We start from the raw sequence: 144179 nt of genomic DNA, 5'->3' as shown, positions 1-144179 counted from the left end.
GTATCACCGCTGGTTATAGTACCTAAGAAAGGAGGAAAATGGAGAATTTGTGTAGATTATAGGGAGTTGAATAAGGCTACTAAAAAGGATCATTTTCCTTTACCCTTCATAGATCAAGTTTTGGATACACTAGCTGGAAAAAAGTACTTCTCCTTTTTAGATGGATACAGTGGCTATAATCAAATCAGTATTGCTCCTGAAGACCAAGACAAAACTACATTTACATGTCCATGGGGTACTTTTGCATACTTTGTTTTACTATTTGGTCTTTGTAACGCTTCTGCAACGTTTCAACGGGCTGTAATTAGTATTTTTGCTGATATATCACATGATTGTATGGAAATCTATATGGATGACTTTACAACATTTGGAGTTACTTTTGAAGAAACAATGATAAATCTTGAAAAAAATTTGGTAAGATGTCAAGAACATAATTTGGCACTAAATAGTGAAAAGTGTTTCATGCTCATGCAAGAGGGTGTGGTACTCGGTCATTTCATATCTACTGCATGTATACAAGTAGACCCAACTAAAATTGAGGTAATTCAAACATTACCCATACCCACTAAATTAAAAGATATCAGATCTTTTTCGGGACATGCTGGATATTACAGGCATTTTATAAAAGACTTCAGTAAAATAGCCAGTCCCTTGTATAAGTTGCTTACAAAAGAAGCTGAATTCAAATGGACACCTGAGTGTGATAAAGCTTTCCTGCAGCTTAAGCAACTTTTGACCACAGCCCCAATTTTACAAGGCCCTAATTGGAACCTACCTTTTCACATATATACAGATGCTTCTAATTATGCCATAGGAGCAGTTTTAGCACAAAAACAATCAAATCTTGAGAATGCCATTTATTATATTAGTAAGAGTCTTCATGGTCCATAACTGAATTACACAGTGACTGAAAAAGAATTGTTAGCAGTAGTCTATGCTCTAAATAAATTTTGGCATTACGTCACAGGTTATCCTATCTATGTTCATACTGATCATGCAGCAATCAAGTATCTCATGAACAAACCTACTATAACTGGTAGGTTAGCAAGATGGTTACTATTGTTACAAGAATTTGACATAACCATAGTAGATAAGCCTAGAAAAATAAATGTCGTAGCTGATTATTTGTCAAGAATCAATCATCATGATACTGACACTACTCTGGTAGATGATGAATTTCCAGATGAACATTTGTTTCATATTGTTGTTAAAGTTCCATGGTATGCAGATATTGCTAACTACATTGCAACTAATAGGACACCAACGCATTTTTCTTGTAAGGAGAGAAAGTTGCTCATACAGAAAAGCTTCCATTTCTCATGGATAGACAATTTTCTGTTCTATGCTGGACCTGATCAAGTTATGCGTAGATGTGTAAGAGAAGATGAGACATATGATATTTTGCATGCATGTCATAATGAGCCCTGCAGAGGACATTTTGCAGCCAAAAGAACAGCTTTCAAAATCTTAGCCACTGGTTACTACTGGCCTACCCTTCATAAAGATGCAATCAATTATACAAGGAAGTGTGACCAATGCCAAAGAATGGGTCGCCCAACCAAAACAGATGAAATGCCTCTGAACCCTCAAATGGTGTTAACACCATTTGACAAATGGGGAATGGACTTCATCGGTCCTATTGATCCTCCATCCAATGGAAAGTCTTATATTCTAGTTTGTACTGACTACCTAACCAAATGGGTTGAGGTTAAGGCTATGAAACATGCCCGTGATGAAAAAGTTGTTGAATTCCTGTATGAAGAAATTTGATTATAAGATTTGAACACCACCTTAAGTGTGGTATATGATAGATTTAAGTTATGGTGTTCGGCAAGATTTGGCCTAAAGAACCATAACAACTTTCATGGTGTCTGGCAAAATCTAGCTTAAAGAACCATGATAAGTTGGTTATCAAGGTGTCCGACAAAATCTAGCCTAAAGAACCATGATAACACTTACTCCAACACATTTTGGTGTTAGTACATAGATCTACTATTGATAAGATTTTCAACTTTCAATATTTACCTTATGTTCGTTATCGTAACTTCTAACACTCTAGGACAACAACTTAATGTAGTTTGTTATGATAACAGATCCAATTATTGATAAGATCATCACCTTTAAATAACTCCCCTCTAAATATATACATGAATGAAAAATTGTTACCTTTTATGACATAATTACAACACCATCACTGTAGTAACTCACATGATATCCACCATGAACCAAGTCAGAGGATGGACCCACCATAGCTGCTACTAGAGGGTGGAGCAAGGGTTTTCACCTCAAACTTCTCTCTCATAGAGGAGAGTGCATTACAAATAATTTCTCTTATAACTTCTCCTCATAGAGAAGATAACATCCATAAAGGATTGCATCTCAAAATTTCTCCCTCTAAACATCGATCCTGGAAAGGCATGTCCTGTAGTTACTTCCTCGAAAACTCCCTTCCCCAAGGATTCTTGTCTCCTAAATTTCCTTAGAAGAAGTGTCATACCCCTCTTAATGTAGAAGGATATCATAATCATCAAGGATATTTGCTTCAAGAGCCTCACTTCATCCATCTTGATCATCAAGGTCTTTGGAGCTACTATCATTAGATTGAATCTGCACAATATTTGGTAGCATGTGTAAAGTACCAACCTTCTTTTTTGTTAAGAACATCCTCAAACATAAAGGAAAATAACATCCTTCTATAAACACTCCCCTCATGAATTCCTTTGAGGAATAGAAGCTTCTTAGATTCCTCATTCAATTAATGTTAAATGTTCTTAGATATAGACTGAAAATAATCTTGATACATAATCTTCTAAGCTCTAGTCCTCCTTCTATGCCATCTTGAAAATATCAACCCCTCTAAAATCATTGCCCTAATAATACTCATGACATTTTCCTAAAAAGGAAGTTTTCATTTCATCACAATTGTGAACAACATCACCCCTTAATCCTATGAACCATCTAAGAGCTTAGTCCTTAAGGGTTGCAAGAAATAACTTAAGCTTATGGGTGTTAGTGGTATAATCATAACTTATGCAGAAGATGCCAAATTCAAGGAGAAAGGTGTTAGGATCCTCTGTGACTAGATTGTATATTTTTGGAAGGGTTGAGACTAATATGTTTTTGAAATTATTATTATCATGTTTGTTAGTGATTGGGAAAGGGGAAGTAGGCGATGGATCTTGTTAAATTCTTGAATGTCGACAAATATAATAATATTGTCATTATAATTGATATGTTTCAAATACAGATCCCAAACTCTTACGAATATAAGAGTAGGGGACATTTCTCATGAAGAGACATGTCTTTATGATTAATCATTATTAGTTAATATATATTATAATATAACATATGATATGTGTGTGTGTATGCATGTATGTATGTATCAACATTGCCTCTTATGATTAAATCAATCCAACTGTAGCTATAATCTTAACAGTCCCTCTTAGCTAGGAAGGATTTTTTATGGAACACAATATGCACTCAAGTACCTAGAGATATATCATCTCAATGTGATATTTATGCATATTAACAAAAATCCATCAACTCACACATATATTACATGCGGAATTTGCTTCAATTTGCTATGAGGTTAAATTTCTCAACACTCCCTCTTTAACAAAGAGATATTTAAAGCAATTTGATTATAAGATTTGAACACCACCTTAAGTGTGGTATATGATAGATTTAAGTTATGGTGTCTGACAAGATTTGGCCTAAAGAACCATAACAACTTTCATGGTGTCTGGCAAAATCTAGCCTAAAGAACCATGATAAGTTGGTTATCAAGTTGTTCGACAAAATCTAGCCTAAAGAACCATGATAGCACTTACTCCAACACATTTTTGTGTTAGTACATAGATGTACTATTGATAAAATTTTCACCTTTCAATATTTACCTTATGTTCGTTATCGTAACTTCCAACACTTTGGGACAACAACTTAATGTAATTTGTTATGATTACAGGTCCAGTTATTGATAAGATTGTCACCTTTCAATAGCTTCCCTCTAAATATATACATCAATAAAAAAATGTTACCTTTTATGACATAATTACAACACCATCATGTAGTAACTCACATGATATCCACCATGAACCAAGTCAGGGGGGTGGACCCACCATAGCTGCTACTAGAGGATGGAACAAGGGTTTTCACCTAAGTCTTCTCTCTCATAGAGGAGAGTACATTACAAATAATTTCTCTTATAACTTCTCCTCATAGAGAAGATAACATCCATAAAGGATTGCATCTCAAAATTTCTCCCTCTGAACATCGATCCTAGAAAGTCATGTCCTGTAGTTACTTCCTCGAAAACTCCCTTCCCCAAGGATTCTTGTCTCCTACATTACCTTAGAAGAAGTGTCATACTCCCTCTTAATGTAGAAGGATATCATAATCATCAAGGATATTTGCTTCAAGAGCCTCACTTCATCCATCTTGATCATCAAGGTCTTTGGAGCTACTATCATTAGATTGAGTCTGCACAATATTTGGTAGCATGTGTAAAGTACCAACCTTCTTTTTTGTTAAGAACATCCTCAAACATAAAGGAAAAGAACATCTTTCTATAAACACTCAATTCCTTTGAGGAATAGAAGCTTCTAAGATTCCTCATTCAATTAATGTTAAATGCTCTGATATAGACTAAAAAATAATCTTGATACATAATCTTCTAAGCTCTAGTCCTCCTTCTATGCCATCTTGAAAATATCAACCCTTCTAAAATCATTGCCCTAATAATACTCATTACATTTTCCTAAAAGGGAAGTTTTCATTTCATCACAATTGTGAACAACATCACCCCTTAACCCTATGAACCATCTAAGAGTTGAATCCTTAAGGGTTGCAAGAAATAACTTAAGCTTATGGGTGTCAGTGGTATAATCATAACTTATGCAGAAGATGTCAAATTCAAGGAGAAAGGTGTTAGGATCCTCTGTGACTAGATTGTATATTTTTGGAAGGGCTGAGATTAATATGTTTTTAAAATTGTCATTATCATGTTGGTCAGTGATTGGGAAAAGGGAAGTAGGCAATGGATCTTGTTAAATTCTTGAATGTCTACAAATGTAATAATATTGTTGTTATAATTGATATGTTTCAAATGCAGATCCCAAACTCTTATAAATATAAGAGTAGGAGACATGCCTCATGAAGAGACATGTCTTTATGATTAATCATTATTAGTTGATATATATTACAATATAACATATGATATGTGTGTGTGTATGCATGTATTTATGTATCAACATTGCCGCTTATGATTAAATCAATCTGACTGTAGCTATAATCTTAACACTCCCTCCTAGCTAGGGAAGATTTTCTATGGAACACAATATGCTCTAAAGTATCTGGAGATATATCGTCTCAATGTGATATTTATGCATATTAACAAAAATACATCAACTCACACATATATTACATATGGAATTTGCTTCAATTTACTATGAGGTTAAATTTCTGAACACTCCCTCTTTAACAAAGAGATATTTAAAGCAATTTGATTATAAGATTTTAACACCACCTTAAGTGTGATATATGATAGATTTAAGTTATGGTGTCTGGCAAGATTTGACCTGAAGAACCATAACAACTTTCATGGTGTCCAGCAAAATCTGGCCTGAAGAACCATGATAAGTTGGTTATCAAGGTGTCTGACAAAATCCAGCCTAAAGAACCATCATAAAACTCACTCCAACACGTTTTGGTGTTAGTATATAGATCTACTATTGATAATATTTTCACCTTTCAATATTTACCTTATGTTCATTATCTTAACTTCTGACACTTTAGGACAACTTAATGTAGTTTGTTATGATAACAAGTCTAGTTATTGATAATATCGTCACCTTTCAATAGCTCCCCTCTAAATATATACATCAATGAAAAATTGTTACCTTTTATGACATAATCCCAACACCGTCATGTAGTAACTCACATGATATCCACCATGAACCAAGTCAAAGGGTGGACCCACCATAGCTGCTACTAGAGGGTGGAACAAGGGTTTTCACCTCAGACTTATCTCTCATAGAGGAGAGTGCATTACAAATAATTTCTCTTATAACTTATCCTCATAGAGAAGATAGCATCCATAAAGGATTGCATCTCAAAATTTCTCCCTCTGAACATCGATCCCGAAAATTCATGTCCTGTAGTTACTTCCTCAAAAACTCCCTTCCCCAAGGATTCTTGTCTTCTACATTGCCTTAGAAGAAGTGTCATACTCCCTCTTAATGCATAAGTATATCATAATCATCAAGGATATTTGCTTCAAGAGCCTCACTTCATCCATCTTGATCATCAAGGACTTTGGAGCTACTATCATTGGATTGAGACTGCACAATATTTGGTAGCATGTGTAAAGTACCGACCTTCTTTTCTATTAAGAACATCCTCAAAAATAAAGGAAAAGATCAAGGAAAATAACCATTAGAGTATGTATAGAATTACAAATAAGAGAGAGACTACAAAGATTATATAAATGTAAAAGATAAAAATTATTATCTGCACAAGAAGATTCAAAAATTGGTTGTTTAGATTATTTGAGAATGGAACAAGTGGGAATGGAACATCGACTATTATTACACCCACAATCTAAAATTTCCACTCATTTTAATAGTTTTAAACAATTTTGTATCAAATATGACAATTCTGTTTTAAGTTCCAACTTGCTATTTTCATCCATAGAAGGTCCAAACATTCATTTAGTTTAATAGTAGAAGCAAACATGTCCTTCCATTTTATCAAAATCATCCATAATACACCAATATATCAATTATGATTATGCCATATGAATGACTATACAACTCATACATTAGGTTTCATTCATCAAGGAGAGACTCGTAGATGGTTCAAATGATTCTTAAAAACTTCATTAACGTCTCACAACAACTCAAACTTCCTTATAGTAACTTCTACAAATAAAAGTGACATTATTTTGAGATTATCACTTCCTCATGATGTACATAGGAGGTGTGCCCATCAAAATCATATAGTCACAAGTTATATTCATGAATCAAAGTCCTCTTGACTATTTCAATTTGTGTATAACTAGAGAATCCATCTTGACATGGTTCACTCCCTCTGAATCAATATGACTGAGATCACTAAAGATTGATTGAATCACATCTCTCTCTCTCTCTCTCTCTCTCTCTCTCTCTCTCTCTCTCTCTCTCTCTCTCTCTCTCTCTCAAGGTTGCCTCTACTAAAATGTTAGTTTCCCTTTGTATCTCAATCATTTGAGTGCCTCATCCAATGATGCTTATGATGGAGCATCAAATTCCCTCTGAATCTAATATCAATCCTCCTTTACCTGTAGGAACATTCTCAGAGGAAAAGATCAAGGAAAATAACTCATATAGAAATATAAATAAGAGAGAGACAATTAGATAATACCAAAGGATAGTAATAATATTAAGAATAATCAATTATTCATAATAATCACAACAATGTAATATTGTCTCTTCCCTGGGCTGAACATTATACAAATTATAAGTGACTAAACAAATGTTCAAATAAATGACTAAATAATTGGTCATTAATAATTATTCTCCCCACAAAATAAGCTCTTACAAAGAGAAATGGGTGCTCTCTCAGTTTTTGAATTAGTTGGTTCGTAGGAAAGCGGGAAACTGGTTGGGGAGAATCTGGCAGGAGGTACAGACCTTGGAGGAATTGTAGGGGGATCTAGGAAGAATGATGGGACAAAATCTTTGGCCGATATGGACAATGGAAAGTCTTCATGTGTATCAGACACAAGTTGTGGGGTCCGTGACCCTCCCTTGGATTCCCCTTCTGCTTTTCACGCGTTGGGGCAGGATCTCGAGAAGGAGAAAGATAATGTTGAATCTAATAAGATAAAGTCCTCATAAGGGCTGAAGGTAGGGTTCTCAAAACAAAGGACTTGGTCTTCCCTGTTTGGCAAGAAACCTACTGGTAAATCATTTTTCCTGTCGGTGACTGCTAAGTCTTGCTGGGAGAAAGTTGAGTTTCAAGTTTTTATCCCAAACCCTTTAGTTGATCTTTCTGTTTCTTCCATGGATTTTGCCCTAGTGGGTAAATTTTTAGGGGCAAGACCGGATTTAGATTCTCCAAGAAAAATGGTTAAATGGAAATATTCGAGGAGAGGTTGATATTGCACCCATGTCAAATGGTTTCTTCCCGTTTATTTTCAACTGTAAGGAAGACATGAATTTGGTTCTTTGTGGAGGACCGTGGTCTTTTGGAAAATGTTCTCTCACTATTAAAAAATGAGAGCCTAACATGGATTTATCAGATTATTTTTTCTTAACTACCCTGATTTGGGCTAGACTCCCTGGACTCCCTTTAGAATTTTGGCATGAGGACATTTTTAAAGGTATTGCCAGTTCTTTTGTTGAACTAGTGACACTAGATAATGCTACGGCTACTAGAACTAAACTCCAAAGTGCTAGACTTTATGTTAAAGTGGTGGATCTGAACAATCTTCTAGAAAAGGTGGAATTAATTTCTAAGCTTGGTAAAAAAAACTCAAGAAATTATTTTTGAAGATCTTTCAAACTCTTGCTATGCATGTAAGAAACAAGGTCATCTAGTTAAAAATTGTCCCTCCAAAAGTAAAAATCACCCTAGTAGTGAAAAGGAAGTGAAAAAGGCTAAGGTTTAGCAAAAGAAAGTGTGGAAACCCAAAGAATCTCATCTCAAAGAGCAGAAGAAGAATGTAGATTCAAAAGCTCCACATGCAGAGGCGGATAAAGTTATTGAGAATCTTCATGAGGAAGGGATTATTTTTGTGCCTAATACTGTGAAAGTAAACTCTGAAAAAGAAGGGAATAGTTTGCAATTAGAAACCATAATGCCTGAACAAAGAATAGATGATCTGGCAAATTTGTCAAAACAAATTGTTATTTATCAAAGGATGGAAGATTGTTGGAGAGATTTAGATGATAAGATCACGCTCAAGGAAGGAGAAATCTTGGTTGAATCTGTGAATTAATTAGAGGGAGATTTTCATAATATTCAGTCAAGGGAGATTTAGGTGTTTAACCCTTTAAATTCTTAGGATGATAATGATTCTCCTATGAATGAGCCTCCTCTCCTAGAAGTTGTGAAAGAAAATGGAGAAAACTTAAAGCATAAACCAAATCAAAGAAAAAGGGCTGAAAAAAAGAGCAACACTAAGGGGGTAGAGACTAGAACTAGTAAAATAGAACAACAAACCAAAGTGAAACCTCTTTCTTCTAACTAGAAAAAATATGGAAAAAGAGCAGATCAGCATTCCAAGGTGAAACCAGATGTTAGTTCCCCGGACAAACCTGAAGGAAGAACTTCTAAGAAAACCAGAGAGTTAGAAAGTATGCAGAATATTGCTGATGTAGGCAAGCAACTATTTTGGATTTTACCCCTAAAATATAGAAATGAAAATCATTACTTGGAATATTAGGGGGCTGAATAGCTTTCATAAACTTGACGTTGTTAGGAATTTTGTTAGAGAACAGAAGCCTAATTTTCTCCTACTACAAGAAACTAAGATGAATAAAGAGAAAGTAGAACAGATAAAAGCTTTTAAAAATTATTCTATAAATGCCAGTAGTTCAAAAGGTGCATCAGGGGGAACTCTGATGTTATGGAAGAAGAATTGTTATTCTGGAACAATTCTGATTGCTAGTAAATATCTTATGATAGCCAAAATTACTAGTGTTGACCAAAAGGAGGGTTGGTATATTGTGAATATATATGCTCCCAAAATTAAGTACCTAATGAAAAAGGTCTGGGATTCTATTTCCAATTTTAAAAGTAAGGATTATTCTGGACCATGGATTATAATGGGAAACTTCAATGTTCCTCTCTATGATCATGAGAAAATGGGAGATAATGCTACATAGCTGGAAGGGAGACTGGACTTAATGGAGTTTATAAACAAAAAGGATTTAATGGATATGGATCTCCATGGAATTCAGTTTACTTGGAGTAACAAGAGAGTTGGCAATGAGTGTATTTAGGCAAGGCTAGACCGTGCTCTTATATCTCTTGATTGGACAAAAGATTTTATCTGTAAGTTAGAAGCCTGCCAGAAAATTGGCTCGGATCATTTTCCTCTCATTTTCACTGCTGCAAAGATTATTTTTAAGAAGAATTTTCCTTTTATATTTGAGAAGATGTGGATGCAGCACCCACAATTTGAAAGTAAAATGGAAGAATGGTGGAGTATTGATATTGAAGGTACAACTCTCTTTAGAGTTTCTTCTAAGCTTTAAAATGTCAAAAGGGAAGTCAAAATTTGGAATAAAAACTGTGTTGGGAATATTTTTTAGAAAAAAATTGGCTATGAAGGAGGATATTCAAAAAACCCAAGATAAAATTTAGAAGGATGGATATACTCCTGACCTTGTTATAGAAGAAAATGAAAAGTTGGCCGAATATCATGACATCATTACTAAAGAAGAAATCTACTGGAGACAAAGATCAAGATTGTTATGGTTGAGTGAAGGAGATAAAAATACCAAATTTTTCCATCTTTCCACTCTGAAGCATAGAGCCAAAACTCACATTTCACATCTAAAAAAGGAAGACTTGAAGATTGCTAAGGATAAGGACATCATGGAAGAAATGGTAACTTTTTTCTCTAATCTAATGACTGTTGATCCCAACATTAATTTGGATTATCAGGTTGATTTCCTTAGAGTGATTCCTCCACTAGTTTTGAAGGAACGGAATAAAGTGTTAAGCTCAATTCCTAAGGATGATGAAATTTTCAAAGTTGTTTATTCTCTGGGAGGAGATAAAGCACCTGGTCCTTATGGCTTTCCCATGTTTTTCTTCCAGAAACTTTGGAAACTAGTTCGAAAAGATGTTTGTGATGTTGTGAAGGAATTCTATGGAGCTAAACATATGCTTAAGGAACTCAATTCCACCTTTTTGTGCCTGATTCCTAAGAAAATTGGAGCTGACTCTCCTAATCAGTTTAGACCGATCAGCCTTTGTAATTCTTTCTATAAAATTATATCCAAAGTTCTCACTTCCAAATTACTCCTTGTTATTCCTTTGATCATTGTTGATCAACAAAATGGCTTCGTCCCAGGTAGACAAATCCTTAACTCTGTCATCTCTGCTCATGAGAATATTCTTTCCTTGTCGTGTTCTAACAATCAGGGATTCATTATGAAAGTAGACATTGCTAAGGCCTATGATAGAGTTGATTGGACTTTCCTCTCAAACATTTTACATGCTTTTGGCTTTGACCGTAAGGTTGTTGGTCTTATTCATCAGTTGATTTCAACCTCTTCTATTGTTGTTCTAGTTAATGGAAGCTCTTCTCATTTTTTTAATCCTTCTCGAGGATTGAGACAAGGTGATCCTTTATCCCCCATCCTTTTTGTTATTATGGCTGATTTTTTGGGGAGATACATTGGGGACTTGGTCCAAAGAGGAGTTATTAAGGGCTTGCAACCTTCTTCCCATCCTCTCATTTGTTCTCATGGTCAATTTGTTGATGATACAATCTTCATGGGAGAGTCTGAAGTTAAGGAAGCCAGAAGTTTGAAGCAAGCTATTAATTTATATTCTTCTTCCTCAGGCCAATTGGTTAACTGGAATAAAAGTGTTGTGTTCTTTATCAACACCCCTATCCCTAGACAAAATAAAACTGCTAATATCCTTGGATGTTCTATATGATCTTTCCCTTCAACTTATTTGGGTCTTCCTCTAGGCTTGAAGGTCCCTGATTCCTTTTGGGAAGATCTTATAAATAAATTCAGCAAGAAGCTGGCGGGATGGAAAGGGAATCTATTAAGTCAGGCAGGTAAATTAATTCTCCTCAAAGCTTTTCTTCAAAGCATACCAACTTATGCTTTAATTCTTTTTAGAATTCCAATAAAATTTGCTAAGTCTATTGATAAAATTCAAAGGAATTTTTTATGGACTGGCACTGAGGAAAAAAAGAGAATGCCTTTAATTGCTTGGGATCAAGTTTGCAAACCTATCAATGAAGGGGGATTGGGAATCAAGAAAATTAGAAGTATGAATAAATCTCTCTTAGCCAAACAAGGATGGAGAGTTTACCATGATAACAAAGAGTGGATCACCATATGGAAACATAAATACCTCTTCAATGCTAAATCTCTTCCTGATTTCCTCTCGTCTCTTGATGTTATTCATCCTTCTTCCATATGGGGAGTTTTTCAGGGGACTAAGAAAACTCGTGGAAAATGGTGTTCCTGGAAAATTGGAAATGGGATTAAGGTGAGATTTTGAGAAGATGTCTAGTTAAAGGATCATCCCTTGATTGAAGATTTTCAAGACAAGGCTCAAGTTGACTTGTGCAAGTAGAGATATGGCATATTAGTTAGTCATTATTGGCAGAATGATTCCTGGGTGAATTTGACTGACATTGATCAAGGTTTCAATAACATCCAATTATCTCTCAATATTGTCTCTCTTTATCCTTCTCTTGAGGATGAGACTATTTGGCATGTCGATCCTAGTGGCCAATTTAAAGTCTCCCCTATCTTTGTCTCTAAGGAAAAGGGTAACCAACCTTTTTGGTCTTATGCTTGGATTAAGGGTCTCATTCCCAAAATTAATATCTTTTATTGGATTTTGCTTCAAAATAAAATTTTGACCCTGGACAATTTGCAAAAAAGAGGTATTAATGTGGTTAATAGGTGTACTTTATGCAAAAATGGATTTGAAGATAGAGATCATTTGTTTTTGAATTGCTCTTATACCCAGCAAGTTTGGACTAAGATTCTTAATTTTTGGGGTATCACCTGGGTGCATCAAAACAATGTTGAATTCTCTTTTAAAAGTTGGAAATGCCCTTCTAAGGATCCTGATGTTCAATTTCTTTGGAAATTAACTCTTCCTCATCTCTGGTGGGGCATCTGGAAAGAAAGAAATAATAGAATATTTAGAAATAAAGAATTACCAGGATGGGTGCTTGGTCAGAATATTATTAGGGCCATTAAGGAGAATTTTAAAACTCAGAGGAAAACTAATCAAACATTTCAAATTGATAATCCATTGCAATCTGAAGGTTCTAACTTGAAAACTAGCAATCCAAGATCGATCATAAAATGGAACGTTCCTCCTAATGGATGGATTAAAGGGAACTTTGATGGAGTTGCTAAGGGCAATCCAGGAAGAGCAGGATGTGGAGGTGTCTTGAGAGATCATGTGAGAAATGTTATAGATGCCATCGCAGTTCCTATAGGTCATTCTAATAGCCATATTGCTGAAGCTACAACTACCCTCTATACTATGAAGTTAGTTATTGATTTGGGGTATCCTAAATTATGGTTGGAAGGTGACTCATTGAATATTATTAACACTCTAGATAATAAAAATTCAATTTCATGGTCGATAGAGGCTACGGTTAAGGAGATCAAATCCCTAATTCATAAATTTGAAAAAGTGGTCATATCCATACATATCAAGAGGCCAATGGGGTTATTGACTGGATAGCCAACCATGCTATTTAGATGGGGTATAAGGTGAGGTGGCTTGATGAATTAAATAAACACATTGATCTAAAAGCTATTATTAATTATGATGCCATTCATTAGAAAGTGGGAAAGATTTTCCAAGATTAGAAATTTAATGATTTTATGGAGTGGCCTTATGGCTGTAAGATTACCTTCCCCGAGGAAGTACATTCATGTGGATGTAATGTGGCTTTTGCACGTATCATTAAAAAAAACAAGCTCCATTTGAAGTGACAAAAACCTGATTTCATTTTAACCTATTTGCTCTCTACGTTTGGTTGTTTTTGGTTTTAGGCTCTTTCTATTCTCAGCAATTGGGGGGTGAACTGCGGAAGCAAGAACCTAAAAAGTGTGATGATTGGAAGGCTCAGAAGGATGTTTGGAAGATTTTACAAAAAGGGAAGGTGATCAGTTACTTGGAGTGACTGCATGGTTTTAAACCTCATGTCACGACTGCCTTTTTTAAAAGTTGGTCTAATGATAGGGTCACTCTTCATGGAGTCACTGCGAAATTAATGAAGGACTTCATAGCTGAGATCACGGGGCTCCCCACGGTTGGTAAGTTCACCAAACAAACCAGTATATCTAGTGTTGCCTACAAATTTTTTTTGAAGATGGATGCTGAGGAGAAACAACTGGAAAAGAATGGAGATTTCTTTGATGTGGAATAGATAAAAGAAATTTGGCGAGATGTGCTATGTTGTATCTGTGAGTATTTCATCCTCGATTATAGAAATAAAAGAGTCCATAAATTTCATTTTGTTTTTCTCAACCATTTTAGGCATAAGGATAGACTTTCTTTCCCTTTCTATCTGTGGTTTTCTTTGCTTCAAAGTTTGCATGCTCATAGGAAGAAGGAGTCTCACCCTATTTTGCATGAAGGTCTGATACTTCTCATAAAGGGTTACTGTAAAAATAAATCCGTAGCCTCCACTCCTTTTATTGACAAACATAAGGGTTCTCACTCTAAAAAGAGTAAGAAGGAGGACAATATAAAAGGTAAAGAGAAGGTTCTTAAACTTAAACCCTCTAATTCTCAAAAACAAATTGTGGAAGAGGATTCTGAGTCTGAAAATACTAAAAGCTCTAAGAATGATATCTCTGAACAAGAGGAAGGTACGAATGTTGGGGATTTAAGTTCCAATTTGGAAGGGTATCCAAAGACCAAAGGAAAAAATGAGAAAGGGAATGAGGAAGACATAAGTGAAGGAAACTTAGAACAGAGTAACTCTGATAATGAGGGCAATTAGACTATTTCTGGTGGAGGTGATAAAGACAAAGGAAAATTAGTTTAGAATCCTGTTGATATGAGAGAGGAGGATCATATGGTTAAGCCTACTTCACCTGCTATAGAGATAGGGGGACAAGATAAGGAGGACCTTGTTTAGAATGAGGACCCTATTGAGATTAGGGAGGAGGAATAGATGGAAATGAAGGAACATATCGACAAGGTTGGTTCCCCTCCTCATGAGATTGTAGAAGACACCAATGACTCTCTGTAGAGGGAAACCAAGCTTTCCTTCCTGCATTCTACCAAGCTCAAATCTGACTCCATTCTACAAGTTGATTCATGGATTTATAATGAATTGATGGGGTTGAAGAAGAAGTGGAAACTCTACAACACAACCAAGATACTGACCGTGCCAAAATCAACCAATTGGAGGTGCAAATGGGAGATATCCCAAATAAACTTAAAGACTATGAGCAAAATCTAAGAATGCTTATCAAGGAAAGTGGAACAAAGATGGAATAGGTTACATCTAGTATCTATGTTGTCGCTGCAAGCCTTGGCAAAAGAGCTAATGAAGAAATTATATCTTCCAAGGGTCCAAGCAAGAGAACAAGGCAGAGCTTGAGGAAGATAGCCCTGAAAGTTGTTGCTACTTCGGTTGTTGACTCCATCCAGTATACTATTGCAATTGGTAATGAGGCTGTCAAGATGATTATGGAGCTGCAATAGCAACATTGTGTCTTGTTCTTTGGTTTTGTTCATGTTCTAGTCCTATTTGTTGGTTGTAGTAAATGGTTCTTATTTTTGGTCCAGTTTACTGGTTTTCGGTCTAAACTATATTTGAGGTTCTAGGTCCTTGTAAAACCCAGGTACTTTTATTGGACTATGTTTGTGGTTTTAGGTCCCTGTAAAACCTAATTTTGATGTTGTTTTTCAGTAGGTTTCAGGACTGCTTTTTCTAGTGGTTATTATTGCTTTATCTTTTCTCTTGTTGTTAAAGGGTTTCGGGGCCCCTTCAAAACATACTTTTACCGTAATCTAAAAAATATTGTCTCTTCCCTCTAAACAATTTTAATGTTCAAGTGATGTTCTTATTTATAACTAATCATATTCAATATTTATAATTTTACTTGAATTGTATTCTATTTTATATTCTTGTTACTAATGTTAGAAAAGTCCCAATATTACTAATAACTCAAAATATTAAATAATTATTAACATAGTTCAAATTACCTTGTTCGAATTGCCATGATGACGGGTCCATTTTTATGTGTCATGTAATCTCTTACATAATTAGTGATTGACATGGACAACACTTAATTAGTGGTGAAGTCAACAAAAGTACAATATGCTCTTACTCATCTCGGTAACTTCATCTCGATAACTTTATGTAGGATATAGTATATTTTCCTCCTTGTAAATCCTTAAATTACTCAGTAAAACTTATAACTCTTGGTGGCTCCACCATCAACATGGTTGCCTTGTTTCAAGCATTCATAATATATTCCCCATCATAAATAATACTTAGCACCCTAAATCACAAATTTGGTGGTGCCCACGTGAAGTGTCAATCATTTAATCTTATAACATATCATATGTATCCTTCATTCCTTTCATAGTTTATGCACTTGCAGATCATATTATAATTAATATATGTTGTTTACAATATAAGTTTATCTGTATGATCGCTTCTTTGATAGCCTTGGAATCACCATCACATTTTTTTCCATCGCTGCTCTTACATCCTACCAAAGTATATTTTTCTTCTCATAATTATATTTGCATTGAACTGTATAACTGTAGATTGATGTATATGTCTTCCAACATCATCGGGTGCTCTTAAATAATATTATTCCCTAACTTGTGCATTCCATATCTGAAGAGGAATTGTTCATTGTTGTGGATATAAAATCCATTGGAATTCTTTTATTTATCGACGACATCTAGCACCATCAATCTCTAAATTGAATATGCTCTTAATACGAGCCCTTGTTGCATTTCTAGAAAATGATATCTATTATAAGTCTTGATACTTTAGTCTTGCAATTATTTAGTAATGTCTTCAGAATCACTATGGATTCGTTCAATGGTATAAAGATCTACACGACGTTGCTCCTTGCCATTCTAATATTCATTCAATGCTTTTTCACAATAACATTATTGATGTTGATTAATTCACTAACTTCTATTCATGAGTGTTGCTATGTGGATATTTATTCAAATCAAATCACTGCATCTTTATAATGATCTTTCCAATAGTATGGAAAACTTTGTTCTTCAATTTGTTCATAACGTGTCTCAATCACCAATATATTTCTTTTAATATATATGCTATTATGTATGCAGTTTTAGAACTTATTTATTGCATATTATTTGGCCTTTGTTTAAGGTCATAATAAGCATTTAAGAATGTGTTGCCTTTATCTGATTGATTGATTGTTGTATTGTTTCAACGATGTCTTTGTTTAGGATAACCTATCCTTCAATCTTTGTTATAAGATCCTCATACACATCCTTTGTAGTGTTTATAATACCAATTTTTTTTGAATCTTTATTGATGTCTTTATTTCATTTATGTTGATTAAATTGTTTGTATTTGTAATCTCAAAGTGTCTAATGCATTTACTAGTCCTCAAACTAACTAAAGTTTCTAGATTATAATAGAGATGATTAGAATAATTTTGATAAATCTATTTCTTCATTGCCTCTGGTCAACTATGTATTTTCTCTAAGACTTATGTTAAAGACATATCATCAATTTATTCAAGACTTTTGATTCTACCTACTGCATACTGACTTTTCATGTTTTGTCATCATGATCCTATCTTTTATTTGTCGTATCCACGTTGTTGTTTTCCTTTGGTACATTTGCAATTGGCTTCGATACCATGTTAAATTCTAGGATATCTACAAATGTAATAATATTATTGTTATAATTGATATGTTTCAAATTTAGATCCCGAACTCTTATAAATATAAGAGTAGGAGACATGTCTTTATGATTAATCATTATTAGTTAATATATATCACAATATAACATATGGTTTATATATATATATATATATATATATATATATATATATATATATATATATATATATATATATATATATATATATATATATATATATATATATACATATGTGTATACACACATGTATATACACATATGTATATACATATGTATATATACATATACATATGTGTATATACATATGTGTATATACATGTGTGTATACACATATGTATATATATATATACATATATGTATACACATATGTATATATATATATATATATATATATATATATATATATATTGTAAGAATTTTCCTTAGGGAAAAATTCACCCAAGAACTAAGAACTCAAACACAAGCACAATTGTAGACCATAAAGGAGTATAATCAAAATAATAATGTATTCAATTCAATATGTACATGAAGAGTACACTAGGAGTGCCTGTATATAAAGGCCTTTGAGATGCATCTAGAATGCCTAAGAATCAGTGACATGATAAGTCATACAACTAGGCACATGTCCACCAAATATGGGCTATCCTCCATTAAGCATAGAAGTAAGTGCAATGATGAGAGGATAAGCCTACAAGGGTGTAACATGCAAATCAATTTTGTAGACAACATGTGCTAAAATAGAGTTGCGTACTTCTATGTTGTCAACATGACAACTCAAAAAGGTGCGCAAACTCCTAAGTGTCTCACAAAATAAAATAATGCAAAATAGTAAAATAATGCATTAGCCTAAGTAAACTTAAGTAAGTGTAAATAGTAAATACGTATTTACACCAACACCCCCCCTTAAGTGCAACTTAGGGGAATGCCCTTAACCTTACAAAAACTAGGATGAAATGCAAGATGGATCCTAGCTACTAGGCCATGTTAGCTACCCATGTACATAATGAAATGCAGTCTCTCATGAAGTGAAGAAAGAGGGAAGACCTCATGGGAAAAACCCTCCCCCAAAAAGAGAGGTGAAAAGCAAGATGCATGGATGGATGAAGTAATCAAGACCCCCCCATTACAACATACATCTAGTATATACAATAGTGAAGAATGAGAAGAACAAGACCTCATAAGAGGAAAAAGTCTCCCCCATAAGAAAGAAGAGGAAGAGAGACAAGGTAGTCCCCCCCCCCCCCCCTCGCCCCAATGAAGAATGTCGACCAGTGATTGCTGCTCCAAGGAAGAAGCTGGTCCAAGAGTGCAGAATGATGTTCCTTCCCTTTGGAAGAAACAAAGGCAAAGTTACAATCCTGAAGATGTATGATGGCCTTGAAACCTGCTCAAGTATCCTTGTGTTGATGCTAATGTTTGCCCCTTCCAACTATGCTGAAAAGAATGAATGCAGATCTGGCAAGGATGTTTGTTGAACCTGTTCCAATGAACCATTTGTCTCCTCAACTGATAAAGAGACCTCTAACAACTGTTGTTCATAAGGATCCACAATCACACCAACTTGTAAAGATTGATCATGTAAATAATGGACATGAGGATTAGAGTGAACCCTCGCAACAACTATAGAAGGATCATCTTCATCAAAGAGAAGATGTAAATCATCAAGGTTGTCTCCCAAATCTGCGATGTGTGACTCCACAAACAAACTTGCAATGTCTGCCAAGAAGTCATCAACTAAAGTTAGAATTGGAAGACAACATGTACCTTGTTGTGTTGGACCATTCACTATGGCAATATAAGCATGTGGGATATACTGATGACGTGACCTCTAACTACAACTGCCCACATGTTTGAATCTATTGAAGCACTATCGCTAGTGTCACTATCAGTTTCCATTGTGTATGAAGTGCAGAAAGGATTAAAGGACAAGCTGGGTGAACTTTCCTCAAAGTATACATCCTTCTCCACAAAAATCTCATGAGTCTTAGGATCCATAAGTGTGTAAGCTCTAACATTGTCTTCATAACCGATGAAAGTACAAGGCCTAAGTGTTGGTGCCTTGCATCCCCTGGAAGATAAGTTTGCCCATGCTGGACAACCAAAGATTCTAAGGTGACTCACAACTTATTTTCTTCCACACGATGCCTCAAAAGGAGTCTTGCCATCTAAGGCATTATGAGGAAACCTGCTAAGTATGTGAGTAACATTACTAATGGCTTCAATTTCAAGTGTAGGATCAAGAGACTTGGCTTTTATCATGCAACTTGCTATGGATTTAAGAGTCTTAATCCTCAGTGCTGCAACATTTTTCTTATGCGGACTGAATGCTAGTGGATTTTGAAGATCAATCCCCTCATATTTGCAAAAGTCTCTAAGACTTCTGTTCAAATATCTATTCTCATTGTCCATCCGTACTACTTTGATGACTTTCCTTGATTTATGTTCAACGTGACTCTTGAAGGCTTGAAGCTTATCAACCACTTCATCCTTATGATGAAGGAAGTAGACCCATGTGAATCATGAAAAGTCATCAACAAAGGTAAGGATGTAGCAGCCTTGGCAAACTGATGTCACTGCAAAAGGACCTACTAAAACCATGTGAACCAACTAGAGAACAACTGATGCTCTAGAAGACTTTCCTTTATCATATTTCTCCTTGAGATGCATATCCACTAAACATGATGAACACTCACCCTTAAAAAAGTTGATGTTAGGTAGACCTTTGACCATATATTTTGAGCAAAGTTGCTAAAGGTGGCGAAAGTCAAGATGACCAAACTGCTCATGCCATAGGTAGATGTGTGAATTAGAGTGAGTCAACAAGGCTTGAGAAGGAGACTTAGGCACAAAGTGGGAGAAGGAATACATTCTCTTGTCATGATTGACTTTCCCCACTTCAACCAATGAATCATCTCTAAGATTGCACACCATCACTGAATCTGGAAGGAACTCAACTTTGTGTCCATCTCCAAGGTGAGTGATTTGGTAAACTGAGAGGAGATTGGAGCTAAGGTTTGGAACATAGAGAACATCTTTAAATTCCCCATTTTCTATTTTCACATGTCCTTTTCCTTCAACTTCCATTTTGGTATCATCTCCCATGAAGATGTGTGGTACTTCAATGAAGAAAAGTCTCCCTTTGAAGAACCCATATGATAGGAGGCACCTAAGTCAAGTATCCATTTCATAGAAGAACTTGAGTTTTCCATAAGTCCTTGCCCTTTTCCCTTTGAAGGGATTGGAGTTGAATCCTTGAAAGTACCTGGCACTTGAATTTTGTTCTTCTTGAGTAGGTTTTCCAACTCATCGATTCTTTTAGTCTTGCAATGATGCTCATCATGATTTGGCTTTTTGCAATATGCACAAAAAAGTTTGTCCTTCTTTTCATTACTTCCCTTCTTGTTGGAAGAAGAATTGTCTTTCTGTGAGGAGAATTGTTGTGTCTCAGACTATGATTTCTGCTTCCACTACTTCTTCTTCTTGTTGCTAGAACTTTTCCCTTCTTGACTTGATTGGTGCTCATCACTAGCCACCAAGGCTTTGGTCTTTGATGTCGTGAGAAGTCCTAAATCCATCAAGTGAGATTGTTCAATAATCAACATCTCTACAAATGCATCAAATGTAGGCTTTTAGTAAGCAATTCCCATGGTTAACCTATGAGTATTAAAACTCGAAACAAAGGAAGCATACTATAAAGGTAGCCTTTCCAGGATGTTATGAATCAACTTGTCATCCTTCATGGGATTTCCACAATCTTTAAGTAGTGCTCTATACTCATTGGCTTTGTTAATGTAATCTTGAATTGTGTCAAAGTTCTTTGGATCCAAGAGAAGTAGGTCGTCCTCAATCTAAAATCCCTTTTCCTCATCCATCTTACCATACAATGTTGCAAGTTTATCCCAAGCTGGTTTGGATTATGTACAACTGGCAATATGAAAGAAGAGATCTCTATGTACACAATTCCAGATAGCTCCTAAATCCTGTTGGTCTTGTTGTTTCCAATTAATGAGTTCTTTAGCATCAGTGGGTTTGGGTATTGTACCATCAATATAAAGACTGTAACCATTTTCCATTAATCTACTCCATGCAATATCTTTCCAAGTAGAATAATTATGTGAAGTTAGAAGTGGACATTTAGTTGAACCCATGATGCAAAAATGAAAAGAGCACACAAGAGAGACACAAAAAATACAGTACACCCCCCCCTTTTCACTAAATCAAAAGACCCCCCCCCCCCCCCCCCCCAAAAAAAAAAAGATGCTTTTGGCACTTTATAAGTAGTGTATGTACAATGGGCTACTTTTCAAATTGAACAAAGTGGACTTTCTGATTTTTCTTTTACAACTGCCTTTTGAGGCCCAAATCTATCACTAAGCACTGTAGCTTAGATGTACAACAATTCTGGAGAGTAATCAAAACATTACAATGCAAAAAAAACCCTAATTTTGAAAGTGAAATTTTTGTCCACACAACCCTAGAATCTAACTGTAGATCTCAAAAGTAGACAAAAAATAATGCACTTTCAAAAAAATGAAACCTATTTTCATGTCCAGATGAGCTCGTACAGAGTGTTTGAAGTTACAAAATGCAGGATTACGAAGGTACATTCACCAAAAAACACAATTTCTAAAAAATCCTTGCACCAAAACCAAAAAAAACCACCACTGAAAAGTTTTAAAAATTCTACCCAATTTCAAAAAAATAGCACCTGAATTAGAGTCTGGATGACCAAGTTATGGCCTCACAAAGTCAGGCTACCAATTCAAAAAGCAATCTAGAGAGGGATCTGGTAGGAAAACTGCTAGCTTGAATTTGATAGTCAAACGGCTGTCGCAACAGTTATAAAATCCCTGGTTTTGACGATCAAATGGCCATCAAATTTAACCTCATGAAATGATGATGTCAGCAAAAAAAAGTATGCTTGGGTGACATGGCACGCTGACTAGACTGTACAATCAATGATGTGGCAAAAAAGTATGAATGCACGTGTCAAGGTGACATGGCAGTCATTCATCGATTGGGCTGATGACGAGTTGTCAATCCACATGGCAGATAGAGATCACTCCACGTAGCAATAGTGTGTCTTCAAATAGGCAAATGTGTGGTGACTCCTTAGTAGTCCATGTGGTAGAGGTTACAAAGCCGCATTTATAGGCAAACCAAATGTGGTAGACAAGTAGATGAGATGGTCAATGCCAAGTGGTGTCTGGATCGAGCTCCACATGTACAGGCTTTTATCATGCCAGAATAAAGATGTAGCTGTCGGATAAGGAAACGCGGCACCAGAAATGGGGGCTCACCGTTGGTATTGGAAAAGTGGTGTCGGAGGAGGCAGATGCGACGCTAGAACGTGGGGGTTTAGTCCCACATTGGATGTGGGGCTGAACCTCACACAATTTATAACCAAATGCCATGAATGTAAAACAAAGAGAAGCCCGCAGATGGTGGTGCTCTCTACTAGTTTTCTAGGTGCAACTAGAAATTTGTGCAGACTTGCTCAGAAACTTTTGTGATGCTCGTTAATGTGTCAAAAAAAAAATTCGTTGTAATGATGGTATAAAAGACTTGGTCACCGGTATGCTATGTCCGCCAAATGAGAATATTTTGATGGAATATTCTCTACAGGGCCAGGGTGTGATTGCCCGGTTTTGCAAAAAAAAAAATCTCTGCTAGCTTGACTGGGCAAATTTTTTTTTTGAAAAGTACCGATTCGAAAAAAAAAGCAGAGAAAGAATTAAATATAGATCTGAAAAATAATTAATGAGATCTCTAAATGACCATACCCGAGTTGCAAATCGAGGCCTCCTAGTGCCGATTTGCAAAAAAAATTGCCTCACAGTCAACTTTGGGCTAAGGTAGCCAAATTTATAATTAATTTGCACTGAATCAGCATTCTGGACGCAATGGTGAGGTCTGTTTAGGCTCTAAACGCTCCTAATTTTTGCGGTACTCCAGATTCGGGTTGAGGTGCTAAAGCAACAATGGTCTCCAATGGCTGTGTGAAGAGAAAATCTCCTGACTCTGATACCATGTAAGAATTTTCCTTAGGGTAACATTCACCCAAGAACTAAGAACTCAAACACAAGCACAACTATAGACCAAAAAGGAGTATGATCATAATAACAATGTATTCAATTCAATATGCACATGAAGAGTACACTAGGAGTGCCTATATATAAAGGCCTTTGAGATGCATCTAGAATGCCTAAGAATCAACGACATGATAAGTCATACAACCAGGAACATGTCCACCAGATATGGGTTATCCTCGATTAAGCACGGAAGTAAGTGTGATAATGAGAGGATAAGCCTACAAGGGTGTAACATGCAAATTAGTGTTGTAGACAACATGTGCTAAAATAGAGTTGCATACTCCTGTGTTGTCAACATGAAAACTCAAAAAGCTATGCAAAATCAAAAGTGTCTCACAAAATAAAATAATAAAATAATGCATTAACCTAAGTAAACTTAACTATAAATAGTAAATACGTATTTACACCAACATATATAATATTATATATGTATATGTATATATATATATACATATATATATATATATATATATATATATATATATATATATATATATATATATATATATATATATATATATATATATATATATATATATATATATATATATATATATATATAATATTATATATGTATATATATATGTACATATAGATGTATATATATATATATACATGTACATATATATACATATATACATGTATATATACATATATATATATATATATACATACATATATATGTATGTATATATACAGATACATATATATATGTATTTATATATATATGTATATATACATATATATGTATATGTATGTATATATGTATATATAGATACATAAATAGATACATATATACATACATATACACATATACATACATATATACATATATATACGTATATATACATATATATGTATGTATATATGTATATGTGCATATATATACGTATATATATATGTATATATGTATATGTACATATATATATATACGTATATATGTACATATATATATATATACATATATATATACGTATATATATGCACATATACATATATACATACATATATATGTATATATATGTATATATATATATATGTACATGTATATATATATATATATATATGTACATATATATATATATATATATATATATATATATATATATGTACATATATATGTATATATATGTACATATATATATACATACACACGCACACATATACATACATACATACATACATACATATGTATGTATGTATGTATGTATATGTATATATTTCAACATTGCATCTTAAGATTAAATCAACCCGACTGTAGCTATAATCTTGATAGATCTGCTATACCTGGAACCCTTGGAAGACCTCTTAGGTGACCCCTATAGATCACTAAATCCCTATTTTTGTTAGTCTTCCCCTGGTTAGGAGGTGGTTGAGATTGACCTAGATGTAGATTGGTTGGCATGTGTGCAAAAGGTTTGATATCCTCTTGTTCTTTGAAGCCAAATGGGTCTTCTTTAGAGGAATAAGATGAGCTTGTAGGTAGTTATTGGGTATTGTCATCAAAAGGATTTTCTTCTTCTTTTGGTTGGGGAGTGTTGATAGGCCCTAAATTTTCATAGGAATCATTAGAGAAGACCTCCAAAAAGATTTATTACTCTTCTTGTTCTACTCATACATGTTTTACCCAATCCTTAAATAGAGTAAGAACATACTAGAAAGAAATTCTAAAGGAAAGTACATTGAAAACTTTCTAAAGGCTCCAAAGGGCTCTTAGTTTGACACCATACCCAACAATGGTGCAAAAAATTTTGGCCCACTTAATTAGACTAATAACTAGGATAATTCTCCCATACTTTTGTACTGGACATCCTATAAAGCAACTATCAGACTGATAGGAGGTTTATTTGTCTATCAAACCCAAGGAGATAGTTTTAAAAAGGTGTAACAAAGCATATACACTAAGAGATCATTAATGTCACAGCTAACCTATTTGAAAATAAACTTACAAGAAGGAAAATACTGGAAATAAGATATATCCTAGCTAAAACATGAAGATTAACTAATAAGATAAACTTAAACAAACCTAGTTTTCAAGTAGGAATATAATCTGCTTGCCTCGGCTACAAGAACAAAAAACATAGGTTTTGGTTCCTATTGGTTGTAGGAACAATAAAGGGGTTAGACAACTTCTACAAAAAATAGTGAATAGAAATATTCTCTCACCAAGTGGGCCTCCTTGGATGAGTGAATAAGAAATAGTTACTCAAGCTATTGAAACTAAAACATGACTATTTTTGTTCATACTTGAAAATACAATCACACATGCTAAACTTAATAATTACAATCTTGTTGTTGAAAAGTACTCACTACAAACTCTATCTTATCTTTGTTATATTCTAACCTCTTCGAAAGAGGTCTCAACAACTTATTCATTATTGGAAACTAAAATTGGAATAATTGTTATGTTGTCATTGATGTCAAACCTTGCTCATAAGATATTTTCTAATAGTGTAGAGTGTCATATCAATTGATTTATGAAGAGGACTTGAAAATAGAGATATTAAGGTGAATTAGTAAAGTTGTTGAGTAAAGAGGAGTAAGTATGATGAAATTAAAATGGGAACTTGATCAGTTAGTATTTGACAAGATAATGTGTTGTTTGATCATTGTATATGGTGAAGAAGAGAGATGAGTTGAAGTATAGAAGAGAAGTTGAGTAAAACACTAAGCTTGATCAAATAAAAATTTACAAGGTCAATGAAGAAGTTGAAGCAAAAGGTTAAGGAATTTAAGAGATAGATGAGAAAATAGTATTAGTCAGGTGTTAGTTATGGCTGAGCAAGATGAAGAAGAAAACATAAGAAGTGACCAAGTCTAATGAAGACCAAGCAAGCAAGTGTAAGTTGAGTGAAGAAAAAATCAATAGAGACCAATCTACCCAATGATGACTGAGTTGAAGAACGTAGTGATGACCAAGTGTAAAAAAAAATAGTTTTGAAAGAATTAAGATTTGAGGTTGATACAATCAAATTTATGAATTGGCTAAAATGCATAACTAATAAGAATTAATGAGCTGGTGTATTTAATGCACAAATTGAGTCTGTTGTTTCCATAAGTTTCGAGAAAGAAGTATAAGGACTAAATGATGGACAATTTCAATGAATTTGATCAAACCCAAAGATCTACGATTATGTTTAAGTGGCAAAAGATCAAACTTCCTATTTAAGGAGATACGAGAGATGTTTTATAGTTGTTGATTAGCAAATTTGTGAATGACCAGTGAAGAATAGAGCAATAGAGGAAAAGTAAGAAGTTGGTGAAGAGTGATTGCTTGAAGATTTACCAAGTGTATGTGTGAAAACCTAACCTATCAGGAGCATGCATAAACAAGAAAACATTAGTATCATGTGCATATCAAAGATTAAAACAAATCAAAAACAACTAATGTTAGACTTGAGTTTTATAACTTAAACAACCGAAAAGCAAGAGTTCCCACACAACCTCAAAGTAGCTCAACAAGGGCATCCATAAGAGGCCTTATTGGTGAGCTTAAGTTTGGGGAATGTGGATATGCTCTCCCAAACACAACTATGAATCCCAATGTTTGATAAATGATATACAATGATAATGAGACTATACTAAGATGAATGGAGAATACTTCAAGCAATGGCTATGGAAGCAACCATGCTTGAAAGCACTCAAAGGATATGAATGTGGATGCAAGAAATCAAACTAGATTAACAATGCAAATGAAATGAAATCGAGCAACTACCAAGGGGTTAGTAACAATGCATAAAATCACCGAGATCACTACAAAGCTCTAATTCTAAACTAGTATGATAACAATGCAAATGAGGGAAATGAAAAATGCTTGAGACAAGGGCTCTATTTATAGGCTTGATGGGGGCTTTGAGGAGGTGGCATTTATGTGTCATCCATGTAGGTGCCACAAGGGAGACACATGGGCTAAAGGACAAGCCATGAAAAAGTCAAAAAGAGTTTTTATGGTTGAGAGGCTAAAGGTGTGCTCACACATGTGTGAGCAACCTTGGGGAAGGGAGTGGGGGACAAAGGTGTAAGAGGTGTAAATGAAGTGGAAGTTTTATTGGATCACGAGCTTCTCACACATGTGTGAGCAAACACTTAGGATCTAAAAGGTGTTTAAGATAAATAAGTGGGATTAAGTAGTGGGTAGGCTTAGAAGGATGAGAGTGATGGGTGTAGACTAGATTTTAGGATGGGATTAGGATTAGATTAAATAAGATTTAACATAATCATAGGATTAAAAAATTTAATAAAGTAGAGGGAATTAAATAAATTAGTATTTATTTTAAAGGGGATTTATGAAGCACTATGCATTAAATGAATTTAATACATTAGACGGTAAGTATTCAAATCAAATTTAAATACATTAGGGAAATGAACCTATTTAATTAAATAAATTTAATTAAAAAAGTAGAAGAATATGACAATATAATTAATTAATAATTATTTCATTATAATGTCAAAAGAAATATTAAATGAATTAGTATAGCGCTTGGGACGATTTTAAGTGTCTACACCAAGTAGATCAGAGATGGGAAATATGATAAAGTCTAGTGAATGAGCTAGGAATGCGTCCAATGGAGATATGAATTTGCAAAGTGTTGGTTTAGGATTTTTTAGAGTCACCATTTTTATTTTTTTAGTTTACTCCCGCTTTCAATTGTTTATTTTGAACTATTGATTATGCCTATTATCAGTTGCAATTTGAGATTCAATAAACCCTTTTCAGTAATCCATTCATGAACCTCCTCTTCCAATCCTTCCGTTCTTTATGCCTACAGTTGACCAAGTCTGACCCTCGGGTTCCCTTTGTAAATGTGTCAATTGAGGTCGTGTCCAAAGATTAAGAATTTCCTTAAGTAATTTTTAAACCTTTTGTATAGCTTGCAATTGAAACAAAGTTTCCTTGAATCTCTTGTACCATTTGTACCATTTAAGCCAAGTTCAAAAGTTCAAAGACTTCATTGTTTTGACTCATTTTTGGTTCTCATGCACTATCTTTGGTGGGCCTTAGTCTAACATGTCATGGATCCCAAAGAAGAAATGCACTACAACTGGATGCCTTTTCGAGTCTAACACACTCGTGTATGACTTCATCATTTATGGAGAGCTAATATATAATTGATGGTTGAAATAAGGTAATCATTAATTATCACGGTGAGATTTAAAATTAAGGGACAAAATTGAAAATTTGGCACATGCGATTGCTTTTTATTTAATGATAGACGCCAAATTTGTCCCATCACCTTTTCTCATGGCATGTGTAATTCAATGTGTCCTCATAATTAATGCCCTACTTCTTGTTGCAAAGTGTATATGATGAAAATATCTTTTTTTTGAAAAGAATGAGTTTCTTCAATTGGTTTAAGTGTTAGCAGCGAAGGTTTCAAGAAGGAGAATCAACTTTCATAGTTGTCATAGTCGCTGCTCTTTAGGTAACTCTTGTGTTCCCTAATTCTTTTTCTTTCACCTGTTAGCAGAAAATATTGTGACTACTTATTTATTTTTCAAGTGACATGAGGTATTTTAAATCATGAGATCCACATTGCATGCATTTGGGAATACCCGCAGTCTGCATAGTAAGTCACCCATTAGATTAGATACAAACCTTTTAAGAGTTGATCTAGGGGGAATCATAGAAAGACTATGTGAGAAACTTTCAGAACCCTTTTCTCCTAAAGTATTGGATACCAATTTCCTTATGGCCTCCACCTTCCCACTAGCGTATTTGTGTCTAGAATTCATTCAGGAATGTATCCAAATGTATGTTGCACCTAGTGAAAATATTTTGAAAAGGGGTAGAAGTGTATTGTTGAGCATTAGTAGGAAAACCATGTTTAAGTTGTTCTACCTTGAAGAATAAGAGCTCACTGATTTGACTCCTGCATTATCATTGGCCAGATTTTTAAAGAAGTCTAATGTCTATAGAAATATCATTGCAAGGAGTTGAACTGAAGCCTCTTACAAAGGCGGCTCTAGGTCACCCAAAACCCTTAAGAAAGGTCAAATGACCTCAGAAGTTCATGATGTAATGGTCTTGTTGCACCAGATTTGTGGCTCTTTAGATGTGTTTGGTTTTGAAGAATGGATTTCCTTTTACATTCAAATTGTGCTAAAAGGGTCACAATTCTTGGACTAGGCTGAGTTGGTTGCTAGTTCTCTGAGAAATCAATTTAGGGGAGCTTTAAACCTGAAGAAAGATTTCTATATGTCCTCGTACTTAACACATATGTTGGCCAATACTCATAACTTGTAGCATCTGCCCCATGAACCCTGGACAAAGGATATTACCATATATAATTACTATCTTGTGTTGCATAAGGACAAGGCTTTGAGAAAATTTAGGAAAGTTCATGATTTTTTTTTAGTGAAAATGTGTTTTGAAATGAAAGGTTCCCCCATTGTAGATTTTCTCATGAATCTTAGAAGTTTGTTCAGTCTTTCAGTAGCATATACATTCAATTCCCCAAATTGACTTATGTGAGGATATGTGATTTTGATGAGGAACCCTTATGACTTCCCAAATTTTCTTTGAATTATTTTGTCTTGGGGGAGGTGTCTTGGAAATTGATTTCAGTCATGAATAAGTTTTCTACTGATGAAGTTTTTGATATCATATTCCCGCTCAACTTGGGAAAATTAACTTGCAAAAGTATGGAAGATGCTACCTGTATAAGCTCATACTTGATCAACTTTCATCTTGGTTCTTGCCATGCTAGGAAAGATTTTGATAGCAAAGGGATAGCCCATAGCTTGTTTGAATCTTGTGTAAAGTGTTTACATGTTCCTAATAGTGAAGACTTTTGGGAAGATTGTGCAGATGAATAGGAAGTTTGGAAGAGGGAGTCTACCAGACTCACTATTTCCTAGATTAAGCTTTTTCAACTGAATTTGGATATAGATGTTGTGGATATTGAATAATATACAATAGACCTAACATACATTCAAATAACCGAGTCTTTGATTTCTAACAAAACCACTTTAAATTGGGATTCTAAAGAAGAAGATGATATCCTTGAAAGAACAAAGGCAATGCTTGAAAGAACAAATTATTGGATAGAAATAAAAAAGACCAAACATGTTAAAAAATTAACTATTTTCAATTCTAATGTTGATCTCAAATCTGTAGCTAGTAGGAGATTCACAAGGATTAGCAAGGCGAAGGCAATAATCCTCCCTTGCTATGAAAAGGTCATTCCAAGAACAAAACTAAGATGTTGACACCTATTAGACATAATAAGCTATTTAGGTTGATAGTGAACCTGACAAAGATATGGGTGGTGTGCTCATAGAAAATCTTCAGCGAGTTCAAATGACAATGGGAACTTCTCCTCACATGATAGACAATGTGAGTACTCCAGTCAAAGGCAACAAACCTCATAAGATTCTTGAGTCCACACCAAATTGGTTGGTCACCTCAACTAACAAGAAGAGAAGCCTAGTTCCTATTTGTTTTCCTATGGATGACATTGTGAGTAAGTATATCACCAAAGTCTAAAAGAACTAAGGGTTCGACTAGAATAGTATTCGACCTGGAAATTGGTAACAACATTGCAGAAGTAGCCACTTACAATCACAAATGAGACACAAGTGCATTGGATCTAAGTAATTTTGAGATTACTCGCACGAATTCGAGGGTGATCAACTGGGAGACGAAAGAACATTGGGTGGAATCATCCACTAAATAGATTATTCTGCAATTGCAAAAAGATGGCATTGAAGAAAATAAATTAAAGGTAGAGGTGTATACAATGTCAGAATACATAAGATCTTTGATAGGATTAAGTTCAGTGACCAATGGATCATCTCAACCCACGTTTGATATGAATGCACTTGAGAACCAACAATTGATGAATGATCTTGAGAGGGGAAAGGCTATAATTTCTATCATCCATAGCTGTATAGACTGTGTGACAAGTCTGGTCACTAAATTTATACAAGATTTGCATAAGATATTCACTATTATTGAAGTGGTGACGAGTGAATCTCGTATACAAGTAATGGTGTTGAAAGAAGAATCTAAAAGACTATCATCCATGATTACTCAATTAATGGATGTGGAATAATAAAATTCGGATAAGTTCTTGGAGGAGAATCTTTTGTAACTAGTGGATGCAGGGCTTATTCATGTCCTATAGAAAAACATTGCCTAGCAGGTTTCTAACTACAGTTCAACCATTTCTCACATGCATTCAATTGAAAAAGAGTTCAAGATAGTTTAGGATGGTGTGAACAAAGATTTGCAAGTTATCAGTTCAACTTCTTTCGCACCTTTCAAAGAAGGGGGTTTAGATGTGGAAGTGTTGGTTAAACAATATGAAGAGCCCCTAAACACAATTAAAGATAGAGCTAAACTGACCATAACAAAACTTACCAAATTCGCTAAGGTGGAAACAATGATAGACATGTGCAATTAGCAACTCCCAGAGTATCTAGATAGTGCCACTATAATGAAACAGGAAAAAAACACATGGAAAAACCATCTGTAGAGCATAAAGAGTCCGAACAAGAATGTCGTGTCTGAGTTCATAGGTGTATAGAGTGTTTGGAAGCTTGCAGAAGGACCTTTTAACCTAGACGAGGACGAAGAAGAAGAAGAGCTGACGAAGAAGCAGGATAATGTTACTCTTTGAAAAAGTCTTTTTCTTTTTGTTTCTTTTTCATGTTCAAATTGTTAATCAATTGTTTCCTAGGTCTACGTATCTATTAAAACTTGGCTTTTTAAACTATTTTAAAAACCATTTGAGAATTGGGTTTTGATGGAGATTCTTGAATGTTACTCTTTTTAAGCTAGAAGCTCAGTAGTGTAGAGGGTTGGCAATTTTTGATGGATATCATACTGTGAACTTTAATTTAGTTTTTAGTTGTTATACAAATATTTTGGACTTCCAATATCATATAGGAACAAGATTATTTTTGGATGATAAAAGATTCTATAAATATATTCAAAGGTTGTATGCTTTGAATTGTTCTCTATTGGTTTAAGATTGAATCGACATTGAATTGTGGGATTTCTTTTAATGTTGGGTGTTTATATTGTGCATATTTTAGATAATCTATCTATTTCATATTTCTTTTGAGTAGTGATTGATGGGGAAACTGTGAGTTATCTTCGTTCTACGTATTATTTATTTTATTTAGCTGTTATTTATTTGATTGTCCCCCTATCCAAGAATAGATGGTATGTCTTATTACTTTTTGGTTAAAAGTAATTCTTCTTTAAGAGAGTGTTTTCATTGAATATCTGATAAGGAAGCTGAACCTTATTAAAATTCAAAGAGGAATTAAAGAAGCAAAGATTCCTCAACTGTTGGAAAAATGTATTTGTCTTATGAGTTTGGGCATAAAGGGTTTTAATTGTTTGTTTTATTAAAAGACAAATATATTTACCAACACAAAGCAAGTTGTATTTTATCAAATCAAACCTATTTTGTTACTTTCTAATCATTGTAGGAGTAAAATCCTTTAATCAAGGTTGACCTAACCATCATATCATGAATCATTTAATCAAGGTGGCATTTTAATGGAATGATCTAAAGACCTCTAACAAAGTCACTCCTAATAGGGTGATAAAATCCTTTAACAAGGTCACACCTAATAGTGTGTTTTGTAAGCTTTAACAGGGTTGGCTGTTAACTGAGCTCACTTTAGAAGAGTGAAAAGTGACAACATCTTACTTGGTGATTTTTCTCAAATTCGATTTCCACATTAAATCTTGATGTTATACTTTTGTGAACGTTATTTTCATGATGCATGTTATTTACTGTTATTTAATTATGTTAGTTGGCATATACTAAACATGGATTTAAGTGATGTGATGAATAAGTTAAATTGGTGATGAATTACTATATCGATCAAGTGAATTTAAGAAATTGATTAAGTTGTTAAAAGTTGAATTGGTACATATAGACCTGAGGATAATTGATTCACCCCCCTCTTAGTTATTTGATCATTTTAATAATTTCTAAGATACTAATGACTTAACTAACTCCTAAATAACTAGATGTTCCCAATTGGATAAGTTACAACACTTGGTTCAATCTTAAAACTACGTTCAAAGAAATTCCAAATAAAAAGATCAAGTCTTTGTATTGAGTATAGGAGAGAAAATAAAGGTTGACCATCAACTAGATTTGCACAAATTGGAAAATCTCTTCGTTGACTCGTTCACAAGCTAGTGAGCAAGGTGGTACTTCACGAGCATCATTAATCCTCTAGTCTCTTAGTGATACTAAATAGGTTCATGGATGTTGAAGTGTTGGTTGATCACGAGCTAAACTATTGTATACTTCCTTGTTTTGTCCTTGCATAATTGACCCAGTTTTGCAATGTAGATTAGTTGTACAAACATTCACACTATCCATTACACATGGAATTCATTTGTTTCATCTTAATAAAAAGAACTATGCAATCAACCCATAGTTGTAGAAAAATAGCCCATTTAGCTCCAAGAAATTAATCACACTTCAACTGTTCACATAGATATGAATAATATAAAGGTAAATAGTTGCATTATAAGTCTATCTATATCATGCCGAGTTCTTCCCATCAAGCATACATAACAAAAACATATCTATACTTGAGTATTTTTGACCTATAATGTCTTGGAAGTGTCTTCATGAAACTATGGTAACAATCATGCCCTAGGCTAATAATAAAAATAGACATTAGGCCATAAAATTGCCTCATCACTAGGTTTTCTTGGCTTTCTTTCATTAAGGGTTCCTTGGAGGGGTATTACATTTTACATGCATGTCTGTGAGATCCTATTTAGTTTGAAATGCATATTAAGTTATGAGATGCAAAAAAAATTGAGTATAGAAGAATACATTAAAATAACATTAACCCATTCCACCCAAAATACATGCAATGATCAAGATAAAATATAGAACTATCAAATATTGATGAAAAAAAAAAGAACCATATTGACTGTGTCACATTAAGTTTATGGTACTCGTGCTCAATCACAATGGATTAGATCATGTGTGTGATCTTACTAACAAAGTAAAGTTGGATCCTAGTGTGAGATACATATAGCCTGCGATGGCATTTTATTTATAATTTTTTGTTAGAAAATTGAATCGTTAGGACTAAAGTAGTGTTAAAAGCCTCAAACTGGTTGATATTCTTGGAGAGAGAAGAGGAGAGAAAGTTCCCTCACATGGTTGTTGGATGAGGAAGTGCATGGTTGAAGGGAAATATATGGTGGAGAGTCTCATTGGAGAAAGTGGGGGGACACAAAAAATGGTACAGAATAGTACGGTGAAGGATGGATAAATCTTTTGACCCACGTAACATATTACAAAGGTCATGCAATATATTCAAAAAATATATAATTACACATTATTTAAGGGTTTCACAAGGATTGATGTTTGCAAAGGATAGATTAGTGAATCAATTAATGCTAACTCACTAGTGAAAAGTGGATAGAATAATTATTTATTATATATTTAGATTTATACACCTATGGTGGATGTTAGGAGAGACATGAAAAGTGACTTGAAATGATAAATAGAATTGGGTGAATGGTAATGAATATAGATTTTACAAATTAAATAATAAAGCATTATTAATTAATAGGTAGATGTAAATTTGTTGGAAATATAGATGTGTAACTGAGAGGGGAGGTGAATCAGTTACTGAATGAGATGCAACTAAATTGCTAATACAAATCTCTGTTCTACTCCACTAGATCCTTCCTGATTGAATACAACTTTGCTGCTCCTCAAGGATATTTGGCCATCCTTTAAAGTTTGTTCACACTTTCTTCTTCAATCAATACACTTGCATGCTCACTCATTTCACTTCAGAATTCTCAACTTGACCTTTTATTTATACCTTACAAATTGTCAAGTCAACCCAATTACAACTTACAATTACCAATAATTACTACATTAGTCGGCTACAATCATTACATGAAACATTTAAACTTAATTTCCCAAAACAACAAAATCCTTCATTGGCCAACCTTGTTTGGCAAACACAGTTCCTAAATTGATTTCCTGTGTTAACCAATAGAGGCTCGGTTAACACTGCGAACTCTACAAAATCCTTTGGAGACCAAGTGAACTCGGTAAACATTGACTTTCCTTCGTTAACCATGCAAACTCGGTTAACACTGACTTTTGCCACAAAATCCTTTGATGCCTGAGTGAGCTCCGTAGAAACTGTTTCCACAGAGTAATTTCTAGGAATGCTCGACAGCTTTGAAATTTACTTTGCTGACCAACTGAGCTCGGTAGATATTGTCTGCCAACTGATATGACATTTGTGTAACATCAAAGACAACACACAATTGAACAATTGTATCCAACAAAATTGGAAAATTAGCTAGATGAAAATGTATTTATTCAATCATTTACATAAAAAATGGTTGATATTAGATTAATTGTCATTATATTTATCATAAGTTTCTACACCGTTCAAATGCATCTGAAAGAGGAGACAAAATGCAAAGGTGAAATGTACACGTCCATGAAATTTCATTTAGTTTTAGGTCCACATGTGAAATTCCTTAATATAATTCCTATTGACAAATAGTGCACTCCTTTGTAAATTTGCAATAAATTTTATGCACTATTAAAGTGTTTTTTTTTTTTTGATTGGTAAGAGACCGAAGCCAAGATTCATTATTATTATTATTTGATTGGTAAGAGGCTAAAGCCAAGATTAATTATTATGTGCTGTGATTAATTATTACTATTTATGAAGCGTGAATAGATTTGAACCCAAGACCTCTTTGATAAGAGGCTCACAATTTACCATTGTGTTGTAGGCTTCTTGCCTTAGATTCATTATTATTATTATATGTTGTGATTATCTATTATTATTAAGTATTAATCTTGAGTAGATTCGAACCCAAGACCTCCCACATAGGAGGCTCACAATTTACCATTGTGTTGTAGGCTCTTGCTTTATGCACTGTTAAAGTGTTGTTAATGATTTGTTAATATGCTTTCAATGACCCTAGGCTGTTTTGTAAGAGTGAGCACCTTGGTTTTGCCACTTTTAATATAAGAAATACACTCTAGTGCACAACTGAGTTCATTCCTTGTTCCTTTATCCCTCTCTAATTACACACACTTCCACATTTTGACCTTGTTGAATCTATGCTAATACTTATACCCGTGCATCCATTGGTTATTACTCTTATCCTTGTACTAACACATATATTTCCCACATCATTCTAAACCCTAAATATTTTTTACAATATGAAAATCAAACCCACACAACCCAAAAATTCAAGATTTCAATTATATATTTATTAATAACATTCATTTATTAACTAGTTAGATTTTCTTTACACTTCTTTGTAACATTTTGTGAACCATTACAACTCTCACCAATTTAGTATCTCTTTTAAATGTGCAAAGTTTGCATCTACACCATCCAATTTAACCCTTCACTAACTCATACCAATTTAATATTGCTATTTTTGTATAATTAACATCTATACCTTCCTACCAAACTTTTTGTTAACACTTACCCTATTACTGTCTTTTTTTTATGGAGTTTGCATCTAGACCATCCAATTCAACTGTTTGTTCACTCTTACCAATTTAGCATCTTTTTGTAGAGTTTTTGTCTACACCATCGAATCTAAACATTTAATCATCATGTTGTCTATGTATAATTAGCATCTATACCATCTGATCGAACTCTTTGTTAACTCTTATTCTATTTCTATTGCATCTACACCATCTAATCCAACACTTCGTTATGACTAATTCCAATCAATTTAACATCTTTTAAAAATAATTTACATCTACACTATCCAATCTAAACCTTCATTGTAACATTTCATGAACGATTACACCAATTTAATTTCTTTTAAAAAAAGTGTGAAGTTTGCATCTACAATTTAATCCTTCGTTTAATATAGCCATTTTTGTACAATTAGCATTTATATCATATGATCTAACCTATTGTCAACACTTACCCTATTACTATCTTTTCTATGGAGTTCACATCTATACCATCCAATCAAACTCCTTAACTCTTACCAATTTAAAACCTTTTGTCAACACTTACCCTATTACTATCTTTTCTATAGAGTTCACATCTATACCATCCAATCAACCTCCTTCTTAACTCTTACCAATTTGAAACCTTTTGTCAGCACTTACCCTATTTCTATCTTTTTTATAGAGTTCACATATATACCATCCAATCAAACTCCTTCTCAAATCTTACCAATTTAACATCTACACCATCCAATCTAAAGCTTTTGCCCATTATGGATATTACTTGCTAAATACAAGACTATGATGCTTGCAAGCTCACCTTTGCCAACAGGATGAAAGTTCCCACGCACTGCTCATGGAGAGGGACGTTTAATATAATGTTTTGGGTTGCTTGTAATAAGATGAAGCCATAGCCGGCCAACCACTAGTTTACCGTTAGAGGTGAAGATGACATGGGCACTAACTCATGATTTAGTGGCCCATCTAAGCTAATTTTTTGGAGTTTTTTGGCCTTAGCGTTTAATTTACGAACAAAATACTATCCCTCAACGGACAAACTATCGATCGGGCCCCCTCCTCGCATTTCAAATCAAGTTTTTTAATAAATAAAATTATATTTGCTCCTTCTCGTCCCTCTGAATTGCACGGGATTTAACGAGACATTCCGATAACGGGAGGGAGGGTTTGGAATATGGTGGACACATTTTTTGTATGGGCGATGGAATAATCATGTCAATGGGACGCCCAATTCGATTCCTTGATCGCAGCCGCAGCAGAATCATCGGCTGCCATCGCTCACAAATTCGCTGGATAAGTTTGTTAGGGTTTCAAAACGCCCCGCAATTCGGTTCCAAAGCGGCTTTTTCGTCTCTCGGATCGATCTTCAGCTGTCTGGGATCTGTTGCGTTAGTTTGAGGTGAATTTGTTAGCTTTTTATAGATACAAAGCTATGCAGAATCCAAGCGGCGGTGTTCCTCAGCCGGAAGCAATTTTGGAATGGCTACAGCAGGAAATGGGGTACCGGCCCCAGGGGCAATATTTACCTTCTAACAAACCTCTTCCTTCTCCTGAAGATCTCAAAAAAATCTGCAGGGGAAATATGCTGCCCGTTTGGAATTTCCTTTTGCAAAGAGTAAAATCGGAGAAAACTGTGGAGAAAATTAAGAGAAATGTTCTCGTCCACGGAAGGCCCAGCGTCGGTGCCGGCCTGCAGGAGACGTCGAGGAATAATGTACGTGTTAAGGAAGAGGAGGTTAAAAGCAAAGGCAGGAGGAGATTTGATGGAAAAAATAAAGGTAAAGCCGCGGAAATTCCGAAGAGTAAGGAGGTTTCAGAACGTGGGCAGGCTTCCGAAGCATACGAAGTCCGAGAGAGGGCTTTGAGAGAACGTGAAGCGGCTGAAAAAGAGGTGGAGAGACTGAGGCAAATCCTTCACAGACAACGGAAGGAATTGAAGGGACGGATGTTAGAAACTTCTAGGGAGGAATCCCAGCGGAAGAGAATGCTTGACGACAAGTCAAATTACAGGTTTTGATTTTATATCATTTGTTCAGATTCCTGACCATGCATCTGCCTTTGATAGGTTAAATATATGCGGTGAATTTCTGTTGGGATACATGACGTCTCATGGAGCATAATTGCCTTGTGCTGCAATTCAAAGCTTTATTTGTCTGAGTTATATCAAGTAAGAATCCCGTAGGTTGTTTGCTTCAAACTGATCCTTGGCAATCAAATTAAATCGACATACAACTCGCTACTGCACACAGATTTTTTGTTCAATTTCTTGGAGAATCCTCTCATTTCCATCTCTTAAGTGCCTAACATATTAAAATATGCTCGAGTCTAGAATACTAAGCTTTCACTTAATCAGGAATAGTCTACTTCCGGCGACAGTCAATCCCCCAGAGCTGTGTGAAATTTGGTGTAACACTGTCGTTTTGAGAAGGTTCCTTTCGACTGATTTCTTACCTCAGTCGTTATTTAAATCTGACTGTCATATTTCTATTTTATTTGAATTTCCTGTTCCAGTTTTGTAATAACAAAGCTGCTGTGTAAAAAATATACAACCAAAAACAACTAGAATTGTTGAATTGCTCATTGCTCCAGTTATGTATCATATCAAAGCTAAGTTGTTATGATAGAGTTACAGACAATGCCGATTTTCTAGAAGCCTTGGATAGTATGATGTGGAAATGTTGGCATGATGTAAAGTAAAATGTTACTCACCTTTGAGTTTGCCAGTTAAAATGAGTGTGTTTATCCTTCTCGACCAGCAAAGGAGGACTTGATTGCTTTAGGTTTGAGATCAAGGGGAGCAAGGGGCATAAGTTCCCAAGAGGTCCTCCTCTTCTTGACCTAAAGTTTGAACAATTAACGGGCCATTCTGTGGAGAAAGATAGTAGCCTCCTCCTTTATCGAGGGATTTTCTCTGCCTATCAGTAGAGCACTAAATTTTGCAATCAAAATATACATAATATCTATGCTTTGTGCATAGAATTTTCCCAGAGGACACAATCAAAAACAAATATAGTTTGTATTTTAAGATAGATCGTTCTGAGATAGTCAAGAACTAGTCAAACTTATTGCCATATTACAGTAGTATAGAGATTGCTAAAGAAATAACTTGAAATATTGATTAAGAATTTCTAAACAGAATTCCATGTTTTTCTGAAGAGAAGCTTACTTCTTGTTATTGTGTATCAGGCATAAGCAGGTGATGCTTGAAGCCTACGATCAACGATGCGAAGACGCAACCAAAATTTTTGCAGAATACCAGCGGCGTCTTCATCGATATGTTGATCAGGCAAGGGATGCACAAAAGATGAGAGTTGGAGGTGCACAAGATGCGAGTCCTGACATTTTGCGTGCCCGTAATGAGCAGGATACAGTTTATGCTACAGTCAAGGGCAATAAACCCACAGATGGTCTCATTCTTATTGAAACAGCACAGGAAAGGAGCATTAGAAAAGCATGCGAGTCTCTTGCAGCTCATCTTATTGAACAAATACGGAACACATTTCCAGCTTATGATGGGTTTGGTGTTCAAGGACATTCATATTTGGAAACTTCAAAGTTGGGTATCGACATTGATGGAGAAATACCTGATGATGTAAAGGACATTGCTCTGAATTCCCTGAGGAGTCCTCCACAATTGCTTCGTGCAATTACATCATACACAGCTCGAATTGTCAATCTGATAAACCGAGAGACTGAGAAAATTGATGTTAGAGCAGATGCCGAACGTCTAAGGTTTTCCTTACTACTTTATCATCATATTAGCTATAGTACCTTGTTTTCGTCATTGCGTTATCCTTGCATTAGCTTTAGTAACTGTGTTTCTGGTTTTCACAATGGGCTGGCGTGTATTGCCATGAGAAATTTCTTTATTAATCTAAATATGACAATATGCTATTCTGATGTTTAATGATGGTAATATCAAATGTTACATTAACAATCACTTTGGTATAATCCTCTGAGCTTTTGTGGTGCTGAATCTGCTTATAATTGCTGTTTGGACCATCTGAAGTTTCCAGAACTTTGTGCTATTATTGAGAAAGTCTTATTATGACATGATTTTCAATTATTTATGATCAACAAGATTACCTGATTATTTTCATCACAAACTTAAGCATCTTGATTCAAACACAATAAGGTAGGAGTAAGGCTTTTTTTTTTAATAGGTTTCACATTTTTTCCCTTCTGGCAGAGCAGTTGTCTGCTTTATGTTATGTGTAATAAAATGAAAAGATTTCTATAGGCCTAAAAATGCTGGTTACAAGGCTTGAACATCATATGTTTCTAATCAATATGCTATTGTTGCGTTATGTTTCAGTTCTTTGATTGTTAATTCAACTCAAATCTTCTGGTGAAAGTAAACAACACTTTGTTTATTATCCTCTCAAGATGAATATGAGCCTTTAAATTATATAGTGATAGTTTATCTTGATCTTAATAAACAGATGAGGATTTTAAGTTTATCTTGATCTTAATAAACAGATGAGGATTTTAAGTGTTCTGAAAGTGCTTTTTCTTTATGTGGCAGGGATTCGCCCCCCCTAAATTTATGAGTTAACAAGCCATGTAATTATATACAGCCCCGAAAATTTATACCAATATGACCGCTTGCCAATGTTCACTTCTATTAGGTTCTCCTCAACACTCAGAAACTCAGAGTTATTACTCGATCAAAGATGTATGCCATCTGAAATGAATTGTCGAGAACATCTTAGACCTTTGTGCTAGGAATATGTATTGTATTCAGAGTTTCTGAATACTTTCTCTATGCTTTACAGATATGCATATCCACATATTGGATAACAGGGAATTATATGGCATACCTTTAATGCTTGGATATGGTATCAGATATATCGATATATTTGAGCTGCAATATCTGGATGAGTGTGAGACCGCCTGGTGTGGTTTCTGGTTTAGGATTGTGAAAGAAAACCCTGGAGATAGAGTACAGGGATAGCAAATTTGGTTTATGTTTATGAATGGTTAGAAATGGGAAGCTTTCTTTAAAAGAGAAAACTGTTATGAAGGAGTGAGCAGGGAAAGTCATATTTGTCATATCCGGATGAGTGTCTCACTGCCTGGTGTGGATTCTGGTTTAGGGCTGTGAAAGAAAACCTTGGAGATAGAGTGTGGGGATAGCAAATTTGGTTTATGTTTATAAATGGTTAGAAATGGGAAGCTTTCTTTAAAAGAGAAAACTGTTATGATGGAGTGAGCAGTGAAAGTCATATTTGTAATATCTGGATGAGTGTCACACTGCCTGGTGTGGATTCTGGTTAAGAGCTGTGAAAGGAAACCTTGGAGATGGATGGGGATAGCAAGTTTGATTTATGTTTATGAATGGTTAAAACTGGGAAGCTTTCTTTAAAAGAGAAAACTGTTATGATGGAGTGAGGAATGAAAATCTTATTTGCATGAATGGTTAGAAATGGTAAGCTTTCAATATATGGGAATTTTATAGCACATCTCTCAGAATAAAAATGAATGGGAACCCCACAAACTATTTACATTTTTATGGAGATAGAATTTGAGGTTTTAGACCTAGAGAGTGATATATGCAGGGAACCATTATGAATACAACATGCAGAATAAAACTTACAAAGACTGAAAATGACAGAAAGGACAAGAATTAGAGTCTGGCATTTAGATTAGTATCTTTGCCAACTGCTTTTTGAAGCAAACGTGTTGCTTTTTCAGTATTTTTTCAGCAGAGAAATGTTTGTTTTACCATAGCTTGAATATAGAATCCAGAATACATTGACACTTTTCCGATCCATAGTTTAGAGTTTGATTGGAGTGCATTGTATGTACTATGTAGTGGCAACTGTCGGCCATCTTTTGGGACTAAAGATTGCATTCCTTCATAGAGTTCCTAATAGCACTAGAATACATGTTTAGTTTAATATTTTGACTTCATCAAGATAGCATGCTTACAAGATGCCATTACTGTGCAATCAATTTAAATGGTTGGATTACTTAATCATTTCACTTTTCTTACTTGTAAATAACCAGAAAATAGTTATCATTTTCCTCTGCTGCCCACCATAACTAATTAACATCTGTAAAATATCTAGAAATATATTTTTATTGCCACATACTTTAGCATACACATTTAGGCTTTGTTAATGGATCACACTATTTGATATTTTAGATCAACCAGCAGCATACCTAATAAAAAAGCATTTCCTATACTTTTACAAAGGGTGTGCAATAAAATCTAACAGCTTGATTATATAATTATTTCAATGTGTTTATCCTCATAATACCAATCATGAAATAATTATCGTGTTGCAGCATGTCACACTTTTTTTGGCTAGGTAATTTAATGTATACATTTTAGACTTTGTCTGTGGATCATACTATTAAAAACCAACCATTAGCATGCCCAATAAAAATACATTCCATATAATTTTTACAATGGGTGTGTTATCAATCCTAGCAGGTGGATCACGTAATAATTTCATTGTGCTTAGTCCTCATAAAAACATTTAATCAGAAAATAAATTACTATGGCTCATCAAGACTGGTTAATGTGTGCATAACATGTCAGGTGAATTTTGTTTGGCTACTTATTAAGTTATTTAACATACACATTTTAGGCTTTGTTAACAGTTCATGCTATTAAAGTCCAACTATAAGCATATCCAATAAAAGTAATTTCATTTACTTTTTAAAGCGGATGTGGGATCAGTTCTAACAGCTGGATTGCTTAATTATTTCATTGTGCTTCCTCATAAATTTTGATCAGAAAATAAATTACTATTTTGCTATATGAACCACTATGATTACTTAACATCTGAGTAACATGCCTAGGCCTTGGGGAATTCTATTTTCTAGAACTTACTTAAATTGACATTTTAGGCTTTGTTAATGGATGCTATCAAAGATGAATATCAATAAACTGCTAGCAAATTGGTTTTGACTGCAGTTTTCTTTTTATTGACTATGCAATGCCATGTCAATAATGTTCAATTTATTTTCCTTCAACAGGTACAAATATGAGAATAATAGAGTAATGGATGCTACATCTCCTGATGGGAGTTCATACAGTCAAAGTAGAAGCAATGGGACATATAATCAACTTCGTGAGAGACAGGTATTTCTGTGAAAATTCTCCATTTTAAGATGTTCACTGTTTCTGTTTTAGCAATTACTCATCTCTATTTTATAAAAGCTTTCAGCTCTGGTATTTATGTTGGTTTTAACTCTGTTGGCACTCTTTAGTTTTCCATGTCACTTCAAAGTTCAAAGTATTTTTTTGGGAGATTCATAGAGTTTCATTTTCTCCTTCGCATGGATGCTACTATATTAACTTATGTCTACCTTGATCTCTTGTTATTAGTCTCATTACTTGAAAATTTCCAGTGTTGACATTGAATTATCTGCTATGGATTCCAGAATGATTAATTTGGAAAAATATAAAAAGCTGTGGCAAAGCTGGCAAATGATAAAACATTTAAGTTCCTAAAATGCAAGAAGAAAAAGTTGGCATGACATTGAAGGCTTAGAGACAAATCAATCAGTATCTAATCACCTGAAGATGGTGATCATTAGCACATCACAAGAACAGCAGTCTTCTAGAGTCAATCTCCAACATTCCATGAATAGAACATAAACATTAAAATGAAGTAGTCAGCAAATGTCAACTACAACCACCTTGCGAAGACTTGACAATCACCTTGGACCACAAGAACTACAAAGGAGCTGTGAAGAATCTGCCTGAACTATAGGGGTCTCATGGAAGAAGCAAGAGATCAATCCCAAAGATAGTCTCAACAATGCGAAATCAAATTCAACCATAAAGTACAAACAAGCTTCATACCTTTAAAAAGCAAGAATGAGGTTGTAAGAAGGAATTTCATACACATAAAAAATATACATCCTTCGAGAAGTAAAATGGAAATGCATTGATGTCTAAGTACAAATCATGTAGAAGAATAAACAAGAACCCATTATCAATATTGTCATGGAAATGCTTCATCATAGCCATCTCATGAAGAATTGTACAAGTCTTAACAACGTGCTCAAAGCACTAGACTTGTGAATCATCATGTAATGTCCCCTTTTTGGGATTGCCCTAAGTCTTGCCCTAAAATCACAAATTCAATTAAAATAAGAAACACAAGATATTTTAAGATGTAAATTTACTAATAAAGATGCCTTCAACAAGATAAATCCTGATCTAGGTCTTGCAATCAGATTAAACAATATTGCATTTATATCCCTCAAATTTCTATTAGATTTATTAATCACACATGATTACAAATATATAGAATCATCATAAATTCCTTAGATAGGTCATGCCACATCTATATTCATTTTTAGTATTTAATCACAATAGGGTTTGAACGAGGGGAGATGATAGGTTGGCCCAAAGCATTCCTCACACTAAGCCCAAGACTGAACACTTACCATCTTGGCCCCAAGTGTTAGGCACAATAGACCATCTTGGCCCCAAGTGGTAGGCTCAATAGACATTTAGTTTGGGGTGGTCTACCTAGTGGGTTGCTTGCATCTGCCCTCCTTATTCATCTGCTTGCAATAGGGCGCACATATACACTCCTATCTAAGTCCAGGAGCATCAAATTACTCTATTGGCCCCAAGTGGCAGACACTTTGAACATCCATCACGAGGTGATCTAGTTAGATGATCATCTCATATCTGCTCCCCTTTCTTGCATTTCCTTTTCTTCTCCACATGGTTGCTTGCTGGTTATAGATAGCTTAATGATATAGAATATGCATTTCACATTATCACACAAAAATTATGGATTCTACTATTTCATTCCACTATACTTGCACAATATACTCTTATTGCAGGTTATGTATTTGTAGTCTGCCATGGTATCTTGGACAGATTTGATTTGACGCTGTTTCCCTCTTTCAATGTGAACACTACTTTCTTGGATGAGTGCTATTGTTGAATGTTTCGATCTGTATTTGATTGCTGAAGATTTGTTGCTTATGAGAATCGGTGTTAATAATAGATTGTCTCAACTGTTGAAAACGACTTATAAAGCTCTCTGCTAAGTTCCACAACCCTTGGTTGGGTCCCCTAATCACTCTGCCTCCCTACAGGAATCCCTGATTATAGGCCAACCTCACTGTAGGTTGAACTGCCCAAGGAAGGGACATTACAGCCTGCTCAAAAACACAGATGACACGAGAAGTTAAATGCACAGGGAAGGAAGGGAGGCAGCAGCAGCCCTTAATAATATTTAGTTATATAACGGATATTTTCCTAACTGATTGTAGTCATGGAGTGAGAAGATGTGAATATATCAGCTCCTGGGACTTCAACCATAAAGCCTATATTAGATTGATAATATTTAAGTGGGGTGATTTACATCTCAATATTTTGAAGAACAGATTCTCACATTGCATCAATCTGCAAGCAAGTGCTACGTGTGAGGGAAGAGTCATTGGAATACTTATTATTTTTCAGGATTTTAACTTAATTTTGACATCTTTTGGGGAAAAGTGACAGCATTTAATAGGAAAATAGAAATTTCTTCCCCAAAACTTTTTAAAACAAAATTATAGTGTGAATATTTTGGGATTAGTCAACAGAAGTGTGATCATTTGGAAATAATTCAACAGAATCTAGTGGATGTGATTATATATCTAAATTATTATATTTTGCACATTTGTCTTCAAATGTTTTGAGGGAATCTGTTGCATCTTGGATCTTGAAATTTTGGAAAGGGACTAGAGCTGAGTGAATTGTTAGTCGTGGTTTCCTGGCTGTTGCAATGATGACTTTTCTCTTCTTTTAACTGGTGTATTCTGTTGAATATTCTATCTGATGTAAGAATTCCAGGACGTGATCTTTGCAGGGTTACCAGATAAGGCACCCTCTTTTTGCTGGTACATGTACCCCTGTACCATAAACAGGTATATATATGGTACATCTGAAGTATGGTACAGATATGTAGGATTTTGCGTTTGATAATTTTATTTAGCCATGCCAGTTTAATTCGGATTTGGCTATTGAAAAACCTGAGTCGTATGTGAAGATAATTGTAAAAACTCTAAAATATCAGATAGAAATTGATTTTTCTCTAAGTTACCGGTACGGGTACAGGCACGGATACGGATACATGGGTATGGCAACTTTTTGGGAAGGGGGTTTGGGTACGTTTGGATACGTCTGTACAAATAATATATAAAAATCATAAATATATATATACATATGCATTTGTACAACTTGAAATGTAGAAACAAAAGTTACAAAACTAAAAACATATAAAAATCATAAATATATATTATATATCTGTGCATGTATACAGGGTTACAGCTTGAAAAGTAGAAACAAAACTGCCATAAATATTGCAGTAGCACATTTATAATGATTTACTTGAAGTCTAGTTTCATATCAATTTGCCAAAAATTGAATGTTATGATAGATATATCATATATCTGTATCAAATTCATTGTGCATTGGTTAAAGTTTAAACTGTCAAAATATTACAATTAGACTGATTAGCAATCAGCATCATATGGGTCATCAAGAAAATCAAGATCAGTGGAACCACATGCAGCCCCAGTTTCACTTCCACAGCTAGAAGCACGTTGGCTATTTGCCTCCACAGAGGGTAAAGATGGTGCGTTCACTGAAAAGTCCAGATCTGTTCTCTCAGGATCTACATCCCACAACATTGTGCGCCCTTCCTTGTACAGACTTTGTTTATAAGTAAGAAAGCGCAAGTTGGAATGCACTTAAACCAATTCTTCTGCCTTACTTGCTGCCAATCGATTGCGTTTCACTGAGTGAATAAAGGAGTATGTACTCCAATTTCTCTCAGCTGAAGAAGAACTAGCAACCTATTGAACATTTGTCACAATGTTAGAGAGTTGCAACTATAAAAATAACTTTACTTCTGACATTAACAGACTAACAATGTTAGAGAAGTGGAACAAAAATTAAGAAACATACCTGTGATAGAAGTTTGATTGCAAGAGTTTGAAGGTGTGGTGCTGTATGGCCATTAAGGTACCACCAAGCATGAGCTTCCTTTCTGTACTTGTCACGGATAGCAGCAACACTTCGACAGTTAGAGGATACAAAATCAACAAACTCAGTTGTAACTAAATCCTCCATTGCATGATCACGAAAGAGTCTACTAAGTGCTGTCCTACATCCATCACTTACTTCTCCATCTGTGTATGGTGGTACCCTTATTGGCTGAGAAAGAATTTCATCACTATAAAATTTTGGAGTCAATGCAAATGCAAGAAGATGTAATGGGGTGGTCATTTTGTTCCACCGTTCAACACAAATTGATTTAACTTCTTTGAAGAAAGTTTCTTCAGGATCCTTCTCTTTTTTATTGATGACGTCTCTCATTAACTCAATCATTGAGTCAATGCCATCGTATACCATTCCCAAACCTGGGTGATCCATGTCAGCAAAACGGATCATGCTCATGATGGGCTCGGTGAAACTAAGAAGATATTCCACTCTTTCCCACCACGTGTCTTCTAGGATCATTTTCTTTACATTTGTTGCCCTTTCCGTATTGGATTGCCTCCATTGAGTCCAACTTTGACCAATAACCATGCCAGCAAGTGCCTCTCGCACCAACACAAGTCGCCTCAAGACAATTGTGTTGGATGCAAATCGAGTCTCAGCAACCTATTCAAGAATTAAAAATCAAAATTAAAATATGAAGAAATCATTATCACATTTAAAAAGTAAATTCATATTAGTAGTGAAATGTAGAATTGAAAATTTGAAGTGTTTCGATTACCTTCAGCAATTCCAACTCTGAAAATGATCTAAAAAAGGCTTGTGACATGTTATGGTTTGTGATGAACATCTGAATCTCTTCAGCCTCAGCATAGACTTGTTTGATCCAATCTATTTTCCTACCCAACTTTTGTAGCATTAGGTTGAGAGAGTGGACAGCACAAGGTGTCCAATAGATGTGTTCAAAATGTCTCTCAATCAACAAGCCTGCAGCTCGACAGTTCTTTGCATTGTCCGTAACAACTTGGACAACATTTTCAGGACCCACATCTTCAATGCATTGTATAAGGATATCAGCAATAAATTGTGCATCCTTCACCTGTCCCTCACAATCCACAGCCTTTAGAAACATTGCCCCTTTGGGGCACACTGCAATCACATTTATCAATGGTCGATTTTTGGTATCCTTCCACCCATCAGGAATAATTGACACCCCTGTTTGTTTCCATGAATTTCTAATGGGAGCCAATGCATTGTTTATATTTTTGACCTCACTTGCTAGTAAGGTGGTGCGTACCTTCTCATAACTTGGCCCTATCCACCCTTGCGGAGCCTCATTTGCTTTTCTCAACATATCCTGCCAATATCGTGAGCGTACAACATTAAATGCCAAACCGTTTGCATAGATACATCTTCCAACAGCTTCATCTGCAATCTCCCTAGCATCATTGTTGAATGCTCTCTCCAATTGTCCCTTACTTCTCTTCTCAGCAACAGGTTCTTCTTCAATTCTGTCCAAGAACGGGTGGTTCTCTACTATGATATCAGGAAAGTCACTATGGGATGGAGAAGGTGGGGGCCTTGAACTACTTCCTTTTTGTTTCAACAATGGATGGTTTGTGGCACGTCCCACTCTTGCATTTGCTTCCTCTTGCTCTCGAATGTATCCTGCTATTTGTTGAGGTGGCAATCCTTTTGCATCTGGTCCTTCACATGCTTTGATACCCATTTGAGGAATGGCACATAAATGGGCTTTCACACGGCTATAGGAGCTAGTTTTCTCCACATGGCATAAATTGCATTCCCAAACAAATGTTCCACCTCCTTTTACTTGGCTTTTTATCGTGACATATTTCCATAATGGTGAATTGGGATTGGTCTTGAATTTGGGTCGAGCAGTAGAAGAAGCTGACATTCTCCTGTCTACAAGAACCAACAAGTTAAAAATAAAAAATGTTATTAAATAATTAAATAATAGTAAATACAATATTAAATATAAAAATAAACAAATTCAATTTCTATTTGAACATTAAAAAACAAAATAAAAATATATATTAACAATTTAACATTATAACAAATATTTATAATCACAATTTATAACAAATATTATAATTTATTATATAAATATTAAATTAATAAACATTAAATAATAAAATAAAAAATACATTATTAACATTTATAATTTAATACTCTAGACATTATATAATATAATATTTATTCAATATTTAAATATTGACTATCATTTAAAAAATTACAATTTAAAATATAAATATTATATATAATATAATATATACAATTTTAAAAAAACTTGGAAAATCTTTTATATCAATAATATATTAAAGTTATAAACTATATATAGTATTTAAAACTTTAAAAGTTTATAACTTCAAATAAATTTAAAAAAAATTAAAAAAAACCTAAACATAGGAAACAATAATATATTAATATATTAATAGTTTATAATATTAATATATTATTGATTTGTATGTTTATGTTTATTTTAATTTTGTTTAGAAGTTTAAGCTTTATAACATAAAACTATAAAAGTTTAAAACATACATATGTTAATATAAAATAAACTATACGTAAAACTTTGTATAAAAATTTATAACTTTAAATAAATTGAAAAAAAATTAAAATAAACATACCTTCAGCCTGAACGCAGAGCTTTGGCGCCAGTCGACTCCCCCTGCTCACGAGCTTCCGTCGTCCCAGTTGCTGCTGCTGCCGGTCGTCTCCCGTCGTCGTCCCAGTTGCTGCTGCCGGTCATCTCCTGTCGTCTGTTGCGGTTTCTTTTCGACGTTTTCGTTCTGTGCCGCGGTTATCAATTCACGTTAGGGTTTTTACTACGGTAAAAACGAGTTAAAAACAAAGGAAAACCAAACGTTGACCTGAAATATCGTGGTCAAACTGCCACGTAACCTTTCAAATCGAGTTAAAAACAAAGAAAAATCAGACGCCGACCCTAAATATCTTAGTCAAACTGCCACGTTAACATTCAAATCGCCACGTCATCCAAAAACATTCGGATTCATTGCAAAAAAGGTAGAAATCGAACCCTGTTCGATTCCACAGGGTATTTCAGATATATCTGATTCCGATACGTACCGTACCCGTATGTGAAGGCAAAAGGGGAAGTACCGGTAACGTAGGTTTTTCTTTGTTAAATACTTATTAAGTTTTCTTTGATCAGTAAAAGGCCGAAGCCAAATTATTTTACTATAATTAAGATAAATTACAATCAAGTATAGTCTCCGTTTTGTGCGGGCATCGGTAGGAAAGAACGGAATAAATAAAACTTCAGTTTTCGCCCAGGACTTGTGCAGTCTGGAATACAAATAGAAGTTACAGATTCAATTAATCTGCCCTGGACTAGTGGGAATAATACGAGGATCACTAATCCTCATTCACATGTCAAGCATTAGAGATAACATCTATTAAACCGAACTTGTTACTAAAAATAACCCTAACTAGGCTAACTGAGGCACTATCTGCTTTTCACCATGCCTATAGACTTAGGCTAGGTGTTAAATTAGAAATATTTGACAATATGAACAATATGAAGTTGTCTTAGGCCAAGCGTCTATGCTTGATGCTACCTCCAGACAACAACCTGTCAATGAAAGCTATGGATTTATTGGCACCTGTGAGTAGATTAAGGAGTCCTGCATCACTGAATGTTAGTGTTGCTCACATAATTGCTATTCTAGAATAAACTTTTAAAGATCCCTGTTTAAATGATGAACTAAAAAGACCATAAAATTTCTATCCTATTGTGGCCACAGGACCCAGGTCCGCCTATTACCCCATTACCAAATTTGTTTCTTATTGATGTCAAATGTTGTCTCAGCTAATGCAATGACCCAAAGCGCTACGAACATCCTGTCTCTGTAGGAACTGAAAATATATTTACCTCCAAGGTTTAAACAAAGGAATTTTATACATCATTGTGGAAGAAAGATAATGCAGAAGAAAACCTGCTACAAGCTTTTTACTGACAACAACCTTCATACATGTAATAAGCAAGTTAGGAAAAACTGTAAAGCTAACAAAGGTATGAAGAGTTTTAGCTAAGAAATGGAAACAAGCATGATTCTACAGTGCCTATAGTAGATATATTCACCATTCTGGCAACGAGAAATACATATAAATATAGGGACTTGTTGTATTAGCCTGTATTTCAGAGAAAATCCCCAATTTAAACGAGCCAATACTCAGCCACTTCTGAATGATACAATTTCTTAAATGAGATTCTATAACATATCCATTTAATATATATGTCAGACTCTAAGATTCCATTATATAAATACACAACTTCTGTCACCAAGATGAGCATGAATAGACAAAAGGAAAGAATGTGAGCATAAATCCATATGTATCAGCCTGTGAATATGATATATAAATATAAAAATACAGATAAAGATATAAATATTTTGGAAAATATCTAAGAGAGAAAATTTTGTATATATAAAAAGACAGATAAAGATATAAGTATATAAGAGTACATTTATTGCTAATAATGCCTCAATTACCGGAGAAATAATGAGAGTTACATCTCCTAGGCAGTCCTCCGTATGTACAGGCTAGTCTATTACCCTTATCTCCTTCCATGTAAACTTCCCATCTAAAATTTTGAATGGTAATCCAGAAATGACTAAAATGGAGGACGTAATGAAGGTATCAAGGGCTCAGCAAGACTGAAAAGACATGAAGTAAGAGCTTTCTAGTATCTACGGATGCTGAGATCTAAAGAAGGAAAATAAGGATCAGCCATTATATCAATATATCCTACCAAATTCAAAACATACTTTTAGAAAGTATCCTACTTTCATACAATGAAAAGGGAATGCTAGAAAAGAAGTAATATATCAACCGTAGTGATGGATAATTATATATATAGAGTTAGACCACTACATTTGCCCCCTATACTAAAGGAAATAACGACCTCTGACTTTGTTTCTATTAGACTTAATCCACTAGAGATAGTGGATTAATCCTTTATCATAAAGCCCTGGCTTCTATTACTAAAATCTAACCTTGTTCCTAGCTTTTAAGACCTCTGACTTCGTTTCTATTAGACTTAATCCACTAGAGATAGTGGCTAGTGGATTAATCCGTTATCAATTATCATAAAACCCTGGCTTCTATTACTAAAATCTAACTTGTTCCTAGCTTTTAAACTTTAATAAAGCCTTATGTATTTAAGGTAACCCAATCCCCCTCCTTTACCCCCATTTGCTCCTAAATTGGCCAGGCTATCAGCTACTCCATTTCATTCCCTACATATTAAGTTAAAGATCTGACAGAATGCACCATTATGGTATTCAATTCTTCAAATTTTTCTCTGAAATTTTATTCCTTAGAGAGCAATATACAAAATTTTTCACATGGCATTAGATTTGTTTTTTCCTGTGTTTTAATCCACGGAGAAGAAAGGAGCAATTTCCTTCCTCCATGTTGGAAATGATTTCATTTTATAGCAATATGATTTGATCAGCTGCTCTAGAAAATTAGATAATGAATTCTGTATTGTTTGTCACATTTTTTAAATGTTAAACAGATTTGTTTGTAATGTTTTTTAAATATTATAGTTATGCCGTTGAGTTTTAGATATGATTTATACTTGGTAAAGTTAACATTATGTAAATATATAGTATATAGTAATTTTTTTACAAATAATATGAATTTATTTAAACAAAAATAAATAAATAAAAATTTACACTCTTAAGAGGTTTTAATTTTTAAATAAATATATTGGAATAATTAATTTTCAATTTTCAATTGTGAATTGAAGTTAGATCAATATTATGATTATCAATTAAACATTTTTTTATTAATTCTAATTCTTAAATTTATAAATTTTAATTTTAAATTATAATTATTTAAAATAATATGACTTTTATTTTAATGAGGGTGTTATGTTTAAACTTTAGATATAAGATTTGTGGTATATGCAGTAATTATGTGTCCATATTTTTTCCAAAGCAATGAAAATCTCTTTGATAAATCCATGCCAGGGGTCTTCGGAAAAATGGCTGTATTCGTATCCAATACCATATCCGTAGCTGTATCTGTATCCATGCAACTTTGGTTCTTTGCTATTGTGGACATTCATCTCTAAAATATTGACAGAAGATTCCTACTTATGTTAGATATTTTGGAAACCATTTTAAAGTATCTTTTATTTTGCAGTTTTTGAAACCTTCTTTTATAAAGGATGGGGAAATCTTTTAATTGCATTGTATTACAAGTTCCATATCACAGGACTATTTCTTAAGTGATTTTTCTTTTGATCTTATTAGCAGAGACATATCCTCTATAATATTAAGTAGCATTGACAATAATTTGGTGTTTGCCTGCATCAAAATTGCATATTTGGAGAAGAGAATTACGCTAATGTGAAGCTTAGGTTTTCTGTGTACTTAATGCTGTAAAATTGTATTAAAAATTAAAAAGATTCAGTGGTTGTTTTTGATGGAAGTAAATTGCCATTTTTATTGAATTGAATTTGAAACATCTATCTGTTTGTATGCAGAAAGCCCATGTGCAGCAGTTCATGGAAACTGAAGATGCATTGAATAAATCTGCAGAGGCAAGGAAGGCCAGTGAGAAGCTGATAAGGCGAATGCATGGCAGTGATAATGGAGATGCAGGCTATTCATATGTTGTTGGAGAAAACATTCAAAGCTCGGGAGGCCTGAGACAATTTGAGGTGCACTGAATTATCTTTAGGTGTCTATTAATTATTGTCTGTTTGTTTCTCTCTTGTTCTTAACAGGATATTTTATTTTGGTGTGTATGGGCAAGATTGTGGTTGGAGTGGAGTGCAACGTAAAAAACCAAAAAATAGCTGTTGTTGAAGATGGGATTTTTAGTTACTTCCAACATGGGGGATTGCTTTTGAAATCCGTGCAATATTTAATCATATGAAAAGACCTAAAATAAGCTGTGTAGTCTTTTTATGAAATGGATCTTCATTAAACAAGGAATTTTTTGGGGATAACATAATGCTAAAATTGTGTGTTTTAATGGAAGTGAATGGAAAATTAAATAGAATAAACATTTTGAAGTTTTAGGGTAAGGCGATGTAGGGATGGCATAATGTGTTTCAATCACGGCAAATGTTTTCTGGACTCAGGGAAAGGCAGTTTTATTTTTGGATTTTGGAAATGTCAAACTCTTTCGAATTTTGGCAGTATAATTTTTTTCCAGAGTTTGTGTATGACAGTTTTTATCAGATTTTTGGTATGGCTGGGGAACAGCAATTAAAACTAATTCAAATGCAATAAGATAATTAAATGTCTAGATGTAAAATTCATGTTTCAATCCAGCAAAGATAAATATTGTCATAAACAATTGCAATCAGACTAGCATTAACTACTAATCTAAAAATATTATGTTGTACATCTTAAATCCGTAGAATACAAATATCTTTCCTTTCTTATGTATGTACTGGGAAGAGGATGCCCTTGGGGAACCATCTTCTACGGCAGTTCAACTTCTATAATCCCCTGGATATCTGGAGGATCATTCAGATCCAGGGGTGTGGCCTCTTGCAACACTGCATATGGCAGATAAATCATATGGTCAACCCAAGATAGATAAATATTACCATAAATAACTGCAATGATAGTAGCATTAACTACTATCTAAAACTATGTAGTTGTACATTTCAATTCTGTACAATGCAAATATCTGTCCTTTCCCATGTGTGCATTGGGAAAAGGGTGCCCTTGGGGAACCATCTTGCATGGTGGTTATGCAGAAATCTCCGTCTTTATGAGGAATTGAAGGAAATGATGGATAGGATTTTTCTTTTTTGGGAGCTGGTGCCCCAGATGAGAGTATTTTGTGCGACTTTCTGATTAGGTTTCCATACAGTGCTTGGATCAGCTGTGCTGTGGCAACAACTAATGGTGAATAATTTCTTATTTATTTTTCTTAAATCAGTATTGGGAGGGACTTTTGATGGCTAAGGGATAGCTCCATATATATATAGGGAGATAGATGATTAATTTTCCTAGGATTTAACAAAACTCAAGAGATACATATGTTGGATTCAAGGGAAATAAGGGATGTTTTACTTAGAACTGGTGTGCAGTAGGTGATAGTGCTTTGTGGAGTCATCCAAGTAGGTCCGGCACACATAATAATTGATTGGACAGTAGTATTGGAAAGAGTTTTATTGCTGATATAAGGTGTAGATATGTTTGAGGGATAATCAATCAGACATTTTTTTGAAATCTCAATAGTGACATGTGTATTGTCAAGCTATGTTGCTGGTTTGGGTTATGCAGTTTGCTATTTTTTTTCACTTAGTTTTGTATGGCTTGATTTAGCTGATATATAATGAATATGGTATATATTAAAAAAAGTATAATAATTTAATACTTTATCTAAATATAAATGTATCATATATTATGAAGTAGCTAATAAATAAATTAATGGGCATGCACACGCGCATATTAATATATTGCAACACAACAAAACAAAATTTAAGTTAAAAAAAATCATGTGTAAATTTAAAAATGGGGGCTGGTGGACCTCCAAGGACTTCCCCATCCCATTAAACAACAAAAAAAGAAAAAAAAAATCATTTTAACATTTGCAAACTTCTGTTGAAGAATAGCAGTTGAAAAGAGAGAGCACATCACAGTTGAAATAGGAGGCTAGGGCTTTAAATCTACCTACATTAGAGGCTAGTTTTTCATTTGATATTGGTTTTTTCAATTTGTTTTGCATCTTAATTTTAATTTCCCAATTTTTTAAAACAATGAGGGCACTTCTATTTTTTATTTTTTTCTTTTATTTGAGCTTCCAGCTCGCTTTTAAATTGTTAACCAAAAAAATCATGAGCAACAATGAGAGTAGTGGTTGTGAGGAGGTTGAGGTTCAAATCTAAGAAAAAAAATGGAGCTAGAGAGTATGGCAGTTATCAAGGGTTTTTCAGGAAGTGGTAGTGTAGTAGGGCCAGCAAGAACAAACCCATTTGAATCTCCTTTTAAACACCTCAAAACTTGTGGAAAAGGCCCATTTGATGCCAAGAAACCTCTTGTACAATTTGCACCATAAAGCGATAAGGATTAGTTTTTAATTGTTTATGGGGTACTAAAGTGTCTATGGCATTTGTGTAAAATGAATTTAGGGGCAACAATATGAGAGTTTATTATCATATTTTGCTGATAGGTTGTCAAAGGGTGAAAAGGTTGTGGAAAAATTTTGTTAGTGGAGGAGATTGAGACAACTAGATTGCATAGGAAGGGTGGGAAAATAAAGCAATTCATGTGTGTGCGCATGCGCGAGCGTGGGTGCATCTCTGTCTCTGTCTCTGCGTGTCTATGTTGTATGCGTGCATGTGTGTGTGTATGTGCGTGCACGTCTCTGTTGTGCATGCATGTCTTTGTTGTGCATGCGTGGTGTGTGTGCATGTATGCGTGTCTCTGTTTGTCTCTATTGTGCATGTGCGGGCAAGGGTGCGTAAGGGGGGGTCTGTGCATGCATGTATGTCAGCATATGCATTTGCGCATGCGCGTGTGTTTGTGGGCTTTTGTATTCACATAGTGACTGCAAGGTTCACATTACACATCACTCAAATTTGGTAAACCCTAGTCCTATTTTTTCTAAATTGTGATTTTAGGGAAGATTCCAGGGCAAATTTGGGAGGGGGCATTACAATGCCTAGTCTGGTATAGCAATTGGTAGTATTGAACTGAAAAAAACTTGAGTAATTTACTAAATTGTCAAGTCACAATGGACAAGTTCTAGTATCTCAATTCCCTTGATTGGATGAGCTTTATCACCATGGAAATGATTGAAGACGATACTCTTCAATAATGCCAATATCGTACAATGATGTAATGCAGAGGAATGTTCCTTTTCGTTGTTCAAGCATAGTTGAAATGCTTAGACACAACAGCTTCTCACTAAGGCCTGAAACAGAAAACCTCTATGAAACTTGATGAAAACCTCAACAACATGAAAATTGCTGAAATTTAATTTGAAATACCTATTTTTCCACAAATTTCAGTGAGGAGATGCATTTAACAAGTCAGATATATTTACATGCAAATTGGGTACAAAATGCCATCCTCATGTGGCTAAAGGCTGATAGCCTGATAGTTTGAAGCAAAATGAAAATAGAAAATTGTCTTTGTAAAACTTTAAGTAAAAACTGTAGGAGGGGTAGGTGGTGTGGATCTGGTCATAGGAGTCTGCTGTGGCAGCGCCTCCTTGCTCAACATGATTGACTGTGACTCGACCTCCATCGTGGATGTAGATGGTGTTGGCACTGACAAAGACTCATCATTCTCAACCTCTTCATCCTTATCCTTGTCATTCAATCCTAATCCACCCCCTCCTCCATAGCCTGCCCTTCCAAATCATAGATCTCATCCTCTGTAAATAATGGAAGTTGCTGTTGTGACGTCCAATCACTATAAGGATCTATGCCATCCAAATCAACGTGGACCAATTAGTGTTTCCTCTACCTTGTGTACAACTGAAGGTTATTATGTACAAAGACAAGGTCATTGAGGCACTTTTGTGCTAAATTGTTCCTCTTTTTCATGTGAATGTCCTTAAACAAGCTCTGATTGCACTTACAATTGGATGATTTATAAAGTTGACATAAAGGGATTTTTTTGCAGATTTGTGACATTTCTACCCCAATTTTGTAGAAGCATATACAAAATAAAATATTGAAGAGCTGGAAATCAAGTTGAAAACATAGTTTAATTTTTATCTATTTATCTTGCATTAGAAATACTCCAAAATTCCAAATATTATACTTGGGGTTTGAGTGGTTCTTCCACTTTTAGCCAAGTATGAAGAGAATAGCTTGTGTGTTGCTCTCTGGTTAGTGTCCGATTCAGACACAATGAGGTTTCTCACCTCAACCTCGAATATAATCCTCTGAATGTATGCAGGGAGGCCCTCCATGACCTCTCCACTGAGATTCGATAAGGATGACGAGAAGTAAAAAAGGAGGGTTGAGGAAGTACCCTGCTGCATGAAATCAAGATCGAGTATCATCCTTTGAATGTATGTAGTGAGGCCCTCCATGACCTCTTCATGGGATCCTATAAGGATGGTGAGAAGCAAAAATGAGGGTTGAGGAAGTACCCTATTGTATGAATGTGTTGGTGGAGCTGAATTTTCTTTTCATTTGACGTTTTACCTCTCAACACAGGCAATGTCTATGTGTTGATGCCCCTTCTTATTCAACCCACTTCCCTCTAATGATAGCTGTGCTTCAGATGTGTTTTTGTGCACAAAATATCTATCTAGAGACTGCACCTGTGACATCAATAGTGGTGCTCTACTAGAAGTATCAGAAGTGGTGGCCGAGAGGGTGGTGAATTTGCAGATACGTGAGCCAAGAAGAGTGTCCACTATGCCTGCAATTGCTACTTTTTCAAGGTTGATTGTTACACCTTGAGATTTAGCTTATGCATGCTCTCATGGCCAGTTTTTCCTTTTCCTTTGCAATTTTTTCTCTTCTCGAGCAGCAAGATATTAATTTCTTTTGTGGTTCCCACATAAACTCTCGCATCATGTTTTGTGATGTATGCAAGGTGGTATTTCAAGCGGCACATGCCTCCATAAATAATGTTTTCACACTTGATTCAAATTCCGGTATCATGTTTTGATCCTTCAAAATCATACTTTCAGGCCTTTTCTCTAGACCCCTTAGAATGCGTCTATTGAGGTCTAGGTGGACCTTGAAGCTGACCCCATTGTAAAATAACCTCTGTTTTCCATTATCAATCAAATCATTAACCTACTCATACAAATTGAAACCACAACATCACAAATGAATTTATTAATAAAAAATCTAGAAAATACTAAATTAGTTTAAATGATTTTTGAGATATTTGAAATATGAAAAATTCAAGAAAAAAGTGTTCGGAATTGAGTTTTTTAGGAAAAGTTGAGATTCTTGAGCAAAAGTGAAAAAATGTTAAAAATGGTGTTAAATCTTCTTCATTACACTTAAAAACAATAGAGTACTTAGGAAATGCCATTATTGCGTTTCTATAAGTGTAGATGCAACAAAAAGGAGTTGAAATGATTTAATAAAAGAAAGAAAATAAACTTGAAAACCTACTTGAGAATTAGATGTTGCTTCAAAATCCTCTTTAAACAGTTTTGAATTGGCCCTAAATCGACTTAAATCCTTGCAAATGATCTTGTTTAATACCTTTTTGTGTCACATCAAAACTTTTTAATACAGTTGCAGCCGAGAGAATAGCGTGGACTTACCTAGTTAAAGTCTGAAAACCTTATGAGCAAAAACTTCTTGCGAGAAAACAACTTCTTGTTGATTTCTTCGTAATTCTTTTATCTATGGCTTCAATAATCAAAACAAATTGTTCCTAGAACAATTTATATTTGCTTTTGAATTAATGCATGTTGAAAACTTGAATACTTTTATCTATGGCTTCAATAATCAAAACAAATTGTCCCTAGAACAATTATAATTGGCTCTTGAATTAATGCATGTTGAAAACTTGAATCCTTTTCAATACCAAGTTACACCAATTAGATTTGCAAATGATTACCAAGAATTAGAGCATGGATATTGTTGCAATAGGCATATTTGTATATGTTTCATAAATTAGTTGTGTACATGCTCAAGAATATTCTCCTGCATAATTTGAGCACATGCTGCACATGCATGCCAGCCTTAAATTTACTTAGTTCAACTTGATTTAGTTTAGTATAATTGAGCTCCAGTTTTGACACTCTGCATATCATGCACTTCTAGTTTGCTATTCTTAGTTTGAGTTAACTTTTGTATATTTTTAGTACTATTGCTTTCTATAAAAGCAATTTATCTCTTCACTGTAAGTCATCTTGCAATCATTAGTCTTTCATATTGTTTTTTTCTTGTGGAATATAACAATCCTTTCTTGCTATTGTTGCTTTTGGATGGCGTGTTTGTTTGTTTTTTGATCTCTTGGTGCTTGAGTTGCAAACTTCAACATCAACAAGGCTTATAATAGCTAGTGGAATAGGACGATGTTCCCTTCCTAATTTGTCCTAGAGTTTGCCTTAAAATCACAATTGCAACCAATTAGGGTGAGGGTTACATCTAATCGAATAAATCTTTCCTCACTAATATGATCTTGGATTTGGATCTTGCAATCACAAAAACAATTTGGGGGAAGAGATATGATGGGTTCGCTTGAAGCCATTTCTACACCAAGCCTAAGAGTGGATGTCTACCACAATTCTTTTGCTTGGTGACTTGTATTGCTTTCCCCGATCGATATTCTCCTAATAGATAGTTGCCATCTTGTGGAGTTGGGTGGAGGTTGTAAGGGCCTACTTGACTTTGTAAGTGCCCTCTTTGTGCTAGGTTGCATTGGTCCTACTAGGACGACCTTCTTACAAACCCTTTGGCATCCTCCTCTTACTGGGAAGGTCTTTTCTCTTGCAAAGTGGGTTTTAGACAGCACGCATAACTATTTTCCAACCTAGAGGCATTTATTCAAGCATTGTCTTACACCAAGATATGTATGTATGTGTGTGTGTCTACGTACATACATACGTACATGCAAATATAAAAACAAAATTTGACAAATAAGATATAGCATTTATTATATAAATATGTGGAATGCATAGTTGGATACAATTCCCTCAACTGCTCTCTATTGAGGGTATGTAGGTTGTGTTCTGATATGGTACTTGATGCTATGTCAGTGGGTGGGTTGTTTTGCGTACAGATTCCACACTGATATTTCTGCAGAGGGAGAGGTTAATTGATGGTTGATGCTGTCCAAGCTTATACATCTGAAAGGAAGTGCAATAGTACAATCTCGAGATATATTCAATGGTGTTCTGATAAAAGAAGCTGATTTCTGAAGGTTCGTATTTTTATTGAGTGATGCCGATTTGATGCCTAAGTCAGATATGTGGACCGATTAATTATTATTTCAGCCCATTCACGATGTTGACAGTATACAGGATATCCGTATTCTTTATTAGTATAGAAATTGATGTATTAATTTAATTACTGGAGTCTGCTGATGTTTTCTGAGCTGTATCTCCCTTTCTTATTTTTAAGTCTTGACGCACCTTTGATGGAAGCTTGCATTGGATACTTGTATTTTCTTCTGATGATGAGCAATCATGTTTCCTTATGCAGTTGCAACTTCTTGGTAGAGGAGCGACTTTTCCATGTGTGATCTGTCCCTTTCATAATTGAACATTGTCTTATCAATGACAGATCTAACTTATAGAACTGCCTTTTATCATTAATCAATCACATCTTACTGTTCTTAATACTCTATCATGTGTATTGCTGTTTGAGGGAGTTGCTGCCATTAGAAGGCACAGTCAGATATTATTCATGTTGTAACAATTCTTAAGGCCTGAATGATGTGTTGTTTGATATTTGATCTCTTGATGCTTGAGTTGCAAACTTCAACACCAACTAGGCTCATAATAGTTAGTGGAATAGGACGATGTTCCCTTCCTAATTTGCTCCAGAATTTGCCTTAAAATCACAATTGCAACAAATTAGGGTGAGGGTTATATCTAATTGAATAAATCTTTCCTCACTAATATGATCTTGGACTTGGATCTTTCAATCACAAAAAACATATTGGGGGAAGAGACATGATGGGTCCGCTTGAAGCCATTTCTACACCAAACCTAAGAGTGGATGTCTACCATAATCCTTTTGCTTGGTGGCTTGTATTGATTTCCCCGATCATGTACACTCTCCTAATATATAGTTGCCATTTTGTGGAGTTTGGTGGAGGTTATAAGGGGTTACCTGACTCTGTAAGTGCCCTCTTTGTGCTAGGCTGCAATGGTCCTACTAGGACGACCTTCTTATGAGCCCTTTGGCATCCTTCTCTTAATGGAAGGTCTTTTCTCTTGCAAAGTGGGGTTTTAGACAACATGCTTAACTATTCTTAAACCTAGCTTTGCTCAATCATTTTCTTACACCAAGATATGTATGTATGTACATGTGTGTCTATATCCATATTACAATAATAGATAATCGTCTATTATTAGTTAATGGTAATCTATTGTAAATATCTAGTTAGCTTTAGTTGGCTTTCGCTTTTTTAGCTTTCTCTATTAGAATAGAATGTTTCTATTCTTTATGATCATTTCCTAAGGAAACATCATTTTATTCTTTTGTAATATAACAAGTATTACAAGCAAGTATTACCTTTTGGTCTCTGTTAATAACAAGCAAGTATTTTACTAGTTACTTCGTAATATATGGTATTAGAGCCATTACTTAATTTTTTTTTCAAAAAAAAATTGTAATTTCTTTTTGAAATTATTTGTTAATTTTTTTTTTGGAATAATTTCAGAGTTTTCTTGTTTCAAAAAAAAAAAAAAAAGCCGGCTATGGTTTTGTTGGAATTTTGGAGAATCATCAATAACAAATCATCAAATTTGTTTGAAGATTGCATTATCTCTAGTTTGTGAATGAAAACAAGCTTGCATTGTGTGTGATTTTTCATTTTTTTCAGAGCAGTCGGCACTCCAAAAATCGTGCTTTTAAAAAACTCATTTTTTTATTGCTCCCGTTTTCGCTGGCTGAGGAACATGGTGCTGCTACAAACCATGATTTTCTGTGCTATCTCGCTTTTGTGTTGCAGACGTCTTTGCTGTGCATCACGTTTTTGCAAAAAACGTGCCGTTTTTTGCAGACGGGTTTCTGCTTTCGATTCTTCAAAGTTCCAATTGCTACACCATTTCTTTGGTGTTCGTTTAACACTCTCCAGTCATGTTCGTCCATCCTTGAAGAAACCTCAGCGTTTTTATCAGCAAACCTCATTATTTTTGCAATTTTTGACCATTCATGGCCATCGTCTAGGGTTTTGCTCGAAACCTAAATTTTGAGCTTGGATTTTTTTTTTTGATTTCAATTTCATGGTGGGTTTTTTGAGAGCTCAACTTGGTCATTGTCAAATTTTTCTGGGTGCCTTGATTTTCATGCCTCAACTTTCGAGCCAGCGGATCTTGAAAACAACACCATATTTCTTCTGGGTTTTTCGAGCTCTCTTTTAGGTCACTTCGATTTTTCTGGGTCTTTTGTTCTTTTACCTCAAAGGACATGTCTTCACCAATTTTCACAGATTTTCATTGAAAAATGTGCCATGGCATCTCTGACAAACATTCTGCTCGAGCACAACTCCAAATTCAATGGTCGAAATTATGGCACTTGGAAGCAACAGATCATCACAATTTTTGAATATTGTAACATTGATCAACTTGTACTGGGTGTTATGAAGTGTTCGATTGCTCCTGGTTTTGATCAGGATACATGGGATTTGAATAATCGAGAGGCAGTGATGCTTCTCAAATTATCCGTAGCTGATGATCAGCTTTCTCAAATTCTATTTGGTAAGAGAGCTGCCAAGATCTGGACCCATCTCAAAGGTCTCCATGAGACTTTTGACAAAAGCAAAGCTTTCTTTCTGAAAAACACTTTGTTTTCTATTATCATGGATGAGCGCACCTCGATCTAGGCACACTTGAATTGGATTCAGGAAATCCGTGATCGGTTACTTACCATCAGTCGCAAGATGGAGGAAGAGGATATTGTGGTTATCACTCTTCGGAGTTTACCAAAGTCCTATGAGCGTCTTATCGAGACCCTCAACATCACATCTTCTAGTGTTGATTTGAAGTTCACTGATCTCTGCACACTGTTGCTTCAGCAAGATCAGTGGAAACAATAGTTCGGTAGCAGCTCCAATTCCACCTCTATAGGTGAAATCCTTTCAGAAGGATAAAGGCAGGTCTTAGCAACCATCTTAGCAGAAGTCTTCTGCTCTAGCATTAGATGGTTTCCGAAAGAAGAACATTCAATGCAAGTATTGCCACAAGTTTGGACACATGAAGGTTGAATGTTAGAAATGCTTAGTTGCACAATCTAAGCAATCAAGTTCGCAGCCCAAAGTGAACAGTGCTAAGCACACTAAGTAGACAGAGTCGGCCTTTTACGCCTTCATGGCTAAAAGACCTGCAAATCATGTGAAGTCATCTGCTTGGTACATTGATTTAGGTGCCTCATCATTTCACTCATCGCTTAGACTGGTTTACTGACTACTAACCTTGTTCGGACTTGGTTATTTTGGGTGGTGGAGAAGAGTACACGGTTGTCGGCAAAGGCAACATTCAGATTCAGTTTGCTGGGAGGAACCTCATATTCCTCGTTGTGTACTACGTTCCAGGGATGGAACTAAATCTACTCTCAGTCAGTCAATTGCTGTGACATTCTCTAAACTTGGATGTCACCTCCAACTCACATCAGTGCACCATCATTGATCGGGCGACTTAGTTTATTGTTGTAGTGGGTCTTGAGGATCATGGTCGTTTCAAACTTCCTGATTTTGGTGATTCTTGAGACTTAGCTATGGCTGCTATGTGGTCTTCTGTGAGCACACTTTAGCATTAGCAATATGGGCACTTAAATGTGCATTATCTCTCACAGCTTGCTTGGGATGAGCTTGTTCTTGGATTGCCAGAGATTTAGATTCAATAGCTTGGAGTTTGTGATGCATGCTAGGCTGGGAAGCAACATCGCACACCTTTCACTAGTGGCGATTCATGGCGAGCTTCTCAGGTACTTCAACTTGTTCATGTAGATATCTGTGGTCCTATGGTCACTCCTTCTGCTCCTGGGTCCAAGTATTTTTTGTTGTTTGTTGATGATATTAGTAGAAAAATGTGGGTGTATTTCCTTAAAAAGAAATCAGATGCATTTCTTGTATTTCAGAAGTTTAAACCTTTAGTTGAAAAAGAGTCTGGGAAATCTATTATTACTCTTAGATCAGATAATGGGGGGGAATTTTGTTCTAATGTTTTCTCTAGCTTCTTGGATACACATGGCATCAAATGCTAGTTTACCATCCCACACGTGCCACAACAGAACAATGTAGTTGAATGTCGGAACATGACAATCACCGAGATGGCTTGATCCATGCTCGAACATGGACACGTTTCGAGAAAGTTTTGGGCAGAAGCAGTTAACACTGTAGTTTATCTGTTGAACCAGTCGCCCATAGTAGTGGTCAAAGGTAAAACTCTGGAAGAGGCCTCGTCAGATCGCAAGCTTAGAATCAGTCACCTGAAGGTTTTTGACTCCCTTGCTTTTGTTTGGATATCTGATGTGCCACGCACCAAGTTAGTTGTCGAGAGTCAAAAACTCATGCTTGCTGGATACAGTAGTCTTCACAAAGCCTACCACTTGGTCGATGTTGAGACATCTCATCTCATCTTCAGTTGTGATGTAGTCTTTGATGAGTAGCGATGACCATTCATGCCTGTTTCTCCTATTCTTGATCCAAAAAACCAGCCTATGAAGGCTCATGATTTGGGAGTTCGGCTTCCATTAGGGCTCCAGTGGCTCTTGCAGCTCTAGTTATACCAGTGATCCCTGTACAAACACCTTTGGCTTCTCCTCCAGGATCACCTCGCTTTGAAGATGCTTCACCTGAGTTTGATCTAGATTCCTTTTGATGAGGAACCTGGTCATCACGCATCTCTTGATACTAATGTTGGTCATTCTCCTATCCGGTCTAAGTGGTGGGCTAAGACACTTGTTGATCTTCGTGATGATGAGCTCATAGATTGGAGAACTGCTCGAAAAAAAAACAAAACTATAGAGTCTGTTAACTTTGCTCTCATGGCCAACATTCACAGTGTGTTTGAACCTCAAACATATTCCGAGGCTAAAGGAATTCCAGAATGGGAACATGCCATGACATTTGAACACTAGAGCCTGTTGAAGAACAACACTTGGGTTCTTTTTGGTCTTCCACCAGGGAAGGAATACATTGGCTACAAATGGGTCTACAAAATCAAGTACAAATCGGATGGAACTTTGGATAAGTACAAAGCTTGTTTAGTGGTGAAGGGCTTTTCTCAGCATTAGGGCATTGATTATGAGGAGACTTTTGCTCCTACTGCAAAGCTGAGTAGCATCAGATTAGTCCTGGCCATGGCAGCACAGTTTGGCTGGAAGGTTCATTAGATGGACGTCAAGAGTGCTTTCTTGAATGGTGATCTCCATGAAGAGGTCTACATGACTCAACCACCTGGTTTCAAGGTTGCTAGTAAAGACCATTAGGTTCTGAGATTGGTAAAAGCTCTCTATGGCTTGAAGTAGGCCCCTCGGGCATGGTACATAAAAATTAATAAGTACCTTAGTGATCAAGGCTTCAAGAGGAGTTCTTCAGACTCAAATCTGCACATCAAGACTACTGATAGTAACATCATCCTTCTGGTTATTTATGTGGATGATCTGATCAACACTGGCAGTTTGGCATCTTTGATTCAAGGAATCAAATAGAATTTATGCCAGTCTTTAGATGTGATTGACCTTGGGCTCATGCATTATTGCCTAGGTGTTGAAGTTTGGCAACAATCTTCTGGTATATTCATCTCTCAGTCCAAATATGCCAGGGCCCTGGTAGATAAATTCCGTATGTAGGATCGCAAGCCTGCATTTACACCTATGGAGAAAGGTCTCAAGTTATCCTCAAATTTTTGATTCTCCTTCCGTTGATGATACTACATACAAGCAATTGGTAGGCAGCCTCATCTACCTCTCTGCTACTAGGCTTGATATCAGCTTCGCAATAGGTTATATCTCACGCTTTATGACAACTCCTAAGGCTGATCATTGGATGGCAGCAAAGCGCGTGCTTCGTTATGTGAAGGGCACTTCAATTTATGGACTTCTCTACTCTCTAAGTTCTAATCCTGAACTTAGTGGGTTCAAAGATTCAGATTGGGCAGGCTCTGTTGATGATAAAAGGTCAACTTCTAGATATGTGTTCAGTTTGGGATCCGGTGTAGTCACATGGACTAATAAGAAGCAACAGACAGTTTCTCTCTCTTCTACAGAGGCCGAATATAGAGGGATTGTTAAGGTAGGATGTGAAGCTGTTTGGCTTCGTCGGATGCTTGGGGATATGCAGATGTCACCAGCAGGACCGACTACTTTGTTTGTTGATAACGAAGGCGTTATCAAGTTAGCACGAAATCTAGTGTTCTATGAACGAACCAAGCATGTGGATGTTCACTGTCATTACATACGACAACCGGTTGAAGATGAGGCTATAGATTTGCAGTTTGTTCCTACCACAAATTAGACTATAGACATTCTCACCAAGCCTCTTGGTCTTGATAAGCTTGTCAAATTCAGAGGACAGCTTGTTGTTCAGGATAGATTAACCATTAAGGGAGGGTATTACGATAATAGATAATTGTCTATTATTAGTTAATGGTAATCTATTTTAAATATCTAGTTAGCTTTCACTTTTCTAGCCTTCTCTGTTAGAATAGAATGTTTCTATTCTTTACGGTTGTTTCCCAAGGAAACATTGTTTTATTCTTTTGTATATATTGACCTTTCGGTCTTTGTTAATAACAAGGAAGTATTTTACCAATTACTTTGTAATAATACATATATACATACATGCATACATACATACATACATAAACAAAAAAATTTGACAAATAACATATAGCATTAATTATATAAATATGTTGAATGTATAGTTGAATACAATTCCTGCAACTGCTCTCGATTGAGGGTATGTAGGTTCTGTTCTGATCTGGTACTTGATGCTATGTCAGTGGGCTGTTTTGCATACAGATTCCCCACTGATATTTCTGCAGAGGGAGAGGCTAATTGATGGTTGATGCTGTCCAAGGTTATACGTCTGAAAGGAAGTGCAATAGTACAATCTCGATATATATTTGATGGAGTTCTCATAAAAGAGGCTGATTTCTGAAGGTTCACATTTTTATTGAGTGATGCCGATTTGATGCCTAAGTCAGATATGTGGACCGATTAATTATTACTTCAGCCCATTCACAATGTTGACAGTATACAGGATATCGGTATTCTTTATTAGTATAGAAATTGCTGTATTATTTTAATTATGGGAGTCTGCTGATCTTTACTGATCTGTATCCTAAGTTACAAGATACGTCGAATTTCATCCTTGAGATTCGATTTCAGCGAATTTTTACCCTTTCCAAACTTCATCTGAATTCTATAATATTTAATAGACAATAATTTTATTTTGAAGTGGTATTGAGATATTTAGTTAAATTATTTAGCACTGTTAAACTATTTTGACAATCTTGTGGATATATTACTAATATTTAAAAATACATAAATATATATAGCTTAAATTTAATGTCGATTTTTTTCCCAAATTTTTACCCTTGCCGAGTGTCATTTGAATTTTATGATTGATGAACTTGAATTTGAATTTGAACCTTGTGACTTAGTCTGTATCTCTCTTTCTTATCTTTGACGCACCTTTGATGGGAGGTTGCATTGGATACTTGTAATTTCCTCTAGTGGTGAGCAATCATGTTTCCTTATGCAGTTGCAACTTCTTGGAGGAAAAGTGACTCTTCCATGTGTGACCTGTCCCTTTCGTAACTGAACATTGTCTTATCAATGTCAGATTTAACTTGTAGAACCACCTTTTATCATTAATCAATTGCATCTCACTGTTCTAATACTGTATCATGTGTATTGCTGTTTGAGGGAGTTGCTGTCATTAGGACGGATGGTCAGATATTATTCACGTTGTAAAAATTCTTAATGCATGAATGGTTATTATCATTATCATCATTTGATTATTATTGCCTTCATTCATACTATGATTTTTTGTCTTCATCAACGCTTGGATTGCTAATGAGATGTATGCACTAGTATGATTGTTTCTCTTAGCTTGACTGGGTTTGATTTAGATTACCAGAATTTGTGAAGTCTTATAGAATAAGACAAATCTTTTATGTGAAGGTTTAATGCACCTAGAGGTGTGAATATTATTGTCATGGAGGGGCATACCAATAGGTGGGAGTTGATAGAGATTTGAAATTTAAATTTTGGGTCAGTTCCACATGGCGTGTGTCTGACCTCAACAATTGTAGGATTGACTTGAGATAAGGTCATGCAAATATCAAAGTGAGAAATGACTCTTCCACGTGGGGGAAATGATATGCATGATATACGGAAAATGTATATGGATGTAGACAAGATATAATTGTGAGATAAAATGCATGATAATGGCATAATATGTGCAGATGTGGATAAGGTATAGTTGACTGTTGGGTGAAGGATATTGCTAAGTGTGCACCATTTTTCAATATGTAATTGTATTAAGCCATTCTGTGCAATTCTGACCATCACAATATTATCGAAATATTAATTAAAATAAATATAAATACTGTATTAAAATGTAGATAAATTATAAACATTACAATATTTTATATATACTACCATTTCTTCTTTTCCCACTTTGTGAGTGATGTAGGGATTGGCCAATTCTATCGTATTTGTAAAGATTGTCTGAGAGTGCAGTTTCCCTTGCATCTTTATGGGGGAGTGTAAATAGATTGGCTGACATGATGGGGCCAGATGAAGGCTGCATAGTTGAGGAAGTTAAATCATTACCGGTCTCATTTATTGTCTTCTTTGATTCCACTACTTGGAGGAGTTAACGAGGGTTTGAAACTTGCAAGCATTTCTAGAATGAAATTTGAAAAAAGCTTAACTGAAGGAGGTTTTTTTTCCCCTCGATCCTAAAAATCTATTTTTTTAACACATTTTTAAATTATTTTGCAGTCAATTCAGTCCTGGGTATGCTCCCGGGAGTGGGGACTATGTCTTTGTTCTATGTACATTTAAGATGTACATGGGATGATCAAATGTCTCCTGAATACCCTGACGTAGGATTTCACCCACACTCATTCTGTATTCTGTGGGAGTGGGCAATTGTGGCAATGTAATTGTAAAGGTCTTAAGTACTTAGTGACTAGTTGTGAACTTAATGCTAAAAGAAAGATCCAGTCTAACACAACTGCCATTTATATATGTATTCATATCACCTAATGTGCATCTAAATGCTTAATCAATCAGGGTGCCTTCATAAGACCTAATAATAAGCAAGAAGCTCAAACATAAAAAGGTAAAAACCCAACGAGTAGAATACTATATTTGCATTATAATTCACTAACTGTATAGCAAAATGGTCTGTGATTTTTTGGTTAAAAATGTAAAGTTTTAAGTGATTGTTTTACACCAGCCATTGTTTTTTTTTTTTTTAAATTTTATTTTATTAAAGAGGGGTAAATGCTTTGACCTAGAGCTATGAACTGGTGAGGCCACAAATGGGGGACCTCATCCCCAATGAGATTTGAACCTTGATGGCAAGAACAACAACATGACAACTAAACTATCACACCATGCCACTATTGGCACTAGCCATGTTAAAGTTGTAAATGTTGAAAGACATTTATTTGATGCTTCACTTTGCAAAGCTACATAGAGTTTCTTTATAGTGTGCTATTTCATGTTAAACTTCAATCCTTGCTTGGAAAGGTTTCAGAAACAAGAACTTTTTTGAGGAAATTAACAGACTGTAATTTTCTGCAGTCTATGACTGTTAATGAAATGGATTCTGTGGAAAATTATTTTTAAAAGATTTGATTCTTCAGGTGCAATTTGTGATGCATGAGGATGAAGAGCCGATTTGGATTGTAGTTCAGAGCTCCTTTATACAATTCTTGAAAGAGTAGATGAAGTCTGGTTGACCCTAAGGCCTAATCCCAAAAAAAAAGGTTTATTGAATATTTATTTACATCTTAACAGAAAATTTGGAAAAAGTTTCATGTATGATGTTTTGTACCCAAGCAAAACTTTTCCTACCATGGTCAACTTCTGATTAAATTCATGCCTTTTAATATCAAAACCTAGAAAACAAGGTATTTTTAAAAATTTTATTTGTGGGTTTTGTGCCTAGCCTTCTTTTTTGTTCTTTAAGGACTACTCTAGTAATTTCTGTTTAAATGTTGCCAAGCGTGGAAAATATGCGTTGCTAGTTTTATCAAAAGTTGACAGGAGATTCAAATAACAAGGTTTTAATCTAGTCAGACTGCATATATACATAAAAGAAAATATGCATTCTTAGTATTATTAGAAGTTGACAAGAGGTTCAAACATATCTGGTTTTAATTTAGTCAAAGACTGTGTACACATAACATGATTGATCTATAGTATGTTTGCTCATATTCTATACAAAAAGTGCTGCAATAGCATACAATTTCAAGTGCTTAGATCTAAATCACATTTGGTTTGTATGTAAAGTAATAAACGAAAACAATCTCACAGAAATAATAATAACCAGGTGCTATTTTTCTTGCTTCCAGCTGGACGTTTTATCAAAGGAAAGAGAACTAGTAGGGTTACGAGCGAGTGTAAATACATTGACATCAGAAGTTCTACGGCTGAAGAAAATGTGTGCAGAGTGGAGAGAAGCGGAAGAAGCATTGCGACAGAAATGGAAAAAGATTGAACAATTTGATGGGCGCAGGACAGAATTGGAATCAATATATACAGCTCTTGTCCGATCGAATCTGGTATGTTTTTGTAAGATTATGCACGTTTACATTGTTGTGTCATTAAAAATGTTGACTGTGTCTGTTTTTTAATATATGCCCACATAAATAATTATAGCAAGTGTAGTTCAGTTACTACAAGTTGAATGGGCTGTTTTTCAGAAATAGTTTTACACTTTTAACTAATTGTTATTGATTTTATGATTTTATCTAAATGTAGTACCCTCAGTTGGAAGATAGGTTGGTACTTTATTTTGTAAATGCTGTTTTCAACAATGTATATGTGACATGTGATTGCTTTTTCTCACCATGTGAGAAAAATGGTTGTAGAATAGCTGTATGTATTTGCAAGGTGGATTGTCGAATTAATTGCCTGTATATTATTGGTAGCCACAGCTTACTTGGATAGGCTGTTTGAACTTTTGTGAACAATTAGATGACAAGGAGAGCATGGTGTAGGATCAATTTTAACCTATACCTTCGGCTTTTAGAAGGATTGACAAGGTTCAATTGATTTATTACAATTCAAATTAAAATTTGGACGAGATCTAAGATAAATGAAAAAAAATGTGGGTTTCTACAAGAGAGGTCTCATATACCAAATTGGTAATTCAGTTGATGGTGATCTAAAATTCACCATTTATTATTGTATTTGGGGATAATGTTCTCAAGTTGCTTGCTTGATATTTTCAATATTCTAATCAGCTTACTTTCAGCTGGTCAACCCAGCTATTTATTGCCTTATGATGTTGGCAGTGAGTGTGCTTGCATGCAATTGTTAAGCTCAATTTTTTGTATTTTTCTAGTTTGCGTCCCAAATTAGACTTTTTATGCCCTTGAATAGGACCTGTAATTTGGTCTAAGAAAATACTTACATAGAGAAATATGGGCTTGTGTTGTTTATGTATTATAGACTTGTTTTAGCTGGGGTTTTGATTTCACTGCAATTGAATTCTTTCTAATTGGTACTACATCCTGTCAGAATGTGTTTTAAGTCCTCCATATGCATCCCTCGCCTCATCCTTATCCTTATATCTTTACTATATTTGAAATTTTCAGTTAAAATATTATTCCTGCTCAGTGGAACGTATATCAGATTTGCCTTTTGGGAGACTTATCTACATTATTTGTAGAAGTTTTGTTGCTATACCAAAGGGTCAGATTGTCTCTATCCAATTTATGTTCCGCATTATGCCAATTTTTGTTTCAGAGGTTATGACTAGTAGTTTCAACACGACTTATTTTTTGTCTGGCTACCTTGGATGCTTTTTAAGTTAGTAAAAAGAATGCTTGGATATGCAGGCTGCTGCGGCATCTTGGGAGCAGCATCCTCTGGCTGCTCGTGAATATTCAGCAAACACAATTATCCCTGCCTGTACAACAGTTCAAAACAAGACAACAGAGGCACATGATCTCATAGAAAAAGAAGTAGTTGCTTTTCACAGAAGCCCAGATAACCGTCTTTATATGTTACCAGCCACTCCACAGGTTGGTTCATTGCTACATTACATTATTCATTTCTAATTACCTTATAGAAGCAAAGCATATAAAGGCAATCACTAAATTCTGAGTCAATACTTCTTTCCTTTCAAAATAGGCTCTTCTGGATTCCATGGGTGTAAGTGGGTCGACAGGACCTGAAGCAGTTGCTGCTGCAGAGAAGAATGCAGAACTGCTAACAGCAAGGGCTGGTGCAAGGGATCCTTCAGCAATTCCATCAATTTGCCGCATATCTGCAGCACTACAGTATCATGCAGGTATTAGGTTATGCAGTCTACAGTTCAATTTGAATTTGTTTGTAGATAATTTATACTCTAACAAAATAAAATTGAGGGAAATACCATATTTCAAGGAATAAGTCTAGTATGTTCTCTTTAAACTTGGTATTATTTATTATTTATTTTTTCTCAATCCGTTTCCTTGGATTGATGCGAGTTACCTGAAAAATTTATATTATTTTTTTTCAAAACATTATTAGGAAAGATTTTATCACTCTCTAATTGCATATTGTTTAGCTGTAGTTAAATATTGAACTTCATACTTGTGAAATAATATATCATGTTCTTGTTCAAAGATTGGGGTAAGCACTTTTGACCTGGAGCTATGAATTGGTGAGACACAAAAAGGGGGCCTCGTCCCTGAGATAAACTCTCAGTGATAACACCTCAGTGGGGTTTGAACTTTGATGGCAAACACAACAACATAAATTAACTATCATACTGCCAATACTGGCTCATATAATGTTTGCTATAGTTAAAAAATTTCAGTTAGTTGGAATCTTGGGCTTGTTTATGGTAAGCTTGAAGGGCCATGCAGAAGCATCAATCTTAAAGGCCCTGCAATTGAGGAAAAATAAGATAAAGAAGAAGAAGAAAATTTTCAACATCCATGAGGCTAAAATTAGCCTATGGGACAGTCCACTTGGTCAAGCTGACTTTTGCATTTCAATCCTTTTTCTTATACAAGGTGATGATGAGTGTTTCCAAGTTCTTGACAATCCCCTCATTGAATAAATTATAGAGATACTGAAAGCTAACTGTCAAGATATATGTCTAGATACATGTCCTTTCTGTCCCTCAAGGCATCACACTCTAAAATGAAATGTTTTTTTTGGTTTCTGCTTTCTCATAAGTGCAAAAAATACACTCTTTTTGTACCATGCTTCTTTTTGCTTTTTCCAACTTCCAGTTTCACAATGGAGTTGATTATAGCTAGTTCTTAATTGAGAAATAAGAAATTGGTCTCTCTGAAGTCTTAGCACCTATGTTTGCTTTTTGTTTATGATCATAAGGGGGTTTGAACTCTTTGGTATAATAATTTTTCTTTCTTCCCAGCCCTTCATCACAAGTGCTCTTGTGGTACTTATCTATAACAAAAGCCTTGCTTCCTACAATAGGAATCATTAAAGCTCCCAAAAAGAGTTTGGACAGTTTTCCAATCCAATAACTCTGCTTCTTTGCATCAATTTGAAGAGCATAAAACGTTTTAGAACCTCCTACAGTTTTCGTATTTCTGCAACCTTCGTAACTTAGTTTTTTGTTGAAGCCAATGCCAAGATATTTGTTATTTGTTATTTGTAACTAGTTTAAGAACTTAGTTTTTTGTTGAAGCCAATGCCAAGATATTTGTTATTTGTTATTTGTAACTAGTTTAAGAACTTAGTTTTTTGTTGAAGCCAATGCCAAGATATTTGTTATTTGTAACTAGTTTAAGAATACTAGCTTCAAAGTAGACCAAACCATGACTATCATTTTGTTGATATTGACTTGCATCCCCACCATTTTGCAAAAATGTAAGTGCTCTTGCAAACCAAGGGTCGATTTAGCAATCAGACTGAGGTCATCCGATATAGAAGTCTTGTTACAAATTTGCTCATGTGGTCATCATTGCCACCTTGCAAATTTAACCAATCTTCAAATTGTTAATATATAAGCCAAAATGGGTAGGGGATAGAAGGGTGCTCTTGTTTGAGCCTAAAATCACTCTGGAAATTTTCCAAAGTGCCAGTTGAAGTTCTGATTTTGACTTTCACGTCCTCTCAAAGTGTCCACCCTAAGATGCATAGGAATTCCAAATTCTTCCATTTGGTGCCAAAGTTTTTCCCTAGGGACTGTATCTAAAGCCTTTTCAAAATCAACAAAGCAAGAAAAGCCTGTTGAGAGGGCTTCTTTTTTCTCCCAAACTTTTTCAGTGATATGTTTCAAAATAATACCACGATCAACTGTAGAATGCTTGGGCCTGAATCTAGTTTGCCCATTTGCAAATTTATCTGTTTCTTCCACCCAATTGTTAACTTCATTTTCTATCATATTGCCAAATATTTTCGCAAACACAAGATTTATCTTTATGGTCATGCGATTGGAGCATTGTTGACATCACTGCTCTTGAAAAGAGGTAATGCTAGGCTAGTTGACCAATCTTTAGGGAACCTATTTGTGATAACCCCTAAACAAACAAGTCAAGGATGATAAATAGAATTTTGTATTTAGAAACTATATTTTATCGTGAATATCTTGAATCAATTTTTAGGATAATTAATTAATTATTCCATTTGTTTTAACATTAAAAACAATAAAGTAATCATGATTAATTTTAATTAATATTTCTCAAGGTAATCATAGTTATTATTAATCAATAATTTTAAGACAAATAAGGTTATTATTGATTAATGTTTTAAGGCAAACATGATTATTGATTAATATTTTTAGATAAGCAAACATTATTATTATTTAAGGGCTAAATGTAATAATCATTTAATAAGGCAAAGTCCGATTATTTTAAGGCCAAACATAAATGGTTAAATGCGGATCTAAGCTTTAATAAAGGGAAGGAGGTTGACCATCAATTGTCGCGGCTTTTAGATACATCTCAGGCAGCGTACAAATAGCCATCGCGAGAGAGAAGAAAAAGGCATCAAATGGGAGAAAGGACATCCGGAGCAGACATCACAGTCGCCAAGAGAAGAGGAATATCCTATGTTATCAACCAAGGCCAGAGACGGAGGTCAGTATAAAACGTAGATAATAACAAAGCTTCTGTAGATACATTTGAGCCAAAATGAAAAATTAGAAAAATCCAATCAAGCCCTTCTAAACGCCTTGCAAAATATGGGAAATTCCATCAATAACCTCAAGAATAATCCATCCTATGGGAGAGATATAAATTCAAATGAACTAGACTGCAACGAATCTTCATCTTCGCAAATTCCAAGACCCCCCTTCCTACCAAGGGAAGAAACACCTATAGAAGAAGAAAGAACAGACCAACCCAATAACAGTACCTTAGATAATGCAAGAGCCTATGCGAGCCTTGAACCTGAAATCAGAGAACTTATAACTTTTGCAGAATTTTGTGAGGGTCAAAAACATGAAATCCCTAAAAGAACAAGGAGATATATTAATAAAGATTTGAATCACAAAGTGAACAAAGTAATATTACCCAACTTTGATGGATCAAGAAAGATGACAGCCCATGCTTGGCTCCAAAAACTAAGCTTCTACTTTACACTTAGCCCAATGACTGAAGAAGATGCCCTTTAGTTTTCCATTCTTCACTTAGAAGGGATAGCTCATGAATGGTGGCACAATGGACTTCTTTCCCTAGGTCATCAACATGTAACCTCATACCAAGAATTTTCTCAAAAACTTATAAACGATTTGATCAAATCGAACTTAAATGGTATTTTAAGGAACTGGCCCATTTAAGACAGCATGGAACAATCGAAGAATTTGCAAATGAGTTTCAAAAACTTTCAGTCATGGTTCCTGACTTATCCCAATGGAGACTTACTTACCTTTTCATCAAAGGTCTAAAAGATTCCATTGAAAACATAGTGAACCCTTTAGAACCTCAAACAGTAGAAGAAGCCATTCAAAAGGCTCAAAAAGTAGAGTCAAACATATCGAAAGAAAGATCCAAGTTTTACACTTCACAAAATTAAAACAAGTAGGAGGGACAAAAGAAAGAAAATAAGGAAAAGACATGTTACTTTGTAAAGAACCATGGAACCCAGGGCATCGATGTCAAGGAAAAGAAGCAATTGGGAAGAGAGAGGAATTATTTAAAAAGGGTTGTGTTTCAAATGTAAAGAACCTTGGGCACGGGACCACCAATGTAAGAGAGGACAACTACATAGGATAGAAGAAGCAGGTACAAATGAAAAGCCAAATAAAAGAATAAAGACGGATGAGACGGAGTTTGGAACACTAGCAGTGGTTACCCAAGAAAGTGGAAAGAGACCTTTTCACGTCAAAGGAACATTAAAAGGGCAAAGGATGATTGCCCTAATAGATTCTGGGGCATCCCACAATTTCATTAGCAAAGACCTTGTAACAAAAAGAAGACAATTTCAAGAATTCAAAGGCTTTAAGGTGATAATGGGCAACGGTGCCCTTGATCAATGCACAAAGATCATTCCATTGTTACAAATTACTCTAAATAACCACACTATAAAAGCAGATTTCTTTGTTGTGAAATTACAAAATGATATTCTTGGAATGCCTTGGATTGACTCCTTAGGCCGCTTTACTATCGATAACCCCAATTTGGAAATATGCTTTAAACATGAAGGGAAAGATATAATATTAAAAGGATTACCTAATGGGTCTCCCAGAATAGTATATTGCAATAGGATTGAACGTATCCTCAGACATAATCAAGGAGAATGGATAGCCGAATGTTTGGTTTTTGATAAATCACCTAATAATAAACATAAAATACATGCTGATATACGTCCCATCCTAAAGAGACACCAAAGAATCTTTGAAGAGATCCTTCCAGGGTTACCACCAAAAAGGGGGTTTGAGCATTCCTTTGAATTAGAAGGAGCTAAACCTGTTATAACCACCCCTTATAGGCATCCCCATTAATACAAAGAAGAAAAGACTATCAAAGAATTATTGTAAATGGGACACATCCAACCAAGCTGCAGCCCATTTGCTTCTTCAGTAGTGCTCGTCAAGAAGAAAGATGGAACGACGAGGATGTGCATCGATTACAGAGCTTTAACTAAGAAAACAATCAAAAATAGGTATCCAATTCCAAGGATAGATGAGTTAATGGATGAATTACATGGTGCACGATACTTTTCGAAAATTGATTTAAGATCAGGGTATAATCAGATCAAGATGAGAAAGGAAGATGTTCCCAAAACAACATTTAGATGCCACCATGGACATTTTGAATTCTTATTACTTCCCTTTGGTCTTACAAATGCCCCAACTACATTTCAATCGTGCATGAATCACATTTTCAGACAGCAATCAAGGAAATTTCTCCTTATATTTTTTGATGATACACTCATTTACAGAAAAACATGGGAAGAACATTTGCAGCACATCAAAGAAGTTCTAAATATTTGAGAAATAGAGTCACTTTATGCCAAATTCTCCAAATGTGAGTTTGGATTAGGAGAGATACTTTACATAGGGCATAAGATAATGTGGAGGGAGTGAGTGTTGATGAAGAGAAAACTAAAGCTATAAAAGAATGGCCAAGACCCAAAACCCTTACCCAACTTAGGGGATTTATTGGGCTATGTAGTTATTATAGACAGTTTGTGAAATGTTTTTCTAAAATTACTACCCCCCTTACAGATTATACCAGAAAGGATGCTTTTGCATGGAATGAAAAAGCACAACAAGCATTTGATGAACTAAAAGTAATTATGAGTTCTTGCCTAGCTTTAGCCATACTAGACTTTACCATACCTTTTGAGCTACAATGTGATGCGTCAGGAGATGGGATTGGAGCAGTCCTCATGCAAAAGAAACATCCCATAGCATTTGAGAGTCGTAAACTCTCGAAATTAGAAAAACACTACTCTATATATGATAAAGAAATGTTGGCTATCATGCATGCCTTGGCCAAGTTTTAGCAATACCTAGTTTGTGGTAAGTTCATTGTGAAGACAAATCATAATAGCTTGTGTTTCTTCCTAAGTCAGAAAGATCTTAATGATCGATAACAAAAATGGGTAAGCCGGATGTAAGCATATGAGTTTGACATAGAGTATGTTAAGGGGGTGAATGATGGAGTTGCTGTTGCTTTATCTAGACGCGTTCACCTCAATATGGTCGCTTGTATTTTAGAAAATTGGAAAGAGGACATTATTGCCGAATATGCAAAAGACCCTGAAGCCAGTAAAATATTAGAAGCGAAAGCTCCAAATGAAGATTTCAAAATACATAATGATATTATACTTTACAAGGGAATGGTGTTTCTGACCCCTAGATTGAGGATGAAGGAAACCATCTTAAAGGAATACCATAATAACCCAATGTCTGGCCACTCAGGTTATTTCAAAACATATAAACAAATAAAAGAAAAAATTTCATGGGAAGGTTTGAAGAAAGATGTCTAGAGGCATGTACAAGAATGTATTACATGTCAGCAGAATAAGGCTGAACAAACACCTTTTGCGGGGCTCCTACAACCCTTACCTATTCCCAAACAAAAATGGGAAAGCATTTCTATGGATTTCATAACAGGTTTACCCAAAGTACAAGGGAAGAATAGTATTTCATAAAAGATTTTGTATAACCACGCCTTTTGCCTGCATCTCATGTTGCTCTAATATTTGGCACTTCCTTCTCTCTTGTTGCCAAACTGTGAAATACTCATTTAGGTAGAAGTGAGAACCCCTAAAGAGCTCCTTCTTGCTTAAAAGATTTTGCTTGCCACATATACTTGACATTACGATTTTAGGGGATAGCTGTTTCATCATGTAGCTTACTCATCCAACATGATTGGCAGATCTGTCCTTGCCAAGCATACTTGTCTTTAAGAAGTCACTTGCATTTAAGAAATCACTTGCAGGATCAAGAGTACATTCATTTTTCTTATGATCTTTCACACTGTTAATAATTATGTTTGCTGCTCTAACTGACCTTCTTTGAGTTCTTGACCTTGCATTCTATCAACTCAAGCATTTGCTTCTTCCTTCAAATCAGAAGAGTTGCTATTGACATGGGCAAGTTTTGTAAACTACATGAAATTTCACTTGATGAGATGCTGTTCTCTCGAACTGAGATGCTTCAGAATTTATCATATCTTTATTTGCCGCTACTTATTTTTTCATGGGTTGCCAGGCAGCATTCATGCCTTGCCACTCAAGCTTCCCTACCAAAAGAGCTTCTTGCAATAAGCCACTTGTTCCTTCACTGATTTGCTACTATTATTATATGGATTTATGCTCTCTTCCTGCTCTTTGACTTCCAAGATCTCTAACCTGCTCTTGGCATTTATCAACTCTTGTACATGGACCAGGTGAGGTGCATGGAAGTGGGGCTGCAGAATCTTCAAGTTCTATTTTGCCTTTAGACTCACTGTATCCATACACCTGCAAAGCGAACACGTTTGAGATTGCTTTCTTATCTTTTGTTCCCATTTTAGATGAGCAAGCCTACGGTTTTTAACATACCAAAACTGCTTGGCACTAACCCAGATCCAGTTCCTTGATTTGACTGATGAGGCAATCTTTATTTGACCAAGACGGTTTGTTTCAACAGAACATCTTGCCCTTTTGTGACTTCCATCGGCAGAAGGGAGTGAGTAACAACTAGCATTATAGAAGCATTGTTATTCACCTGTCTGGCTATTAGAGGCAGCCACAGCCAAATGCCGAAAACTTTCTGAAAAGGAGAGAGACTAGAACCCGTTAAAGAAGAATGTTCCACAGCAAAATCAATTTCAACCCACAACAGCAACTGTGAACCCCACTAGCAGACATACATTTAGCTTTCTCTAGCTGTAGATCCCACTTGTGACCCACCGCAAACTTTGGAGAGGTATGATCTGGCAAAATTCTGGGGAGCTTGCGAGAAAGAATCCGGATCCGGCATAGTCTATTATTCTGGGGTTGAAACCCTGTTGTCTTTTCAATGGATAATGTAATGCTCGTTCTTAGTAGTCTTCACAAAAAGTTTGATATATTTCCTTCTTTCATAAGCTTAATTGAAACTCAAACATATTTTTACAAGCTTCAGCATGGTGCTATCCATGATTTATAAAGGAAATTTTGTAATCTGAATTTGTGTTGTGCATTGTAAACAAAAATTTAATTTGAACAAAGAGGTATCCTACCATCCATAATGGAACATTTAAAAGAGACATGGAGTCATGGGCATATGTCATGATTAGTTATCCTTTTTGTACACTTTGCACTCTGCACATCTCTACTATGACAATTTTGTTGTGTTGTAATGGCTATAGGTAACTTTTTTTTTTAATGATTTGCCCTATTTAAGTAAGTTGTTTTTAAATTACTCGGAACAAATAAATATTAAATGTAAACTTGCAAAGAATATTCTGATATGAACCCGTTGACAGCAGGTGTTGAGGGTTCAGATGCTGGCTTGGGATCAGTGTTGGAATCATTGGAGTTTTGCTTGAAGCTCCGTGGGTCAGAGGCAAGTATTTTGGAGGACCTTTCAAAGGCAATCAATCAAGTACATATGCTTAAGGACTTAGTTGGGAGTGGCCGTGCATTATTGAGCAATGCTTACAGTTCAAGACCAGAATATGAAAGGTGAGCAATCAATATACAGTCAACGTTGCGTCAAAAATAATTTGTGGATTTTTGCAGCATATTTGCTGTATGCCATCAACATTGTTGTGTGATAGAAGTTGCTAGCCAATTGTAGGGAAATAATGAGAATGGCTTTGATTTTAAGTGTATATGTTTTTACAGGACTACATCATATTGTCTTTCTGTGGCTGCGGAGCATGAAAAAATAGCCATGGAAAAATGGTTGCCAGAGCTCAAGGCGGCAGTTCATGAAGCTCAAAAGTGCCTACAAGAATGCAAGAGGGTGAGAGGTTTGGTAAGTATCAATTAAAGAATCTGAGATTTTCATTGTTTATCTTGTAATAAAGAAAGACATGCATGCTTGTGTCGGGTTTTGTGCTTCAGAAAAGGGAACTATACTTTCTTCCCTTGCTGCTTCCTTATATTAGAGTTGTCTCAAAGCTCCCTTCCAAAAGGGTACTGTGGTATGCGATTTTGAGTAAAGTTTTTGTGTCTCCTCACATAGGTTAAAATCTCCTATATATGGCTCATTCACACTGCAGATCAACTGAGACCATCCCTTACTTTGAAATTACCTAGCTTGATATGGCTTGTTTTCTGAAAGGCTTTGGTTTGCAAGTAATGACTGCATTGCTCCGATGTAGTTACAATGGTAACATAGATTTCGTATTGTTTTACAGGTGCTGATTACTCAATTACCGTGTCTCATACCTAAAGTTATGACTACATAATGCTAGATTGATCTTTAAGGGCCCTTAGGACCTTTATTGGCAAATTATTTAGTTTATGAATATTTAAGGGCTCATTTTATCTTCTGATACCAATTCTGTTTACTACTAAAGTTATGACTATTGAATGCTAAATTGATAATTATGGGCCCTTGGATCTAGTTTTGTCAGGCCTTGATTTTGGCTAATGAAATTCACTTCCTCGCTTCTTTGTCTAAATATTTTACTTAATATTTTTAGATTCATTTTCGTAATTTGAACCAAAGCTCCCAATGAATAGTTTGTAGCAACTTTCCTCCGCAGTTCTTGAGTCTCTGGGTGAAACTCAGATAAATTGTGCCCCAATATTGAATAATCTAAACTTAAAGTCACACATGAGAAGTTCTTCATTTAAGGACTGCCATGCAAGTTTGTTTGATATTTTTTAATGTTTCTCAATTATGATTTTTGTGGTTTTGGTTAGATTTAATGGTGACTTTAAAATGTCTTGCTTCTGAAAAGGAAGCAACTGACAGTTACTAGTCCTGGAAGATGAATTGCAGTATTAATAAATCGGTAAACATATCTTTGTTGCAGACCGTTTATGAGAGATGTGGGTATTTGGTAATATGTGCGTAGCAGCACCCTTACATAATCATGATGCCAGGATTAAACTATGTTTTTTTGATGTGGAGGCAGAGACACATATTGTTAAATCCGTAACTCTGATCACCATACTGATCTGACTGTGCAGATCGCACAGAGCTTATCATTCATGAAATGCCTTATGAAGGCGTATTGCTCCTTGTCTAGACATGATTGGCGGGTTATTAAGATAACTATGTTTAAGCATTATCTTAACTCTTAGTTAAGTTTGTCTCAAACTATTACCTTCTTAGATCGCCGATTATGAGACTGCAAAGTGGGCCAACCTAGGAAGGGTCATGTCCCTTAAAGGGACTTGCCCTTTGGTTGATGTATTTATATAGGGTGTGGTTGAAGTTTAAGGACACAAAAATAATAAGTCTGCTCCTTGATCAATACTGCCCTAAGACAACTTGCAGAAAATAAAACACTTCCAGAATTAAATTTATTAATTCACTCAAGTCTGTATATTGAAGATCACCTGCAGCAAGCAGAAAACTAGAAGGTATAATCTAAGTCTGATTTATAACAGAATTTGTAGAAAGTATACATGGTATCAGAGCTGTGGTAGTCGAACCTAGGCTCTGCAAATTAAACAATCAGACTTAATATATATAACATCGTTCTTCTATCTTCAATAGCATACACAATCAGACCCGAGGACAGGTTTGATGGAAAAGAACATTTCGATGCTTGGAAATTCAGAATCATGATGATTCTTGAAGAAAATGATGTGAAATAGTTTGTTGATGCAACATCCAAACAACCTGCTGTTGAACCTAATAAAACTATCTGGAGTAAAGGAAATAGGAAAGCCATATAGATCATATTAGATGTAGTAAAAATGAAATAGTACCCATGTTAATAAAACATCAAACAACATTTAATATGATGAATGCATTATTGAATGCATATGAAGTTAACAATGCAACTAGAGTCCTTGCACTAAAATGACAACTAAATCATATACAGAAAAAAAAGGGAGAATCAATGAATTCTTACTTCCTAAGGGTTGCCATTCTAAGAGATGAACTTGCAAGTATAGGAACCATAATTGATGACAAAGAACTAACACTAATGGCTATAGATGGATTACCAGATTCATTAGAAACTTTCGCACAAGGAGTAAGTGCTAGAGACAATCTTCCCGACTTCAATAGACTTAAGGGGGATTGTCTTCAAGAAGAATCCAAAAAACTTAAGAAAGGGGGACAGTTGAAAACTGAAGATGAAGAACTTCATGTTCTCAACGCAAATTCCTATAAAGGTAACAAGAAGCATTTCAAGAAGAAGGGTAATCAAAAGAATGACAAACCTAAGAAAGATGTATCCAAAATAAAATGCTTCAAATGCTAAAAGTTTGGACACTATAGATCTAATTGCCTTGAGAATTCTAAACAACAAGTCAACTGTAGAAACATTACTAGGAAAGAAAATAACTATGATCCTGAGAATCGTGTCTTGTATTTGGCACTATCAAATGAAGTATCAAGCAAGGCATGGGTGATTGATAGTGGATCATCCCGACATATTACAGGATACAAAGAAGCACTAGACTCTATATCAGAAGAAGTTAATGGTGAAGTTACCATCGGTGATAATTCAACTCTTTCCGTCAAAGGAATAGGAGATTGCATCCTGAAACTAAAGTTACCATCGGTGATAATTCAACTCTTTCCGTCAAAGGAATAGGAGATTGCATCCTGAAACTAAAGTTGGGTAGTGTTCTACATCTCAAAAGAGTACTCTATGTACCAGGAATAAAAAAGAACATAATCTCTTTTACAACACTTGAAGATGATGGACATAATGTTGCTTTCATGGACGGTAAAGTATTGACTTCTTCTAAGAACTCTTCATTTTTAGAAATTAAAGTTGATTGGTCACAGAAAGGGGTACTTGTATGAATTAAATACAGAACCCAGTTGACCTGTTCAAGCATTAATTCATGAAGCTGCTGATATAAATGAAATTTGGCATAGAAGGTTAGGACATCTAAATTTCAAAATCTTATCAACTATGGAGGAGATGGTTACTGGTTTACCTAAATTAAATAAAGATCATTCAAGCATATGCAGAGGATGCGCTTTGGGTAAGAATACCAAAAGTCCATTTCATGATAGTACTAGGAATACTAACAATGTTTTGGAATTAATCCACTCATATTTGTGCGGACCCATGTTTGTTCCTTCTCTTGGAGGATTCTGCTACTATATACTCTTTATAGATGACTTCTTTAGGAAAACTTGGATTTACCTCTTAAAGTGTAAAGAATCAGAAGAAATCCTTAAGAGATTTAAAGAGTTCAAAACCTTAACTGAAAACTTATTAGAACATAAAATTAAAATTCTTAGGACTGATAATGGAGGGGAATACACTTTAGACTTGTTTAAAGAGTTTTGTAAAGAAACGAGAATTAAGAGGGAGTATACTATTCCTCATAACCCTCAACAAAATGGGGTAGCAAAAAGAAAAAATTGAACAATTATAGAAGCAACAAGAGCTATGATATTTGATCAAAATTTATAATATTATCTTTGGGTGGAAGCCTTTTGTACTACTATCTATATTCAAATTAGGAGTTCTCACTCCTACCTTAAAGATAAAACCCCTGAAGAAGTTTTTACTAAGGTTAAACCTAATATAAGTCATCTTAGGATTTTTGGGTGCCTTGTATATATACATGTTCCTAAAGAAAAAATAACCAAGTTAGAACCCTCCGGGAGGAAAGGTATTTTTGTTGGGTATAGTGAAACATCTAAAGCATATAGGATTTTCATACCTAGTCAGAAAAATATTGAACTTAGTAGGGATGTAATATTTGAAGAAGATTTAACATTCAAAAGAGCTCTAAGTTTTGAAGATGAGAAAATACTGAATCTAAGTTTCAGAGGGAGAACATTGAAGAAATTGAAAATGAAATTCAAGATATAAATCTTGAGGAAACTCAAAATCCAAAGAAAAGACCACTTTGGGCCATTAAGACGGTAGAGGAAGCACAAGACTTTGTTGCACCATCTGGAACCTTCAAAGAAAGCAAAAGACTCAAAAGATCTTCTAGTTATGCAACAAACATGAGTGATCTATCTAAATCAAAACTAACCAATGTTTCCGATGCTATTAAACATACATCTTAGAAGGATGCTATGATGGAAGAATACCAATCCATTATTAAGAATGATGTTTGCGAAATTGTTTCTAGACCTGAAGGAAAATCCGTTGTTTCTTCTAAGTAGATATTTAAAATTAAGCATGCTGCTGACGGTAGCATTGAAAAATATAAAGCCAGATTTGTAGTCAGGGGATTCTCTCAGAAAGAGGGAATTGATTATGTTGAAACATTTTCTCCTATTGCTAGATACATCTTTGTAAGAGCAGTCTTGGCTATTGCAGCATCGAAGAGATGGAAAGTACATTAGATGGATGTAAAAACAACATTTATGAATGGAAAGATTATAGGATAGGTATATTTGGAGCAACCTGAAGGATTTAAAACTCATAATCCTAAAGTTTTTATTTGTAGGCTTAAGAAAGCTCCTTACGGGCGTAAACAAGCTCCAAGGGCTTGGTACGAAAGAATTGATAAGTATCTCTCCAATATGAAGCCGATCCAAATCTATATTATAAATGGGATAAAGATGATATGGTAATTTTGGTATTGTATGTTGATGAGTTACTAATAACAGGTGATGATCATCTTATAGATCAATGCAAGAAAGATCTAATAAGAGAATTCGAAATGAAAGATTTAGGACTCCTTCATTACTTCCTAGGATTGGAAGTATGGCAGAATTTTGATAGCATCATGCTTAATCAATTTTAGATATCTTGAACAGATTTGGAATGTGGAACTACAAGTCTATGTCTTCTCCATTGGAGATTAATCTACATAAACTTAAGGAAGCAGTAGCAAAATCACCTTCCATAGATTCTACTCTCTACCGACAGATGATTGAGTCCCTTATGTACTTGGTAAATACTACACTTGATATTTGCTATGCCGTTAACTCCTTAAGGAGATTCATCTAGTTGCAGTCAAATACAAAAAAAGTACTTTAGGATGGTGTTTTAGTTTAGGATCAACGATGATATCATGGATATACCGAAAGCAGTCGTCAGTAGCACAAAGTTCTACAAAAGCTGAATACATTGCAACAACAATGGCCTCTCGGGAAGTAGTTTGGCTTAGAAAGTTACTTGTGGGATTATTTGGTCAAGCCATGAGTCCTATGATTATTCATTGTGATAATCAGTTCTATCAAGTTTTCTGTGAATCCAATTTTCCATGACAGGTCCAAGCGTATTGAAATTACTTAAAAGAGATATGGTAGATAGGAATACTGTAAAATTAGAATACATTTGCACTGCAGATCAGACAACAAATATTCTTACCAAACCTCTCTCTCTCTCAGGAAGATAGGTCACTTTAGGAAAAGACTTGGTATGGTTGACTTGTAATACATTTGTATTCTTTAAACTATTATTAAAATAATTTTTATTGTTCGGCTATTGATTGTTATGGGCTCTACCATTTGTATTCATTATCCAAGAGTTGACGATCTGTGAGATAATGAACACTTGTATAAAAGACATTATGAGAGATGACAATCTTTTAGATAATGTGCTGAACAATAGATTAATATTGTCAGATCTAGATGAGTTTAAGATCATTTGTGACATAGACATTTCTATGCCTATGAGTCACAACTTGGATAAAGGAATAAGTCATTCTTCTGACTTTATCCTGTGTTTCTGGTAGATCTTAACTCAGTATCATGTTGTGATATAGGATTGCCAATACCTATGAGTCACAACTTGGATAAATGAAGAATTTAATCTTTCTTTGGATTTTATTCTATGTGTTGTATTCCATGCAATACTGTTATCACTAGTATAAGTGATAAGTCATATCACAAGTTGGTAATATGACTTAGTATCATGTGTTCAATGATACCACATGCTTAGAAGATTCAGATAAATCTGTAACTCTGATCACCATACTGATTTGACTGTGCAGATCACACAAAGCTTATCATTCATGAAATGCCTTATGAAGGCCTGTTGCTCCTTGTCTAGACATGATTGGCGGGTTCTTATGATAACAATGTTTAAGTATTATCTTATCTAAAATCTTAGTTAAGTTTGTCTCAAACCATTACCTTCTTAGATCGTCGATTATGAGACTGCAAAGTGGGCCGACTTAGGAAGGGTCATGTCCCTTAGAGGGACTTGCCCTTTGGTTGATGTATTTATATAGGGTGTGGTTGAAGTTTAAGGACACACAAAAATAATAAGTCTGCTCCTTGATCAATACTGCCCTAAGACAACTTGCAGAAACTAAAACATTTCTAGAATTATATTTATTAATTCACTCAAGTCTGTATATTGAAGATCATCTGCAGCAAGCATAAAACTAGAAGGTATAATCTAAGTCTGATTTATAACAGAATTTGTAGAAAGTTTACGCATATATGGAAAAAGAGAGTCTTTCCAGAAGCTCAAAATTAGAAATATAACATTTATAAATGGAAAATATGGGTGCAGCAGAAAATGAAACTTACAAATTCTAAAATTTGGAGAAAAGTAATAGTATTGAGGCACTCATTTACGAAATTCAAAATCTCAAATTTTGAGGGCATTTTTAAAATTTATGTTGTTTCATAATCATTGAATTACTAGAAACAGGAAAGTGAATGTATAGAATAATTAGTCTCCAAGTGTGTTGGAGCTCCAAAGGGGCATCAAGTAAGGTATAAATCAACAGCATTATTGATCTTCTTTATGGTAAAGAATACACATTCCAAATAAAAATAATGGAACTAAATAGTTGTAGTAAAGCTATGTAAATTAGCTAGGCATTAAAGATGACATGAGATTATTTGGTAGGGTATAGGTTCTCCACACATGATAGCTGGTAAACTGTGGACGATCAACTCTGTTTGTTCGAGCTTGTTTTTGCTCCCAGTTACCATATTAACTGACCATGTTCAGCCCTATTCACCTATTTTGGTTTATCTACTCTAATTTCTTTTTAAAGTAAAATTTTAAAATTCAGTTGAGGAATTCTTATGTTTGCCCAAGATCTGGTTAAAATCTTGAACAAGAGGATTCTTACAAACCACACAAAACAAGAAACAGAGACTAGAAAACTAATATACTAATGCTAAATACAAGAAGTCAATACATACTGAGAGAGATTTTTTAGACTTGTGGATGTAGAATCTTATACTGGCTACAAAATCAGAGCTCCAAGACACTTGACAAATAGATACAAAGTTTCACTCTAATAGAAGATTTTCTCTTATTGTCAGTCTCTTTAGAGTGTGACTATGGATGCAATGGATGCGCAGATGGCAATGCAAAGAACTCTTGAGGAGGCCAGTACTTCTGTTTAGATTAGGACTATGTCCTCATATTTTGGTAGGAATGGATGGGCACGAACAATGCAATTGCAATTTTGACTATAGAGCTTTTAAGGAGGACAATTCTTAGTAGCTTCAGTAAAATTGCCGTTGGGCATTGTTAATCGCTTTGTAGCGGGCAGTCTTACAACTGTTGGTGCAGATGCTTAGCAAGAACCTAGTTCTCCTTGTCAATAGATATGAGGTGCTTGATAGCCTCCTCTTTCAGTGCTGGTTCGGTAACAAGTTTGGGGCTTGAATGAGATGGTTTGTTGTTATTTTTACCCTGTTTTGGTATGGCTTGGGTACATCCATACAAAATATATATTAATACAATTCTATGAAAGTAGCTATAATTTGCATGAAAATTTTAAAATTAAATATTGAACACAGCTGATAACCTCCTCTTATTGTTGCTGGTTCGGTTATAAGTAAGGGGCTTGAATGAGATGGTTTATTGTTGTTTTGCCCTGTTTTGGTATGACTTGAGCACATCCATAAAAAACATATATATTAATTACAATTCTACGGAAGTAGCCATAATTTACATGAAAGTTTTTAAAAATTAAATATGCAATACAGTTGATAATTGATGATTCAATGCTGAATGCCAAAGGTGAATCATAATGGTTAATGTTTGTTCACAACAATTTTTGGTAGTCAAATGTGTAATTGCACATGGCAACTCAATAAAAAGGGTCTTATTGCTCTTAATTGATAGCAATCAACATTATCAATTGGCTCATTAGAAGAACCACTAGGAGGACATTGTCACTCATCTTAGTGCATTATATTTGCCCTTCATAGAACTAAGAAGAGTCACATCTTCCTTTGTTAATCAAGACAAACGAAAGCTGTGCAGTAGAAGCATCCAAGTTGGGATGCTTTGGTACCAGATTTCAGTGCTTCATTATCCCCGTTTACATGATTTACTTGTTGGAGATGATGCACATGTTGGAATGCACATACACCAACTCCTTTTCCGTTTTGTCCAATAAGTAGTTAAGATGATTGAATGGATAAAGGATTCCCACAATTTAGTGTTGGCTTAGATAAGGACTCATTGCCTATTGAGTTTTGAGGCAACTTCACTAAGTTACCCGATTCCTCTAAATGGGCCGAAAATCTGAGTTGGGTGCTGCTCCGGTTTTGATTCTTCACGAATTTAGCCTAGATTTCTGACAGGGTCCCCCATGGCAGATGGATTCCTTGTGGAACCCTAGCAGAATCCAAGTGGAATGTGATGGAATCCACGGGCACCTAAGGCTATGGGCACTCAAAACAGACCCTGCATGCCATGTTGATTTATTCTTTTTAAATCTAAAAACCAGATCAAACCCAAATTTCAATTGTAAAAAACTCGTAATTTAAAAATTTCAATGTGTGATGACCTTTGAGACTTTTGCAAAGTATGAATATGATATATTTTGTATTTTATTTATAATTTTATTGGCAATTATGGTTTCTAACTTAATATTATAATATGTTTGAAGTTGTGAACCAGTGATGAATTAACATTGAGCACGTTACATGCATGAATCTATGATATATATATATATATATATATATGTAGAGTTTAAACTGACACAAAATAGTTCTTTTGAACTAAGAATACATTTTAAAACACTAGATTAATGGACACTCTGTAACAAAATTTTAAATGAAGTGCTTGGATTCAATTGCATAGGAATTGGGCCTCTAGATGGCCTTTGTGAGCCAATGCAAACAATTAAATGATATATGGCTGCCATCTGACTATCGTTTGCACTTGTGTCATTAAAAAAATAACACACATTGGCTCTGATATTTTGATACAACTGCTTAAACAAGGTTGAGAAAAGGTTGAATCTTAGACTTGAGTGTGGGTTTCTAGTGCAAAAGATTGAAAATGTTGTACATGCAAATAATACCATTTTCTTCATACAATCAATATCTTAGGATAGTTGGCCTATTAACATTATGTGCCTTCCCCAGGCATTATTCCTCTCCATGTTTTCTCAGGAGGAACAACACCACCTACCCAAAAGAGTTCGCCTCTCTCTTCGCTCTACATTTTCTTCATTGCTTCAAAGACCTATCTATATCTTATATTTAACCTGGAGGGTCTATTTTTTTCATTTGCTTGTTATAGAAACTCTGTACTTGCTTTAGAAGGATTGTTGCTAGAAGATGGATGATACTTTTTAAGGTAGTGGTCAAATCCTTTTAATCATAAAATTATTGGTAGCTAGATAGTTTGGCCATAAACTAGAGTTCCCTGACTTAGACTTAGCTCAGACTCGCTCAGACTCGGCAAATTGGACTTGACTTGTGATTCGGCTACAAGTCGATAGTGACGTTGTAATGAGTTGGCAAAATGAAAAAAAAAAAAAGGCTCAAAATCTCACACACGCACGCATGCGCGCACACACACACGGATGACCAATAGTTCTAGCAATGACAAGTTTTCCATAGTGTGAACAATAAAGCAAGGTTGTCTTAATAAAGACGTCTATAGATAGAACTGAAAGAACAAACTAAAGAGAAGGCCTAAATTACCATTAACTAGAACTGGCTAAAGGTAGTGAGATAATAAAAATATTAAAAATATTCCAATACCTTCTCTTAATGGTCATTCTATCAACTACCATGCAGAAGACAGTACATGCCTTGTAGTCACAAATACTTACGAACAATTTGCTGTCGCTGAGTCCCCTCCCTAGTTCCGCAGAATGTTTATGACTAAGTGCAGCCATAAAAAATGGAGAAGGTGGTCTCTTTCATCAGAATGATTTGCTGGTGAGAGAGTAGAGCTTGCCACATAGTCTTCCACCGACCCTCCCAGAATCAGCAAAACCACTGAGCAAAATCATCACAAAAACAACCAACCTGATGTTGCACCAAACCAACTAGAAGTGTCCTTAGAATAGTAGGGCTTGCAGGTGTCATTAATAAGTGGGGGTAGATAGCATGGTTCCACATCTGACAAAAAGAATAATGGGTAGGCAGGCAGCGCCTCCTTTTCACCCCTTACCCTGACCCCCCACCCTGCCAACTCAATAAGTTGTTGTTGGTCAGTTCGGTTGTAAAGGATAGACAGCCAACTAGAGACACTAATAGATGGATAAAACATCAAGAGCAGACGGGAAGTGTCAACTTAGCTGTCCTTTCCTGGGAACAAAGATACACATTGACAACAACTGTGGAACCTTCCAAACTTTTGCAGGTGAGCAGAATGCTCCAATATTGACTGCAAAGTACCATGATTTGAAGAGTACATAGCATCATTTTTTTGGAGAAAAACAGTAAAAGCCCTGAAATAGGATCCCATGCAAACTTCACAAATTATAGAAATCAGAATCAATTTTGAGGCGAAAAATCGATGATAATGCAACAAAAACACAGATACAAATTGAAGAAAATGGATCAGAGATTACAGAACTTGGCCAAACTCAACTGATTTGTTTTAAGGGAAAAATTAATAAACCCATCAGCTGTTTGTTTAAGGAATAAAAAATAACTTAAAAACCATTATCCAAAAAAAATAAAATAAAAATAAAAACCATAGTTAAAGTGGAAAACTCGGATTAGGGTTTCGTGCCTGACAGAACACAATCTGGAGGAAAAAATGTTTAATAAAAAAACTACTGGCTTGTCCACGATTACTTCAGCAGAAAGACTTACTTCGAATTTTGGAGAAAATAGAACTGCTATCACAAACTTCAAATTGTGGCTTCTGATAGCCCATGAAACCCTCAAATAACCTCCAAATATGATGCCCAGAACCAAAACAGCTGTTTAAAAAATACTTGAATTTTTTACTAACTATTTGAACAAAAAAAAAATCTTCAATGGTTTTTGACATTTTGTTCATAATCTTGGGTACTTCTGTCCGTGAGGGTATGATACCTAAACCAACACCCGCTCTGATACCTTGGACCTGGTGCTTAAAACAGAAGACTGTGCTCAGAAAATATAGGGCGTACTTAGAAAACGCTGCTGACTGCCAAAAAGAAAGTGCAGCTGGAGATGTGACTGCCAAAATTTTGTAATGGTGATGTGGTGGGCCCTAAAAGAAATAACTTTGCACTGTGCGCAACAAGCACACAGTTTCTAACCCACGATTTCTTTGAAAGATAGGACCTATGATTTTGACCCAAGTTTGTTCTGTGATTCAGACCCTTAGATTTGCAGAAAACCCTAGTGAGTGTCAGATAGACTACAAATTTTTGAAATATTATAAATTTCTCCAAAAAAAATAAAAAAATTGCCCCCAAAAATACCCTCAATGATTTTTTAATTTTCATAAAGAACTTGAGAAACTAATTTCTGGATAAAATTCGACATCAAAGAGTCTACAGTTTTTTGATAAAAAAATTTGCCTAATTTTTTGAAACCCCATTGACCATCTCTGATACTATGAAATTTCTGAAGACCAAATGAACAAAGAAAACAAAATGATTATTGCATTAACAATGAACTCTTAAATAGAGTTTACAGACGCTAATTATAGCATGAACAAAAAAGCAAAGTTGTCTTGATAAAGACAATGCTTATAAATAGAAAGAGCAAACTAAAAATAAACCCTAAATGACCATTAACTAGATCTGGCTAAATATAGCAAGATGCTAAAAATATTCTAAATGAAGGCCACTTGAAATTGTGTTGAATTGAGGAATAAACTTTACTCAGCATGTAATGCTTTGTCTTTGATAAGCTTTAGCACCAACGCTTAATAAACAAGAGCTACATTAGCTCAAACTAACCCTATTATACTGTTGACATGGCATATCAAGGATACACTAGAGCTGAGAATGCTCACCATTTCCCTGCTTTCACAAAATGCTAGTTTTTGTGCTCTTGATAAGAGTTGGTCCATAGTCAACATCATCCATTGTAACAACTGTATGATGGGATATTGGTCTCAAAGACATCACATAGATTAACAAGTTGGCATAGAAAGAATTGGTTTTGGTCCTACAAATTGAGGCAACTCCTTACGGTGGCAATGTCTCTTTTAATTTTTTCAGGGTATTAGCAGATGCTAAACAGGGGCAACAAATAGCCTCCCATAAAGTTTGTCCTATAAATTCATTCCCGTGTTACTTGCCATCCTTGTCCCAAACCTGAAAACTTGGTGTAACATAGGTAATGTTCCAAGTACTCTACCATATCTATGCTGCTAGTCTGTGTAATCAGGGGTATATTTTGGACCTGGACCTGCAATTGAACACAAATCTAACCACAAGAAGATCTATCAATGGCAGTTTGTAAAACCCTTAATATCAAAAGAGGAAGCAAAGATGAAATAGTGCATAAACAATGCTATATGAAATCAAATAATACAATGAATATGCAAACCAGTAAGAGTCTCCTTTGATTAGTCAAAAAAATTGATCAATCAGATGATTGATTAGATTCTCAGATACCAATTCTGTCCTAAAACATCTGGATGCTGATTTGAATGTGTTTCGATGTTCTGATGCATCTGGATGCTGCTCGGGTGCACCCAGTAAGTGCTGTCTGGGCCTGTGGATGCTTGTGGACGTGCTCACAGTGCCTCAACAAGCATACACAGACCAGGCGATGCTGATTGGGTGCATCCAGAAGCATCAGAGGGCATCCGCAGGCCCAGATTCCTTTCCAATGCCCAAAATGACTTAAAATCTGTTTTTTGGCTTGTGCTAAATTGCTTTATTTTATTCTTTTTTAGCCCCCCCTTTTTAAGCTGATCTGCTTGCTTGAAGTTTGAAGTTGAACTATCAATGCCAATGGTGAAGTATCATACTACGGAATGATTTATTTTTGTGTTTTTATTGCATTTCTATATATATATATATATATATATATGGATGAATCCAGACGCATCCAAAACCCAAAAAATAATATTTTGCACATCCGATTCTGGCATCCACATCAGTGTCAGGATGGGCATCAGCCACTTAGATTAGATGGACTAGAAGGCTGAATAGATTGAATTGATAAGTGAATAGATCAGTTAGTTAGAAAAAGGAGGTGATTGTGGATGTGGAAAATGTGATTGATTAGTACAGTAAAACTTAGAATTAGTCAGAAGCGGAAGAATTAATACAATTAAATAAATCAGGGAATTAATTTTATTGCACATGTGGATTATAGATAAACAAATAATATTTATTTATTTATGGAAGGTATAATCAGTAAATTAAATAAATGAACATTTATTATATCTGAGTGGGAAATTGATTAATTCATTGTAATTTAATTACATAAATGTAGTAAGTACTAAGAACAAAGTAGGAATATTAATACTGATTGGGAAAAAGTAGGAATATTAATTAAATAATACAACTATTTACTTAATTGTAAAGACAGAATAATTAAATAATAATACTTATTTAATTATTTTATAGAAGAATTAGCAATGAGATTAATTTAATTGATTGTAATTTCATTACATAAATGTAGTAAGAACAAAGTAGGAATATTAAAACCGATAAAAAAAGAAGGAATATTAATTTTATAACATAACTATTTAATTAATTGTAAAGATAGAATAATTAAATAATAATAATTAGTTAATTATTTTATAGAAGAATTACCAATGGAAATTGATTAGACACTTCATAGTTAAATAAATGATTAAAATTTCTTAATTATGGAATTAGAGAAAATATGAATTCAAATTTAGAATTAGTAATGAAAATTAATTAATTAATTGATTGTAATTTAATTACATAAATGTATTAAGAACAAATTAGGAATATTAAAACCGATTAAAAGAAAAGTAGGAAGATTAATTTTATAACGTAACTATTTAATTAATTGTAAAGACGGAATAATTAATAATAATTAATTAATTATTTTATAGAAGAAATAGCAATGAAAATTGATTAGACACTTCATAGTTATCAATATTCGAGATCAGATTGTATGTGTTAGAAAACAAGAGGCTATATCAATAATCCTATGATATAATACTTTGCAGAATACTTTGTATAACATTTGCATGTTTCTTGGAACTCGTAGGTTTTTGATTTTTGAGGTTGGCAGATTAAAGCAAATAAATCATGTTTTGTTGGTAAATAGATTTGTCACTGTGATAGTTACTTTTGAAACTAACTTTGTTTGCCTTGTGAATAGTGACAACTGTGCCAACAGTTGGAGAGATTGAAACTGATCATTAGTAGATTACAATCTTCCTTTGCGTTTGAGAGGGGCAGCTCTCTTGTAAGATAAATTTTTGATTTTTCAAATAAAGACAATTACAACTTAGAATATAGAAAGGAGACTATTGATGACGAATGCACCACATGACTTCGATGTTTCCATAAAATTGATGTAGGCTGCTAATGAAAACCAACAAGAACTACGCTTGAGAGCTATCATCAACACAATGTTGATTCAATGATTTATGAATATTTACACCATACCATGAAAATACTCATACTGATGAATCAATAGTTCAACAATTCAAATTCAGTAGAAAAGAGAACGCGAAATGTACTTTCTTTTATTTTTTTGCACCAAGAACATAAGAAATGATTGATTACAAGAACAACAATTGTACACACTTTTCAAAAATTGCCTTTTTATCAAAACATAAGTGTTCCCTGTCTCCAAGTTCAAAAAGTCCCTTATTACATTGAGGTTCATAAATTTATAGCTATTCTAGAATAACTAACCTTTCAGGTTTGTAACTACTCAAAAAGTTAGAGTTTGGACTACTCCGAAGACAATTCATAACCAACTCTAACTTTCAATGCTTAATTACAGTTAGAAAAAGTTAGGACATTGACCAAAACCAAAATTGATTCTAAAGTTGACCTCTTTACAGAATATATAAACAAAAACCTGAGACAACTTTAGACAGCCATTTCTAACTTTTAACTATGATCACTAATATTTCCTGAGTTTGCTCTTTGATTTGTAGGTGCTGTGAGTCGCTGAGTCAAGTTTGCTTTGTATGCTCTAAATGATTTGATGACCTGTGCCAAAGCCTTGCTTTTAATGATGATTAAATTCTGCATTTTCAGCTTGCATAGATCATGTTTCTTTCTAACTTTATCCGACTCTAGGACATAACCTGGTAAGTTTTGAATACAGGAGTCCAAAGCCACTGATAAACTGCTCAATCTTGTCATAATGTTAGCATCTGAACTTTGTTTACTGCCAAGTTCGGTGCTGATCTTTACCTCTATGAATTCCAAAATGGAAGATATGTTTGGATCTTGAGTGTGTTCGCTAATAGGGATACCTTCTACAATCATCGGTATATTCCCCTCAATGCTGAAACAAAAAGATGAAGTTGCACTTAAAATCATCGAGTTCTTCTGCTCAAAACTGAGACAGAAACAATCAGAATCCCCTTTTTAACAGAACATGATGCCATGGATCTTCAATGGAAGCCATTAAATATCATGTCATTAACTTCAATGGAAGAAAAGATCCTAGGTGTTAGCTAAATTGTCTTTTTATACTCTCTGCTTCATCATCAGATCACTGCGAACGGGCTCTGCAGCTTTGTCACTCTGCTCTGGTTCGTACTGACCATCATGACAAAGAGTGGGCAGGTTGAGATCGATCAGCTGACCTCCATTATGAGGTCACAAATATTTCTTCTCCTGTTCAACCCTTTCCTGCATTTGAGAGCCATGAATCATAGCGGTACTGGTGGTCCTGTGGCACCTCTTGTGACCACCCAGATGAGAACTTCCTCTCACAAATTGAGCATTCATGAAGCCTTCCTTTTACGGAAGATCCATTGTATGTTACTACTCGGTCCCATTTTTTTTTCGGGGAGAAGATCAGGGTAGGGCTCTTCTTTAATGGGCCTTATTTCCCCATGATCATCCCCAGTCCTGATTTCCTCTTCTGAGTAGCTGCTTTCGATTACAATTCTAGGAGGGGCAGAGCAGTTGTGGTGGTTGCTTGCTTGGTGCCCTCCCAAAGCTTGAAATGAAGAAAATACTCTCAGACAAGTCCTACATTTGTACTGCTTACCATTTCCATTGATCTTATCACTGCATTTGGTTTTCCCTTGAATTTCACCAATCCCATCAATCTTATCAATGAATTCGGTTTTGGCTTGAATTACCTCAGTGGATTTCTTCCACGTGCTGCTTTTGCTCACCATGGCAAGCATTACCAGGCAATTAGACATGTCTTCCTCTTTGTTGTACTGGGAATGACATTCATCTGGACATTTCACTCGCTTTGAACGCTTGCCCTTTGCCGCTGGTCGCAGTTGGATCTGTGAAACAGGGCCCTGCTTCTTCTCCTGCTTCAAGATTTGTTCTGGATTGCATCCTGAATGGCTACACTTCATGTGGGCGAGCAGAGCCTTCCATGAAGAGAATTCCTCTCCACATTCATCACAGGCCTGTGAACTGGTAACCATTAATGCCGGCCGACCATCCTCAAACATTCCGGTGAGCAGAGCCCCACTCTGCTCCGCCAACACCCAACCCCGCTTACGATTCGTATGCAGAGCATACACCAGGTGATTTGTACTCTTTTTCAAATCTGCCCCCTTTTGCTCTGGACCTTCAGAGCACCATTAATGGCCGCCTCTGTACTAATTTCCCTCGAATTCAATTTCTTAAGGTCGCCGTGAATTCTCATATGCCCGTTTGGATTTGATTTCTCACTGTCACCATGAATTCTCATATGCCCATTTGGATTTGATTTCTCACTCTCCATGAATTCTCATATGCCCAACAAGAGCCCTTCCGCTTGTGAACCACTGCTCGCAAATCATGCAGAAATGCTTCAAATTTTCCGCTGCTTCAATCTGTTCTCTTCCGGTGAATTTCCCATTTTGCTTTTCCACAGACATTTCGGTGGTCTTGGCATTCTGTGAATCCATGAATTGGCATAGAGCAAACATGGCATCTGAATCTGCTGAGATCTGCAGTGCATTAAAATGGCACTGCAGAAATTTCATTTCTGCAAACTCTGCCACCATTGTGTTCTGTGATCATCAACTACCTTCGTTTATACAAAGACGCTCTCATGTTTGCCTGAATGTACACATTTTGGTTCTTGTTTATATTTTGGTACAGGTTAAGATTAGGGCAAAAAGTTAGAGTATGTAGTGAGAGAGTATATTGAGTATGTGGAGAGAGAAAGTTTGTGTGAGAGAAAGTAATCCAAACTCAAACCTCTTTCAAGAAGTTTTAGTACGGGGAGAGGATATGTTTTGAATAGTGGAAAATAATTTCTCCCTCTCTTCGTCTTTCCAAAATTAATTTAATTAACTCTCTCATAAAAATATCCGAGTAACATGTTTATATGTCAATATTGTATGCATGCTTGAATCAGTGACATTGGGACAAAATTCATAGGTTAACATTTAGGATCAGATTGGAGGTTTCAGAAAACAAGAAGCCATATTAATACCTTAGAGTGGTCGAATAAGGATTAATGGAATTTTTTTTTTTGTATTAATCATGTGCTCCAGTTAAATATTTCAGTTAGCTTTAAGCATGCACTCATGACATTTTTGTTCTTTCCTAAAGCTCTCATAGAATGCAGATTCAAGATAGCTCATTATTTTGTGTGTCTATACAACCTTAATAAATTATCAGGAATCTTGAACCACAGCAGGAATAGATATATAATTTTTAGTTATGCACATCTAGTCTTACAATAATATCTCTGTCAAACTAATGCAAAGGTTACTGGTATCAACCATCCAACAGTGTCAACCATAGTTCTGAGACTCTCCAAGGCTCTCCGAGTCCTGGTGAGTTCTGAGTTGAGACACCCTGGCTGAGTCCCAGTGACCCGTGACTCCAGAATCTTGGCCTAGGAAAATCTCCCCAGAAACCTAGCTTTTACCAAGTCTTGCCCAGTTTTTGCGGAGTCCCGACTCGAGTCAGCCTTGCCAAGTCCGAGTTTGGGAACCAATTAGTGAAAGCTTTCAACAAAATTTTTGTTGTTTGATAAGAATTTCTGCAAGTACTTATAAGCTATAGCTGTAAACCTCACGCAGGTTACATGGGAACTGGATAGACTCTTTGGGCACTATTGTGTCACACCATCGTAAGTGGTGAAATAAAACAATAGTAGCAAAAAGCCTCCAAATTAGAGAAAAATATTGTAGCACTCCAATTCTTGTTTTTTTAAGCCTCAGGAATAAGATATCTGTTTTTGGAGTGTGTTGTAATATGTTTGTTCTCTATCTTATTTGACTTAAATCTCCAAGTTGTAGCCGTTTATTGCCATAAATTGAAAATGCTTTGAATTCATGGATTGCTCTCCACTCGCCCAGACTGTTTGTGCAGATGTGCATAAGCTAGATTCAATTTTTGAGTTATTTTACAAACTAGAATCTACTTTACTCTCATACACAACTCTGTTTTGTCAGATGTTATGGCATTGTCACATTTTATGTGATGAATGCTTTTTGTATACTTACATTTTGGTATATTTATTATTTTCATTCCCATAATCAAGTGAACACCATTTAATGGTTTTTAAATGTTTGGATACACAAATGAACATCAATGTGGCTACTACAATAACTTTCTGATTTTTTTCTTTGGCAATCTTGTCTTTACAATCAATTGTTCATTTTAGAAGAAATCATGTAGGATGCATTCTGAAGTGGAGAAAAATCAAAATGTGATTTGAAGATTGAAAAAGTTAGAATGTTGGTTGGGATCATTAGTGATCACCCTCAGTCATCTTCTTGAGTGAAAGTAAAATTATGCAACATTCACAATCACTATAAAGTATTTAGACATTTGTTTTACAGACATCTGATTTGATTTCTCAGCTGAACTTTTTTCAAAGTTAACCATATTTCATTGTTGTTACAGGTTGATGAATGGTGGGAACAACCAGCAGCAACAGCAGTTGATTGGGTTACTGTTGATGGTCAAAACGTTGCTGCTTGGATTTCGCATGTGAAGCAGCTTCAGATGGCATTTTATTGATAAGCAGATCCTGGACTTTTTTAGATGAAGTGCTCAAATTTGGCTATATGCTGCACTGGGAAAAATGGTGAACAGTTGCCATGCAAAACCTGGCCCAATGAAGTCGCCTCCTGATAAGTACTGGAAACTGCCCGTGACATACAGTCATGGTACATTCTTGAGGTTGGTTTCCACGCAGCTTCTGTAGAGAACAATAAAAAATAGTAACTCGGCCTCACAATCATTCATGCAAGATTTTCTGTCAGCAGAACACTGGCATTTTAGTGGTTGCTTCTTCTGAGGTTCACTGTATAATACAAGAGCCAGGCCAAGGTCAACTGCCACCTTTATTGATATTTCACTTCACAGATATGTCATGCATTCTTCAAGGAATGCTGTTTCCTGTGTGCAATGTATTTTTAATGTTAATTTTAGGGCAAGTGCCACTCACCGTTATTTTGGAACCTTGCCCAGGACTCCGCTCAAATTGGACATATGTGAGATGCCACCTAAAATATCAGTTCATTGCAAGGCTACAACCCGGGACATTGCTCTATAAGAAGTGGCTTCACCGAAGGTTTTATTGTTGTAATATGTTTTACATCATTCAATGTGATCAGACTTTCACGTATAACTCTGGTGAGGCATAATGCCCGGGAGTGATTTTTCCCTAGTCTGTCACTAAAAGCAAGGTTTATGAACCAAAAGTTGAGCCTAAACCCATTGGTGGAGGTATTGGAATGTTAAAAAGGAAACACAGACTACAGAAGCAATTGATCTGATATTCGTGCATGGAGGAATATTCATGACAACCTCATTGACTGTTACAATTTGTAATAGAAATATTCCCATTAGGGAAGAGTGTAAATTGGTTCTCACAGCATTTTGTTCATTTTGAATCTCCTGGCATGTCATATGTAATGCAATGGATATTCAATCTTATATTCGAAGGTCAAGGTGTATTGCTATAAATAGTAAAAATTATTCAATCGAATTCAAAGGTGGCTTTTTTTCTTGTATGACGAAATAGTCTTACGTTATTTTTAGTGAAATAGTTGATGGCATTTTCAAATAGTGAAATTGTTAATGACACGTCGCCTCATATTTTTTACGTTGGTGGAGTTGGGAGTGCGTAACAACTTAACAGGCATTGGCTGAGATGACTGAGATGTAAAGCAGGAGGTTGTGTTGATCAGTTAGTACTCACCACCTATATAACTGGGCTCATCCATGGTGGGGGAGCAAAGGTAAGGGGCTTACCTCCTCTGGTGGGGGCGGGTTATACATACCTTCCGTTTCTGTAACAATATGAGTTCACCAAAAGAAAATCAACCATTGACATTTTGAGAAAGATATGACCAAAAGACGCTTATCCATTCATTTCATTCAATTGTTTGGCAACGGTGATTAGAGTGTTTATCAGTAATAGAGTTCCCCTGACGGCATCGAGCAAATTGTACATTTAATTTGAGATTTTAGTAACATTTGATTTCTTGCCCCAGATTTGGATTTCAAACACAATTCAGGGTAGCTCAAGACTTTTGACTTGTTACTATTTCAGAGTAGAATTGGTCTTTTTGCTGTTAGACACTTTCTTGAGCAATAAACTCTAAAATGACCTAAAATATGAGCCGGTTTGCAACACGTTTATCATAGCATCTGGATTAATCAGGTGTTGAACGGTTCTGTATTTTATTCAAATTAAAAACCACACGGGCCTTTTATCAGTATTTACTCACTCCAAGTCTCTTTGCTTTTAAAAATATAAATTCTGTCTCATACAGCAATATTTGGTACCTGGCAGCAAATATGTCATCGAAATGAATTTTTAGAAATCGCTCATGTCCGTGCGTCTGCCAATCCCGCGAGCCCACGCTTGCTCCTGAATTCACAGCGCTGTACTCCTCCACGATGAGCCAAAGCAGAGTGCATGCTGGATTAACCGAGAATAATACTTGAACCTACGTCCATGGTAAGATTGTTTAAATATGGATTCTCCGTATTGCATCTTACTTTTTCAATAGTTTAATTAATAGCCTAATCAACAATTTTTTAGTACTTTATAATTATTGTTTGTATATATAGATTTAAAAAAATTTCATTCGTCTTTCTATTAATGAATATAAGAAATAGCCATTACAGAAATAAAATTATCACCAACTATTAAAAATGGGAAGATGGTAAGATTAGATGGAAGGTTTTCAAAAGAAGGTTGTTTATATATTATTAGTTTTTATTTAATAATAATAATATTATTATTATATGGAGTCATTTTTCAAAAGAAAGTACTTCAAATAAAAATTATATATTGTATATATTCTTTTTACTTACTTAAAAATAATACAGTAATTATTTAACATGTATTTATAATTATTATAATGATATTTTTAATTTATATTTTTATTAAATTTAAGGTAACACTTCGGTATATTTTATATGCCCATTTAGGTTTTTGTGCTTTGTCTTACTTCAGCTGTATGCTAATTAATTAGATCTAATTTATGCACGCGTTATCTTATTTTAATTGAGATCTTAAATATTGATGTAATAATAAGGTTGTGTTATCTACGTTATATTTACAACCTTCAACTTTGATCTTAAGCTTATCTGACATGTGCACATGCGAATAGGTAATGTTCCTTATCACAGCTTTTTAATACTAATATCTTGACAAGAAAACCTCGCAAGAATAATATTTATGATCATTTTATAATAGTAACCTATTTTATATAGTTCACAAGAATAATATTTATTATCACATTATAATAGTAACCTATTTTATAGTTCACTTGGGGTATATCGACATCATTGAAGGCCAAGTTCATGTACAAAAATCAATTGTAAAGAGCATATATCTCATCGTCTTAATCTTTCATTACAAATGTATGAAATGTATGAATTTTGTCTCTTCACTTATTACTAATTATCATGTGATTTTAAGTTCATGTACAAAAATCTAAGTGTAAGAGCATATATCTCATCGTCTTAATCTTTCATTACAAATGTAGGAATTAGGAATTATGTCTCTTTACTTATTACTAATTATCATGTGATTTTACTTATCATTTGATAATATCTAATCTTGTCTACTGACATTAAAAATAAATAAACTAATATGTATTGCCTATATTCAATAACTACCATAAAGTGAACTTGTCACAATAAAGTGAACTTGTCACAATGCCTTTCTTGTTTAAGATTGAGATAGGAATGAATTGACACTTTTTAAATCATAGGAGAATTAGTTTACAATATAATGAAAATCTTGTAACCATCTTTCAAGTTGATTCATGTTAGAATCTTGCTATCAACTTGTTGGATATTCATGCTTGAATATTTATATAAAATGTGAAAGAGATATAGTTGGAGTGGTGTTTTAGCCTACACACACCCACACAGTTGAAGTTTATGAAAGCTCAAACCCACAGTTCTCAAGAATCACTGCGTTCAAAAACTTGTCATAGAAAGAGAGGAGCAAAACTATGGAGGCTAGAATTCATCGATTCATAGAGGAGACATTCTTGATGAGCAAAACGAGAAATTGTTATTAATAAAAAAAAGTTGTGAATAAATTAAATTATAAAGAGAGACAATCCCTATAAAGGAGATAAAAACCCTAAATGTATTTAACCTAGGTTGCATGATAATAATTAACAAAAGAATTAATTACTATATGCCTAAAGTTTAACTTAAACAAAATAGAGTTAATAAGCAAATACCTTATTACTCTAACTCCCCCCCTTAAGATACATTTATGGAGTAGCTAAAAGCTTAGAAACTGCTACTGAAAGTAAATTTGGGTCCTAACAACAAGTCCTGATGAGGTACCTAAGCACAACCAAATCTCTGCAAGAGGAGAAATAGAGAAAACTACATGGGAAAAGCCTTACTCTAAGAAGAAATTGAAAGAATGCTGAAAGAATTAGTGAAGGACTGTAGAAGCCTTCAAACTAGAGAATATCCCATAAGATAGGAACAAAAGGATGATTGTGAAGAACACCATTAAAGTATGTAGAAGCTACAAAGCTTTGTCGAAGAGTAACTATTGATTTGAAGAACCTCCATTGGAATAGAACCTGACTAGGTAGAGAAGACTATAATATGCATGAGTGCACTCAGAAGACACTACTATAATCAGGAGGCACACAAAAGAAAACAACTGAACTCGAAGATAAAGATGACATAAAATACTAATGTATGAAGAGTTGATCAAGCAATCATGGAAGGCTGCAACAAAAGTAGGAATGAAAAGAAAAGTGTCTATATGGTAAATGATCATTCTTGCTGAAATGCACAGGTACCCAACTACTGCATCTACCTAGTACATAGAAACAAATACTGAATACACAACTCACTCCATTGAACCAAAGAAGTATAAGAACCAATAGAAGAAATCCCTATTGCAGACAAGGGTGACGTAACAAGCAACTAGAAAAGTGGGCCAATAGAACTGCGTGTCAAGGAATCATGATTGAGATGCACAAATAAATACATAATAGTGTATTGAGGTGATCAATCTCAGACATGTCATGAAGCTAATGTCACATAAGGAAAACTTACTGGACAAAGGAAGATGACAAACAAGGGCAAAACGTCAACACCCCATGGCAATTTAATCAAAGTAGTGCATGTATAATAAGACACAAGATATGGTGAATCTTAAGAATACAATAATCTGCATAAGTTTCCTCAGGTGACACTACTCAAATCAAAAAGCAAAACAAGACAAAATAACTAGAACAAAATACAGATGAAATATGACACTTTATCTCAGTGCATTTGCAAAAATACATACAATAGATGTTAGTACAACCCATGACAAATTATTTGAAGCAACAAAATCGATATCCAAACCTAAAACAATCAAGATATACACGAGAATGCAAATATGAAAAAAATTAAATAGAATGTGCTTGGAGCAGAATATGAAAAAATAACCAACATCACTAGAAAGAGTATAGAAAGACATTTCCAACGGTATAAAGAATTCCCAAATCAGAGATTAGATGCTCAAGATATATCTCTCAGAAGTGCAAAAAAGAACTAACTTTTACAACAAAAAAACCATAAAAAAATATGAAAACAGAAAAATACCTATACCACTGCAATGGGCTCGAAACCAACTTTTCAGCGATATCTCATTTGTAGAAAACAGAGTCTATATCGTTGAGATATGAGCGAAAAATCAAAGGTAGGTCCAAACCGAGTCAGAAGGGCCAATAATATGGTGATGCAGGCACTGACGTTAGTATGCGAGGAGCCCAAATTTGATGGTCAAATGACCATTGAGTCAAAAAAAAAGCCAAAAAAATATAATCTCACTGAAAAAAGATGTTAGAGTCAGAAAAAAAGTTCGGTGGCAAAAATAACATGTGCCAAAAACAATTGCTCAAACCTGGGAAACCACCATCATAATACCACAAAAATTGTTTAAGCTAGTCCAAAATAACAAATGGAAATGCCACCATTATTTCCATAAAATTGCTTAGGCAACTTAGAAACCATTTTAATTGACCAAAATAAGACCGTGCATGGAAAAAGATTAGTTTGGAAGTGCGAGGCCCATGACTTTGAGCAAAAAAGGGCATGCTAGGCATTCCAAAAAGCAAAGGCATGGGGGGCCATGCAAAGACCCCTGTGTAGAGATACCACAAGGGCACACTCAGAGTGCCTTCCAAGGCATGCAAGATGGAAAAGGATAGGTGGTCTTTCCAAAACAAATGCAGTCCACTGCTGCTCAACACTGGTAAATGTGGCACAAGGTTTGCAAAAGTAGAGTCCACGTTCTCCAATATTGGAGGTTAGAAAATGTGTACCATAGGGGCATAAAAAGGGGTGCACCAAAAAATGTGTGGCCCTATGGAGATGCTAGCACCAAAAACCCAATAAAAAATTCCCTTTGCTTCCAAAAAGAAAAAGGACTTGTAGTTCAAAAATTGAATGCATGTGCAAAACACATCCTTCTCTAAAAAAAACACACTGCAGATTGACTTGGTGACCAAAATTTGAGGTGCGAGGGCTGGCGTGCATGAAGAGGCGATGACTTGGATGTTGACATGTGAGAAAGAAGACACATGCCAGTGAAATGGGGCCCGAAGAAAAAGGCACCTGCTACCATTTATACAAGGCCCGCAGGCCTGCTAACACAGGTACCATCTCTCCTCCATTTTTTATCAAAAATAAATACATGCACTTTTGTATGTAAAAAAATATGATTTAATTTTTGTAAAATACAAATCATGCACCTGAAGACCATTTTTTTTTATTTAATAAAAAATTGAATAACTTTTAAAAAATCATCGCCTCAATAATTGTGCCAAAGGTTGTACGACCTTGGGCTAATTATCTTTTGCTAGACTTCAACAATGTCCAAACTGAAATTTTTTTATATGGAAATGAGAGTTTTTCAGTGCTCTGGGCCCAACGATGATGTCCATTTGAGCTCAAAGTGACCAGAAATAAAAGTCCCCACAGATTCAATAAAAAAATCTCCTACAAAATTGGATCTAAAAACTAAGAACTCTTATGAACATAACAGAGGCATGAAAGTTTAGAGCTCTGATACCATGTTGAGGTTGATGAAAGCTCAACCCCATAGCTCCAAAGAATCACTGCTTGCAAACACCTATCACAGAAAGAGAGGAGCAAAGCTATGGAGGCTGGAATTCATAGATCCATAGAGGAGACATTCTTGATTAGAAAACAAAGAAATTGATATTAATAAAAAGTGTTATTATTGTGAATGAATTAGATTACAAAGAGATATCATCCTTATAAAGGAGATCAAAACCATAAAAGGTAAAACAATCTATAGATTGAATGATAATAATTAATTATTATATGCCTAAAGTTTAGCTTAAGAAAAATATATTTAATAAGAAAAAACCTTAGTACTCTAACAAACACACACACATCTCTCTCTCTCTCTCTCTCTATATATATATATATATATATATGTATGTATGTATGTATGTATGTATGTATGTATGTATAACACACACACACACACACACACACACACACACACACACACACACACACACACACACACACACACACAATTTCAATAATTAATATTTATAGTATTCTTGTTCTATAAAATAAGTGTTATACAAAACATCTTTATAAGTGTTATAGTTCTAAACATTGACAACTACTTATTTCTTTAGGTAATTAGATGCATTGTTTTTGATAAGAAAAATAGTTTTTAAAGGGAGCCTGAAACCATTTACAAATCATAACATTTTCAAAGAAGCCCAAACCAAACAAAATTACAGTCCAAACATGAAATAGGTCACCCAACAAGACACAGTGACTAGGGTGGCATGACAGATAACACGGTACTCATTAGCCACACAAATAGGTTTTGAACAGGCACCTGGAACCCCATGGTAAAAAAGAAGAATAGACAATAGGTCCCTTACCATGTTAGAGAACAAAGAACAACATGCCAAAAGAGCTAGGAAAACCAAATAAAGGGGCAACCACAATCAAGCTTTCCCTTTCGTTCCCAACTTCTGAGAAAGTAATGCCATATCAAAAGGAGTGGAGGGCCTAACCTTTTCACCTTTTACTGTGGTCCATCCCTCCTCCACCAAACCAGTTGCCCTTTGCCCTACAAAGTCAATAACACCACAACCATCCCCCAAAACCCCTGCAGCTAGGGAACGAACCACAACAAAAGAATAAAAAATGTCCAGAGATGGGGCAGGAAAATCCAGAGACAAAGCCACAGGTGAGACAACAGTCAAATTGCTAGAGACAAAATTGGGAAGAAGGTGATCAGAAGAGGTCACCACCATAGGGATAGTCGTGCCATTTGAAGCAACAGTCGAGTTTGCCACCATAGTGTCCTGAGAAGAGTCGCCATTCCCATTAGAGGAATCTTTCTCAATCGTGTAGTGATCATTCGAGACCCCCTTCCACCAAGGAGACTCCTTTGGTCTATATTTTTCAGGGGAGCAACGGGCAACAAGATGGCCAGTCTTGTGGCATATCCTACATTGGAAGGGGATGCCCTCATAATCAAGAGGTTGAATCTAAGGGCCATGCAAAGATTTCAACGTAATCATTTCAGGGAGTCCCTTGGAGACATCAATCTCAACCAGGATGCGAGCATACATCGTCCTAAATACATTAGAAGATGCAACATCTACCATCAAGAAGTCCCCAAAGGCTTCCCCCACTACCTCCAAGACAAAATCCACCCAAAGGTGAAGGGGGAGATTCGAAAACTTGACCCATAGAGGAATCTTATTAAAAGATTCCATTGCTGAGTCAAACTCCTTATACCAGGGTTTAGCCATCAAAGGAAACTTCTTCCCCCATGAGAAACCACGATGTAGGATTGCATTTCTATCTTCTGAAGTTTCATATTTCACAATGAAAAATCCCCTTGTCACAGGGTATATTTGAGTTGTACCTGAATTGAAGTGCTTCCAAAGACGAGTGATATAAGCATGCGACTCCAACAAAGAGGGCCAAAAACCCTTAAAGCGAAAGATAGCAGCATTGGAGGAGAGATCATCCACATAAACAAAGACCTCAACAACAATATCGGGCTCTAAATCAATCATTATCAGGTTACTAACTACAACAGGCACAACATCATAGGGCCCTAGACACACAACCTGGCCACCAAGAGCAACCTCATAAGAAGCCACATCAGCATAGGAAATGGCCGAACCACCCACAGCTCCTGGGGAATGAATATCCCTACTAGGATTAGGAGAAGCCCTAACCTAAAAAGCTGGAGCAAAATCCCTAGCGTGCAAAGCAGCAAAAATTGGGGCCAAAACGAAAGCTGGAGCAGCTGCCATAAAGCCGGATGCAAGAACCAAATCTAGATGCAGGAGCCGAAGCTGGACGGAGGAGCTATATGAATTTTTTATTAACCCTTGGTTGTAAGTACTGCAGGCAAGAAGCCCCACTATTTCACCAAGGGTCAATGGAAAACATTCTCAATTAAAATCCACCTAATTAGTGGCATTGTTGTTACTCAATTTCTATTCACAATATCTTCTATAAGAAGAAGATGATAATATTTGTTGCATCAATATATACTATCTCATTTGGATCAAGTTATTTTTATTTTTTCTTGATGGTTAGTAGAACTATGTGTAATAGAAAACCAACTGCAATTAGATTGTAGCTATCTACATATGTATGGAAAGAGTATAAATATGTTATATGTAGTGCCTCTCCCATTTGATTTCTATATGCCATCCTGATGGATGTGACCTTAATTTTCTTTCTTTTTGAGTGATCTTGTTGGGAACCATGAGTGCTCTACACTTTGGGGTGATTTATTTTATGTTGTTGTATCAATAGATTGATTATGCTTTATGCCCGATTTATGAGAATTATGATGTATTAGATGGTTTCGCTGAGGTATGTGCTAGTGATTAAATGGGTTGGTATTTAAGGACTACCAAGTTCCTTAAAATGTTATGCATGAGGAGCTCTTTATTTAATGAGTACCATGCAAGTTTGGTGACATTTTTTAACGTTTTTCAATTATGATTTTTGTGGTTTTGGTTAGATTTAGGGTGATTTTAAAACGTCTTGCTTCTAAAAAGGAAGCAACCGACATGTACAAGTCCCAAAAGATGAATTGCAACATTAATAAATTGGTAAACATATCTTAGTTAGGAACCTTTTATGAGAGACATTGTGGGGTATTTGGTAATATGTGCGTAGCAGTACCATAATTGTGATGCCAAGATTAAACTATGCTTTTTGATGCAGAGGTAGAGATACACATATGTAATAAAATATTCCACCCAGAAGCTCAAAATCATAAATATAAATTTTATAAATGGAAAATATGGGTGTGGCAGAAAATTAAACTTGCAAATTCTAAAATTTGGAGAAAAGTAATAGTATTGAACAAACCTATTGGGAATTCATATACGACATTCAAAATCTCAAATTTAGAGAGATTTTATAAAATGTATTTTGTTTCATTATCATTAGATTACTAGAAACAGGAAAGCGAATGTATATAATAATTACACAACCTCCAAGTGTGTTGGAACTCCAAAAGTGTATTAAGTAAGCTATAAAACAACATGCTTATTGTTTTGCTTTATGGTAAAGAATGCACATTCCAAAATGAAACAAAGAAACTAAATAGTTGTATTAAAGCTATGTAAATTAGTTAGGCATAAATGATGATACAAGAGTAGGTGGATAATTTGGTGTGGTATAGGTTCTTCACATATGATAGTTGGTAAACTCTAGATGATCAACTTTGTTTGTTTGAGTTTCTTTGTTCCCAATTACCATATTAATTGGGCATGTTGAACCCCATTCACCTATTTTTGGTTTATCTACCCTAATTTCTTTTTAAAGTAAAATTTTAAAATTCAGTTAAGGAATACTTAAGTTTGGCCAAAATTTGGTTAAAGTCTTGAACAAGAGAACCACACAAAACAAGAAACAAAGACTAGAAAATGAATATATTACTCTTGAGAATATAATAATATTGCTTTAATCCTTCTAATTTTCTCAAAATTTCCCAAGACATAGTTACTTTAAACTACTAGGTTAGATCATATTGATTAAACAATCAAGACTAAATAATGTATTGTTATAATCACATTTGACTTATATCATATGACTCAATAGGGTTAAGAGATTATACTACTTGGCATTATTAACTAAAACTGACACTCATTACATACTTGAATATTGCAAACTCACTATTTCATAATGACCACCATGTTTTGACACTTGTAAGTACACACATCCTAACCAATTAAGTGCCTAATTAGATACATGATCATAAATAAATACTTAACTAATATATTAGATATGTAAACCATTAATTAAAAGGTGGAATAACTATGTTGAAAATTTGAGACAAACCCTAGGGACTAGACCTAAGCCTCAGGGGCTCATAATTGATGGCCTTGTCTACATTCATACTAAGAGACTTTGTAGTTTGACTGTTCTAATTTAAAAATGTCTATTTATAAGACCATACAATATTACATAGAAATCTCATCCATGTCGTGACATAGAAGTTCACTAGAATGACCAACAAAATGCCACAAGATAATCATGGGAAAATCTAACACAACACAAGGGAACTCCTAAGATGCAAATTGAAGGATGTCATCCAATGATTCTTGACTAGTTCCACTCCATATCCTCTCTAAATTTGGTACTTAGGGGAACTCCATGTGGAAACAATCACCTCTTTGAACCAAGGTATTGTACTGCTAAAGCAACACCTTGTAGATGACCAAGCCTTCTCCATCCATCCTCATAAAAGAGTGCATGCATATTCTAGGCATGAGTGATGAATCATTATCTTTTATTAATGTGAAATCCCAAATCCAATTAATTTTATTACGTTACCACTTGATTAAAAATCCACAATGGGTTATCCTACATTGACCACTTTGGGCTCCAATCCCCATTGTGAGCCTCACGCCACACTATGTTCCTAGCAAGGTCCTCATATCCTTCAAACTAATATGCAATAATGAGTAAAATAAAAATATCAAATGGAGCCAAATAAAACATTCATAACCATATAAAACATTAAAAAAACATTTTGGAGCATAGACATAAAATTCTCAAAAGGGTCCACAGTGCCAACATAACAAGAAGTCACTAAAATCTTTTAGAAAATCATATAGGTACTCACTAGATTCCAAACCATAGCCATCAAATCATATACAACATAAAACTTGAGCATTACTCCTCTTTTGGATCCATCCAACATGTTGGATACAACAATATCTCTCAGTCCTTCAAAGCATAATTTGGCTCCAAGAATTCCACAAAATGTAAAACAATATCACCATGATTACTATTCAAAAGAATATCAAATAACATAGTTAGGACCTATATGCAATGTCAATTACGCAATCAGCCCCAATAAAAATTATTCCAAAATAAGAGATCAAATACCAAGAGTTATGTATATAAGGTAGATAAATAATATCTTAAAGGTCAAGCTCCCAAGCCTCTGGTATGAACATGTTAAATTATAAACTTCAAACCAAAATAAATAAATATAAAGACAAGAATCTTGATTAAAATATCACATAAAAAGTAAATGAATGTCAAATAACCACATCACTCACATAATTTCTTTAAATCAACTAAGTGCAAGACACAAATATAAACACAAAGGGAAGCTAAAAAATTGGGATAACATAAGTCTAGATTATATACTTGAATCTCAAAATATATAATCACATAATGTTAATTCAATTATCAATATTAATATAATTTCACCTACAATCTCAATAAATACATTATAATGATAAGGTATAAGCAAGCATGAACAATCCTCTAAGTGAGTATTAGCACAATTATTTCTTATTTGAGCAATCTTAGCTCATAATGTCCCAAACTAAATGTAAAATGATAAATAGGTAGGTGACAAGTAGGTGATCATATGTAAGAAACCCTAAATCACACTTCTATGACACTAATCATAACACTCATAATAATACTCATTAATTAAAATACTTTTTATGGTTTAACCAATTTTTCTTTCATAATATTTATAATAATCTATACTTACAGCTAAGGTAAAATATGATTCCTAACTTGATATTACATAATTACTTAGATATAACGAAATACTCCTTGAAAAATATAAGACCATTGATCTTCGTAATGTGGATCAAAAATAATATAAGAGATATAAAAGATAAACTAATAACAATGTAATGCCTCTCATGGTGATAGGATCTTGGCTTCATACCTTGTTTGAGTGTGATGGGTGTTTAGCAGATTCAAGTCATTCTTGGTGTCTTTAGAGTACTTTATTTGGGATCTTACTTTGAAGTTGTGTCATCTAATCATGGAAATACAGGTAATGGATTGATATATTTGAGTTAGATATCTAATGGTTATACGGTAATGGCCTAACCTTGTTGAAGAGTGGGTATGATATAGTTATATTATTAAATTAGGTCATGCTCATAAGCGAGATCTCTATTAGTAAAACCTTAAATAAGTATCATTTGGAGGGGAACTACTATTCTCTCATTAAAAAGATCAAATTTCTACAATCCATAGCATAAATAAATTGATATATTCGATTGTGTAGAGATTTTTACCATCAACATTTTGAATCACACTACGTGATCCATCGTCAAGATGAAGAGAGCAAGAGATGTCAAACAAATTCACCCATACTACTAGAGTCAATTTAGTACCAAGATACAAGAGTCACCCATAATACTAGTTTCATCATGTTGTTATTTTTATGTTGATATGATGATCAAATTCTATTGTGAAGTGATAATCTTGATTAAATAATTAGGTTTTGATCACAATAATGATATGGATAATATTGTAGGGATGAGAGATGCGAGCTTCATCATTAACCTAGGAAAGGGAAAATTTATCAGATTCAAACGTGAAATTAAGTGTGGAGGTGAATCATCGCACTCTTAAGATGCACTCACAAAATGGTACAAGGCATCTCCAAAAATATAATATTCCAGAGTTGGCAATTGTCGGGACATGCTGGTAGCATCTCAACAATTGACATTAGTAATCTTTAAAGGAAATATGCTTTGATAGGGTTTTGTAATAATTTTCTTGCGAACTGCATTTTTTTATCTAAGCGGCACTGATGACAACACGACACAATTTGTTCAAAGTCTTGAGCATTATCCAAATCCTTTATTTTTTTGTTGAAACACAAAACAAGCAAGGGAAAAGAGGCCACGTGATTATAAAGCAACAAAGCCAACACAAGGAAAAGATTAAAAAATTAGCTGCCAAGGGATAGAATCTTTACCATCATCGACACAAAAAACTCACAACTGAAGGAAAATTGATTGCAACAATTTGTAGTAGAGTTGTAGGTGAATAAATATTATTAAAATATGGAACACAGAGCAGTTTTATGTTTTAAATTTGGTTCACATTACAAGTATCCAGTGAAACATCCTTTGCCTTCACCACGAAGAACTAAAGGAGAAACAAAGAAGTTTGGGAAAATTTGCATCGGCAACCCTCATGCAAAGTTGAGGTATGCAGTGAAGACATCAAATACATTTTTGGATCTTAATGAGCTCATTGGTTTGGAACATGCTAATATCTAGTAGATGGATTTTAATCATAAGAGCAACATTAAAAATCCAGGCATGACTATTTCAAATAATCCAGAGAAATCCTCAGAAAGGCTAGTGTTGCGGCTTGTAGTAAAACCCAAAATAAATATATGTGCTAGGGTGACTCTGGATTCAACCAAGACATTTTGACCCAATTCTAATCAGTTTGGTATAAGGCAAGTAAGCATTTGGCAAACCCTCAAATCTTTAAAAGTGACAATTTCCCCCATTTAGTTAATTTTTCTGCTAGGAAAGGATTTCAACCTAATATCATATTCTCCACTAAAAGTCTTGACAAACAATTCCACATTTTTAATCTTACAAAATATGCTACCCATTATAGATTTCCAATGTATCATCAACAGATAGGTTCCCTAACTAAATCCAATTCGATTTCCCACAATACTCATGAAGCACATTTTTGTAAGTCTGATACCTCGATTTCCAATGCATCAAATAACCCCCCTAATACATATATCCCCCCTCATCGAAGGAATTTTTTTCCCAAATCTTCTCGACAGACCCCCTCTCATCCCCAAATGACTCCTCACTCCAATATTAATATAATGAAGGAAAAAGTCTTGATTATCAGCAATTAGGACAACGAATATCATTGGCAAGATTGTTAGAATGTTGGTGTATTCACATTTTGAAATGGGTCAAAACATGAATTGATCATTCTCATTAAATGGCTAAAGGATTTCTGCCAAAATCAGGTAAGTATCTCTCACCATTTAGATAGACTAGTTTACATTCACTGTAGTGATGAATATGTCAAAAAAGATTTCCTTTTTTTCTTTGTATGCTATTTTAAAGGTTATGCTATTAAATTCTTAGAATGGACCCCAGATTGTAAGGAAGAACAATTAAATCTCTCTGTCCCAACCTGGATCTCAATTTAATCCATCACACCAGAACTTATGCATGTAGAGATTCTTAGGAATATGGGTACATCAATAGATAATCTAATAGGAATAGACGCTTCATATAAATTTTGTAATTATATTAAATTTCTTATCAACCTAGAGACTAATTATCTAGAAATCCAACCCATTCAGGTAATAACAAACATATCTATCTATAACTTAAATTTTGATAGATTTGAAGGCATAACTTTGGCAATAATCTGATTAGATGATAAAAAAAAGATTACTTTCTGAAATTTTCAACCAACTTCAGACCTTAGAGACACCTTCCCAATGATAAATATAAGAAGCAATTTTTTTTTAGGGGAAGTGCATTCATGTTACAGCAGGAAAATAAATTTCAGATTTAGAAGAGGATGAAATAAGAATTGGAAAACCAACAATCATATCTCCAATTTTACAAACTAGATATAGTTCTCCTTCTATCCTCCAAGATCAGAAAAAGGTGTCAGAGCTATTACAAGCAGTAAAAGAAAAAGAATCTCGTAGCATAGAAATAGGAAAATCTTCAAAACTTGAGAACACTAAAGAAATGATTGAGTTGTTAGATAGGGAAGAAAATAAAGGCACTGGCTTTCAGTTGAAATTTGAACCTACATGTTAAGCTCAAAATTTTGATGATATTAACTGAAGAGAAGGGACATAAACAAATCTCTATTTAGTCAATGCTAGGATACAAAAGACAACAAACAACTGCAAGAGGCTAAAAAAGAAATAAAAAAAAGCACAGGCTAAGACTATAATAGAAATGAGTGGGAAAGAAAATGAGTGTTAGAAAAGGATTCTAAATCTCAGGACACAAATATCATGGTTGATACTAATTATTATCTTGAAGAAAATGAAAACAAATGTCTTTTTTCTGTTGCATATCTTGAACAAAGCAAGGCTAAATACACAAATGAATTAATGGAAACTCTGTTGCAACAAAAAGGAAAGTCTATGAAGGAGACAATAAAATCCAATAAAGAGGCAATGAAGATGTTCACCAAATTTTGGTAGACACCAAATACCTCATAGGAATCCCCTATGCATAACCTCACTAGCCACAATTTATGGGAGAAGGAACAAAGTAAGAAAAAAGGAACATTAACACAAGATTTTAGGACTTCTTGAATAAACATATGTCAAAAATTGATGATCTCAAAAGGTTATCTTCAGATGAGGTTGAGAAAGAGAATTTGGAACTACTAACAGATGAACTAATCCAAGTTTTAACCTCAACAATATTGACAAAAGCAATGACTTACAGAAAGAAGAAATAATGTTGCGAGTTTTGAAACTAGGAGGAGACAATTAAACCTTTGAAGATTTAAGAAAAGATCTGTTAATCATTGAGAATGAAGATAAGAGAAGTAAAGCTTTATAGACAACCAAAGATAGAATAGGTACAAGACAAGGTGAGGCTAATATTTGGGATAGAACATGGAGTACTCTAGATGTAGCAAATAATATTCACACTGATGTTCAAATAACCCTCGCAGATTAGATAATGAAAGAATTAGAAATTGAAGAAAAATATGTGAACGAAGGTCAACAATTGAAAAGTGTTGTAAATGCACATGAGAACATAAAACAACTAGGTATTTTGATGAGTCAAGAAGGATCAACTACTCCCAAATATGGCATACGGAAAGCTAAGAGAGGAAGGACGTCTCTTAAAGATCTTAGAGAATTACACTAATACATTTGGTACCAAATTGCAAAGGCAGTGCCATTGCAATTTTTTCGTCACAACCTTGTCATCGTCACAATTGTGACGGTCTACCATCACAATTGCGACGACGACAAGGTTGTGACAAAAAAATTGCAACGACACTGCAATTGCAATTTGGTACCAAATGTATTAGTGTTAGATGGGCAAGAAAAAGAACAACAAAAGATAAGTCAGTTACTTAATCCTGGGAAGGGGAAGATACTTCCCAAAGCAGCATGAAGATCACTACCTAGAACGCTAGGGGCTTAAATGCACCTAGCAAGAAATGTTTATTAAAGCACTATTTAAAGCAATTTGAATTTGAAGTTATTATATTACAAGAAAAAAAATTAAACAAGGAAGAATGAATTCAGCTAGAAAAGAAACTAGGTAGTTGGAACATTAATTTACATGAATCTAGAGGAGCTTCAAGGGGATTAGGAATGATTTGGAATCCCAGGAGAGTAAATTTAAATATACTTAATTGAAACAATTTATGGATGAGCAATAGAATTAAAAGCATAAGGACTAATTTACAACTAATTCTAATAAACATCTATGGACCGACCCATATCCTAGACAAAAAATTACTATGGGAAGAAATAAGTCTTTTTATTAAAAATCATAGCAATGAACTCATTCTAATAGGTGGTGATTTTAATACTATTATGAGTATAGATGAAAAATTTGGAGGTATCCAACAAATTTCTCAAGCATCTTTAGTATTTCAAAAATGGATAAACCTTAGCAAACTATTTGATATTCCTATTAATATTGGTAAGTTCACATGGAATAATAGAAGGAAGGACTTTGCATTTATCGTTGAGAAATTGGACAGGTTCTTTCTCAAAGGAGAGGTAAGTGGATTAGATTTAGATATTCAAGCTTCAATTCTACCTATAGTAGGATCAAACCACTATCCGGTTAGAATTGGATTTTTTGAACCTATAAAACCTATTAGAAATCCTTTTAAGTGTGAAAAAATGTGGGGTTTTAGACAAAAAATTCATGGATCTCATTAGAGAATGGTGAAATCAAGGAAAATTTAAAGGTTCCAAAATGTTTATATTTTTCTCTAAGATGAAAAAAATTAAAGAAAATATACTTAAGTGGAATAAAGAACATTTCAGCAATATATTTAAAGAAAAATTAGACAATGAAGAAAGCTTAAAAAAATTAAACACAATAGTAATTAAAGAAGGTATGAACAATGAGAACTTCCTTCTAGAAAAAGAACTACTCGCCAAGTAGGAACTCATCCTAGCAAAGGAAGAAGTTTTTTGGAGGCAAAAATCAAGAGAAAAATGGCTAGAAGAGGGTGATCATAATACAATTTTTTTTCATAACAACACTCTTTATAACATAGCTAAAAGAAAAATTCTTAAAATTAAAAATGTCTCAGGCTCTATCACTAAAAATCCTGATAGTATAGCAAAGACTTTTGTAGATCATTTTAATAACTTATTAAATGATTTTCATAGCTCGAACTTAATTGCGCAAGCAAAAATGCTTAAAGCCATACCAAATGTCATCTCTAAAGAAGATAATAAAGCATTAAAATCACCTATATCATTGGAAGAAATCAGATCTGTGGTATTCAACATGACCCATGATAGCTCTCTAGGTCCAGATGGATTCCAGGCTTTCTTCTACCAAAAATGTTGGGATATTTTTGAAATTGATCTTTAGAAAGCCATTGAAGCATCAAGAAATGGAGGGTCCTTACTATCAAAAATTAAAAATGCCTTTTTTACTTTAACCCCCCAAAAAGATAATCCTAAAAATCAGGGGGATATTAGGCCTATAGCTCTTTGCAACACCATATATAAAATCATATCCAAAATTTGAGCTAATCGAATGTAATCACTTCTTCCTAAGCTTATATCATAAGAACAAACCGATTTTATTCTAGGGAGATTGACCTTAGATGGGATACTCATTATACAAGAAACATTAGACTTAGCCAATAAGAATAAAATGACAAGCATGTTCATGAAATTGGACATTTAGAAAGCATACGATATGGTTGACTGGAGGTTTTTATGTAAAACCTTAGAAGCATTTAGATTCTCTCACCAATGGATTAATTTTATATATCAATGCATTCCAACAACTAAAATGTCAGTTCTTATTAATGGGTCTCCTGAAGGCTTCTTTGACTCATCAAGAGCTATAAGACAAGGAGATCCCCTATCTCCTTTCCTATACATTATCATGGTAGAAGCTTTTGGAAGAGCAATTACCAAAGCTCATAATGATGACAAAATAAATGAAATTACTGTAACTAAAAATGTCCCCAACATTACCCATGAACAATATGTAGATGATACCATTCTGCCAAGTGAAAGCACAACAAAAGAGGCCCTAAACATCAAGTCTATCATTCAACAATATATGGAAGCTTTTAGTCAAAGAGTGAATGTTATAAAATCTGAAATCTTTTTCATTAACACCAAACATGAAATTGAAAATTAGATGGGGTAATATTATGGGATATAAAAGAGCTACATTCCCGTGTAAACATTTAGGAATAGAGTTAGAAAAAGATAGCAAAACTAACAAGGGTTGGCATAGTATTCTTGATAGAATCGATGCTAAGAAAGGAGGTTGGAAAGATAAATGGTTTACAAAAGTTGGTAAAGTTATCAAGATCAAAGTAGTGCTGTCCGCTCTTCCAACATACCCTTTTTCCTACCTACCTTTATCTAAATACATCATTAAGAAGTTTGAGGCAAAACTTAGAAGCTTCCTTTTGGAATGATTTTGATGATAAGAAAAAACTGGCTCTCACAAAATGGGATAATGTATGTAAGCCAAAGGAATTAGGAGGCTTAGGTATCAAAAATTTAAGCTAGCAAAATGAAGCATTAGGGGGCTAAACTTACTTGGTGTCTTTTTGTAGAAAGGGAACATAGATGGGCTAAAATTATGTATAACAAATACCTTAATGTAGATGATCCCTATTCCATCTTTAGAATGAGGACCCTCCCTAAAGGATCCAAAAGTTGAAACTTTACAGTGCAAAGCCCTTATTGGTAAATATCTCACATGGGATGTTGGAAATGGTGATGAAGCTCTCTTCTGGGAGGATTCTTGGGATGGTGACCCCTCAGTAGATAGCATGGGAATCCTAGTTAGCATCAAAGAGCATTTACTTAAACTCTGGCGGTGTAAGGTCAGTAATTATAAAACTAAAAAAGTTATCAATGGAATTACAAGATGAGAATGGAAATCTGTGGAGAATATAAATGTGGAACCAACAATAAAAAAGGTATACAAAAAAAAATCCAAAAAAGGAAAATAAAGCAGTTAGAGAGAAATGAAAAACTCATTTGGGCAACATCAAAAGATGGCAGGTATGGTGTTAAAAATGGATATAGAGTTATCACTTATACCCAAAGATGAGAAGAAGTGAATATCCCACTTAAACTCTGTTGGGATTCGTCGTGTCTGCCAAAGGTAAGTTTCTTTTTGTGGATGAAATCTTAGAATAGGATCTTAACTATTGACAAACTTAATAAGATGGGTAATGAGGGACCATCAAAATGTGTGCTATGTAAGCAAGACAATGAAAACACTGATCATATCTTATATAGATGCCCATATACACAATACTGTTGGGACTAGCTTAGACATATGCTAGGTTGGATCGTCTCCATGCTAGAATCCCTAGATGAGTTTCTTAAGGGTTGGCCAATAGATAGTAGTAAATGTATATATAGAAAATTATGAAATATTTGTCCATCTATCCTTGTGTGGGAGGTATCGAAGGAAAGGAACAAAATAATATTTCATGACAAGGATATGAAGATAGATGAGATTGTTAAAAAAATTGAGGCATGTATAGTTGAAACTTTAAACACTCACTTAAGGAAAACCTAGAAAGAGGAAGGATCATTTTCATTCTGGGATGGATTAATGAAAAAGAATTGGAAAAATCTAATTAATCCTTCACTTATTTATAAGTAAGAAGAATAAAGAGGCAAGGGACAAATGTAGATGGATCCCACCACCGAATGGGTAGACCAAATTAAATTTTGATGGAGCCTGAAGAGGTAATCCTGGTATTGCTAGAATTAGATGTATCATTAATAATGATTTTGACAAGTAGATTTCCAAAAGGGCTAAATCCATAGGACCAACCACTAACAACCTTGCTCAACTAGAAGCTTTGCAAGAAGGTATCCAAATTTGCCTGAATCTAGGTTTATCAAAACTTATTATTGAAGGAGATTCATAGATTTTCCTAAATGCCATTAGGAAAAGGAAGACACCTAATTGGGTCTTAAACTCAAAATTGGAAGAAGTACTAAATATTTTGGACTGCTTCATAGATATTCAAATTCTTCATATCTTCTAGGAAGATAACAAAAAGGCGAATCAATTAGCAAATAAGGGTGCTGACGATGAAAATATTTTAATATATAATGATTAATAATTAAAATAATATTTTATTAAATATTTAAAATTTATTAAGATTTAATTGTAAGTAAACTAATTGAAAAATAAATAGTAGTTTTAAACAAAACTGGATAATGTAACTTTAAGTCCTATTAGCTAAATTAGCCGTTGTGGGCGATTCAGATAATAAGGATACAAATAAATATAATATCTCCATAAATTTTAAATATATATGCATACATTCATATCTTAGTATATAAATACTTAAAATTATATATATGTATGTATGTATGTATGTATGTATGTATATCATCCTATATAAACTTGAAAACATTGACTCCACATAACAAACATAGGGGAAGATGGAGAAAAATTGGTAAGGACTTTTCAAAACATTGATAGACTTAAAATATAATTTTAAAATAAGAATATAAAAGGTGTTTTTAATTTAAAATAACAAAAGTTAAGATAACAATTCTTTCAAATATGAGTGGAATTCAACAAATCAATATGGGAGCACATTTCTGAATACTATTAGATTATATATCACTAGATCTAATTGTTCTCTAGGCTGCATTTTCATAATTTTCATCTCAACACAAATTTACGACTGATTTCAATTGTCTTTTCCATAATGTTAAACGAAAGAAACATAGTGATTTTCAGCCAGGAATTCAAGGATATCTAAATTGATGTTTTTAACTAACAGTACTAATGTTCATTTTGAGTTGTATCACTGATCAACAGGCTAGCAAGATGTAACCATTTCATCCAGAATAGCTAAAGAAGATGTCATGTCCAAAATACAAGGCAGAAACACACAATTTTTTTAAATTTTTAAACTCAATTAATTAAAAGACCCAACACTAAAAGTTTTTAATTTACTCTTTTTATATTGCATCCTTAGAACAATAGTAGGACATAATTTACAATAAATTTAAGTCCTATCAATTTTAATCAATAAAAAAAATCTATTAGGCAAAATATCCATTAACATTATAATTAATTGATTAGGATGCCCAATCAGATAATGTAAACCTAATTATTCGAAACGTGAAATAAAAGAACACACTTACTAAAGTAATGTCTTACATCTATTTAAGTAAAAACATTAGCACCATTGACTTAAATAGTAATCTACTATAATTAACAACTAAAGTTTTAACCAACTCTACTTGTTCTAATCTAAAGAAAAATACTCATAATAAAAACATATTAATCAATTTTCTAAGAAAATTAAAGAAACTAACACACTAATCTATACTTTACTATCTTAACCTAAAACTAAAATTAAAGTAAAACTAAACAATAATATGTTAAACTTAATTTAACTAATTAATAAAACTAAAACTAATTCATAATATAAAACATATAATTTAAATATCTAACAACTAAAAATAAATAAAGTTACTAAACATTAGAATACCAAATAACTAATATATAAACTAAAACTAATTTAATTACAACTAATTTCTAAACAACTAAATTTATTAATTTTAAAACATTAATTACAATTTCTAACAAATTTAAACTAATTAATATTAAAAAAAACTTTGCATATATAAAAAAAACAATACTAAACTAACATTATACACTAACTACACTAAGCTAACAAACTTAATAAAATTAAAACAATCTAACTTAAACTAATCCCCTACTAACTACCCCTAACCCTACCCCACTACCCTCCCACCTACTCCCACCTTCCTACCCACATGACAACCACCCCTTAGCCTTGGCGCTTGTTCCAAGTGCTAACCAAGGGGGGAACAAATCGTACCCCAGACTACCATGATTTGATGGTAGAAATATACAAATGAAGGGGGGACATGAGGGGTATTAACCACCCTAAAAAAAAATTCAGTTATGACCCAAAGCACCCACCATTCCTTGCACGACATGTGGCTAAATTGGCTGCGAACTCTAAGGTGGGTACATGGGTTATGACCCAATTTAATTGCATTGAAAAGCTAACTCCAACCTGCTATACTGGCGCCTAGGATAAATGGGTGTGGGTATGTCATAACATAAAGTTAATTAGGTAGGTTTGAAGTTGAGGGGATAAGATATAGATATGAGCTAGAAACATGTAGAAGGTAGTTATGATTAAAAGTAAAGTAGTTAGGATTTTTTTTTTTGGATATCTTAGGATATTTAAAAGTAATCTCCTTTTCTAATTTTTTTGTTTTGAAATTAAATTTTTAAAATAAGGAATCCATAGAGAATATTCTCTATTGCTACAAGAGAATAAAACATTTTGCCATACAAAAACCAGAGACTTTTTACTCTTTGGGGGCAAATTTTTTTTTTTTCACGTCCTTATTTATGCTAAGTATGGATTTTACAAGCAATTTATTTTTATAATAAGGCGGTATATATATTTTTTGAATGGGTTTAAAACATAGAGTTCAATAGTTTGTTATCACAATAATGTAAGAGCAATATTATCTCCTATTAAGCACGAAAATGAATCAAGTTCCCAACATAACATAATTTTTGCCTTAAAATATTTGAACTTGAAATTTGCATAATTGAACATCATCATTTTATCTCATGTTTGATACACATACATATAACTGAAAATATGAAAATCTCATAAGCAATGATATTACTCAATCATTATTTTATTGACCACCTGATTCAAAGGCTCCACCAGAAAAGAACTAGGAAGAAAATTTGACATCGTTGCCACTTCAACAATAAGTTTAAATACATTTTACACAGGATTTCAATCTTGAGGAGAAATCTCCTTGACATAACTAAACTTCAATAACAAGTTGAATTTCCTTCTTGGCCCTTAACAACGGATCCATTTTGAATTCTGCAATACATCACAATGATCATTGAGAGAACAAAAACTGACTAGGAGACAACCAAACATAACATGAAGACAAAATTAGACATTCACTCCCATACCGAGTTTTCAAAATGGGTTCGACATTGAACCAAACTAGGGAGAAGGTGGATTTTTCCAATAGGAGATGTTAGACATAACACCCAAACAGGTGCCATATCAAGGCTATAACTCAAGAACTTCCATTCTTCCATTCTTACATTCCAAAACTCATACGTGGTTTGTGCTAACGAGTAGGAGCCCATAACACCCTACCCTTTTTCCCTCTTCTTGTCTTGAGAAGAGACTCTACACTGTTGGAGTCCAACTGAAGACCTTCCCCCATACATGGCCACTTCTACCCTATCCGAAGGTGAGTAATGCCAGTACATCCATACAATCCCTTCAAAAATTCAAAACAAAACACAAAGGAAAGACATTAAGAAAACCAGTTTCCCATCCCTCCCAACTCACTCAACACACACACATACATGCATATGCAGTAAAAAATAAAATTGAAACACAACATGAACAAAATGAGGTGAAGTATTCCTACCTTCAAAAATCAAGTTATGGCAAATGAACAAGTTTGAGATGAGCTTGTTTTCCTCTCCTTCTCCTTCAATTCTGAAAATCCCTGTAAAACTAGAGGTTGGGTGAACAACCCAAACCTTCTCAAAATTGCCTCTAAATAAGATCCTAAACTCAACCACCTCTAAAAGAAATAACTCCCCGACTTGCCCAAAAGTTCTAGAGGCTTCTAACACAACTAAACCTAAGGCTAACCTCAAGGTGGAGTTAAAGTCATTCAACTCATGATGAAAATTATCAATTTTCGCAATAAAGAAAAAATTGGATTTTTGACTGACCATAAAAGTCAAGAAAAGGGGCTAGGGGTGTGGAAAATGCCTCCAACCCATACCCATACCCCTTGGGTACTTAGATTTCATGCTTTTAGGCCTTTAGGATTAATTAGGGACCTATCAAAAGCTAGGAAAATTTAGGACTTACTAATAGGCTTCAAAACACAGATTAAACACTAATCTGGATTAGGGGCAACTAATCTCGATTATAAATGATTAGAAATAGGGTCACTAACCTAGTCTGACTTAGATCTTTATGTTACTCAGTTAACCCTAACTATCATACTGGAATGCATATACAATTCACGAGTGTCAAGCGACACTATAAAAATACTGTTACGAAACGTTAACATTTACTAATTACAGAATGATACATTCATACACCTCACTATACAAATAAAATATGAACAATGAAGTTTTTGCAAATGGTACATAGGGTTTAGTTTCATTTCTCTGTTAGATTTCTTGGCTAAAATATCTTGCACACTCGTTGCACACATTAGTAGCTCAAGAAGATCACACACATATATGTATATAATGTATCAGGGCAATCACGTAAATTAAAATATCCATCTTTCAAATAATCAGTTGTTTATCTCATTCTACTCATATTCTCAATCTTTAAAATTGCATAATCAAAGTGTTAATTCTACATTCACTTACTTCATCAATATACATGTTCATAAAGCATTAAATGATGAAATCAAATATCTGAAAGTGAAACATCAGACAACATGAAATAACATAACATAATATGTTTAGTGTATCCGATAGTGTCTTGACATATCGAGTCATAAGTATCAAAATAATAAAGTATCAACTATGCTATGAATGGGTAGGGGCAAGGCCTCACATCCTCCCCCACTAGGCATGAACTTCCTCCTGGAGTTCATAAAAAAGATAAGGGTACTGAGATTGCATCCGTGCTGCATCCTCCCATGAAGCTATGACCTCATCATAACAGTCCCACTGGACCCTAACTTGGTCTAGCTCTCAGCCTCGAAGAGCTAGGCTCTGTCGGGCAATAATACAAATAGGCTCCAGAGCTAGCTTCCCATCCAACTCCACTTGTAAAGCATCCCAATCTATAATATGAGACTCATCATAAATGTATCCTCTAAGTACTGAAATATGAAACACATCGTGGATGCGTGACGGGCTAGGTGGCAAAGCTAAACGGTATGCAACTGGTCCTATCCTCTCTAGGATCTCGAATGGTCCAATGAACTGGGGTGACAACTTAGAGCCCTTTCTGAATTGAATCGAACTCTTGTGCGGTCACACCCTCAAGAAAACTCTATCACCAACTTATACTCTCGATCTATCCTCTTCACATCAACATACTTCTTCTGCCTATCCTGTGCCTCTCTTAGGTGTTGTCTAATCAAGGTCACTTGCTGCTCCATCTTCTTTACTAACTAAGGACCAATAGATACTCAATCCTTGATCCTATCCCAACTCAAGGGTGTTCTGCACAGTCTTCCATACAAGGCTTCATAAGGTGGCATACCTATGGAGGAATGGTGTCCATTTTTATAGGAAAACTCTACAAGATGTAGGTATTCCTCCCATTTGACCTGATGGTCCATCACGTACATATGTAACATGTCCTCCAAAACCTAATTCACTCGATTGGTCTGACCATCGGTCTAAGGATGGTACACTGTACTAAAATTGAGCCTAGTGCCCAAAGTTTCCTGCAACTCTCTTCAAAAGGATGAAGTGAATAATGAGTTTCTATTAGAGATGATCTTACGAGGAATGTCATGAAGTCTAACAATGTCCCACAAGAACACCTGAGCTACGTCTCATGCTATGTATGTAGTATGCACAGGTGAGAAATGGGCAACCTTGGTCAACATGTCAACTATCACCAAAATGGCATCATTAATTTTCAAATATCTTACTAGTTTATATTAATTGATGCAATCTTTTTTGCTTCATTCTCGAGTTTCCTTTTCCAAATTTTAGCAAAAAAAAAGTCATGGAATGGTCCTATACAAAGACCTTTATTATTATTATTTTGATCAATAAAGGTTGAGGCCCTATAGATTATATTCTTAAACAATATAAGAGATTACAAAGACTCCATTCAAACAGGCACTGGTAGGAAAGAATAGAGAAATAAGACCTCCAACGTTACTTGAGACCAAGGTCCTATATAAAGTATAAAATTAAAAGGGGCATACCCTCATTTTCCTAGACTACTGAAGGGTATAACCTTCTAGATGCTATCAATATTTACATCTTTTCAAATGTTTACACCTTGTTATGTTTTATGCAGAAATACCCCATAACTTTAGGGATATTGAGAGTTAATTCCTTGTTTCCATCTTGTAGATCCTCCAAATTACTAACTTTATTTATGGGGTTATTGAGTGAATCTACAAAAGTAGATCCATCTTGACCAAAATCTTGGTTATTTGTTACAAAGAAATAAGGAATCGATAAGTGTAAGAATCCAAGAGAGTATTTTGTGATAATCTTTTGAGAAGTATTTAAAAACTAAATCTTAACATACTATATAAAGATCTTAACATACCAAAAAGATAAATAAGGTTAATTACCAACTACTATAAATTTCCTCCAAATATTTAGGATCAATGACAATACTGCTTTGTTAGGTACCTCAGTTGAAGATTACAAGATCTTAAGCAGTTTTCTTTGTACCTTTCATAATGAATTAATATGTGTAAATTTTAACATATTGAGATTAATGATAATAAATTGCAATAAAATAATATTTCTAACTATTTATGAAATAATAACCAATTTTTAGTTCATAGTGTGATGATGATAACCCTAGTTGTTGGCATGCCACTACTCCAATAGATTATCATGAATTAATAGATGATTGAAAGAGAGAGACAAAAATTGTCTAAGAAAAGCCATGTGAAGAGACACGACCAGAAAACCTTGAGGAAATTTAATAGATCCATTTGTTTGAATTCCTAAAGATCATTCAACAAAAAAGCTTCCAAATCTCATTATAAAATAGAAAATGACTAACCAGATATAAATGATCAATGTTCATGTGAGTGACCTGCTTTACTGATTAATACAATTGTTGATTAGAGTAAATAATAAAAATGTTACAAGCATGAACACTGTGATAAAGTTGAAAATGATTAATTCCTCAAATAGAATTTGATGATCCAATTTCTAGTTCCCATCTCTTTGTTGTGCTTTGAAATGCTCCTTTTCTAATTACAAGGGCAATTTACTGAATATTGGGGAAGGAATACATCAATAATACTGAGCGGAAACAAAGACCTTTATTGTTAAATTTTTTATATATCTAGAAATATTTAAGAATTAATGTTGCACAATGGAAACAAATAAAAAAATAATAAAGAAGATTCTCCTTAAATTTGGTGCAGATTTCTTGAATGGGAGGCATGTTTTTGGGCAAAAATTTAGCATGGAGGTGCTGAGTCTTGTAGTCGAGGAATCAACTTTAAGGAAAATGATTTAGGCTACCATTAATTGATTTAAAGTTGGTATTCAAGTTTATTAAATAAACAAAGGTATTATTATAAGCTCATTGATCAAGTCAATAAACTTATTAGATTTTTCTTATTTAAAAAAAAAACTTAAGGTATGTGCTAGGTTTTGTGTAGAATGTATATTTGAGATTATGACTAGTATGAAAACTTTAGGTGAATGATTTTTCTTTTTGGATAATAATAATATTAAGAATTTATTGATCTTTTCTTTCATGAGAAAGTGTTAATTTCTTTGTCAGGTAATATGGTTAGGTTATTTATTCATCTGTATGCAGTAATTAAGGGATATCTAGAAGGCTAAGTTAGTTAGGGGAAGAATGAGAATTTTAGTGTAAATGATAATTGGAATAGGATGATAAATTATTAAATAAAAGAGAGTTCTTTTTTATTCTTTTAAATTGTATTATTTATATTTATTAGAGGGATGAATAAAATAAGTTTGAAATAGGAACTAAATTGGATTGATCTATAAAATAAAATGTTTAAATTAATGATAACTAAATATAATTTTTGAATGACTATAATATATTAGTCTGAGTTATTTAAATTAAGCTTTGTTGATAATATACCTTCATCTTTTAGTATGACTATTTGTATGTGTTATTATGTCTAAAAAAAGATATTTAGAAATTAAATCTTAGGTATTTGAGTTCTTATTATCTTGATTTGATTTTGTTTTGTATAGCATATAGTTGGGGTATATTGTTTACTTAAGTTATTTAAGTTAATTATTCCTTAATATTGTATTATAGGTATACATTAAATATTCACGTTAATTTCAGCTTTGTCAAACCACCAAAAAAATTTACTAGAGGAAGGATCTTCATTTTGTTGAGCATAATTGGGATGACTATTATTACCTAATTTCAATATACACTTTCTCAAAGTGTCCATACCTATTGCAATGATAACATTAAATATTCCTTTTATCTAATCTTCATCTTCCTTTTCCTCTTTAACCACCTCTTCTTCATCTATTTCCACTTAAATAATTTTGATTTTGACCCCATCCCAAGCCTTTATTTTTGTTATTGCTATTGCTAGCACCACCAGTCTTTGAAACTTGTAATTGGGAAGAAAAATCCTTCTCATTAATGTTCGTAGATCATACTCCAAGGTGGATAAATCTTTACTTTCTTCCATAATAATTGATACATTATTCCATCTTGGGGTTAAATATCTGAACACCTTCTATATCACATGTTCTTGGCTCATAGGTTCACCTAATGTGGCCATTTTATTAACCACACATGTTTGACTCTTGCAAACAAATCTCCCACATTTTCAGATTCTCTCATTTTTAAATTCTCAAAATCTCTTTTCAAGGTTTGTAGCTTGACAACCTTAATCTAATCATTTCCATGGTAAACATCTTTTAGTGTCTTCTAGGCCTCCTGTATTGTCTATGCATAAAAAATTCTAGGAAACAAGCTCCTATTAAGAGCTATTTGAATATGAAATAAAGCCATTGCATTTTTCTTTTCAGCTTCCTTCCTGATTCTCCTCTCATTTCCTTGAAGATCATTCCAATTCTCGAGCTCCTCATAACTTGATTCAACAATGTCCCATTAATATTTTCCTATCAAAAAGGTCTTTATTTTGATTGATCAATATTGATAATCAGCTCCATCAAATTTTGGAATTTGCAAATTAATTGCCATCTTGAAACCTACATAATCCTAATGCTCTGATACCAAATGATAAATTTGAAATGCAAAACAAATATCAAAATAAATTTAACACATAAAAACTATTTTATTTATTCAACATCTAACAACATTACAATCCACCTTATTGTAGAACTTACATTTTGATCTATATAAATATTATCAGAATACAACCTTTTATAGAGACTGCACCCTCTAAAAAACACAATAGTTCACTATATGATCAAGAAAGAAACCTCTAAAAATATAATTTTTATTTATGAAATTTTTTTTTAATCGATAAAAGGGAAAATCCCTATAGATTATATTAACAATATAAATACAAAGTCTTTGTTGAAACAAACACTGGTAGGAAAGAATGGAGAAAGAAAACATGTAGTCTTGCCCAGGACCAAGGGTCCTAAATTATACAGAGAATAAAAGGGGCATGACCCAATTGCTCAAAGTTACTTGAGAGAGTATCCATCTTTACAAATAGTTATATTATTGCACCTTTTCCTTCTATTTTCCACTTAGATGCTTTTGTTCTTATCACATCCTTTCTTTCCTTTGATCCAATATGAGTTTGATATGTAACTTTATTTGTATTCACCCTAGATAGGTAAAAATCTACAAAAGGAATAACTTTCTTGGGCAAGATCTTTATTAGTGTCTTCCATATCAAGAGAAAATTAGTAGAATAAGTTCTTCATCTAGTCCTAAGTTATAATTAATTCAGATCATCTGATAAGTGGAGAGTTTTACAAGGAGATTAAATTTAAAACAATATTGGATTGCAAATTTTCATTAGACTTGTTTTAGATTTTATTGAAGATCTTAAGATTTTTTAAATGATGTAAACATTCTATTTGATTATGATTTATTAATTGGAATTTGAATTTATTCTTTGATATTATAGTTTTGAAAATTGAGGACTAAAAAGCCTTTGAATTGATTTTGAGATCTTGTGATTACATAATTTTGAGATTTTGAAAGCCTTATATTATGTCTTGAGTTTTAAATTTAGTAATATGATTTTACTTAGTTTGCATTATATAATTATTCTTTGCTTTATTATATCTTTTAACAAGGATGCTTTAAAAAGTATTAAACTACTAAAGAGTGTTAAATTCCATGTCATCTAAAGTTGTTATAGTATGGGAGAGTTTGAACTTAGATATAATTTGTTTAATCCAAATTTGAAATTTCTAATTGTGTCTCATGAGATCCATTTTCCTTGTTTGAGAAAAGGGATAACAAGATAAACTAGATATTAACATGGGTTTATTGATTAAGGTTAGAAGGGGAAGCCATGGGTAATCAAAAGGATAAGAGAGGATGAATCAACAATATTGAATCAATAAGGGGAGCCATAATAAGATATAAAGACAAAAAAGAGTAGAGAAAAACTAGATTGAAATACCTAGTCTCTTATATAATTGTAGCTAGAGTATACAATTTGCCAACTGAAGATGCCTATATCAGGACCAACAATTTAAAGTTTTATTTTAATCTTATCAGTATCCTATCTTTATTATAATAAAAATTATATAAAGGGGAGTGGGGTCTACTAAAAAGATGAATAAGTGACAGAAGAGGTGATTACTAAGGGAAGGTCAAAGTGTCAATAATATTAATATTATACTATAAAGTTACTAGTTCTAAATTACTTAGAGTGATATCTTCTCCTTCACCTCTGTTCGCCAAAGTACCAACCTCTCTATTTCCTTCTCTATAGATGTGGTTGATTTTAGTTTCTTGAAATTTGCTTAGGATTCGATAACATCTTCCAATTTGGAATTTAGAGTCCAATTATGTATTTTTTTCTTCTTAAAGAATTAAGTACTATTTGGGAGTCTGCTTCTATACATAGCTTATTAATACCCACTTTTAGACTTAGTTTTAGACCTTCCTTCAGAGCTTCTAACTAGACTAAGTTGTTAGAGGTTTTTCCTAGGGGTTTGGATCATTAATAAGAACCATCAAAATTTAATTTGAACCATCTTGTAGGAGGTGGTACCCATTTACACAAGGCTCTAGCAGTCTCATTAGCTTTAGAATAATATATAGTAGGTATGATTCAGTTTTTCCAATTATTCCTCATCTCAACATCCCAATTGGTGAAGGAACCTTTTTCCATGTGATTATTTATTGAATGAGTGATTTTGACTCCAAATCTTCAATTTTTTTTTCCATTGTTTGGTGTTTGCCAAAATTTATAGTGCTTCTGCTTAATTTCCTTATTTTTGCTTCTTCTGGAACTTTTGATCTCTTCTTTATTTTCTATTGATTTATCATTAAGGACTGGGTTATTTTATGGAGAGATTGAATCTATCTCATTTTCTGTACTTTTTACCCTTTCCTTTCCTTTGTCGATATCTTTGATTGCTAAGATTTTTTTTGTTGTTACCTATTTTTACTGCTTCCACCTTAGGATAATTTGTAGAGTGAGTGAGTTTAATTCTTCACTTGTGACTCTATTGACTTGGATTTTCTCTAGGATCTTAGTTATAACCTGAGATTGGTTTGTTTCATCACTTATAGGAATATGACATTTTTCTGATTCAACATTATAGTTGTGGCTATTTTCTATATTCTCTCCTTTCTTGTTCATGTCTGGGATGAAAATCCGATTTTTTTTGTGCATTGTAATCACACTCAATCTCTGTTTCCTTATTAAAATTTCCATCCTTTGCATTTTCTTGTACTACTAGCCTCTCTTCTTGTACCTCTATTTTTTTCGACACCTTCTTTTCTTGAATGATTCTGATTTTCCTAGATTCTTTTAATGCCTCTTGCTCCATGTCATTCATTGTTCTAGATGTTTGTTGTAGGTTTTGACTATTTTGAATGATTTCCAGATGCTTTTTGTGAGCTTCCTCCTAAATGATGAGTTGGTCTCCTATTCCATTATGAATTAATACAAACTCATTAGTGACCTCCTTATATTTTAAAGATTCTCTCTTATATCTTCAATGAAGATATTTTGTTTTATGAATTGATCACATTGCTCCATTCTTTTTATTTCCTTCTCATGTTATTTACTATTCATTAATCTAAGCCCCTCTTCCATATTTTTCTCCCATGTTTTATCTTGTTTTGTTCCATTGTTTCTTTTTTCCTTCTGTTGTTGTTTACATATTCAAAGTAGTTACATATCCTTTCCTGTAAATTGTATTCCTCTTCAACTATCCCTCCTTCTTCTTTGTTGTCCATGTCTTTTCTTATGAGACTTTTAAGCTAAAAATTCTTACAAGTTTCTGAGGTATCTATGTTTCCTTGGGACCGATTTAATATTTTTCCTTTGTTGATCAGGTTGGGGAATATCTTATTCATCTTGGAATACCCGTGTGTTGACAAATACTCTATCTCCTTTGTTTGGTATTTACTTAGAAGTGATATATTATTTATTTATCCTTCAAATTTTGAATATTGTAAATCATTATAAGACCTATTTGTAATGATTCTAATTTTATCTTCAATTTTATTCCTCGGGTTCATTTTGATTAATAGTTTGATTTCTTTCTTGTCATTATAGTCTATATCTACTCCTAAAAATGTAGAGAAAGGTCCATCCTTTCCAAAATTTGAGTGTGTAGAATTTCTAGAGGAAGATCCTTAAAAATTATCTAGGTTGGGAAATTCAAAAGACTAGTTGTTTATAAATTAATGTTTGGTCTCTAGGGAAAGACATTAATCGAGTAACCTTTATAAAAACATAAAGAAGAAGAGAGAATTTCCTTTCTAGCTAGTTCTATATGACAATGAATATAAACCGAATAAGAAGATAAAGAAAGAAAACTTACTTAAGCCCAGTTGAAAGATTTGAACCAATCTCCTAGATTATGGCTTCTAGATCTGGGGTCATTCCAATATGCATAAATTCCATGGGGTTTGCATTCTTTCCAATAATCTTCATTGATTTTATTACCAAGTGACTACAATTGTCACTGAGCAGTTGGCAAAGCAAGTCAAAATATTAATGTTAATTGAGAAAGTTTAGTATTAATTGAGTGATGTTTTACCCAAGTGAAATATTATGTTCACTAAGTAATAGCTAGAAGAAAAAGCTTATAAAGGTAAGATTTGAGGCTGAATTTTGGTGAAAACAAAGAATGTTCAAGAACTTCAAAGGATAAAGTCAAATTTTGTTACAAGATCTATGGATGGAAAAATACAATGAAGATATGATGATAGATATTGAAGAAGGATAAGAATGAACACAAAGCTCTATTTTCTAAGTGACTAAGTATGGTAAATTTAAGATTGATGACTATGTTTAAGTGGAAAACTTGAGAGAATATGAAAGCAGAGAGACTACTATTTAAGGAGAAGTTGGAGAAATTTTTTGGTTGTTGTTTGAATTTTGAATGGATGTGAACTATTGTTGGCAAAGAAGAAGCTAAAAGAATCTAGGAGAACCAAGCAGAAAAGAAAGAAGATCAAAATAAAGTTAAGTGTAAAGTGAAAGAGTAAAGGTGTGAATCAGCTAGTAAAAGATCAAAATAAATGGATCAAGAAGAAGATCGAGAAGAATAAAGATCTAAATAAGAAAGGTAGTACTAAACCTAACATATCATTTTTTTGTTACTTTCTAAGAATTGTAATAGAAAAATCTCTTAATCGAGTAGGCCTAAAAAGTTTATGAAATCCTATATGGTAACATCAATTAGTTGTGTTTATAAGTCCTTTAGAGCAAGCCACTCTTTAGATAGGATCAAGAAGTGATAATGTCTAGATGATATTTTGGTGTAAATCTTCTAACTAGGTCACATTAACAATGTGTATGTTAACCTTTCACAAGTTTGGCTCCTAGCAGAGCTCACTTCAGAATAGTGACATTATTTAGGTTGTTGATCCTAGGTAGTTTTTCCCTTTATAGAGTTTCCACATTAAAAATATTGGTGCTAAATATATGATTGTTGTTATGTTGCAACTTGATTTTCATGGTATTTACTTTTTACTTCAACTCAATAATAACTAGGTAACCATAAAATTATAATATTGATATTCAGTAAAGTAATGAATAGTGAGTTAACAGTTGGAGTAAATTGTTAATAAGAGTTAATTATGAAGTTGAGCAATATCACTGAGTGATTTCTATTGAAGTTCATGAAGTTTGATTGGTACTAAAGTGTTTGAAGGGACTATAGGATAACTGGACATTATTGATTCACCCCCCATCTTAGAGAGATTACTATTTAAGGAGACACTGGAACAAGTTTTTAGTTGTTGGTTGAATGTTGAATAGATGCAAACTATTATTGAAGAAGAAGTTGAAAGAAGCTAGGAGAATTGAATAGAGAAAAGATAAGATCAAAGAAGAGTTAAGTGCAAAGTGAAAGAGTAAAGGTGTGAATCAACTAGTAAGATATAAAAAGAATGAGATTAGGAAGAAGATCAAGTAGAACAAAGATTTGAACAAGCAAGGTAGTGCTAAACCTAATAGATCATTTGACTATTACTTTCTAACAATTATAGAAGAAAAATATCTTAACTGAATGGACCTAACAATTCTGTAAAATCCTATATGGTAACATCTATTAGTTATGTTTATAAGTCATTTAGAGAAGGCCACTCTTTAGACATGATCAAAGAGTGATAAGGTCTAGGTGGTATTTTGGTGTAAATCCTTTAACCAGGTCAAATTAGCAATTTTTATGTAAACCTTTAACACGGTTGGATCCTAGAAGATCTCACTTCAAAAGAGAAATTATTAAGATTGCCTGTCCTAGGTGATTTTTCCCTTCACAGGGTTTTCTCATTAATTTTTTTTGTGTTAAATGTGTGATCATTGTTATGTTTCAATTTAAACTTCATGGTATTTAATTTTTACTCCACCTTGGTAACAACTACGTAACAGTAAATTTATAATACTAGTATTCAGTAAAGTATTGAATGTTGAGTTAATAGTTTTGAGCAAATTACAATAAGAACTAATTGTGAAGTTGAATGAGATCACCAAGTGATTTCTACTGAAGTTTTCATAGTTTGATTGGTACCAAAGTATTTGAAGGGTTCACCTGATAGCTGGACATAACTAATTAACCCCCCCGCACCCCCCCTTTTAGTTAGCTAGCAACTGGTATAAGAGCACAATGCTTGGAGAAAGAAGTTTAAAGGAGCTTGATCTAAAGATTAGAAGATGTATAATAGTGTTGGAAATATAAGAGGAGTAATTGAGAGGGGAGAGGTGATTCAATTACTACAAAAATAAATCCTAGATCCCTCAGATGTCAATACAAAATGCAAACAGATAACTAAACACTGCTGAAGCTTGGTAGACACAAAAAATGCTGTAACTCTATAATAACTGGATTAGCTTTATAAAATATTAATATATAAAACTTTAGATGTTATTTGTGATTACCATTACTTTATCTTAGTTTCAAACAAATAAGAGAAAATAACATGAACACATTTAACACCAGGATATAACATGGAAACCCAATTTGGAAAAAACCACCAATAGCAACTAGTTACTAATTTTCACTCTTTTGAAGTGAGCCCCATTAGGAGCCAACCCTGTTAAAGGTTACAAAAAAAACTATTAGGTGTGACCTTGTTAAAGGATTTAATCACCTATTAGGAGTGGCCTAGTTAGAGGTCTTGAGAACAATTCAATAGAATTGCCACCTTGTTAGAGGATTTGTAAATAGCTATTAAGCTAACTCTGTTAGGAGATTTAGATCACTACGACAATGGTTAGAGAGTAACAATGAGATGAACTGATTTAAATGAAATTGAATTGCTGATTTTAGATCTTTGTTCTACCTTGTACTTGATCCTTCCTAATCGAATATGGCTTTGTTGTACCACAAGGATATTCTGCTTATCCTTCAAATTTGCTTCCTCTACTCATCAATAGATATTCAATCAAATCATCACAATTTGCACATTCTATTCCACTTTTTCACACGCTTTGAAATCACAACTTGACCTTATACCTATATCTTCCATTTTGTCAAGTTAGCTCAAATACAACTTACAATAATCAATATTCATCACCTTAGTCAGTTGGAATCAATAGATAAGTCAATTAAGCTTAATACAACAAAATAAGAAAATCCTCCGTTAGTTGACCCTACTTGGTAGAAACTAACTCAGAAAAAATTTCCTTTGTTAACCAACAAAATCTTGGTTAACACTACAAACTTGTAAAAATCCTTTGGCAATCAAGTGAGCTCGGTTAGCATTGGTTCTATCCAACTTTCCTTCATAACCTGAGTGATCTCGGTTAACACTTGCTTACTATAGCTTTTCCTTTGATGCTCGAGTGAACTTGATAGACATTGCCTTTTGAACTAGGAAAACATAGGATTTCTCAGTAGACACTAATAACTATCTTCATTGCTTGAGTGGGCTCGACATATACTGATTGATAATGATAATGACATTTGTGTCACATCAAAGACAACACACAATTAACCAATTGTATCCAAAAATCTTCCTCATTGGCATTGATGGCAACACAACATGTCATAGCAGAATGAAATTTTGGATTTTAGATTTGAGAACTCCCTCTATCAGTATGAGCTCTTCCTTTCACTGGATTCTGTCTACAACTACTATTACCAAGTTCATTCAGAACATCCTCCCTCTTTCAATATACTTATTCTTTGGAAGACTTATCCCTGTCTAGTTTCTAACTTTATTCTGGTTCCAAAAATTTCTCAGAGATATGATAGTAAACTCTCCCTCTTTGACAACACATGCCAAAGATAATAACTCTGTAAATACCAATGTACCTTAAGTACTGATTCATCTGCAATATGCCCTGCCAATTCTTGCACGAACTAATTGATCTTCAACAAGTTCTAGTTGATGCATTCACTAAACAACATTTAGTGAATTTCAAATAGAGGAATGACCCCTAGCTTACTTGTTAGATACATAATTGCATCCTTAGGTAATGGTTTGGTGAATATATCTGCAATCTATTCCTTTGTATTCACATATTCCAATTTGACTTCTTTATCTTACACCAACTCTCTTAAGAAGTGATATTTTGTAGCAACATGATTTGTTTTGGATTGCATTACTAGATTCTTTGATATGTTGATTGCACTGGTGTTATCACAATATATGACAACTGGATCTTTGATCTCTACCTTCATTTCTTCCAATAGTTATTTTAACCAAACAATGTTAGAACAATTGACTATTGCTGCTACATATTCTGCCTCTGCTATGGATTGAGATGTACAATTTTGCTTCGTGCTTGTCCAAGATACTAGTCTTTTACCAAGAAAGAATGCCCCACCACTAGTGCTTTTTTTGTCATCAAGACTTCCTACCCAATCAACATTAGTAAATAATTTCAAGTCCAAATTGCCTCCAAGTTTGTACCATAAACCATAGTCTTTAGTACCTTTTAGATATCTCATGATTCTCTTGATTGCCATCATGTAATTTTCTTTAGGATTTGCTGAGAATCTTGCCACTATTCCAACTGCTAGAGCAATATCAAGCCTTATGTGTATTACATACTATAATTTTCCATTCATTGATCTGTAAGTGGTCTTAACTACTTCTTTGGAATCATCATTTTTGGAAAGCTTATGTCCAGTAGACATAGGTGTTCTAACTAGTCTTGAATCTTCCATTCCAAATTTCTTCAGTATCTCCTTGATATACTTAGATTGAGTGATGTAGATACCATTCTTGTTCTGTTGTATTTCCAATCCAACAAAGAATTTTATTTTACCAAACATGGACATCTCAAATTCTTTACTCATTTCTTCTGCAAATGCTTTGCATAAGTCATCATTTCCTATAAATAGAGTATCATTAACAAATATTTCTGCCAACACAATTTTCTTATCTAGTCCTTCTTTGATATACATATTACTGTTATCATTAGTCTTTTGAAAACCAATTTGTACCAAGTAATTATATTGAGGTCTTTCATACCAAGCTCTGGGAGATTGCTTAAGACCATATAATGTTTTGTGTAATTTGCAAACGATGTCTCCTTTGCTAGGATCTACAAAACCTTCTAGTTGCTCAGTGTAAACTTCTTTATCAAGAATTCCATTCAAGAATGCAGATTTAACATTCATTTGATATACTTTAAATCCTCTATGTGCTGCATATGCGAGTAAAGTTCTAACACCTTATAGTCATACCATAGGAGCAAAAGTCTCACCATAGTCAATACCTTCTTCTTGAGAATAACCTTTGTATACCAATCTTGCTTTGTTTCTTGATACCTTTGCATCTTCATTCAACTTATTTCTAAATACCCATTTTGTACCAATCACATTTTTATCCTTGGGTCTAACAAGGTGGCAATTCCATTGAATTATTCTCAAGACCTCTAACCAGGCCACTCCTAATAGGATGATCAAATCACTAGTAGATTTGAACTCAATTTTTGATGAATTTTGGTCAAAATTTTGACGCAGGTTGGTGAAAATTTTGACCAACCAGTTCATGGTAATTTTTCTTGTTTGAAATTTCAACCAACCTGCATGTGTTGGTCAAAATTTCAACCAACACATTTGTAAATTTTAAAATTTTTTTTGCTAGCTCTGATTTTTCATTGTTGGTCAAAATTTCCACCAATGTTTGGTTGAATTTCTTATAGAATTGGTGGAAATTTTGACCAATTCTTGGTAGAAAACTATCAAGAATTGGTCAAAATTTCCATCCATGTTTGGTCAATTTTTTAATATAATTGGTGGAAATTTCAACCAAGTCTTGGTAGAAAACTATCAAGAATTGGTGGAAATTTCCACCAATCAATTTTTTTATAATTAGTAGAAATTTCAACCAGTTCTTGGTAGAAAACTATTAAGAATTGGTCAAAATTTCCACCAATGTTTGGTCAATTTTAAAAAAAAATGTTGTATCAAGCAATTGTTTCTTATCCAAGCCATTTAATTTGCAACCTTTTAAATCTCTGCAAAGATAAAGTTGGAGCAGGATAATTTTTCTTCTCAAAGGTGTCTTCTGATTTTCTACTTTACAATCAGAGGACACCTTTGAGAAAAAAAATCTCTTGCTCCAACTTTATCTTTGCATAGATTTAAAAGGTTGCAAATTAAATGGCTTGGAAAAGAAACAATTGCTTGATACAACATTGTTAAAGTCTAGTTTTTCAACCCTATAGAACAACAACGATTAGTTAGATGGATCCTAATGAAGAAGGGTATGTTTTATGGGTGATTATATCTATAAGAAGGTAGTTGGAGGTGTTAGAATTTTTATTGGATCTGTGTTGTAGGGAAGGGAGGTTTCAGTAAAAAAACCTAGGTTATTGAGCCTAGAGATAAGGGTTTGTTGATTTGGGAATATGGTGAGTGATGAAACCTTGGGAGTTTGGAACTATTATGTTTTAGAAGGTCTATGAAGACTATTTCACACTTGGGTGTCTTGGAGTTAAGTGGGGTGTGGTGTTCCTTCTTTGGGCAAGGGCTAATTAAGACTAGTTGAAGGGGTAGGTTGTGAAGGAAGTGTTCATGGTGCAGGAGCACACTCAAATTCATCCAAGGGATAAGATATTTTAACTCTTCATTTCATATTTGTAATTAGCCCAAGTTTGTAAGGCCAAGGGACAGAAGGTGCATTATAAGCCTTGTCTTCTAACATGGGTCAAATTGGACATTTATTTGCATTTTCATAATAAGAATAGGATCCAAAGATTTAGGAGGTTCTATTGTATTTTTTTAAAGCATGTTTCTAAACTTCTCTAATCAGTTCTTGGTTGGCATTTTTGGAGTTTACAACTTTTTGCATAAAGTTGTCAACTTGCTTAATTAGCAACTTTTTGTCAAATTGTAAATTTGTTGCACTAAGTGCAAAAACTACTCAAGAACCACTTTGTGGTTGGAAAAAATGATGTTTCCAGTAATATGGAGGAGGTAATGGTGTCCATAGGCAAGGAGATGAAGTGGTTGTATAGCAAGGGTTTTGGAATCAATAAAAAAATTGCGTTTCTATAGAAAATTGACTATTTTTTTGGTATTGTATAGATTTGTAAGGACTTATTTCTGGGAAAGAATGTTATGCTTAGATAGAGGTCTGAGATAATTGGTTTGAAGTCTATATCTATCACAAATCTTAAGTTATTGATATTTTTATGTAGGTTGCAAAATTGTTGTCGGAACCTACGGCTTCATTACAAAATTTCTCATATCTTGCAACTCCACTATGGGAAAAATCTGAAAATTGGTGATTTGCAAGGTATGAAGATGTACTTTAATATTCTTTTGGTTTCATATAGGGGAAATGTAGGCCTTGGGAGAAAAAGATAAACCCTTGGGACATGCATTAAGATGTCATTGTCCTTCAATGTGCTATTAAGTGCATGAAAAGAGTTAGGGGTGGAATTTGCTGATAAAAGATGAGATTTGGTGTTCATTCATGATATTGAAAATGTTCCAAGTGCTGCATTTGATTAGGAGGTTGAAAAAGGACCACTTCCTTTGTCTTGTAGCAAATTAGGCCTAGTCCCTAAAGTGGCTGTAATAAAAGTTAGTGTGATTAACCAAAAGTTCTAATTTCCATCTTTTGGAATATCATTTGGTAGGTGTCCAGGGTCATCCAAAACCAATGGTGGGATTGGAGTGATTTCATAACCTTAATATCAATCTGATCCATCAAATATGACATTCTCAAAACTTTCTCTCTAAGGACAACTCACATGTTGGAGGAAAGAACTATGATAAAATAAATATAGATTGTCACATTTGATGACCATAAGTGTTCACTTACTGAGAGATAACAGTGGCAAGAGCAGCTCCAATAACACCTAACCTAAGAATGAGAATAAAAAGAGGTAACAACAGGGCATTCAATATGTTGCTGGCCCCTACAAAAGTTTTAAAAACCACACCTTAGGAACAAGCTTATGTACATGCACAATTCAATAATTTCAAAATTTATAATATGTGGACATTATAAAAAAGTTGGAATAGTAGTCTAATGAAAGCCAAAGTGAATTAAAAATAAATGAGTGAGTTTGAAAGTGTAGGGAAATCAAGATACCATTTTCATTTATATTAGGATACAAGAATAAAATACA

At 34.3% G+C, this 144179-nt stretch overlaps 1 protein-coding gene across 3 annotated transcripts; it reads left to right on the top strand.

Moving 5' to 3' along the window:
* Window positions 1-38235: 38235 nt before the first annotated feature.
* Window positions 38236-103212, top strand: AUG5 (HAUS augmin-like complex subunit). Of its 3 annotated transcripts, XR_016363883.1 has the most exons (11): window positions 38236-39176; window positions 40353-40898; window positions 44154-44259; window positions 54668-54844; window positions 72346-72555; window positions 73837-74022; window positions 74132-74291; window positions 82366-82561; window positions 82724-82856; window positions 102098-102526; window positions 102668-103212. XR_016363883.1 is itself a non-coding variant. In XM_089825522.1 (10 exons), exons 1-10 carry the CDS (start codon window positions 38599-38601, stop codon window positions 102212-102214), a joined length of 2409 nt encoding a protein of 802 aa, XP_089681648.1. In that variant the 5' UTR covers window positions 38236-38598; the 3' UTR covers window positions 102215-103212. The 3 variants fall into 3 exon arrangements, 2 of the variants coding, with proteins under 2 accessions (XP_089681648.1, XP_089681647.1); XM_089825522.1 differs by having other exon boundaries at window positions 102098-103212; XM_089825521.1 differs by having other exon boundaries at window positions 82363-82561; window positions 102098-103212.
* Window positions 103213-144179: the final 40967 nt, after the last annotated feature.

This window comes from Cupressus sempervirens, chromosome 4, assembly GCF_028749045.1.
Source record: "Cupressus sempervirens isolate cs-2001-9-10 chromosome 4, ASM2874904v1, whole genome shotgun sequence".
NCBI classification, from domain to species: Eukaryota; Viridiplantae; Streptophyta; class Pinopsida; order Cupressales; family Cupressaceae; genus Cupressus; species Cupressus sempervirens.
The sequence above is the reverse complement of the archived record's forward strand: the minus strand, read 5'-3'. Positions and strand labels throughout refer to the sequence as shown.

Bases quoted from the DNA above. Each gene is read 5' to 3' on its own strand.
- AUG5 (XM_089825521.1), top strand. From the start codon at position 38,599: ATGCAGAATCCAAGCGGCGGTGTTCCTCAGCCGGAAGCAATTTTGGAA. The intron at 54,845-72,345 runs GTGCACTGAATT...TCTTGCTTCCAG, and splicing joins GAGGCCTGAGACAATTTGAG to CTGGACGTTTTATCAAAGGA. The intron at 74,292-82,362 runs GTATTAGGTTAT...ACCCGTTGACAG, and splicing joins AGCACTACAGTATCATGCAG to CAGGTGTTGAGGGTTCAGAT.